The sequence below is a fragment of the Anolis carolinensis genome, chromosome 2 (genome assembly GCF_035594765.1).
Source record: "Anolis carolinensis isolate JA03-04 chromosome 2, rAnoCar3.1.pri, whole genome shotgun sequence".
Lineage (NCBI taxonomy): Eukaryota > Metazoa > Chordata > Lepidosauria > Squamata > Dactyloidae > Anolis > Anolis carolinensis.
The window spans coordinates 323,584,404-323,728,582 of NC_085842.1; the positions used below are offsets into that span (position 1 = coordinate 323,584,404).

Here is a 144,179-nt window from a genome sequence, read left to right on the forward strand (position 1 = left end):
ACAACCATCCAATGCTAAGGCTTCCTGCCAAAGGGAACTGTAGTTGAGAGTCTACTGAACAAGCCTGGACTTGCCGCAGACCAGGACTGCCACCTGTTGTGGAATTACGAAGGTGGAGGCATTACTTTTCATTCAACCCTTGTGTTGTCATTTGCACTTTTGTATCTAGTTTACATCATGTGTGCAATTGAAGGTAATTAATGATAACAGGTAATAATTGAAGGTAATTAATGCAACAGGGACAAATGCAAGATACTTCACTTCGGCAGAAAAAATGGAAATCAAAGATACAGAATGGGGGACGATGCCTGGCTTGACAGCAGTGTGTGCGAAAAAGACCTTGGAGTCCTCGTGGACAACAAGTTAAACATGAGCCTACAATGTGATGCGGCAGCTAAAAAAGCCAATGGGATTTTGGCCTGCATCAATAGGGGAATAACGTCTAGATCCAGGGAAGTCATGCTCCCCCTCTATTCTGCCTTGGTCAGACCACACCTGGAACACTGTGTCCAGTTTTGGGCACCGCAGATGAAGGGAGATGCTGACAAGCTGGAAAGCGTCCAGAGGAGGGCGACTAAAATGATTAAGGGTCTGGAGAACAAGCCCTATGAGGAGAGGCTTAAAGAGCTGGGCATGTTTAGCCTGCAGAAGAGAAGGCTGAGAGGAGACATGATAGCCATGTACAAATATGTGAGGGGAAGTCATAGGGAGGAGGGAGCAAGCTTATTTTCTGCTGCCCTGCAGACTAGGACACGGAACAATGGCTTCAAACTACAGGAAAGGAGATTCCACCTGAACATCAGGAAGAACTTCCTCACTGTGAGGGCTGTTCGGCAGTGGAACTCTCTCCCCCGGACTGTGGTGGAGGCTCCTTCTTTGGAGGCTTTTAAGCAGAGGCTGGATGGCCATCTGTCGGGGGTGCTTTGAATGCGATTTCCTGCTTCTTAGCGGGGGGTTGGACTAGATGGCCCTTGAGGTCTCTTCCAACTCTACTATTCTATGATTCTATGATTCTATGAACTGCACCAAGCTGAATGGCATCCCCAGGTGCTTGCAACATCATGCTCATGGCATCACCAAAAATTGTCCTGAAATTCCAGGTTTTTGCCCCAAACCCCAGCACCTGAGATATCCCTATTTTGGCAACTGGTCCACGTGTTTTCTTACTGGTGCCATCCCCAGTAACTTTGCCTCCCAAATCGAGAAAGGGGATAAGAAAGAGGGAATGAAATGCAACTCTTGGGAGTTTGGCTGTACAGTGAGGCAGGTTGCATTCACCCCAGGAGTTGCAAACATGGCTTCTTTTTGGGGGATGAAACGATGTTTGGCTGCAGCAAAGAGCCCAGGTGCCTCTCTGTGGAGCGATGCCCACGAGGCACAAAGAGACCTCTCAATGCGCCCAGGGATTCTCAGAAACCGGTCATCAAAACACACACAAAAGTCCGTAATTTCGCAATACCTGAATGGGCCATCACAGATGAAGATGCCAACTAGATACCACCAAGGTGTGGTGAACGTCCCCACCAATTAACCTAATGGAGATGGGAACCAGGATGGGTCTGAGATGGAGCCAGAAGCAAGGGATAGGCTGTGACGCATAAGCTCTGCAGAAGAACGTTCTGCATCTTCATCAGCAAAGCAAGAGATGGAGAAGAGTTGGGGGATAGCTGGGTCCTGTCCACTCTTGGCCAGTCAGAGTGACCAAGTGGGGAGGGAGAAGAGGTCCTTTGACTGGCTGGACTGCTGAGAATGACCATGTCTTGACCACATAGAATCATAAAATCGTAGAGTTGGAAGAGACCTCATGGGCCATCCAGTCCAACCCCCTGTCAAGAAGCAGGAAATAACCAAGAACCACCCATGTCTTGACCACCCATGAGTCCTGCATGAGAAGAGATGTGGAGATGCCATTGGTCCAAGGAGCCCACCGCTGCTCTCTGGCAGCCAGCCAGTCTTGGCAGTGTCTTGGCATGGAGGGTGGCAGGGGTCCCTTGTGGCTCGTCTCCGGCGATGAAGCTAGTCCCGGAGTGACCAAGATGGCAAGCTCCTCGGTCCTTGGCCAAGGTGAAGGTCTCTTGGCCTTCCAGGTCATCACCGGGCAAAGGGCCCTCTTATGCGGATGGCTTCAGGTGGATGGCAGGGCTGTTGGGCCGGGCAGCTAAGATGTAGATGGTGTGGTCCCTCAGGAAGGTGGACCAGTTGACGGTTCGGCTGCGGAGAGAAGAAGGAGGCAGGAGGTCAGCAAGACGGCTCTACCGCTCAGCAGACGGGTCCAGTATCTTATCTATCTTATCTATCTTATCTATCTTATCTATTATAGAGAGGGGTGGTCATGAAATACACAGATATATATAAAACATATATAAAACACACATACATAAAACACAGAGTTAGATTATCAATATCTATCTCTGTGCCTAAGAACTATTTTTGGGGCGGGGGGGGGGTGGAATCATAAAACACACATATTATATATATACAGTAGAGTCTCACTTATCCAACATAGACGGGCCAGCAGAATTTAGCACCAAAATATCATGATGTATTGAAAACATTGACTACAAAAATGCGTTGGATAATTCAGAACGTTGGATAAGTGAGTGTTGGATAAGTGAGACTCTAATGTATATGTATATGTGTGTGTGTATACAGTAAAGTCTCACTTATCCAACATTCTGAATTATCCAACGCATTTTTATAGTCAATGTTTTCAATACATCATGATATTTTGGTGCTAAATTGGTAAATACAGTAATTACTACATAGCATTACTGCGTATTGAACTACCTTTTCTGTCAAATTTGTTGTATAACATGATGTTTTGGTGCTTAATTTGTAAAATCATAACCTAATTTGATGTTTAATAGGCTTTTCCTTAATGCCTCCTTATTATCCAACATATTCGCTTATCCAACATTTTGCCGGCCCATTTATGTTGGATAAGTGAGACTACTGTGTGCGTGTATATATATATATATATTTCCCCGCTGGTGGCGCAGCATGTTAAAGCGCTGAGCTGCTGAACTTGAGGACCGAAATGTCGCAGGTTCGAATCCAGGGAGCTAATCCTGGGAGCCCCAGCTTCTGCCAACCTAGCAGTTTGAAAACATACAAATGTAAGTAGATCAATAGGTACCGCTCCAGCAAGAAGGTAACAGCAGTCCATGCAGTCCCGCCGGCCACATGTGTATGGAGGTGTCTACGGGCAATGCCGGCTCTTCGGTTTAGAAATGGAGATAAGCACCAACCCCCAGAGTCGGACATGACTGGACTTAATGTCAGGTGAAAATCTTTACCCTTTACTATACACACACAGAGAGAACATACAGATAGATATATCTATTCATCTATCTAACTATCTAATTATCGGGTTGTTGTATGTCTTTCGGGCTGTGTGGCCATGTTCCAGAAGCATTCTCTCCTGACGTTTCATATCTAATTATCTCTTGTAAAATCCAAAGCCTTAATTGCCCTTTCCATATTTTTAAACTTTGCTCTTACTACATTTTCAGTTATACTCGTCTATTGATACCCTGCTTCCTTCCCTGCTTGGGATCCAAGGTGGCTTCCAACAGCTTAAAAGACATAGTGGAAACTCACAAAATAACAAAAGTAATTAAACCATATAAAAATAATTGGAACCATTTGAGAATACAAGGCACAAATAACACCACTGCAGAAATGACAGAAATGACAGATAAGAAGTCCATCATATTGCACAAGTTCCTAAATCTGACAAGTCCTCAAAAATGTGCAAGAGCTCCGGCAATCTCATCCAATGGGGAGAAAAGGCTTGGAAAGCACTTCATGTTGACATGCAAGGATGGAACAATGCCTTCTGTTCTTGTGTCACTCAAACCCACTTGGAGATAAGGCTGGGAAGAATCTCAGGAAATAAAGCTAGTTTTCTTGATGGCCCAGAAACCTCAAGGAGGGTTTTCTGCACAAAAGAAAAGCCATTTCCTGTTGGGTTTGGTGCAAATGTTGTGCTATAACTATAGCATTCTCTGGAACAACAACAACAAAATGCACCTTCGATACTGAAAGGAATGATCTCTGAGCAGAAAATGAGCACAGAAACCACTTTGCTCTGTACAGAAAATGCCGATTCCTGTGCCAAAACACCACATGTGAAGGTTGTGCTATTTTCAAACACTTCCCAAATGCAACAGGTGCACCAAGGATGGCTTTTGTGCACAATGAGTCCCAAATGGTGCAATTTTCAAAGACGGGCAGCAAAGACGGGCAGCAAAGTGCAAGCTCATGCGCTTGCCAGTGGTCATCCGGTCACTTGGCAAAGGCCAGGAGGGGCTGGCTCAGGCCTGGCCTCCTTGGCTCTCCTGCCAATCTGCTCTAGGGATGAGTGGCAGCTAGTTGGCAACCCAGGAGAGGAGAGCGAAGAAAGGAGAGAAGGAGCAGATGGAGGAAGGAGGAAGAGGCTGGTGGCACCGTGCCCGTCCCAGTTGGATCCTCCGTTTCGCAAGCGCCTGCCTCCCCCTCTGCTGCCCACTCGCTGAACCCGCATCATCATCCTCATCATCCTCGTTGCCTCCTCCCACCAGGAAGCATCCTTTGGGGTCCTGTCTTGCTGCCAGTCGTTTCTATGGAAACACAGGTGCCTCTTCTCCGCTTCTAATAAGGCTGAGAGGATTCCAAGCCTTGGCACATCTCCGCGGCACTTAGCCATTCAGGCACAGTAGGACTGCCGTGGGGGAAACCGAGGCAGGAGAAACAGGGTTGCGTGGGCAGGGGAAGGGAGAAGGGACAGGTAGCATACATTCATGCAGTTGGAAGGGCCATCCAGTCCATCCCCATAGGTAGGTAGGTAGGTAGGTAGGAAGGTAGGCAGGTAGATTCATGGGGTTGGAAGGGATCCCAAGGGCCATGCAAGATGATTGATTGATAGATGGATGGATGGATGGATGGATTGATTGATTCATGGGGTAGGAAGAGACCTCAATGGTTATCCAGTCCAACTCCCAAGATGATGGATGGATGGATGGATGGATGGATGGAGGGACAGAGATAGATATTGATTCATGGGGTTGGAAGAGACCTCAAGGGCCATCCAGTCCATCCCCTAAGGTAAATAAGTAGGAAAGTAGGTAGGTAGATTAATGGGGTTGGAAGAGATCCCAAGGGCCATCCAGTCTGTCCCCTAAAGTAGGTAGGTAGGTAGATGGATGGATAGATGCTTGAAAAGACTCCCAAGGGCCATCCAATCCATCTCCATAGGTAGGTAGGTAGGTAGGTAGGTAGGTAAGTAGATGCATGGGGTTGGAAGAGATCCCAAGGTCCATGCAATCCAGCCCCTAAGATGATAGATACATGGATGGATGGATGGATGGATGGATTCATGGGGTAGGAAGAGACCACAGTGGTCATCCAGTCCAACCCCTAAGATGATTGTTAGCTAATTAGCTAGATTGGTTCATAGGGCCAGAAGAGACCCCAAGAACCATCCAGTCTATCCTCTTAGGTAGGTAGGTAGGCAGGTAGCTGGATGGATAGATTCATAAGGCTTGAAGACTCCCAAGGGCCATCCAGTCTAACCCCTGGGGCGGGGGGAGGGATTCATGGAGTTGGAAGAGACCTCAAGGGCCATCCAGTCCACCCCCTAAGGTAAGTAGGTAGGGCTAGAAGAGATCCCCAAATGGATGATAGATAGATAGATAGATAGATAGATAGATAGATAGATAGATAGATAGATGCATGCATGGGGATAGAAGAGACCCCAAGGGTCATCCAGTCCATTCTCTAAGGTTGATAGATAGATAGTAGGCTTGCTCAAATAATTCGTTTTCCCCGTTAACCGTTATTAATTCGTTATTTTCGTTTGTTTTGAAGCAATTTTGAAGCATTGGTTGTCCACACGTCTGGATATCGCGGTTTCGAATCGCGAGAGGCCGTTTTTCGTTATGTCGTCGTTTTTTTCGTTAGGAAAAAAAAGCTTTTGCAAATCACCCAAACTCCCACCATTCAGGCCCTTTCCTTTTGCCCCTCAGCAAAAGGGGCGTCACGGGCTCAGCCAATGGGAGGGGGCGAGGGGGAAGGAGGCCGAGGAGGAGGAGGAGGAAGACGGAGGGGGGAAATGGCCGCCCCCGCCGCCGCCTCGCCTCAGCTCAGGCCTGGTGTCTCTCTGTGAGGCGGGAAGGCGGCGGATGGAGCCGGGAATGGAGAGACCGAGAGAGACAGAGAGGGGCCCGGCGGTGAGGTTTTGACGTCTGTGCGAAGCTAGGCAAGTGGGGTTTGTATATCTGTGGAAGGTCCAGGGTGGGAGAAAGAACTCTTGTCTGTGGGAGGCAAGTGTGAATGTTGCAATTGGTCACCTTGATTAGCATTGAATAGCCTTGCAGCTTCAAAGCCTGGCTGCTTCCTACCTGGGGGAATCCTTTGCTGGGAGGTATTAGCTGGCCCTGATTGTTTCCTGTCTGGAATTCCCATTTTCTGGGTGTTGTTCTTTTACTGTCCTGATTTTAGCTTTTCTGTAGCTAAAAATGCATATAAAATTGATTCTATAGGGAGGATAAATGATTGGATTTCAACTCCTACAGCTTGGCTTTCTCTGCCAATAATGGTACCCATCTTGGATATTGTAAGGGATTTTATTATTATTATTATTATTATTATTATTATTATTATTATTATTATTATTATTATTATTATTATTATTATTAGACCTTGCTCCCAGGAAGGTGCCTTCGCTGTGGCTCCCAACTTATCTATCTATCTACCTTTCCACATATTCTCCACATTGTGTGTATGTGTATGTATATTATATATACATGAGCCCCGATGGTGAAGTGTGTTAAAGCACTGAGCTGCTGAACTTGCAGACCGAAAGGTCCCAGGTTCAAATCCCGGGAGCAGAGTGAGTGCCTGCTGTTAGCTCCAGCTTCTGCCAACCTAGCAGCTTGAAAACATGCCAATGTGAGTAGATCAATAGGTACCGCTCTGGCGGGAAGGTAATGGCACTCCATGTAGTCATGCCGGCCACATGACCTTGGAGGTGTCTATGGACAACACTGGCTCTTGGGCTTAGAAATGGAGATGAGCACCAACCCCCAGAGTCAGACATGACTGAACTTAACGTCAAGGGATACCTTTACCTTTACCTATATACACACACACACACATTATGCAGGGACTATATATATATATACACAGTATATATCACACACACACCAATTTAACAAAGTTTCAGCCACAAAAACAAAGTTTCTGAAGTAGAACAATGACTTTCACAGTAAAGACAACCCAATTTAACAGGAAATAAGACTTTCAAACCAGGAACAGATTTCTGCAATTATTAAAAAATGGTTTATTATAAAAGCTATGAAAATTCGCCAAAAATCAGAGGATAAGGGAAACGTTCCAAATTTTGGTGAGCTATCAGTGTTAAATGTGTTCTACCACTGTACCAAGTTGGAAGAAGATCACTCAAAAAATGAGGGTGGGAGAGTCCTGTAAAGTCCTCTCCCTCTGTGCTGTTTTTGGGAATTGCGCATGCGCGTCCGCCATTAACGAATTAATTTAGAAAATAATGAATTTTCGTTAATTTCGAATTTTTTGGGGGGCCAAATTCGGAAATACCATCAGAAACGAAAAGCTGCCCCCCTCTAGTTTTGAAACGAGTTTAGAATCAAATTTTTCGTGGATCGATCAAGCCTAATAGATAGAGATTCATAGAGCTAGAAAATACCCACAAGGGCCAACTGGTCCAATTCCTAAGATGATAGGTGGTAGGTAAATTGATAGATAGATTCATAGGTTTGGAAGAGACCCCCAAGGGCCATCCAGCCCAACCCGCTTCTGCCAGGCAGGAAGGCACAAAGCCCTCCTGACAGATGGCCTTCCAGCCTCTGCCATTCACACTTGCTTCACTCAGACAAGGTTTCTCTCTCCCACCCTGGACATTATCCCACAGGTATGTATATATATGCACTCCACTTGCCTCATTTCCAACAGACCCCTGAAAATGCCATTAGCCACAGATGCAGGCGAAACATCAGGAGAGAATGCCGCTGGAACATGGCCATAGAACTTAGTGATTCCAGCCATGAAAGCTTTTGACGACACACCTCTAAGCTCTTCTCCAGCTACACATTTCAAATGAGTTGACGTACTTCCCATCTATTTTCTTCCCTCTCTAGCTTTCACAGTCATAAATAGAAATGCGAAACAGATTGACATGGGCGACCCTAACTTCATATATACACATACACATATAGACACACACACACAATTGCAAGCAAGCCATCCAGTAGGGTTGCCAGAGTGAAAAGCATGAGAGGGCTGTTTGTCATTTTTAATGTGTATTTTTAACATTTGTTTTCAATCATTTTACAAAATGACAGCAGGCAGGTTGATGCGCAAACAGCCGTCCTCCACCAACCATATTTAAACCCATCCATTAAAGATTCCCGCCTGTCAAGAAGGATCAATCGTCCGGCGGATCGGGTGGTGTCCCTTCCTTCCAGCATCTGAAATACTGAGCCGCCATTGCAAATCGTTGTTGACGCAGACAATAAAGGGAAGTCATCTTTCAACAAAAGGGTTTTATGTTTGCTTATTTTCGAGTCTTGGAACAACAAACCGCTTCTCCGGTTGGTCGTCTGGCTCCACAAATTCTCTGTTGTAAGGTCACCTTTCCTCCCGTTTTTGGTGAAATCAGTCTTTTTAATAGGATGGCGTGTTTAATGTTTGCATAAATAGTTTATGACCTTGGCTCCTCTGGGATATTAATGACGGATGTTTTCCAAAGTTATATTTTGGTTTAAATATATACAAGCCACCTTGGATCACATATTTTTGCAAAAAAAAGAAAGAAAATGGAATGTATATTAAGCCGATAAATGCAATCAGCCCTGCACTTTGGCTTGGGTTAGAGCAGGCATGGGCAAACTTTGGCCTTCCAGGTGTTTGGACTTCAACTTCATTAGAAGAGCAAGAGATTCCTAGACAATATTTTAATTAACTTTATAATAATCAAATCAAGTCAAAGCTGCAAAGGTAGAGGGATAACTCTATTGTAAATGATACATCTTATGACTATACATTCCCATCCCCTTCTCAATTCATATCTATATTTCATATCCATGTCTCAATGTCTCCATAACTATTTCTATATCTCTATCTCTATCTCCATCCCCATCTATATTTCCATATCATATCTGCATCCATATCTCCATCTCCATCTCTTTCCTCATTGATATCTATATCTATATAGATATCTAAGATATCTCCATATCTTCATCTGTATCTATATCTTTACTTCCATCTCCGTATCTCCATCCTATCCATATCCATAACTATATCTCCATCTCCATATCTATAGCTATATTTCTATCTCCACATCTCCATCCCATCCATATCTATATATCCCTCTCCAACCGTATCTATATCTATATTTCCATCTTCATATTGCCATCTGTATCTATAGCTTCCATCTTCGTATTTCTATCCCATTCATATCCATATTTATATCTCCATCTCCATCCATATCTATATCTATATTTCCATCTCCACATCTCCATCCCATCCATATCTATGTATCCCTCTCCATCCGTATCTATATCTCCATCTTCATATCGCAATCTGTATCTATATCTTTACTTCTATCTTCGTATCTCTATCCGATTCATATCCATATCTATATCTCCATCTCCATCCATATCTATATCTATATTTTATCTTCATATTGTTAGTGTTTTTGTGATATAGAGTGAAATGTTTAATCTATTGTTGCTGTTGGATTGTGTGTGTTTCGTTCCCGCAAGCATTCCAGCAATCAAGAGGTTAATTGCAGCGAGCCCTGATTGATTGCTGGAAGGGCAAATGGCAAAGACTTCCGCTTGTGCTACGTGACAGGAAGATACATTATAAGCTGTGGAATGCAGAGGAGATGCTTCAGTGCACAGAGAATGGACTTTGAGAGAGACGGACATGCCCCATGTTTGATCTTGTGAATGCAACATGTGTCATAGAGTCATAGAATCATAGAATAGTAGAGTTGGAAGAGACCTCATGGGCCATCCAGTCCAACCCCCTGCCAAGAAGCAGGAAATCGCATTCAGAGCACCCCCGACAGATGGCCATCCAGCCTCTGCTTAAAAGCCTCCAAAGAAGGAGCCTCCACCACAGTCCAGGGCAGAGAGTTCCACTGTCGAACAGCTCTCACAGTGAGGAAGTTCTTCCTGATGTTCAGGTGGAATCTCCTTTCCTGTAGTTTGAAGCCATTGTTCCCTTGCGTCCTAGTCTCCAGGGCAGCAGAAAATAAGCTTGCTCCCTTCTCCCTATGACTTCCCTTCACGTATTTGTACATGGCTATCATGTCTCCTCTCAGCCTTCTCTTCTGCAGGCTAAACATGCCCAGCTCTTTAAGCCTCTCCTCATAGGGCTTGTTCTCCAGACCCTTGGTCATTTTAGTCTCCCTCCTCTGGACGCTTTCCAGCTTGTCAACATCTCCCTTCAACTGCGGTGCCCAGAATTGGACACAGTGTGATTCCAGGTGTGGTCTTATTTATTTCGTGTCAAAAGCATTGGTACAGCAAATACATTTCAAATAATGGAAATAAAATAAAAAAGAAAAGAAATCACAAGCAACTAAATAGTTTTGGACCAAAAGCGGGCAACAGCAACCGCATTGTCTGTAGCTTTAAACAACTCCTCCTCCGTACATGAGGCAGGGCATTGTGGGCAAGCATACATATTGTGATGACTCATGGGCCATGTAGTCCCGTTCCTAGTACTATTGTGGCAGATGAAGAGGAAAACTTGGGTTTCCTACCGTTTCAGCCAGAAACGGAGCCCTCGCACCTGCAAGATGTTTGCCCACAAGAAGTCAGACAAACAAGCCTTGAGCAGAAATCTCCCCCATTTTCTCGCCGGGATTATTATAATCGAGATAGAGGCGCTAGGGAGGCGAATCGCAGAAGCGCCAGGATTGCTGCCAGACAATTAGCTGATTAAGCCTGTTTCCCTTGGGAAATCTTAAGGAGTCATGCATCTGGACACAGTATGGGTTTCACTTCTTGTTCCCCAGGGAAAGTGTTCCTTGGCGGGAAAACAAGATCCTATATAGGTGTTTACCCACTAGGAAATCCTTGCGGAGTCAATTCGTCACCTTGTGGAGTGAGATCGTGTGTGGACTACGCTACTCCAGTTCCTTGCCTCCAGGACCAAGTTCCAAGCCTTGTTTCACGGACCTTGTTCTAGCATCAAGCTTTCCTTGTTTCCACGGACCTTGCCACGGACCTAGCCCTTGCTTCTTGCCTCTTGTTGCCACGTATCAAGCCTTGTTTGCCAAGAATCTAGTTTGCTTCCAGCCTTGTTGTCAAGCTCCATTGGACTAAAGGACCCTGTCATTTCCCCACACTTTGCTTGGCAAAGTGTGTGTTTCGGTTATTGGATTATAACTTTGGACTTTAATATTGCATATTGGACATTATTTTCCTGGACTATATTTGACCTTTCCTGAAAGGTCTACTTCTGAACTATATTCTACACTTCTTTTTACTGACTCTATATATTTCCTTAATAAAGATATTAGATAGATTCTGGTCTCTGCGCATGGTTATTGGTGTTCTGCAGCCTGGGTCCTGACACATATGCGGAGTTGTTTGTTCAGCTCCATAGTCACACAAGGTGGAGGATTCCTCCAGGTAGTGCCACCTTGCCAAGTTGTCTTTTGATCTGCCACTTCTGAGTCTGTTCAGGGACTTCCAAGTTGCCCATTCCTGGTTTGCCCCTGGAGGAAGGAAGACCCTCATGGGGGGCCATCCAGTTGGAATTGGCAGGTTTAGCTGCCCAGAGGGACACCCTTGCTGCTGCTGGAGGAACATCAAGAGGAGGGAGTGGTGGTTCTCATGAAGCCCTTCCTTGATTTGAGTCTGGTGGGAGGAGGGTGATAGCCATGCAGTGGGTGGCTTTCACAATGTTCGACCTTTTTTCTCTCACCGTTAGTAGCAACTTCCCGTCGCATGTCAGGAGGGGCAATGCCAGCTAACTTGTAGAGTTTATCAACAGGTGTAGGTTTAAGGCATCCCGTGATGATTCTGCATGTTTCATTCAGTGCTATGTCCACCTGCTTCGCATGGGCAGACTTGTGCCAAACAGGACAGGCATACTCTGCAGTTGAGAAAGACAAGGCCAGGGCTGATGTTCTTACTACTTGTGGATCTGCACCCCATGCGCTGCCAGTCAGTTTCCGCACGATGTTATTGCGTGCAGCTACTTTATGCTTGGTGTTCATGCAGTGTTTCCTATATGTTCGGTCTAAGGTGACACCAAGGTATTTAGGATGGAAACAGTGTTTGAGCTCTTGGCCTTCCCAAGTAACTTTCAGTTTCCTGTTGGCTTCGCGGTTACGTAGGTGGAAAGCACACACTTGTGTCTTGGAAGGGTTGGGCTTCAGGTGGTTCTCTTTGTAGTAGCTGGAGAGATCTTTCAAGGCATTGGTGAGTTGCTTTTCAACTGTTTCAAAATCTTTTGCTTGTGTTGTAAGGCCTTGGGGTAAACCATTCTTTTGCCTCCTCCATCTGCTTTTCTGGCCCTGAAACTCCACATAGAAGCTGCGGTTTTCTAAGAGGGTCGGGACAGTTTTTGTAAAGTCAAAGTCCCGGGTGATATGGTAGACTTTATGCAGCATTTTTCTATGTTGGTGTGGTCTGACCAAGGCAGAATAGAATAGAGGGGAGTAGGACTTCCCTGGATCTAGACGCTATTCCCCTATTGATGCAGGCCAGAATCCCATTGGCTTTTTTAGCTGCTACATCATATTGTTGGCTCATGTTGAACTTGTTGTCCACGAGGACTCCAAGGTCTTTTTCGCACACACTGCTGTCAAGCCAGGCATCGTCCCCCATTCTGTATCTTTGATTTCCATTTTTTCTGCCGAAGTGAAGTATCTTGCATTTGTCCCTGTTGAACTTCATTTTGTTAGTTTTGGCCCATCTCTCTAGTCTGTCAAGATCGTTTTGAATTCTGCTCCTGTCTTCTGGAGTGTTGGCTCTCCCTCCCAGTTTGGTGTCGTCTGCAAACTTGATGATCGTGCCTTCTAACCCTTCGTCTAAGTTGTTAATAAAGATGTTGAACAGAACCGGGCCCAGGACGGAGCCCTGCTTGTGGCACTCCACTTGTCACTTCTTTCCAAGATGAAGACGACGCATTGGTGAGCACCCTTTGGGTTTGTTCGCTTAGCCAATTACAGATCCACCTAACTGTAGTTTTGTCTAGCCCACATTTTACTAGTTTGTTTGCCAGAAGGTCGTGGGGGATTTTGTCGAAGGCCTTACTGAAATCCAGGTACGCTACATCCACAGCATTCCCTGTATCGACCCAGCTCGTAACTCTGTCGAAAAAAAAGATCAGATTAGTCTGGCATGACTTGTTTTTGGTAAATCCGTGTTGACTATTAGCAATGACCGCATTTGCTACTAAGTGTTTGCAGACCACTTCCTTAATGATCTTTTCCAGAATCTTGCCTGGTGTCGACGTGAGGCTGACCGGACGGTAATTGTTTGGGTCGTTCTTTTTTCCCTTCTTGAAGATAGGGACCACATTCGCCCTCCTCCAATCTGCTGGGACTTCTCCCGTTCTCCAAGAACTCTCAAAGATAATTGCCAGTGGTTCTGAAATAACTTCCGCTAGTTCCTTCAATACCCTTGGATGTAGCTGATCTGGCCCTGGGGACTTGAATTCATTTGGAGCAGCCAGGTGTTCCTGGACAACTTGTCTCCCTATTTGGGATTGGATTTCCCCCAATCCTTCGTCCATTTCATGTTGCTGAGGTTGAAGATGGCTTTCTTTTTGTGAGAAGACCGAGGCAAAGAAGGCATTGAGCAGTTCTGCCTTTTCCCTGTCCCCTGTCGCCATCACCCCATCTTCTCCTCGCAGAGGCCCTATCACCTTCTTGTTCTTCCTTTTTCTACCAACGTAAGCAAAAAAGCCTTTTTTGTTGTTTTTTATGTCCCTGGCAAGCCTGAGCTCATTTTGCGCTTTAGCCTTGCGAACCTTTTCCCTACAGAAGTTCGCTATACGTTTGAATTCTTCTTTGGTGATTTCTCCCCTTTACCACTTCTTGTGTGTTTCTCTTTTGACTCTTAGCCCGGTTAGAAGTTCTTTGGACATCCATTCTGGCTTCTTTGCACGTGTTATATTTTTTTTCTTTGTTGGCACTGTTTGCATTTGCGCCTTGAGTATTTCACTTTTAAAAACTCCCATCCATCGTTAACTCCCTTGTCTTTTAATATTGGCGTCCATGGAATGCTGCTCAGTATTTCCTTCATTTTTTGGAAGTCAGCTCTCTTAAAGTCCAGAATGCGTGTTTGACTTGTCCTGATAGCTTTGGTTAATTAGTACTGTAAATAATGTAAATAAAAGCTTCAGTGCTGCTGGCTTCAGCAGAGATAAATCAGCGAAGTTGTCGTTCTTGGTCAGTGCCACTTTCGCCATTTGCAGAGTGGTCTGACAAATGGGCACAGATGAGACCTTGCTCATCAATCAGTTAGGGTTGCCAATACTCTGACATCTCTGTATCTCTATCCCATCCATATCCATATCTCCCTCTCCTTCCATATCTATATTTCCATCTTCATATCTCCATCTCCATCCATATCTATATCTATATTCCCATCTCCATAATTCCATCTATATCTATATTTCCATCTTCACTTCTCCATCTCCATCCATATCTATATCTCCATCTCCATACAAATCTATATTTCCATCTCCATATCTCCATTCATATCCAGATCCTTATCCCCACCCATATCTATGCCTATATTTACATCTCCGTATTTTCATATCTTCATCCCATCCATATCTATATCTCCATCTCCATATCTCCATCACTTCCATATCTATATCTCTGTCTCCATTCAATAAACATTTCCTTCTTCATATATCCATCTCTATCCATATCACCATCCATATCTATATTTCCATCACCATCTTCATATTTCCATCCCCATTCATATCAATATCTATATTTACATTTCCATATCTGTATCTCCACCCCCAACTCATCTCCATCAAATAACGGTACACACACACACACACAGATATATGGGTTCCAAAGATATAAATATATGGGCTCCTCCTATATATGGGAGCTGTGATATAAATTAAAGCAATGCATAGAGTAAGGGTACTGCTGGGCCTGGCGAGGGTTTACCTGGGCTTCTCCGGTTCCGGGTTCAAGAGGAGCTTCTCCTGGCTTTTGCTGCTGCTGGTGCTGGTGGTGGGACTGCCCTCAGAGATGGGCCCCACATGGCTGATACTGCGGGGAGAAAGGGAGGCCCGAGGGGAAGGGATTAGACCAGACCCAGATTTGTCCTTTCTAGGGATGTTCTAGGTCAGACATGGGAAAACTTCTGTGTTTCTTCTGTGTTTTAGGGCCTGTGTAGAAGGGCCCTCAGATGATGTCTCACCTAGGTATTTTTTTTATGTTTGTGTGACATATATTTCCAGATCTATATTGGAGGGATCTGTGGCTTACAAGGGAGACACCTTGCTCTGGGGAACCCCTCACCTGACGTTGCAGGAGGGCATCTCCTTGTGCCGCTTCCGGAACCACGAGTGTTGAATGCGCTGGCTTTCCCCTTCGCTGACCAAGCCATCCTCAGGTGGATCCAGGGCCAGGAACGCAGCTCGGGCCCTCTCCCGCTCCTTCCCGGTCAGAATGCGCAGAAGGGCATTCTGTGGAAACAAGCCAGGGGTCACCGGTGGACATCCCAAAGGGACTATCGGTGGATTAGTGTAACAATATAACATGAAACTCATCCCCAAGATATGAACAAAGTATAGGAGAAAACATTTACCATATGCAGTTGAAAGCCACACCCAAATACCATATCTCACGTAGTCGCCATTCAAATCTAGGCACTTAGCGATGAATGAGCTTTGTAACTCCTTCCCCACTAAATTCTGTCGCTTGCTTCCTCAACCACTTGTTTCCAACAAGGGGGGCATGGCTGGCAATGCAGCGTTTTGGCGACGCTGCACAGCTGCGGGAAGGGGTGACCGGTTGGTTGAGGAAGCAAGCGGCAGAATTTTGTGGGTAAGGACTTGCAAAGCTCATTCATCGCTATGGTAAGTGCCTAGATTTGAATGGCGACTATGTGAGATGTGGTATTTGGGTGTAGCTTTCAAGTGCATACGGTAAATGTTTTCTCCTATACTTTGTTCATTTTTATTTCCAAAATGTAATGTACTTTCTGGATAGCCCTCGTATAAGTGGCGGCCATGCAGTCAAACATTTTATTTTACCATCGATCTCCTGCTGTGATTGTCCGAGCTGCAACTAACTGTACATAAGCTGTAACAATAATAAATAGTAAACCGTCAGGGGTGCTCTTGGCTGAGAGACAATGATCCAGTTGATTCAGAGCAAGCACAGAGGCAAGGATTAAAAAGCAGCACACAACTGAGGATGCATGTTACAGGCATCTGCTTGTGATGGTAGATAAGAGGGGAACCTCAGTGCTACCGTTCTCGGGGACCCCTCACAGGGACAATGGACGGAGTTGTAAGGAAAGGGTGCCTTTGAACACGGACAAGGTGTATTTCGGATCACAGGATCATAGGAACTGGAAAAGGGACCTCAAAGGTCATGTAGTCCTACCCCTTGCAGGCAGGCAGGAGGACACTATCCTTGTTTGGAGACCCCCAAAGGAAGAGACCCCACCACCCTCCAAGGCAAGATATCCTGTGGCCTGCCAGGTCTCACAGGGGAAAAGATCATCCTCCTATTGAGGTGGAAACCCTTCTTTTTATTTGCGCCCAACCCATTTTCCCCATCACCCACCTGCGTGCGCCTCCTTTGCAAGAGCAGGATGGACTCGTGGGAGAGGAAGTCCCCCCATTCGACACAGCCCTTCTTTTCGGGGTCCAGCGCTGCAAACTGGAAGGTAAACAGTTCGTCCAGGCCTTCGCTGCCATTACTGTCAATCTGTCCCTCGGCCTCTTGCTGGCTGGCCAGACGTTTGTAACTCAGAAACTCCTCCAGGCTGAGTGGGCACTCTGCAAAAGCAAAAAAACCAGGCAAGTGAAAGCCAACACATGTCCCCTTTGTCTGTGCTGCTGAGACAAAAACTCATTTTGAAATAGTTTATGGGAGGCCCAGGAAGCACCTACACTGCAGACTTTGGCACCACTTTAACTGCCATGACTCACTTCATGGGATCCTGGGAATTGTAGTTTGGAGAGGTACCAGCACTCTTTGACAGAGAAGGCTGAAGAAGTTGCAAAGTTACAACTCTCCTGATTCGACAGCACTGAGCCATGGCAGCTAAAGTGGTGTCAAAGTGCATTTGTTCTACAGTGTGGATGCTCCTCCAGTTCCAATTAAAAGGAACGATCCCTCCCTGACTTTCTGTCAAGCTCCACGATGGGTCTTCAGAGGGAGAATCATGCATCCATCTTAACAGCAGAGGCTAGTAGCCAACCCACTCTAGTTTGTAGTCTGAATTTTAAAGAATCATAGAATTACAGATTTGGAAGAGACCCCCAAGGGCCATCCAGTCCAACCCCATTCTGCCATTGTTCCTAATGTTGAAATGCCTGGTGTTGGAACCCATAGCTTCATTGTCTCCAGGGGCGCAGAAGACAATCTTGGACCCTTCTCCATAGGACATCCTTTCTAATATTTAAACATGGACTTCTTGTCCCCTTCTGTCCACCTTATCTTCTCCAAGCCAAACATATCTATCTCCCTAAGCCACTCTTCAGGAGGTTCATGGCTTCCAGACCTTTGGCCATTTGGGTAACCCTTCTTTGGACCCTCTTCTTCCTTGTCCATCTGCTTCTTTGAGTGTTTGGCCCATAACTGGGCACAGAATTATTATTTCAAGTAAGGAGGTCTGACAAAAATCAGAAGTCTTATTAATTGATTTTTGGTGCTATATGCTAGGAAAAAAATTCATTCCCAAGACATGTAGCTGGTAGCATGAGTAACTGAGGAGTTAAAATCCTTGAGTGCCTAGAGAGGTCAGATCGGAATGACACCTCCAGTCAAGTGAGACAAATGTCATGTCGGGGATGTCAGCATAGAGATAAACATGCACGGCAGTGAGATAAAAGGCCTGACCGTGTGCTTGATCTCCCTCTTCTGCCGTGACCATCTCAGTGTGAGTCACTGTAAATAATTCAGGGGAATAGGGTAGAATAAAAATAAAGTTTATTATTAAAGTTTATTATTATTATACAGTCAACTCCCGATGGCTGTTGGCTGAAAAACAGAGTTCCAGTGTGCTTGATTGAAGAAGCACAGAGGCAGGGGAAGAGCAGAGAGGCACAGGGAAGCATGCATGCTATAGTTATCGCTTGTGTCTGTGACACCCTGGGAATCCTAAGTGCCTTTTTGGGGACCCCTGATGTGACTTCCCTCTAGACCAGGGGTCCTCAAGCTTTTAAAGCAGAGGGCCGGTCCATAATCCTTCAGACTGTTGAGGGGCTGAATTATCATTTGAAAAAAAAAAACTGAACAAATTCCTATGCACACTGCGCATATCTTATTTGTATTGCAAAACAACAACAACAATAACAATGAAAGAACAATACAATATTTAAAAATCAAAACAATTTTAACCAACATAAACCTATCAGGATTTCAATGGGAAGTGTGGGCCTGCTTCTGGCCAATGAGATAGTCAAGTTAATTAGGATTGTTGTTGTTGTTGTGCCTTCAAGTCATTTCAGACTCTGGGGGAGCCTAAGTCTAAAATTATTTATTTATTCATTTACTAAATGTATTTACTACATTTATATCCTGCCCTTTTCACCCCAAAGGGGACTCACAACAGCTGTATGTACATACGATGTATTATATTATCAGCATAGCACAATATTAGCATTATATATTACTATATTGAACTATACCACTATACTGTAATATTATATGTAATATATAACATGTAATTAATATTATTATATGGTATTATTATTAGTATTATATTGTATAAAATGATAATATTATTATCAATATCATATGTATATACAATATATTATATTATTAAAACTGATATAAAATATTATATTGAAGTATATATTATGTTGAAGTTTTACTGCTCGGTTTAATGTTTTATCTGATTTGTGCTGTCGTGTCTGGGCATGGCCCCATGTAAGCCGCCCCGAGTCCCTCCGCGGAGATGGGGCGGGATATAAGAATAAAATTATTATTATTATTATTATTATTATTATTATTATTATTATTATATTATAAATGAGGGCGGGGGCCAGGTAAATGACCTTGGAGGGCCGCATCCGGCCCCCGAGCCTTAGTTTGGGGACCCCTGCTCTAGACACTAGATTTCCATTGATGGTGCCTGGAATCACATTGGCCTTTTCAGCTGATGCATCACACTCTTGGTTCCTGCTCATCTCATGGTCTCTGAAGACTCCTAGAGCCCTTTCCCATGGAACTGTTTCCAAGCCAGGTTCCCTGCATCCTATCTCTGTGAATTTTATTTTTATTACCTTAGTGGAGTATCATATATTTCTTCCTGTTTCAGTTCCTCTTAGGCATTAGCTACTCCTTCTCATTTGGTTTTAGCGCACGTTTGACAAGCATGTCCTTGATCCAAGGCATGGATTCGAGAGCAGAATTCCACCCTCCAATTTGCATTGTTCACCTTCCACCCCCAAATATTTCACAGTCTGCACACTCAGGGCATTTTTGGTGACGGACAGGAGGCAAAGGCGCTGATGCCCACTCCCACCCCATCTGTTTGGTTTTGCACAGACTAATGCGTGAGGTGTAAAGAACAGGAAGATTTAGTCTTGCTGGGAGAGGGAGGCAAGGCATGTGTTGACCTCAAACGCGCATGCAGCCCCTCCACAAAATGTTCCTTCACGCTGCAAATATTTAGCATTGCAAAGGACGAGACTTTACAAATCTTTCTTCCGTTTGCAATGTTGTCGATTCCCAGGTCAGTTTGCCAGGCCTTTGCTTCAGAGGCCTGGACTGTATTTTTAAACCTTTGACCAAATTGTTAGAAGTTCCTGCAAGAGAAGTAGAATTCCTACTGATTTGGTCCTACACATTTGGTCCCCTTCCCAAGCATTACAACCCTGCAAAGGCATTTCCAGTGAGGTTTTAGGAGGTTTGGGGTGACTTACCAGGGGCGAGTTTGCATTTCTTGAAGGATTCGGACAAGAGGCCCATTTCCTCGTCTGTGAGAAGCAGGTTGAGGTTGTCCTGGAGAAGAAGCAAGGAGAAGAGAGGTTGGAGACGAATCATCGATATATACACACTCCACTTGCCTCACGTCCAACAGACCTCTGAAGATGCCATTAGCCACAGATGCAGGTGAAACATCAGGAAAGAACTACTGGAACATGGCCATGCAGCTCGAAAAACTCACAGCAACCCACTCCTACATCCCTTTCACATATACTATTTTCAAGTCGGGTGTCACTTCCTCCCACAACGTGACCTCCTATGACCCTCCTTCCACGTGTTTCTTTTTCTCATTCAGCCCCACGGCTTACGCAACAGTGGCAGCTCCACCCGGTCTCCGTATGGGCGCCCTCCAGGACTTCGGTGGCGTCTCCGTCGGGCAGGAAGCCCATCCGGCGCAGGCAGCCGTCGTGGTAGACCCTGGTGCAGACGCGGCAGGGGAGCAGGGTTTCCGCCGTCCAGACCTCGCACACTTCGCACATCTCGTCATTGGTCACCTGCGGGGAAAAGGAAGAGGGAGGATGTTGTCGTCTGGCAAGTGTCAGAGGATTCTGAGGAGGAGGGGTTTCAAAATGAAGCGTCTGAGAGTGTTCAGGGAGAACTGCAGACAGGTCAGGCTGACCCGGCTGATGCTTTGAATTCTTTAGATCAGGGGTCCCCAAACTAAGGCCCGGGGGCCGGATGCGGCCCTCCAAGGTCGTTTACCTGGCCCCTGTCCAAAACTTTAGACTTTGGGTTGACCCACCTGGTTTTTGGAGGTCTTTTTGCTTACCTATTGTCTTATGAGATCATCTAGATGGTCTTTTAAGGTCTCTTTGCTTAGCAACGGCCTTATGAGACCATCTAGATGACTTTTGGAGGTCATTTTCCTTACCTATGGTCCTATGAGACCACCTAGATGGCCTTTGAGGGTTGCTTTTCTTATCTATGATCTTCTGATGGCCTGATGAGATCATCTAGATGGCCTTTGAAGGTCGCTTTCCTTACCTATGGTCTTATGAGATTGCCTAGATGGCCTTTGAGGGTCCCTTTCCTTACCTATGGTTTTATGAGATTGCCTAGATGGCCTTTGAGGGTCCCTTTCCTTACCTATGGTCTTATGAAACCATCTAGATGGTCTTTGAAGATCCCTTTCCTTTCCTATGGTTTTATGAGATTGCCTAGATGGCCTTTGAGGGTCCCTTTCCTTACCTATGGTCTTATGAAACCATCTAGATGGTCTTTGAAGGTCCCTTTCCTTTCCTATGGTTTTATGAGATTGCCTAGATGGCCTTTGAGGGTCCCTTTCCTTGCCTATGATCTTATGAGACCATCTAGATGGTCTTTGGAGGTCTCTTTGCTTACGTATGGTCTTATGAGATCGTCTAGATCAGGGGTCTCCAAACTACGGCCTTCCAAGGTCATTGACCTGGCCTCTGTCCTAAACTTTAGATTTAGGGTTGACCTAAGTCTGAAATGACTTGAAGGCACACAACAACAACAATCTTAATTTTGGAATATTTCATCCTAGTCTGGCCCTCCAACTGTCTGAGGGACTGTGAATCGGCCCCCCACTTAAAAAGTTTGAGGACCCCTGCTTTAGATCGTTTCCAGACCATGGGGGAAAGTAAAAGTATTGGAGAAAAGGCCTTCAGAAGACGAAGTTGAGGTTTCAAGGGAGTGTAGATTAGATCTGAGAATGCAGGGCATGATAAGTAGGTAAACTAGGTTCTTCCCAGCAAATACAAGATAAGGTCCTGAAATCCAGGTTCCTTAGACATGATTTCATGGGAACCTGGATGGGCTTAAATTAAGTGCTTTGCCTTCAAGCATTTCAGAGGAGACAACGTTGCTAAATGGGAAATAGTCTCCTGTTCATGTTTCCAAGTTCCTGGTTCTTGAATTGTCAATATTCTTGTTTCATGTTCCTGTCTTTGACTATGTGCCCTTGAAGAGTTTACCTGGGAGAGATTCCTGTGTTCATGTTCATGGACATTACCTTAGATTATTAATATGCTTTTGAATTTCTTGGTTCTGAGATTTTTCTTTGGCATTTTTGAGCTGCTGTTATTGAACTCTGGCAGACTTTGAATAGACCATGGGCCAACTTGGGCCCTCCAGGTGTTTTGGACTTCAACTCCCACAATTCCTAACTGTTAGGAATTGTGGGAGTTGACGTCCAAAACACCTGGAGGGCCCAAGTTGGCCCATGCCGGCTCTAGAGCTTGATTATGGAGAGCAGGGCTCCACAGTTGGAATCACAGACTCATAGAATTGGAAGAGACTCCAAGGGCCATCCAATCCAACCCCCTACTATGCAGGAAAGGCACAATCAAAGCACCCCCGACAGATGGTTTCTTAGATTGGCTGAGAAATGCTCGTTAATCAAGCAGCAGCTGAGATCTTGAGATAGAAAGCTCTCAGTATTGTGAATCCCTCTATTATCTGCCTGGAGTCGCTTTGCTCTTGACCAAGAACCTGACTCTACTGCTTCTCGGTTCGTTATCAAAAGACTCCTGGAAATTTGAATCCTGGCATCGAAGTCTTGTTTTGTTCGTATATTGTGTTTCTGACTTCAGACTTCTGGGTAGGTTACTACTTTCCAAGGACTACTGTATATACTCGAGTACAGTAGAGTCTCACTTATCCAAGCTAAACGGGCCGGCAGAAGCTTGGATAAGCGAATATCTTGGATAATAAGGAGAGATTAAGGAAAAGCCTATTAAACATCAAATTAGGTTATGATTTTACAAGTTAAGCACCAAAACATCATGTTTTACAACAATTTGACAGAAAAAGTAGTTCAATACACAGTAATGTTATGTTGTAATTACTGTATTTATGAATTTATCACCAAAATATCACGATGCATTGAAAACATTGACTACAAAAATGCGTTGGATAATCCAGAACGTTGGATAAGCGAGTGTTGGATAAGTGAGACTCTACTGTATAAGCCTAGTTTTTCAGCCCTCTTTTTAAGACTGAAAAAGCCCCCCTTGGCTTATATTTGGGTCAGCTTATACTCGAGAATATATGGTACATTTATTATTTTTATTTATTTATTTATTCACATCACTTTTACCTCGCCTTTCTCCCCGAGGGGACTCAAAGCGGCTTACAATAAATAGGCAAAAATTCAATGCCTAAAAACAATGTAAAAACAACAATTCATATTAAAAAATATTATTATTATTGGTATTATTACATTTATTATTTTTCTCTATTATTGTTACTACTATTACATTTATTTTACTCTATTTTTATTATTACTAATACATTTATTATTTCACTCTGATCTTATTATTATTATTATTATTATTATTATTATTATTATTGCATTTATTATTTTACTGTATTATTACATGTATTATTTTCCTGTAATAATAATAATAATAATAATAATAATAATAATAATAATAATAATAATAATAATAATTACATGTACAGTAGAGTCTCACTTATCCAACACTCGCTTATCCAACGTTCCGGATTATCCAACGCATTTTTGTAGTCAATGTTTTCAATGCATCATGATATTTTGGTGATAAATTCATAAATACAGTAATTACTACATAGCATTACTGTGTATTGAACTACTTTTTCTGTTAAATGTGTTGTATAACATGATGTTTTGGTGCTTAATTTGTAAAATCATAACTTAATTTAATATTTAATAGGCTTTTCCTTAATCTCTCCTTATTATCCAACATATTCGCTTATCCAACGTTCTGCCGGCCCGTTTACGTTGGATAAGCGAGACTCTACTGTATTATTTTACTCTATTATTATTAAAAGGATACACAAGCACATTTACATTGAAGATGAGAATAATCACTTGATCAGAGTTGGACAGTCTTATCTTAAATTTGAGATTGATGTAAATATTCAAAAACATTTAACCTACTGATGCCTCAATTAATGGAATTTTATTGGTATCTGTTTTTATTTCTGACATTTACCACCCTCGGCTTATACTGGAGTCAATGTTTTCCCAGTTTTTTTTGTGGTAAAATTAAGTGCCTCGGCTTATATACGGGTCGGCTTATACTCGAGTATATACGGTATTTTATTTCACATTTCTGACGCTGGACTGTTGACTTTGGCTCACTTACTGCTTCCGTGTGTTTGTTTGGGCTCAGGTCCTACTCAGTGGCTGTGTTTACAACTCTACAGCCAGACCTCACTTGGAATAATCAATATAATGTGTCTACTTCTGGTCATGAATTGCAGGACAGAAGAGAGGGCAATGGGCTGAACCTCTAAGATGCAGAAAATCCTGCTGATCGAAAGATCCGCAGTTCAAACCCAGGTTGGGGTGAGCACCCTCCGTCAGCCCCAGCCCCCTTCCCACCTAGCAGATCCAAAACAGAAATAGAAGAGTAGTATAAGGTAGTAGGCAACAAATGATAAGCTGACATGTACATTAAAACTTAAAAGAGGGATATGGAAACAAAATGATTTTGATGATGTATGGAGAAAATTTATTGAAAGGGGATTTTAAAAGAAGGATGGGAAATTATCTCCACAAGAGGAAATGAACTTTTGGACAGATGATGGATAAAATAAAAGGCTCGGAGGGGGAGGGGAGCATGATGGTATGGGATATATGTGTGTGTATATGGGTGAAAATAACAGTGGATGCTAATATGTATTGCAGATTTGTATTGAATAATGAATATTGAATATTATGGGTCTGCTGTATAACAAATGATGTATGACAAATGTTTTAACAGGTATGGCCCAGGTGTTTATGGCCTTGACGGTGTTGCCTCCATTGAGCTTGCTTTTGAGAATTTTTCTGACCCTTTGTGTGTATTCTTTACTGACCACAGTTTTCACATGTTCATGCTTGATGTTGTCCAGTTGCAATATGCCCAGATATTTATAGGCCTCTGGCTGGTGACACTTTATCGTTTGGCCATTGGGCATATTTATGCCCTCACTTTCAATGATTTTCCCCTTCTTCAATGCCACTGTCGAACATTTGTCCAAACCAAACTCCATGCTGATATCAGTGCTAAAAATTCGGACAGTGTTGGTCAGAGACTGGATTTCAGTTTCCGTTTTCCCATACAGCTTCAGGTCATCCATGTACATCAAATGTGAAATTTTGTGAGATTTCTTAGATGTTTGGTAGCCGAGATTTGTTTTTTGTAAGATTGTTGACAGAGGGATCATGGCAATAATGAAAAGCAGAGGGGACAATGAGTCTCCCTGGAAAATTCCTCTCCTGATGTTGACAAGTCCATAACTTTCATTTCCAACAAACAGTTCAGTTTTCCAGTCCTCCATCATGTTCTCAATGAAGGTGCCAACTGTTTTACAAATCCCGATGGCGTCCAGGCACTTGATGATCCAGCTGTGTGGGAGTGAGTCAAAGGCCCTTTTGTAGTCAATCCACGTCATGTGAAGATTAGCTTTTCGGCTCTTACAGTTCTCCAGAATCATTTTGTCAATCAATAACTGGTCTTTTGTGCCCCTGCTTTTCCGTTTGTTGCCTTTCTGTTCATCTGGCAAGATGTTTTTTTCTTCAAGATAGTCTTGAATTCTGTCAGCTATGATGCCAGTCAGTAGTTTAAACATAGTGGGCAGACACGTTATTGGCCTGTAGTTTCCTGGTGCTGCTCCTTTTGCTGGATCCTTTTGTATCAGGTATGTTCTTCCAGTTGTTAGCCATTCACTGATACTTCCTTTCTGCAGCATCTCATTGAATTGTTGGGCCATTTTTCCATGTAAACTAATCAGATGTTTGAGCCAAAATCCATGAAGTTGATCACTACCAGGCGATGTCCAGTTCTTGACTTTTTGCACTCGTTTGCTGATCATTTCAGTTGTTATTTCCATCTGTTCCATTTTGTTCTGTGAGAATTTTCCTTCTAACTTGTCTTTATCCACCCAGTGTTTTTGTTGTAGTCCTTCTTCTTCTTCTTCTTCTTCTTCTTCTTCTTCTTCTTCTTCTTCTTCCTCCTCCTCCTCTTCCTCCTCCTCTTCTTCTTCTTCTTCTTCTTCTTCTTCCTCTTCTTCTTCCTCTTCCTCCTCCTCCTCTTCTTCTTCTTCTTCTTCTTCTTCTTCTTCTTCCTACAGAGGGTATGCTCATTCTATTTGCAGGTGGGACCAAATTGAGAGAGGTAGCTAATACCCAGAAGACAAGATCAGGATTGAAAAAGACCTTAGGAGAGTCAAACATTAGGAAGAATGATACAATAGACTTGTATGTAGAACTACCTAGCTAACATGGCTCCGTAACTTACATACTCCGTAACTTATTCAGTCTTTAAGCATGAATTTTAAATGTGTATCTTTTGTTTAATCCCTTTTAATCCCTATATGTATTTTATAGATATACGTTTTGGTGTATAGCTTTTATAGAGATATTTATTTATTAATTAATTACAATATTTATATCCCGCCCTTCTCACCCAACAGGGGACTCAGGGCGGCTTACAATAAAACACATATATAAAAATTGTACAATACACTATAAAACTGTTAAAAATTATTAACTTAACTTAAGGTACGTTTCAATATGTGTATTTGTGGTGTTTTTGCTGTGCTTATGTGTTTTAATTGTTCACCCATTTCCTGAGCCATGAGGAGAAATGGGTAAGAAAGAAAATTATGATGATTATGATGATTATTATTTCCTTCCCTATTTTAGTAAAAGAGCTCCCTTTTTTAACTATTTATTTCAGCTATTTTTTCCCTCTTTTTCTGAAAGCAAAAATAAAACTTATTTGATCCAAAAAAAGAAGAACATCTCCTACTTTGGGGGTCTTTAAGCAGAGGCTGGATATGTATCTGTTAGAAGCGTCTGCATTGTGTCTTCCTTCCTGTTAAAAGGGTTGGTTTGGATGACCCTTGGGGATCCCTTCCATCTTTATGAAGACTGGACAACCGTATCTGTGATGTCTCATAGGCCTCAGAGTTCTAACCCTAGCGCCATCCTGGACAATGATGACGACAACATGGGGTTTTTGCCGCCTGAGCAGGAGACGGAGTCATTCCAGATGCCTCCTGTTGTTGACACTTCTTGCCCAGAGCCCATTAAAATGGACCTTGAACAAGTTTTTCCCAGCGCCTCTCCTCCCTTCCCGAGAAAAGAGTCCTATGCTGCTAGTCGGGGTCAAAAAGAACAAACAAGGAAAAGCGCTAGATTAGCAGCCAGGCAGAATGTTAATTAGCTAAGTTCTCCTGGGAATTTGCAGGGAGGATCGCAGCTGCAGGAAGATGTGTTTCGCTTCTCTTTCCCTTGGGAAAGGAAGCTCTGGACACCCGCTCTGCAAGAAGATGGGTCTTCCTTAAAAGTTTTAAGTCTGCAACTCCAGTTTCCTTGCCTTGCTTTGCCTTGCCTTGTCAAGTTTTCATGAACTATCTCGTCGTGTTTCCAGCCTTGGATTTTGTCTCAAGTATCTAGCTTTGTCTCCAGTTCTTGCTTTGGACTTACTTTGAACCTTAGAAACACTTTGGACGTTTCCCCACTCTACGGCCTGGAAGTAGAGTGTGTTTCGGTTTTGGGATTACAACTTTGAATTCCAATATTATATATTGGACAATATATTTCTGGACTATGTTTGACCTTCTCTGAAAGGTCTATTGCTGGACTACATTTTCTACTTGTTTTTATTCTACTATAATATTTCTATAATAAAAATATTAGATTGTATTTGGCCTCCGTGTTTGGTTCTTAGTGCTCCGCTGCCTGGGCGTGACAGTATCGGACATTGCTAGCAATCCTGTCCCACGAAGGACGTTGCAGCCGTCCTGCTTGGTCTGCTCACCTGCTCTCTTTCCTCCAGGCTGATCTCGATGGGGTCGTCATCCTGCTCCCCTCGTTTGGGGCGGACGAAGGCCGGGGGCGCAAAGAACCTGTTCCGGGCAAACTCCTCCGGCTCGATGCCTTTGCCGTCCCGCAGCCTCTCCCAGGCCGCTTTGGCCACTGCTCTGGCCGCCGCGCGGGATGACCCGGCCGAAGAAGAGCCCTCTTCCGAACACTCGTCCTCCTCGTCCTCCTTCAGCTCCTGGACCGTGTCCTCCAGGGTCCCTCGGCGGGCGATGATGGTGCCTTCCGACTTGCGCTTGGCGGCCGACGGACGCTCCCGCAGGCCGTCCTTGAAGGCCGAGACCGCCAGGCTGACCTTCTGGACCTGCTCCACCGTCTGGCGCTTGGACATCAGGACCCCCATGGCTCTGCGGAGGACAAGGAAGGAGAGAGGGGGGTTAGTAGGGGTGTGCCATTTGGCCAAACCCCGTGCCATTTTCGGTGTCTGGATTTCACTGGCCCCCCCAGATCCGTTTTTCAGGACCCTCCTGAATTCTGGCAGGCAAAATTCTGTTTTTCGATCCGGCAGCCAAAATATCAATTTTTGCTCCAGGAAGATTCAACACATTGGCAGCAATGATGGAACTTCCCAGTCTTCCCTTTCCACCATTTTTTCTCATATCCTTCAACTAGACCTTGGTTAAAGGCATCAGACTTAAGAAACCATCCTTTTTGCAATACAGTAGGGTCTCACTTATTCAAGCCTCTGGATTATCCAAGGCATTTTTGTAGTCAATGTTTGCAATATATCATGATATTTTGATGCTAAATTTGTAAATACAGTAATTACAACATAACATTACTGCGTATTGAACTACTTTTTCTGTCAAATTTGTTGTATAACATGATGTTTTGGTGTTTGATTTGTAAAATCATAACCTAATTTGATGTTTAATAGACTTTTACTTAATCCCTCCTTATTATCCAAGATATTCGCTTGCCCAAGCTTTCTGCCAGCCCGTTTAGCTTGGATAAGTGAGACTCTCCTGTACTTTCTCCCTATATATGCTGACTGTGCCTGGCTATTGGTCAGTTGTGAGTATGTTTTTATTGTATTTTATATGCCTTTTGATTTTGTATGTTTATGTGTTTTAAATGCATTTTTACATTGTATTTTATGTTGTATTTTGGGCTTGGTTCCCATGTGAATTGCCCTGAGTCCCTTTGGGGAGATGGGACGGGACATAAGAATAAAGAAGTTGTTGTTGTTGTTGTTGTTGTTCTTGTTCTTGTTCTTGTTGTTCTTGTTGTTATGTGCTCTAATGTGCCCTGGGTTTAAGGCATCAGACTTAAGAAACCCCTCTTTCTGGAATCTTTTGTCCTCAACATCCTTCCAATGAAGCTGAGTTATTTCAGGGCTGGGCTATGGCGCAGATCGTTAGTAGCGAGTTGTAATAACACCACCTTTCCATCCCTTTTCTCTCTCTCCCTCCCTGCTGTTGGGAATTGTGGGAGTTGAAGTACCACAAAGCACAGAGAGGGATGATGGGCGGGGCCAAGTGTCTGCAGTGTGGAAACCTCTTCATTGAAAAATATGCAAGACAACTGAGTGCACTAAACAGTGTGATTAAAAGGTAGGGAAAAACTCAATTTTATTACTAAATGGAGTTAGACCGAACTCTCTTCTTCTGAACACTTCCCAGTGTTGGATTTCCCCGTCTGGCGGAAAGGGGTTGGACTAGATGGGCTTTTGGGGTCCCTTTCAAGTCTAAGATTTATTTATTTACTTATTTAGAGTATTTCTATTCCACCCTGCTTTCTCACCCCAAAGGGGACTCAGGGCAGATCACAATGAACATATATATGGCAAACATTCAGTGCCATCAGACAAACAACATACAGTATAGACACACACAGAAGCAATTTAACATTTCCAGGTTCGTGAGGGTATGCTCGATTCCAGACACAGGGGAAGATGTTGCTTCATCATCCACGAGTGACACTGAGTGCTGTACTTCCTCATTCCTTTTCCTGTGCTGCTGGCAGTTTTATGGTGTTGTAAATTAGTTAAATTAATGGAGCAGCTCTTGAAAATTTTATTTAAAGACCCTAAAAATCCCTTACCTAGATGACCCTTACTCAAAAATCTTGTTTTTCCATGAAAGTGTTGACAGGACATGTTGTGCCTGACATTTGCTCTTTGCTCACAATATAAGGTCATGCAAACTGCAGTAATGATTTGGCTGCTGGATGATGCATACGTGGGATGAACTATGAACATGTCACCTGAGGATAGTGCATACGTGGAGCAAACTATGGACACTTCACCTGATGTAGAATCATAGAATCATGAGTGTGATGAGTAATAAGTTATATAAGTTACAAGAAAACTACGCATGTCCAAAAGGATTACAATAGTCAGCAAATTCCATTGTCAGTTAGCTTTCTGCGCATGCTTCTATAAAATTGTATAAATTTGAAAGCCACTACAGGTGAGATGTGGCATTGCGTTTTCTGGGCATGAGCTTACATTGTCACCTGCTCTTGGCCAATAGTGAACTATCTTGAAGACAACTTCTGCTGTCAGTCTGCTTTCTTCACCTGCGTCCAAACAAAATTCCGCAACAAATTTAGCCTCCCGCATAAAGCATACCTAAATTTCCTAGTTGACAGATGCAACTGTCTTTCGGGCTGCTTAGGTAAACAGCAAGCCAGGCTATTTAATGGTCGGGGGCTTAACCCAACCTGGGCTTCAAACTCATAACCTCTTGGTCAGTAGTGATTTATTGCAGCTGGTTACCAGCCAGCTGCGCCACAGCCCAGCCTTGATCAAGATCTCACGATTATGTCTTCAAAGGAGACCATATTGTCCCTCACTTACTGACAAGACACCTTGACTGAAGCTTGAAGCTTCTCAGAGCCTATTTTTGGCCCAAACCCACTCTTCTGAGCTGCAGGAAAACGGGGACAGTTTGCCGGCTTGTTTTGCATTTCTGGATGCGCGGACCTTTGCTAACCCCCCTTCCTACTCTGAGATCTTGCTATAATGTCCCCCGTTGCAAGACACTTTGGGCCTTCAACACTCCCTCGCTGCTGTCAAGAAAGATTCGGCAAGAGGACGGGAGGGCATCCTCTTTGCCCCCCTGTTCTGGGTTCGAGAGGAGCCTTCCTTGCTCGCCGCCTGTTCTCGCCTGTCAAGCGTCTATTTGCAGACTCTCCGCCTTCCAGCAAACTGCTCTACAACTTTTGCTTGAGTTCTTGCAATATATAGGGCAAGATATAAATATTTTTCGTCGTCACGAAAATAAAGCAAGACGTGTTCCAAAGTGGAAAAGACTGGTTATGATCAGGCATGGGCAAACTTGGGCCCTCCCTCCAGGTGTTTTGGACTACAACTCCCACAATTCCTGTTAGGAATTGTGGGAGTTGTAGTCCAAAACACCTGGAGGGAGGGCCCAAGTTTGCCCATGCCTGGCTATGATGATGATGGATATTATTGTTGTGTTGTCAAAGCTTTTTAATGCCTGAATCATTGGGTTGCTGTGAGTTTTGCCGTCTGTATGGCCAGGTTCCAGCAGCATTCTCTCCTGACATTTCACCTGCATCTGTGGCTAATGGCATCCTCAAAGATTTGTTTAGAGGTCTGTGGAATAGACCTCTGAAGATGCCATTAGCCACAGATGGAGGTGAAACGTCAGGAGAGAATGCTACTGGAACATGGCCATATAGCCTGAAAAACTCACAACAACCCATTATTATTGTACAGTAGAGTCTCACTTATCCAAGCTAAACGGTCTGGCAGAAGCTTGGATAAGCGAATATGTTGGATAATAAGGAGGGATTAAGGAAAAGCCTATTAAACTTCAAATTAGGTTATGAGTTTTACAAATTAAGCACCAAAACATCATGTTAGACAACAAATTTAACAGAAAAAGTAGTTCAATACGCAGTAATGTTATGTTGTAATTACTGTATTTACGAATTTAGCACCAAAATATCATGATATATTGAAAACTTTCACTACAAAAATGGCTTGGATAATCCAGAAGCTTGGATAAGCGAGGCTTGGATAAGTGAGACTCTACTGTATTATATTTATTACATTTATATATATCTGGGCCATTGGACCAGGATGATGATGATGATGATGATGATGATGATAAGAAGTTTTATTTATATCCCACCCTCTCTCCCCGAAGGAACTCAGGACAGTTCTGATGATGATGATGGATATTATTATTATTGTTATTATTAATACTGTTATTATATTTATTTATATTATGCTTTTATCACAATTGAGGTAAATCACACTATGTAACACAATTTTTGTTCCTGGGTTATAAATGTCATTTTCTAATTGGGTCTATCATGTAAACATGGAAAAAAGTTTATTAAAATGCCAAACTTTGCTTCTGCAAGACATCCTGCAGCAGATTTTACAATAGTTTTTCAATGAATCTATATATAAAAAAGAGTGATGGAATCAGGGCACCGGACAAAACAACAAAACTGCAGGCCCCCCAACCTCAAAATCTGACAACACAACCCATCATCCACGGCTCTAGGTTGATACAACAAAAAGAAAAGAAAAATAAAGTTCTAATTAGAGGGAGAGGAATAATTGTTTTTATCCAATTGCTGCCAGTTAGAAGGCTAAGCTCCGCCCACTTGGTCTCCTAGCATGCAACTGTGAAATCTCCTTTTCCCATTTCGTATCACTCTGCATCTCGCCTGGGATCTACGAATTAGTCTCCTGTTTTTAACACTGTATCCTGCTTGTTGATTTTAATGATTGTTTTTATTGATGTTGATGTTTTCTACTGGGATAATTGTTTTATTGCTTTGTTACTGTTTTGTTTGTTTTATCGGGCCTGGCCCCATGTAAGCCGCCCCGAGTCCCTTCGGGGAGATGGGGCGGGGTATAAAATTTATTTATTTATTTATTTATTTATTTAATTTATATACCGCTCTTCTCCCCCAGGGGGACCCAGAGCGGTCTTACATAATGGCAAGATTAATGCCACATATAATACAAAATATAGTAAAACGAACGATCATAAAAACACACTTAAAAACCAAAAATAAAGTTGTTGTTGTTATTATTATTATTATTATTATTATTATTATTATTATTATTATTATTATAGCAACCTACTCAGTCTAGGGGAGACTTAGGCAGACTTAGGCCTCACTTAGGCCTCTTCCACAGATTATCTAATTTGCACTGAATTATATGGCAGTGTAGACTCAAGGCCCTTCCACACAGCTATATAATCCATTTAGAATCTTATATTATCTGCTTTGAACTGGATTATCTTGACTCCACACTGCCATATAATCCACTTCAGTGCGCATTTTATACAGCTATGAAGAAGGGGCCTCATATAATCCAGTTCTAAGCAGATAATATAAGATTATCAATATACAGTACAGTCTCACCATACTTCGCCACAGCAACGCGTGGCCGGGCACAGCTAATATCTCCTAAAGTCTCAACCAATTCAACGTAGTTTGTGGCAGCCACAAAAACAAAGTTTCTGGAGTAGAACAACTACTTTCACAGTCAGGACCGCACAATTAAACAGGAAATAACACTTTCAAACAGGAACAGAAAGGTTTTTAAATTGTGTTACACAATGTTGCTGTTATTGTTGTTGTTGTTAATCTCAATTGAGATGAAAGTGGGAAATAAATATAGTAATGATATCTTTATAAAATAATGACAACAGCAATTGTTACCCATCTCTCCTCAAGACTTAAGGTGAATACAATATATAGTAGAGTCTCACTTATCCAACACTCGCTTATCCAATGTTCTGGATTATCCAACGCATTTTTGTAGTCAATCTTTTCAATACATTGTGATAGTTTGGTGCTAAATTCGTAAATACAGTAATTAGTACATAGCATTACTGCGTATTGAACTACTTTTTCTGCCAAATTTGTTGTATAACATGATGTTTTGGTGCTTAATTTGTAAAATCATAACCTAATTTGATGTTTAACAGGCTTTTCCTTAATGCCTCCTTATTATCCAACATTTTCGCTTATCCAACGTTCTGCCAGCCCGTTTATGTTGGATAAGTGAGACTCTACTGTAGCTAAAATACATAGATAAAAACAAAAGAATGTTAAAACACATTTTAAAAGACAGACATAATGTTAAAACACATTAAAATAACTTGTACTGATAAAATGCAAGTTTAAATGTATAGATTAACATTGACTGGGTAGCTGTGGATTTCCTGCATTGGTCGGGGTCAGACTAAATGGCCTTTGGGGTCCCCCTTCCAGTGCCATCCCTGATTCATCGCTCCCTTCTTTATTCTTTTGGAAAGTATGCATCTTCCAATTTATCTCTTCCCATTTGTTGGCAACTATATTCCGCTCACTCGGGGCTTCTTATTATTTGCCTTCCATTATGCTTGATTCAGCCCCCAAGGCAACATCTGTGTATATTTGGATCCTTGTGCTTTTAAAACTATTCCCCAACCGAGGAATCTCTTTGTTATGAGCATAGCTTACTGGAATCAGTTTACCCAAATGGGCTCTTGCTGAGTCTGGGTCAAAACTCTCTTGTAGAGAAGTCTTTTTCGGAGCCTGGAGGGAGCCATCCATGCGCCTGCCCGGACAGCGCACCAATTATCCGCCTGTTTTGCAAGCCCTGCCTGAGTTGCCCAGAATGGAATTGAACTGATTTCTGTTTCAGCAGACCTTTGCTGCACCTTTGCCTCCATATTTATCTGTTATTTATACTTTAACCTCAAATTTCCTTTGGAAACATGTTTATCTCTTAAGGCTAAACTAGCCCTGAACTGTATACCTCGTCACATTGAGAGTAGCCATCCTTTCAACATAGATAATCACCCCTTTTACATCACCAGCAATCCTGTTTAGCATTATGCCTCCCCATCATACTCAGACTCACATGTGGAAATCTAATAGCGGGCAATTCTAGACATGAGTCAATGAGGGGCAGCTAACGACTCTGAACAAAGGATTCCCTAGTGAAAGGGGTTAATTACTGTCAGAGTAATTTGCAGCACAGCAGCAGTTGGATGGAATCAGTGGAACGCAGAACGAAGAGACATCAGAGACGATGGCAAAACTATATACAGTAGAGTCTCACTTATCCAACGTTCTGAATTATCCAACGCATTTTTGTAGTTAATGTTTCCAGTACATCATGATATTTTGTTGCTAAATTCGTAAATACAGTAATTACTACATAGCATTACTGTGTATTGAACTACTTTTTCTGTCAAATTTGTTGTATAACATGATGTTTTGGTGCTTAATTTGTAAAATCATAACCTAATTTGATGTTTAAAAGGCTTTTCCTTAATCTCTCCTTATTATCCAACATATTCGCTTATCCAACGTTCTGCCGGCCCGTTTACGTTGGATAAGTGAGACTCTACTGTACAAGTTTTACTGTAAGCAGTAATAATCAAGACAAACAAGCTTGAAGACAATGGACACAGGACTTGACTCTCAGCAGACAGCACTCGACTCAGAACAGAACAGATCAGAACTGATGCAATCAGCAATGCACACACACTTGTGTCTGGACAGTCCCTGGTTCCAGCCACACATCAAGGACATCACAGCTTCTTAGTAATTAACTCTTTCCAGACTATGTTACACTCTGGATGATGCAATCAATATGCAATACAGGCAAAACACAAATTTCATTTAAACACTACCAATATACAAATCCCACATTAACAATTACAACATTCACACTGGCCTCCAACAGACAAGAGTTCTTTCCCCCACCCAGGATCTTCCACAGATATACAGTATAAACCAGGGGTCTCCGAACTTTTAAAGTGGGGGGCCGATTCACAGTCCCTCAGACTGTTGGGGGGCTGGACTAGGATGAAATAGTCCAAAATTAGGAGTGTGGTTGTTGTTGTGTGCCTTCAAGTCGATTCAGACTCAAGTCAACCCTAAGTCTAAAGTTTAGGACAGGGGCCAGGTCAATGACCTTGGAGGGCCTTAGTTTGGGGACCCCTGATCTAGACGATCTCATAAAACCATAGGTAAGCAAAGAGACCTCCAAAGGCCATCTAGATGGTCTCATAAGACCATTGGTAAGGAAAGGGATCCTCAAAGGCCATCTAGATGATCTCATAATGCCATCAGAAGACCATAGGTAAGGAAAGCGACCCTCAAAGACCATCTAGATGGTTTCATAAGACCATAGGTAAGGAAAGGGGCCCCCAAAGACCATCTAGATGGTTTCATAAAACCATAGGTAAGGAAAGGGCCCCCCAAAGGCCATCTAGACAATCTCATAAAACCATAGGTAAGGAAAGGGACCCTCAAAGAAAACTCCTCCCTCCAGCAAAGGCCCGGCCTAGGGAAACCTGGGGCGTATTGCTGCTTAGCAACGCGCCCCGCATTTCTCCAAAGTGCTGGGCCTTTACTGGAGGGAAGAGTTTCCTCCTTCTAGCAAAGGCCCAGCCTAGGGAAACCTGGTGCACATTGCTATTTAGTAACACACCCCACGTTGCCCCAAAGTGACGGACCTTTACCAGAGGGAGGAGTTTTCTCCCTCCGGCAAAGGCCTTGCCTAGAGAAACCCGGGGCATGTTGCTGTTTCCTAGAACTGTTGTAGCTCAGCCATCAGGATCTGGCCGTCCACAGGAGATGGAGTTTAACTCAGATTCTGATTCGGATTTTGGTCCTCTCCAGGACTTGGATCAAAGCCCAATGGTTTTGCAGGTGCCCGAAGTTGTGCTTCCAGAAGAACCGCTAATTGGGGAACATTCCGATGTTCAGTCAAGGTTGGGTTCGCCAGATGGTGCTGCAGAGGAGGATGTGTCTTTTGATCAGAGACAATCTTTTGCAGAGGATAGGAGTCGAAGGGAGGGTGAGACGAAGCTAGCGCTTGGCTTTCACGCGCACTAATGAGTAACTTTCCCATGTGAAGTTGTAAGTGTCCTGACTCTCACTGCCTTGTAGCCTTGAGAACTCCTTAAAGGTGCCTTGTTCCCTGTTCTCGTTGTGGTGTCAACAATGCCATCCTTGGGAGAAGAATCTCCATTCCAGTCTCTTGCTCCTTGCTTCGTTTCTGTGCCAGTTCCAGGAACTCCAAATGGAGTTCGTATCTTGTGACTCTTTAGTATACCTTGCCTTGTTAACCTCATTTCCACTTCTCTTTAGTGGATGCTTTTCATGTGGATTATAGTTGGTGGATTTACCACGCCTTGTTCCTGATCCCTGCAACTTCTGTCTGTTTACTGACTTTGACTTCTTGGTGAAACTATCGAGTTCTGTTTGTGGATTACAACTTTGAAAGACTTTGTGGGACTAACTATTGAACAGTTGGGGACCTTATATTATGGACTATTCACTTTACTGACTTTTTACGCTATTTGCTTACACACACACACACACACACACACACACACACACACACACACATATATATATATATATATATATATATATATATATATATATATCCTTCAATAAACTGCTTTGCTTATGATTCTGGCTCTAGTTGGTTTTCAGAGTGTTCTTGCAGCCTTGGGGTGCAACAAGAACTTTTGTTTGCTTGCCTCTCTCTCTCTCTCTCTCTCTCTCTCTCTCTCTCTCTCTCTCTCTCTCTCTCTCTCTCTCTCTCTCTCTCTCTCTCTCTCTGGGCACTGAACCAGGTGCCTCAATAGCACCCCCAGGAGATTGGCACCTTCAGCATTTGCGTACTTTGCTTACCGGTTCAGCCGCCCCTGCACCCAAGAGTTGAAGACAGCCCCAGGGCCATCCTCTCCAATGCCATTCTGCCGTGTAGGAAAACACCTTGTCACGCCCCTCACGGAGACATTGGACCTCGTCACACTAGAGCTTGGATCCACTTTAAATCCACTTCAGGGAGGAACCTTTAAACAGCTCAGCCAGACAGGTCTTGGGCCTCACCAAACAACAAACTCCAGATTTCTGCAGAAGCCTGGGGCATTGTGTCATCTACAAATTCAATAAGCCTGCCCTCCATTCCATCATCCCTGTTGCTGATAAAGTTGATGAAATACCCTCCGCAGACATCTTATAAATACATGGCCACGAAGATGAAATTAAGTCCCGCGACGGCACTTCTGGAGTGCCGACATATTGTTATCCGCGCCCTCTGCTCCCCCGATGGTTGATATTTCTCTGCGCCTCAGCTCTCCTCTTTGCAGATTTATCGCCCAGGAACCTCTCTGTCTCTGAATTATCCCTCCCTTCCAGACAGCGCAGAGCTTAATGAGGCTTCCAGAAATCCAGGCAACTAAGTCGCGAGGAGCAGGGGGGAAAAAAGGAGGATGCTTTCATTTCTGACAGCATCGGGAGATTAGGAATCCAGCCCAGACTCCAGAAAAGGAAATGCGTGCCATTGTCAAGCTGCCCTTCTCTGGCCGGCCAGAAATATCCCTTCCTTGAGGTCCCTCCAATTGCTGTGGCTGCTCTTTGCCTGCCAGGCAATTCATGGAAATGGAAATTCAGACTGCGGATCTGACCTCTTTTTAGAAATCTGGCTCCAAAACAGAGGGAGCGCATTTCCAGAAGCAAGCCGGAGCCAGCTGGCATGAGGACGGCCAAACCTCAGATCCTGATCCCGGGTCTCCTGTTTTCCTCAAGAGAGCCAATTCTCCAGTTTTTGCAAATTTACTTTCCTGCAAGAGCGGAGAACTCGGTGTCAATCTCTATTTCATTAAATTAGAACGGCACCGGGTTTCAGCGACTGGTTTCTGCAACTTGCAAAGATTCTCTAAGGGTTTACCAGGGGTGCGTCTACACCAGTGATGGCCAACCTATGACACGCGTGTCAGCACTGACATGCCTAGCCATTTTTGCTGACACGCTGCCGCATGCAGATTGATTGGATGACTATGTCTTTTGTGGCCAAATTTGGTGTGATTTGGTCCAGTGGTTTTGTAGTTTACTCCATGGGAATTATGCACGTTACATTTATATATATAAAGTAGAGTCTCGCTTATCCAACGTTCTGGATTATCCAACGCATTTTTGTAGTCAATGTTTTCAATATATCGTGATATTTTGATGCTAAATTTGTAAATACAGTAATTACTACATAGCATTACTGTGTATTGAACTACTTTTTCTGTCAAAGTTGTATAATACGATGTTTTGGTGCTTCATTTGTGAAATCATAACCTAATTTGATGTTTAATAGGCTTTTCCTTAATCTCTCCTTATTATCCAACATATTCGCTTATCCAACATTCAGCCAGCCCGTTTACGTTGGATAAGTGAGACTCTACTGTGTGTGTGTGTGTGTATATGTATATATATATATATATATATAGAGAGAGAGAGAGAGAGAGAGATTATTATATCATTCTATTATTATTCTATTATTATTGTAGCATATTATCATATTATTACTATTATATTATTATTATATCATTCATTATTCATGACTACATTGAAACTAGAATAGAGAGAAATCAGCGTGGAAACTGCAAGAGGTCCCATAGATCGTTGTACATGGAAATAATGGTATTAAATAGTTTTTGATTTATTAAATACAGTTATATATTACAATTATACATTTTTGTTATTTAAACTATACATATTGCAAAATTATGGTTTTTTTTCTCAAAGTGACACACCACCCAAGTCATGCTAGGTTTTTTGGTGAATTTTGACACACCAAGCACAAAAGCTTGCCCATCATTGGTCTACACTATAGGATCCATTTCGACATCACTTTGACCACCATAGCGCAATGGTATGAATCTTGGGAGTTGTAGTTTTCCAAGGCTTTGAGCCTTCTCTGCCAATGAGTGTACGTGCCTCTGTAAACTACAACCCCCAGGATTCCACAACATTGAGCCATGGTGGTTACAGTGATGTCAACATGAGTCCTATAGTTTACAGTGGTGCCAAAATGCAAGAGTGCTACAGCAAGATTCCACTTTCTTCCTAGTTGTTTTGGTGTCAAGACTGTCATACCCCAGCCACCTTTGCCTTCTGAACCTGATCCAGGAATGAACTTTGACCAGGATGAAGCTGATTCTGACCTTTTGCCCAGTTCTCCCAGCTCCTTTCAGTTACAGCTGCTGGCTGTTGATAGTTCAGATGCTTCCTTAATTGGAAGAGATACTGGAGATGTCACTCCCGTGGCTGAACCAGATGTCCAGAGTTCCCCAGAGAACGTGCCCTTCAACCGAAAGGAGTTTTTGCATCGCCAGAGATCAGAAAAACAAGGTCTATGAAGGAGTAACCGCTTGGCATCTCGAGGGGATTGTGGATAAGAAGATTCCCTTGGGAACTTTTGGGGAGTTTGGTCTCCCTTCATTGGGATCTGATCTTCGTTCCATAAAAGTGCCTGGCACTGCAGACAATTTGCGGTGTCAACATAGCATTTTCCTGAGAGCACTTCACCGACTCCAGTTCCCTGATTTCACCAAGCCAAGCCGAGCCGCAACTCCCGTTTTAAACCAGAGTAAATTCACTTCCTTGCCTTGTTCCTGAATCAAGTTTGATCTTAGCTTTGTCTTGTTCCTGCTTTGATATCCACGATCACCTAGTGACTGGGAACCTTGTTATTCAGCCTTGCTTCCTTGTTGTTCCCCACTTAAACTTCCCAACAGTTTGAGCGTGTTTCTGTTTTGGACTTTGGACAATAACATTGGACATTTTCCTTCATCTTTTTGGACTTATTCATACCTTTCCACAAAGAACTATTTCCCACTCATCCCTTCTGCTTATGCATTCCTGAATTTATATTTGCTTTAATAAAGATATTATATGATTATTGGTCTCTGTCTAGTTTCTAGTGTTCACGCTGCCATGGGGTGCAACAAGGACTCACCCTCCACTCTGTTCCATATCCACCTTCCAGCTGGGAGCAAAGTGGCTTGGTTTAACATGCATGGCATTAGGAAGTGAAAAGGAAGAATCCCCCCATTGATCTAGAAATATCCTCTTAGGTTTAATAGCCAAAATGGAAAATACCAGATATTTGAATGACAAGTTGTAAGCAACAGTGTTATTGTGAGTTTTCTGGGCTGTATGGTCATGTTCCAGAAGTACCCTGTTCTTTAAGCAATTGTGTTTGGTACTTAATGCATCATATTGAGTGATATTAATTGTCCCTAGCTTTCAGGTTTTGATTCAGGGCCTGGAAGGGCCTGGAACTAATTAGATTCATCATCATCATCTTGGCTGAATGAAGGGGATTGGGACCTTGGGATGGACCATAGGAGCAAGCTGATAAACTGTGGCATATAAGTCAAGCTAGGCCTGGACAAACTTCCAAGTGTCATGGGCTTCAACTCCCACAAACAGCCTAAGCTGTTTAATACTTTGCAAAAGTCTTCCTATGTGAACACATTTCAGTCCTGTAACCATTGAGGTTCTTGTTGATGGGAAGCTTCCCACCAACAAGGAAATAATCTATCAGACCAGGGGTCCTCAAACTTTTTAAGCTGAGGGCCGGTCCACAATCCTTCAGACTCTTGAGGGGCCGGATTATCATTTGAAAAAAATACAAATAAATTCCGATGCACACTGCATATGTCTTATTTGTAGTACAAAAACAACAACAACAACAACAACGAAAGAACAATACAATATTTAAAAATAAAAACAATTTTAACCAACATACATTTATCAGGATTTCAATGGGAAGTGTGGTCCTGCTTCTGGCCAATGAGATAGTCAAGTTAATTAGGGTTGTTGTTGTTGTTGTTGTTGTTGTTGTGTGCCTTCAAGTCATTTCAGACTTTGGGTGAGCCCAAGTCTAAAATGTAATTATTTATTCATTTATTTATTATTTACTGCATTTATTTAGTACATTTGTATCACACCCTTCTGACCCCAAAGGGGACTCAGAGTGGCTTACAAATTATATGTACATACAATATATTATATTATTAGCATAGCACAATATTAGCATTATATATTACTATATTGAACTATACCACTATACTGTAATATTATTAGTAATATTATATGTAATATAGAATATATAATTAATATTATAATATGGTATTATTATTAGTGTTATATTGTATTACATTATAATATTATTATCAATATTATATGTATATACAATATATTATATTATAAAACTGAGGGCGGGGGCCAGGTAAATGACCTCGGAGGGCCGCATCCGGCCCCCGGGCCTTAGTTTGGGGACTCCTGTATCAGACAGATGGCATGCTATTTAGCCTCAGCAGAGTGAGAGTCAAAACCAAGGCCACCACAACATCTGTTATAGAACTCCAATGTGCCGATGACAATGTAGTCTGTGCGCCTTCAGAAGAAGACCTACAAGCCACTCTCAACACCTTTACAGAAGCAGACGAGAAGCTTGGCCTCTCATTGAACACTGAGAAAACCATAGTGTTCCTCCAAAAATCATTGGCCAATACCACTGCAATACCAGAAATACAGCTTAATGTTGTAACATTACAACATGTTGACCATTTCCGCTTCCTTGGCAGCCACCTCTCCACAAAGGTCAACATTGACACCGAAATACAACACCACTTGAGCTCTGCGAGTGCAGAATTTCTCTCAATGAAGCAGAGTGTTTGAGGATAGGGAGAACTTCCTCACTGTGAGAGCTGTTCAGCAGTGGAACTCTCTGCCCCGGACTGTGATGGAGGCTCCTTCTTTGGAGGCTGGATGGCCATCTTTCGGGGGTGCTTTTAATGCGATTTCCTGCTTCTTGGCAGAATGGGGTTGGACTGGATGGCCCATGAGGTCTCTTCCAACTCTACTATTCTATGATTCTATGACTAAGGTGCTTGTTTACAAAGCCATTGTCCTCCCAACCCTGTTCTAGGCTACGAAACGTGGACAGTCTACAGATGTCAACCTCAACTCCTGGAGCATTTCCATCAGCGTTGCCTCTGAAAAATCCTGCAAATCTCTTGGCGGACAAATGCCAGCGTACTGGAAGAAGCAAAGACCACCAGCATTCTACGCCATCAACTCTGCTGGACTGGCCACGTTGTCCGAATGCCCAAAGATCACTGTCTCCCAAAGCAGTTACACTACTCTTAACTCAAGAGTGGAAAACGGAATGTTGTTGGACAGGAAGAGAGATTGAAAGATGCCACACTTAAAAACTGTGGCGTAGACACCAAGAGAGAACTGGGAAGACCTGGACCTTGAGTGCCTCACTGGAGGTCAGCTGGGACCAACAGTGTTGTGGAACTCGAAGAGGCATGAATGAAGGGCGAACATGTCAAGAGGAAGAAGGTGGGTCAAGCCGACCCTTGTCGGGACCACCTTCCACCTGGAAACATTTTCCTCGCTGCTGAAGAACATGCAGGTCAAGAATAGGTCTCCACAATCATCTACAGATCCATCGCCAAGACCCTACACTTGGAAGGCAATTGGACTCAGGCACAAGTGACAGCCTATGATTGATTGATGATTGATTCCGCTGCAGAAATAACCACCCCAAATATGTATTTTTTAAAAATTTATATTTTTATTGCAATTTTTCCAAAAGTGTACAGCGAAAGAGTGGGAACAAGTTTTAAAAGGAAAGTGAAGAAAAAACCCAGAGAACCAAACCCCCAAAACACCCCCCCCCCTTTGCTTACCTATAGGAGAGAAAAAATTCCTGTTGTCTTTAATTTATTTTGGATTTGTCTCTATATATTTCTCAAACAGTGTCCAGTCTGTCATTTTAATTCCTTTCCATTGCTCTGTCTTAACATATATGTCAATTTGTCCATGTCTTTTATTTCCATAATTTTATCTATCCATTGTGTCTTAGTAGGGATTATATCTTGTTTCCAGAATTTGGCAAACACCATTCTGGCTGCTGTTGTAAAGAACATGAATAACTTGTCTATATTTGAGTCCCTGAAAAGATCAAAATCAAACATACCTAAAAGATAAATTTCAGGTTTCATTATGAAGTATTTTTAAAGTATTTTTTTTTTTTACATTCAGTATGTATTGCTTTCCAAAATTCACCTGTTTTCCCACACGACCACCACATGTGGTAGTACGAACCTTCATGCATTTTACATTTCCAGCATTTTTGTTCAGTATTTTTGTACCCCAAATATGTCTTTATGATTAGCCACCCTTCTCTAGACGCTGTCCACCTTGTCTGTCTCCTTTATGAATTGCTTTGCCCGGAATTGGACTCAAGAGTTATTCCAGGTGAAGAGGTCTGACCAAAGCAGACGAGAGTTGGACTATAAGTTCTCTCCATCTAACCTGTGAAGGTCATTGTGGATCCTGATCCTGTCCTGGACCACAATGCTCTTCTTCCCGCGCATTCTTCCGACTCCACCTGTCTCTCTGTCGGTCCATTTATTTCCCCGCTTTCCCATCCGCACAGCTTTGGCTCCGCACCCATCTTGTCCTCAAAGCCAGTGAAGGGCTGCAGATTAAATTTAGCCTTTTCGGGATAAAGAGAAGGCCGGGCCAATTAAGAGGAGTCCCCGGGGGCGTTGTGTGTAATTACGCAGATATAACGATGCGAAGGCTGCCGTTGCTGCACTCTGTGCTACACAATAAATAAGGAGATTCAAGGCTGAGCAGACCAAATTTAGATTTCTGGACAGAATAACGATTGTTAACACTGATTGAGTTTGTAAAGGCCAAGGTCTTAAGGAGTTCCTGCATTAAGGGCCTGCGCTAAGGAGATGGGAACATAATTTCAGATGTTACACAGCTCCACGATGAAAGGCTCTGTCATCTATGCTTGCAAAGAACCTTGGAACGATTGCTGGTCGTAAACTGGATTTGATCCAGAAGCGTGATGCTGCGGCAAAAAAGGCAAATACTATTCCAGTCTGCATGAATTGAAGTAGAGCTTCTAAATCAAGGGAGGGAATAATCCCATTATATTCTGCACCATTTGAGGAAGAAGCCAGGAGATGAAGCTATTCAATGCTAATTTAGGTGATTAACTACAACATTCACACTGGCCTCCAACTGACAAGAGTTCTTCTCTCACCCTGGACTTTCCACAGATATAGATAAACGTTCCTTGCTTAATTTCTCCATAAATCACAACCTCTGAGGATGCCTGCCATAGATGTGGGTGAAACGTCAGGAGAGAATGCTTCTGGAACATGGCCAGACAGCCCGGAAAATGCACAACAACCCTGTGATCCCGGCCATGAAAGCCGTCGACAACACAGAGGCTGAAGTGTCTTACGACTTGGACATTTCTCAGTGTGATACAGTGGTTAGAGAAGCGTCTCTAAAAGGAAATCCTGCACTGAGCAAAACAAGGTTGGACTAGATGGCCTCTAAGGAGCCCTTCCAACTCTGTGATTCATGCTCAGGCTGTTCCGCGCCTTTCTCTTTGAACCAGCCAAGCTTCGCGATCTTGGGGAGATTGTTCTTTTCCCCCCTTTTGTGTCTCTCTATTTTCATAGACACAGTCGGCGGGAATGTGGGCGGCCTGGGCGCATGCTTTGGAATCCAGAAAAGTTCCTTCTTTGCTTTCTTTTGAGCAGCGAGTGAAGCCCCTTCTTCTCTTTGGACGCTGATTTTAACAAAGGGGACCTTTGATGGAGCTGCTTTCTTCATTTTCCTTTGAAAGTCAGGTGTTCAGCTGGCTCTATTTCTGTTTCCCCTTTCTCCCCACCTGGACAAGGACTGGATAAAAATCCCCCCAAAAGCTTTGGCACCCCACCATCTGGGCTCCTTTGAGGTCAAAAGAAACTCAGGAATTATTTTTGGATTCAAATGGCAGAAATAGAGATTCCGCTTAAACATTAGGAAGAACTTTCTGATGGTAAGAGCTGTTCAGCAGTGGAACTCTCTGCCTCGGAGTGTGGCGGAGGCTCCTTCTTTGGAGGCTTTGAAGCAGAGGCTGGATGGCCATCTGTCGGGAGGGCATTGAATGTGATTTTCCTGTTTCTTGGCAGAATTGGGTTGGACTGGATCACGGTAAGAGCTGTTCAGCAGCAGAATCTGGTCTTCCACGGAGTCTGGTGGAGTCTCAATGAAGGTTTTTAAGCAGAGGCTGGATGGTCGTCTGTCGGGAAGGCTTGGATGGTGTCTTCCTTTATGGAAGAATAGAGTTGGGCTGGATGGCCTTTGAGGTTCCAATCCCATTCTAGTGGAATACAGACTACCTTGTTGTAATGAAGTACGAATTTTGGTTTACAGATGTTATGTTTAATTGTGTGTTTATGTTTTAAAAGGGTAAGTATTACGGTTATTGCATCTCAGCACTCAGAGGCTGGTTGCCATGGAGAAGTAGGTGGAGTCAACTGCCATTTAGTTGAAGAAGTGCAGAGTTTAAAAAAGAAAGTCAGTCTATGCTCTGATGAGGCACAGGGAAGATTGATTCCAGGTTGATGGGATCAAGGAGACTCAATTGTTCATTTTTAGTTGGTTTTTAAATAAGTTTGGTGACTTATTTAATGTAGTCTGTGTCCTGGTAAGGAACAGAGAATCTGTGATTGTCAGGACCCAGGCTGCAGAGCACCAATAACCATACACAGAGGCCAGATTCTATCTAATATCTTTATTAAAGAAATATATAAAGTCAATAAAAATAAGTGTAGAATATAGTTCAGAAGTAGACCTTTCAGGAAAGGTCAAATATAGTCCAGAAAAACAATGTCCAATATATGATATTAAAGTCCAAAGTTATAATCCACTTCACCGAAACACACACTATTTTGCAAGCAATAGTGTGGGGAACTGTCCATAGTCTTTGAGGCTTAAGGTAAATCCGGATCAAGGAAACAAGGCTGGAATCCGTGAAACAGGGTCCGTGGGTTTAAAATGCAAGGCAAGACAAAACTTGAGGCTTGGCAAGGTCCAACTAGAAACAAGGCAATCGTGGAACAAGAACTGAGTCCATAGAGATCCGTGGAACAAGGCAGGGCTGGGAACTTGATTCAGGAGCTGGGAACTGGAGTACGTAGTCTACACGCGATCTCACTCCACGAGCTGACGAATTGACTCCGCAAGGAATTCTTTGTGGCCAACATCTATATAGGATCTTGTTTTCCCGCCAAAGCACACTTTCTCTGGGGAACAAGAACCGAAACCTATACTGTCCAGATGCAAGACTCCTTAAACTTTCCCAAGGGAAATAGACTTAATCATCTAATTGTCTGGCAGCTATCCGAGCGCTTCTGCGAGTCGCCTCCCGCGCGTGTCTATCTTGATTATAATAAAGGCGGCGAGAAAATGGGGGAGATTTCGACTCAAGGCTTGTTTGGCTGTCTTCTTGTGGGCAAACATCCTGCAGCTGCAAGGGCTCCAAATCTGGCAGAAACGGTGGGAAACCCAAGTTTTCCTCTTCATCTGTCACAACAGTACTAGGAACAGGACTACATGGCCCATGAGACATCACAGTGATAGTATATCACAGGGGTGACTGTGGTTTGAAGTCACTGGATAGTCCAAGTTTCAGACTTTGGGAACTAATCCCAGCTGGACTCACAGAGATCCATTGAAGTAATGGTTTAAAAGTGGCAGAGGAAGAAGATTTAACTACTTTAAGTAAAAGAGGTGATACTTTAGAGAGTTGATTCATCTCATTCTAGTATTGTAACTGTTAATAAGAATACCTCTAAGTGAGAAACAATATTGTAACCACCAAGCTTGTGCCTGAATAAACTTGTTATTGTTTTTCCAACATCTAAGCCTCTGTCGCATATATTCTAACCCAAGTTACTCTACCATCTAAAGTGAATAAGAAGAAGAAAGAAAAAAAGTAAAAGGTCTCCTCCCTCAGTCTTTGGTGGTTGCATCTTTCCAAATTGGTGGCAGTGGTGGGATAAAAAGATTCCCCCCTGCCTGAAAGAACCTCAGTCGTTATAAATTCTTTACACTTGTATTCTGGTAGGATCTCCTCCTCTGGAAGCTTATAAACACAAACTGGATGGGCATCTGTTGGGAGGGCTTGGATGGTGTCTTGCAGAAAAAGCTGTCTTTTGGAGGCTCTTTTCAGTTCTATGATTCCGTAATTCTACTCTTCAGTCCCTTTGCATTGGGTTTGCACATGTTCCCCTTTGCTTGCACATTTGCACTTCCTGCTTGGCACTTCTCCTGGGCTTCACTTGGGTCTGATTGATTTCTGCCTCTCGTTGCCAAGGAAACCTCAGATCCCACCCCCAGGATTTGGCAGGTGAAGCAGATGCAAGTACTCATCTCTGATAAGTTACAAAAAAATACTAAAAACCGGTGCTTCTTTAATTTATGATTAGGGAGCGATGATGTGCCTCTTATGGATTGCTGGCCGAGCCAAGGCCACCTGTGCCTGGTGCAGCTGGCGCTTGCTTGCATCCTCCTTCCTGGCCCCATCGCTCTGGTTTGCAAAACAGCCACAGCTTTCTTTCTCGCAAACGATGACACTGAAACTGATCATGCAGGTGAAGAGGAAAACAGCACAAGCAGGAATATCATCGCTTCGGAGGAGGGGAGGGAGATGTGGAGGAGGTGGGAGCCTGCAATGCCGAATCCACTCCATTGCATAGGGTTGAACGAAAAGTAATGCCTCCACCTTCATTACTTGCATTTGGATGGGAATATTTTAATCAATCAAATGCAGAAATAATCCTTAGAATGTGCTCTTTAACGACCACTATTCACTTTCCCACACCATCACCAGACAATTGGATACATTTCTGCCAACAATGAACAAGTTTTCTGAAGACGTCACGGAAGAAGTTGACACTCTGTTTCCGCAACCGGCGTCTCACAGGACCCATTCTGATAGCCAAGCAAAGCAATAATGTGACCCACATGTTCTTGTGAAATGCCGATGATGCTTGAAATTTCCCTCTGCATGATACGACGATCGTCCTGATTCAAACTGTCAACCTTTTGCTTGTGAAACTCAGTGGTCGCTGTCACAGGACGTCCGACTCTTTGTTTGTCACGCAAGTCAGATGTTCCCAGCTCAACATCTTTAAACTTACTCGCCCAACAACTCACAGGACTCACATCAACACAATCACCATCAACAGCTTACATTCTCTGAGGAATCTCCTTTGGGAATCTCCAATGAATCTCCAGTGACTACACATTGCTTAAGTCGCATTGACCGACCATCTGCACAGGGTTCCATACTTGGCACTTTAACAACACAACCGTTCAATGCTAAGGCTTCCCTGTCTGTATAGGGTTCCATACTTCACACTTTAACAACACAACCGTCCAATGCTAAGACTTCTTGCAAAATGGAACTGTCGAGGAGAGTCTCCTGAACAAGCCAGGATCTGCTACAGACCAGGACTGACATCTCTTGAGGAGTTACTAAGGTGGAGGCATTACTTTTCATTCAACCCTCGTTTAAATCCCTCTTAAGGAGCTCGGAGAAGAGAAGGTTGGGAGAAGGGATCACAAGGACAGCCATGTTTACATATTTGAAATAACCTGACATTGAGGAAGAGCGGGGAAAGGCTCCTTTTTGCTTCTCCAGAGACTAGGACACAACGGAGCAAGGCATTCAAATTGCTAGAAAAGAGATTCCACCTAAACATTAGGAAGAACTGGGTTGTTGTGCATTTTCCGGGCTGTCTGGCCATGTTCCAGAAACATTCTCTCCTGACGTTTCACCCACATCTATGAGGTTGTGAGGTATATACAGGATGCCTGGCCATAGAGGTGGGCAAAATGTCAGGAGAGAATGCTTTTGGAACTTGGCCATAAAGTCCGGAAAATAACAACCCAGTGATTCCGGCCATGAAAGCCTTTGACAACACATTAGGAAGAACCTCCAGATGGTTCAAGACCTGGTTGCAGTGCGTTTTCTGTGCTGTTTGGTCATGTTTTAGTAGCATTCTCTCCTGATGTTTAACCTGCTTCTGTGGCTAATGGCATCTTCAGAGGTTCTGTTGACAGTGGAGCAAGTGCAATGAATATATATTCCCTGTGGAATAATGTCCAGGGTGGGAGAAAGAGCCCTTGTCTGTGTAAAGCAAGTGTGAATGTTGCAATTAGCAAGCTTGAATAGCATTGAGTAGCCAAGAAGTGAGGGTATCTGCATAGAGGAAGTCTGGCTTCTGTTGCCTGGAGGCATCCTCTGTTTGGGAGGTGTTCAAGACCAGTTTGACCATGGATTCTGCTGCTGCCTGGGGGTTGGGTTTTCCTTCTCTTACGGGATCCTTTAAGGCTGCTCATTTATTCTATCATCATCATCATCATATCTATTTCTACCCCACTTTAGAATCAATCATAGGAAGATCTGAGCGACAGTTGGTAAAGGTTACTTGTAAATGAGCCAACAGTGTGATCTGGCAGCTAAAAAGGCCAATGCGATTCTAGGCTGCATCAATAGGAATCAGGGGTCCAATCTGGAAGTCATAGTCAATGGTGGAATCTGCTGTTGTTTGGGATTCAAGTGGAGTCTTCTTTTCTAAGCAGAGGCTGGATGGCCATCTGTTGGGAGGGCTTGCCTCGTTTCCGACAAACCTCACAACCTCTAAGGATGCCTGCCACAGATGTGGTAGAAACGTCAGGAGAGAATGCTTCTGGAACATGCCCAGACAGCCTGGAAAATGCACAACATCCCACATTCCGATCAAATTGTTCTGCAGGATCCATAAATTCTATAGTTGATGCCTGCCAGACTTTGACCATAGGGATCTGCACGCATCATCCGAAAATACATCACACAGTCCTGGACACTTGGGAAGTATTCGACTTGTGATTTTGTGATACGAAATCCAGCATATCTATCTTGTTTGCTGTGTCATACAATAAAATAATAATAATAATAATAATAATAATAATAATAATAATAGCTTTATTTTTATACCCCGCCACCATCTCCCCAAAGGGATTCAAGGCGGCTTACATATAGGACATAAAAGGAAACAATCCATTAAAACAAAACCATCACTAAAATAAAATAAGATAAAATATAGGTATATATTATCTGTTGTTGCTATTGTGTTATTGTTATGCATTTGTTTTATTTTGTGTGTTTGCACTATTGAATGCTTTTGTTAGCTGCCCCGAGTCCCTTAGGGGAGATGGTGGCGGGGTATAAATAAAGTTTATTATTATTTATTATTATTATTCCAACTCTCAATTTTTAGGATTCTAGGTCATGCCACAGCCCTAAAAATACAACTATCTGGACATTTTGGTCCAAAGTGCAACATTAGCATTCATTTCCAGGTTTCAAACACAGAGGTGGGCACAAGATACCTTTCTGCATGCCAAGTGCACATGCACATGGATAGACATGCTTTCATATGTGCTACAGCCATACACACACAAGTGGAGGCACATGCCTTCATAATCAGCTGTGGGGCATGCATTCAGTTCAACAACTCTGCCATTCAAGCAATGTAATTCCTACAGAATCATAAATCCTAGAGTTGGAAGAGACTCCCAAGGGCCATCCAGTCCAACCTCAGACCCAATCCAAGCCCTCCAGACTGATGGCCATCCAGTGATGGAGACTCCACCATTTAGCTCCTCATGCAGAGACAACCCTGGTGCAGGAGCCGACCCTTATTTTTTTCAAGCTCACCGGTTGTTTGGTGAAGTGCTGAAGTTCAGACTAGGTTCCGGAATGGGTAGGTTTTCAGGGTTGTTGTATGCATTCCGGGCTGTATGGCCATGTTCTAGAAGTATTCTCTCCTGACGTTTCACCCACATCTATGGCAGGCATCCTCAGAGGTTGTGAGGCATGGAGAAACTAGGCAAGGAAGGTTAATATATATCTGTGGAGAGTCCAGGGTGTGAGAAGAGTTCTTTGTCAGTTGGAAGCCAGCGTGAATGTTGCAGTTAATTAGCATTGGAAAGGTTTGTCTCTTGCCTGGGGGGCATCCTTTGTTCAGAGTCATTAGCCGTCCCTGGAGCTCCTCTGCCCTCAGAGTGTTGCTTCCCATCTACTGTTCTGATTTTTGAGTTTTTTAATACTGGCAGCCAGATTTTGTTCATTTTCATGGTTTCCTCCTTTCTGTTGAAGTTGTCCACATGCTTGTGGATTTCAGTGGCTTCTCTGTGCAGTCTGACATGATAGTTGTTGGAGTGGTCAAGCATTTCTGTCTTCTCAAATAATATCCTGTGTCCAGGTTGGTTCATCAGGTGCCCTGCTATGTCTGATTTCTCTGGTTGAGAGAGTCTGCAGTGCCTTTCATGTTCTTTGACTCGTGTTTGGTGGTTCCCATGTAGACTTGTCCACAGCTTGGCCTCCAACAGACAGGAGTCCCCCCGAGGAACTTCCACAGATATATAAACCTTCCTTACTTAGTTTCGCCATATACCTCACAACCTCTGAGGATGCCGGCCATAGATGTGGGTGTAATGTCAGGAGAGAATACTTCTAGAACATGGCCATACAGCCCGGAATACATACAACAACCCTGTGATCCCGGCCATGAAAGCCTTCAACATCACATTGGGTAGGTTTTCCTTCCTTCTCTCTCCAAGCCAACCAAACCTTTTTAGAAGACCTCCTGGCATGTCTAGTCAGTGGTCCGTATCACGATGGAGAGTGACTCCAGAGTAAAGTTTATTTATTATTTATTTATTTACAGTATTTATATTCTGCCGTTCTTTCTCACCCCGAAGGGGACTCAGGGCGGATCACATTATACACACATAGGGCAAACATTCAATGCCCATAAACACATCAAACAGAGACCGGGACAGACAGACACAGAGGCAATTTAACCTTCTCCTGAGGGGATGTTCGATTCTGGCCACAGGGGGGAGCAGCTGCTTCATCATCCACACTGACGGCACTTCCTCATTCCAGGTCGTAAATTAGTTAATCTTGCCTCCCCACTTTAGTGGTACCTTATCTCCTACTTGATAGATGCAACTATCTTTCGGGTTGCTAGGTCAGCAACGAGCAGGGGCTATTTTTTATTTTTAATTGACGGGTGCTCACCCCGCCACAGGCTGGCCTCGAACTCATGACCTCATGGTCAGAGTGATTTAAGGCAGCTGCTCAACAGCTGCGCCACAGCCCGGCCCCGTTGGCCCTCTGTAGCCACAGATTCTGCATCCACAGATTCTACATCCACGGCATGACAATATTCCAGAAACAATTCCAAAAAAAGCAAACCTCTCTTTTGCCATATTATACAAGGGACACCATGTCACTATACTAATGTGTTCAATGGGACTTGAGCATCCATCATTTGGGTATCCATGGCAGTCCTGGGGCCATACCCCAGCAGATTGAGAAAGCCCACTGTATTATTATATTTAAAGGAAGACCACAATGGCCCCTTCTACATGACCAGATAATCTGACAAGGGTGAGTTTTAATTAACTCTGAAACACCCTAATTTATTGGTGAGTCTGGACTCTCACCAACTCTTCTCCAGTCAGACCGCTTAAGCATCCAGCGAAAGCAGCACCAACAAATGACACCACAGTCATAATTCTGCTGATCCCAGCGGTTCTAAGGCTTTATTATATACATCTCTATGCAATTACAAAGTCAATCGCTCTTAGGACTCATGCTTTCCCCAGCAAGGGTAAAGCATGTCTTCTCTCTTTGCTGAGCGTCTGCGAACAACTCGAGCAGGCACTCCTGCATTCCACTCCCAATAACGAATGTTCCGTCCAAGCTGCTGAGTCCGGAAGTCTTGACCTATTGGCTATGCAGGCTATCAATCAAGCTGTGCTGCTGGAAAGTTTGCCGGAATACACAGTTGCAAAAAACCAACAGCAAACACTTGATTCAACATTTCACATTAACAACAAAATACACCAACATAATCCAGGTTGTCAAAGCAGAAAATCTCAACCTCAGAGCCACAAGTGCTGTTGAGTTGCAATTCCCATTGTCCCCAGTCGGATCATCAAGAGCGATGGGAGTTGTTGGTCAATAACATCTAGGGACCCAGATTGTATGGACTAAAGAGCATCGATCACTATGTAAATAAATTATACTTGGCACTATACCTCACATTCTCTGATTTGAACTGGGTTATATTAGTCTACACTGCCATATAATCCAGTTCAAAACAGATAATGTGGATTTTATATGACAATGTAGACGGGGCCAATGACAAGTTTCCAAGGAACCTAAGAAGGTGAGGATAAAACCAATTACTGGGAGCAGCCAGCCATGGATGGAATGAATGTGACCCTTAAAGGGCTGCTGAACTGCAAATCCCAGCAGCCTTGGAATGAATCTACTGAATGAACACTGTATGACCCAACTCTACCTGTCCTGGGTCAATGCCATGGAATCATGGCATTGACTGTTGGTGCCTCGCCAATGTCCAACTCCAAGGATTTTGTAGCCTTGAGCCATGACAAACGAAAGTATTGTACAAGCAACAGTGAGGAATCATGGGAGCTGCAGTCCAACAACACTTGGAAGCCTGCATGTTTCCTATCTCATTACCAAGCGTTGTTTTTGCAGGCATCTTTCCATTGTGCGCTCTCCTGCCTTGAGCTCGGATTGTGTGTCACTGAAACTGGGACAATGCCTACTGTCTGGTTATTGTCTGAAAACAAAAGAGCCCTGGGGAGGAGTCACAGAAATGCGCAAAGCTCAGAGATACATACTGCAGATTGCTGCCTGCTCCCTATTGCATCTTGCAAGCTGTTTCAAGGGCTCCGTCGAGTCACAGGATCCTAGAGATGGAAGGGACCCAAGGGTCATCTAGTCCAACCCCCTTCCGCCATGCAAGAAGACACCAACAAAGCCCTCCTGCTAGATGGCCATCCTGCCACTGTTTAGAAAAGGGATCTAGGGGTCTGAGTGGACCATAAGGTGAACCTGGAATAAGACAATCTCTGCTTCTGTTCACCACAATCCAAGAAATACCTGGACAAGCTGTGTCCAGAGAAGGGCGACCAAAATGGTCTAAGACCTGGAAGCTAGGAATCCCAATGAGGAGCAGCTCAGGGAGCTGTAGATGTTTAGCCTGGATAAGAGAAGGTTGAGAAAAGGGGACACGAGAACAAAGTGTGAACACTGAGAAGGATGTCACACTGAGGAGAGGGAACTGTAGTTTTCTACTGCTCCAGAGACTGGGACACAATGGAGCCATGGATTCAAACTACAGGAAAAGAGATTCCACGAGAACATTAGGAAGAGCGTTCTGCAGTGGAATCAGTGTTTTTGGCTCTGAATCTGGTGGAGTTTCCTTCACTGGAGGTTTTAAAGCAAAGGCTGGATGGCCATCTGTTGGGAGGGCTTGAATGGTGTCTTCCTTTATGGCAGAATGGAGTTGGACTAGATTGCTTTTGGGTTTCCCATGCCATTCAAATGGAATATAGACTGCCTTTAAAAAGAAGCTGATGGTCATCTGTGACAGCGGGGATGATGGGTAGCAGAGTGAAATCCAAAAATTCACCATCCCGGTCTTCACCTCCTTCTCTCCAGACTGTCTCCCGTGTGGAAAAACAGCACTGGACAAACACACTCCAGCAGATGAGGGTTCGGTTGGAAATCCAACGGCAATAAACTTTTGTTTACAAGACTATATACAAAATAGAGTAAATCAGTCCTTCCTCCATGAGTGCTCGCCGAAGCGACTCATGCACACACAGCACACTGCTCAACTCTCCTCTTCTCTCTACTCAGGAAACTCCTCTGCATTCCACAGGAACAAGAAAGAAAGTCCCGGTCAAAACAAACTTGACCCCATTGGTCCTGTGATACATCAATCATAGCAGATTCTCATTAACTCCATAACTGCTGAAATGCCTTGCCGGAAAAACTAACACATAAGGCATTTCTAATAACCCAGATTGATTTTAACATTTCCCAATACACAATACCCTGACAATCTGTTGGGAGGGTTTGGATGGTGTCTTCCTGCCTTGCAGAAGAGGGGTGGACTGGATGGCACTTTGGGGTCTCTTCCAGTTCTAGGATTCTATGATTCTGCTCCTCAGTCCCTCTCCACTAGGCAATAGACAATGGAGAGCATTTTAGAAATTAAGTAAAGGTAATCTATTCAGAATGCATGGCAAAAATACAAATGAGTGAAGACTTCAGTCAAAATATTAGAAATCCTGAAAGTGGTCAGAGAAGGATGCTCATTCACATCTTGACTTTTCATGCTAGCAGTGAGGCAAATTCAATCAAACTCTAATATGGAAGGTTGAACAATTACAAGGCAAGACTCTTTGGAGATGGCATTGTGATTTGACAGTGGAGTGTGCTCTCTCACAAGTGTGGAGCAGCCTCCTTCTCTGGAGGTTTTTAAGGCAGAGGCTGGGTGGCCATCTGCCAGGAGGGCTTTGGTTGTGTCTATTTGCCCAGCAGAAGGAGGTTTGGCTAGATGGCCTCTAGAGGTCTCTCCCAACACTATGAAAAGGACCAGGGAGCAAGAAGAGACAGAGAAGGCATCAACTCAAATGGAGACCAAGGAGAGCTACGCTAGTAGCCATGGCTGCATGATGCATTTCCTATCCAAGCCATGGCCTCACTAAGTGATCCCACGGGAGCATTGCAGCGCAACAACATACCTGGGAGTCATTCTGGACCAGGGGTCCCCAAACTAAGGCCCGGGGGCCGGATGTGGCCCAACGAAGCTATTTATCCTGCCCCCACGGCACAAGGGCAGAAGGGGGTTGGGCTAAATGACCCAAGGGGTTTCTTCTTCTCTTACAACCCTTATTATTATTATTATTATTATTATTATTATTATTATTATTATTATTATCATCATCATCATCATCATCATCATCATCATCATCATCATCGAGGCTGGGTGGCCATCTGTCAGGGGTGCTTTGTTTGTGCTTTTGGTGCACAGAGGCAGAAGGGAATTGGACTAAATGGCCCAAAGGGTCTCTTCCAACCCTTTATTATTATTATTATTATTATTATTATTAACATTGAGGCTGGGTGGCCATCTGTCAGGGGTGCTTTGTTTGTGCTTTTGGTGCACAGAGGCAGAAGGGAATTGGACTAAATGGCCCAAAGGGTCTCTTCCAACCCTTTATTATTATTATTATTATTATTATTATTATTATTATTATTATTATTATTATTAACATTGAGGCTGGGTGGCCATCTGTCAGGGGTGCTTTGTTTGTGCTTTTGGTGCACAGAGGCAGAAGGGAATTGGACTAAATGGCCCAAAGGGTCTCTTCCAACCCTTTATTATTATTATTATTATTATTATTATTATTATTATTATTATTATTATTATTAACATTGAGGCTGGGTGGCCATCTGTCAGGGGTGCTTTGTTTGTGCTTTTGGTGCACAGAGGCAGAAGGGAATTGGACTAAATGGCCCAAAGGGTCTCTTCCAACCCTTTATTATTATTATTATTATTATTATTATTATTATTATTATTATTATTATTAACATTGAGGCTGGGTGGCCATCTGTCAGGGGTGCTTTGTTTGGGCTTTTGGTGCACAGAGGCAGAAGGGGATTGGACTCAATGGCCCAAAGGGTCTCTTCCAACCCTCTATTATTATTATTATTATTATTATTATTATTATTATTATTATTATTATTAACATTGAGGCTGGGTGGCCATCTGTCAGGGGTGCTTTGCTTGTGCTTTCGGTTCACAAAGGCAGGGGTCTCTTCCAACCCTCTATTATTATTATTATTATTATTATTATTATTATTATTATTATTATTATTAACATTGAGACTGCGAGGCCATCTGTCAGGGGTGCTTTGCTTGTGCTTTTGGTGCACAAAGGCAGAAGGGGGTTGGACTAAATGGCCCAAGGGTTCTCTTCCAACTCTCTTTATTATTATTATTATTATTATTATTATTATTATTATTAATATTGAGGCTGGGTGGCCATCTGTCAGGGGTGCTTTGCTTGTTCTTTTTGTGCACAAAGGCAGAAGGGGGTTGGACTCAATGGCCCAAGGGGTCTCTTCCAACCCTCTTTATTATTATTATTATTATTATTATTATTATTATTATTATTATTATTATTAACATTGAGGCTGGGTGGCCATCTGTCAGGGGTGCTTTGTTTGTGCTTTTGGTGCACAGAGGCAGAAGGGGGTTGGACTCAATGACCCAAGGGGTCTCTTCCAACCATCTTTATTATTATTATTAATTATTGCTCGGTGGCCATCTATAGTCCGGCCCTCCAACGGTCCAAAGGATCCTGAACTGGCCCCCTGTTTAAAAAGTTTGGGGACCCCTGCTCTGGACCATGCCCTGACTTACAAGAAGCACTGCTTGACTACCAAGCAAAAAGCGGGTGCTAGAAAGATCATACGAAAACTGACTGGCACAACTTGGGGATCACAACTAGGCACATCTGCCCATGCGCTTTTCTAGTCTGCTGCTGAATATGCATGCACAGTGTGGAACAGTGTTAAAACAGTGGATGTGGCTCTTACTAAGACATGTCACATTATCATAAGATGTCATAGCCTACACAACAAGAAAAATTATACTGTTTAGTCAGTATTGCACCTCCTGACATCCATCGGGAAGTAGCAGTCACTAATGAAAGGACCAAGGCAGTGACATCTCCAGCTCATCCTCTGTTCGGATACCAGCCAGCGTGCCAATGCCTCGAATCAACAAATAGTTTTCTAAGATCTACAGAGATACTCAGCAAGCAAGAGTCCAAAAGTGGCAGGCTAAAACCCAGAACCTTAACCCATGCCTGAGACCAGATGAGAAACTCCCTCCTGGGCACACAGAAGACTTGGAAGGCACTGGACAAAATGCACGCTGGTACCACAAGATGTAGAACCAACCTTAAGAAATAGAGCCACAAAGTGGAGCGTGGAAATGAGCAAACCACAGACCACAGACTACAATGCAGCCTGAGCCCTGCCACATGCACTAGAGTCACTCCAAGTGGCCAGTTTCTGGTCAAGGGACATTTCGTATCATGCCAAGCTTTTAACTTCGTTTGCGTTTTTAAATTTTTAAATACATTATAAATATACCCTCAATTTGCTTCTGACACACTGAAATAATAAATAATCTATTCTGAACACATTGCAAAAATACAAATAAATGATGACCTCAGTCAAGAAACAGGAGTTGAGAAAGGGAAGTTGAGACAAGAAGTTGAGAAACAGAAGTTGAGACAAGGTTGCCCACTCTCACCTTTACTTTTTATGCCAGTACTAGCTTTGCCCGGCCACGCGTTGCTGTGGCTTATAGGAATCCTTTGTTGGCCAGATGGAATAGCAGTGAATAGCCTTGCAGTCTCAAAGCCTGGCTGTTTTCTGGAGTAGCTGGGGCTTTTTGTTGTATGAACATAGAGGCATGGATGAGGGGTTGTGCTGCCAAGTTTAGTGTTTCTGGGATGTGTAGTTTTGTTGTTTTGTCCTAGGCTGAAATTTCATTACCCTTTTATATATATAGATTGGTGAGGCAAATTTTATGGGAGGCTTAAGAATGGCAAGATAAGACTCTTTGCAGATTTTTTTGTGTCAGGAGGGAATTGAGAAACTGCAAGTCGCTTCTGGTGTGATTCGTCATTGTGATTTGATAGTAGAAGGTATAAAATCTCAAATTCACAAAGCACCCCTGACAGATGGCCACCCAGCCTCAATAATAATACTAAGAATAATAGTTAGAAGAAACCCTTTGGGCCATCTAGTCCAACTCCCTTCTGCCTTTGTCTATGTTCGATGTTTTTATAGTTTTAATGGTTTAATCACAGTTACAGTAGAGTCTAACTTATCCAAGCTAAACGGGCCAGCAGAAGCTTGGATAAGCGAATATCTTGGATAATAAGGAGGGATTAAGGAAAAGCCTATTAAGCATCAAATTAGGTTATGATTTTACAAATTAAGCACCAAAACATCATGTTAGACGACAAATTTGACAGAAAAGGTAGTTCAATACACAGTAATGTTATGTTGTAATTACTGTATTTATGAATCTAGCACCAAAATATCATGATATATTGAAAACATTGACTACAAAAATGGCTTGGATAATCCAGAGGCTTGGATGAGCGAGGCTTGGATAAGTGAGACTCTACTGTATATGTTTTCGATTTAGATATGTGATATAATTTTATATATATGTGAGGCATTGAATTTTGCCATTTATTATGTTGTAAACCGCTTTGAGTCCCCCCAGGGGTGAGAAAAGCAGTATAGAAATGCAGTTAATAAATACATAAAAACATAAAATATACACTCTCAAAAGTGTGGATAAGCAACCTTATCTTGAGGTTTTTAAGCAGAGGCTGGAAGGCCATCTGCCAGGAGGGCTTTAGTTGTGTCTTCTTGCCCAGCAGAAGGAGGTTTGTCTGGTTACGTTGGTTTGTGATGACAACTACCGTACAGTCTATATATATATAAAAGAGTGATGGCATCACGGCAACCCACAAAACAACAAAACTACAGGCCCCCCAACCTCTAAATTTGACAACACAACCCATCATCCACACCTCTAGGTTGATACAACAAAAAGAAAAGAAAAATAAAGTCCTAATTAGAGAGAGAGGAATAATTGCTTTTATCCAATTGCTGCCAGTTAGAAGGCTAAGCTCCTCCACCTTGGTCTCCTAGCAACCCAATAAAAAATAATAAGAAACACTAAAAAATAATTAAAAACAATAAAAAATTAATACAGTAAAATACTATAACAGAAAATAACTAAAAATAATACAAGAAAATAATAAAATATAATAAAAAGATAACTTACAATAAAATTTATTTAAAAAATACAAATAACGTCAAATAAAAATTACACGATTTTTAACCAATACCACCACCACTTTGCCACAGCAACGCGTGGCCGGGCACAGCTAGTATATAATAAATATTCATTTTTTGTTCAACAGTAAATGTGAATTCTTCTTCATGGAAAAATAAGACATCCCCTGAAAATAAGACCTAGCACATCTTTGGGAGCAAAAATTAATATAAGACACTGTCTTATTTTCGGGGAAATACGGTATGAAAAGGATCAGGTAGCAGAAGGTATCAATTCAAATGGAGACCAAAGAAAGCTAGCCATGGATGCGTAATGCATTTCCTATGCAAGCCATGGCTTCACTAAGTGATTGCAAAGCTCCCTGTGCCTCTGCATGCGCAATGGCAACCTTCAGCTGCATAAAGATGCTTTATCACATCTCCATATATGCATAAGGGAACATGCCCAAGTATGTGTAATTGATGGGATGAGAGTCAATACGTCCAACCTTTCAAAGCCCGAGGTGAGCAAAATTAATCTTGCCGGCTGATTCATAGAGAAAGCGAGCCCGCATTTCTCTTTGAAATTGCAACTTTGCACTCACAGAATGACATGGAGACGATGCTTTTGTGAATTAGAATGCCGTGCAAAGAAATGTAAGAGGCGCGGTGGCCATGCGCCTCTCTCTAACTCGTGCTCAATGGCACCGGATGCTCGGCTCTGGTTGGGCCTCCTTCAGCCGCATGCGGGCATTATATCACAGCCGAAGTCGCACCAGCACATATGCTCAAGGGAACCCGCGCAGGCGCACGCCATTCACAAGATGAGAGTCAATGCTCACAAAGCCCGATGTGAGCAAAATCGTAATTAATCTCGCCGGCTGATTCATAGAAGGACGCGGAGCCCCGTTTCTCTTTGAGGCCCAAAGCGGCGATGGAGTCAGGCGCAAAGGCTTCTCTGTCGAGGGAAGATTGTGCGCATTGAATGGGTCGCCCACTGCGCGGGGGAAAATTCCCTCCTCTTCCTAATTAATGCCGCTCTCTTGCGCAAACGTCAATTGAATTCCAACCGTGAGGTTCGCCTGGTTATCTGTCTCCAAAGCAGCCGCTCTTTCTGCGCAGAGCCAAGGCGGCGGCTTCTCATCAGGCAACGCAGACACATCGCTCTTGCTGCAGACATGGCTCCCGGCCACATCAATGGCATCCTTCTGGGTTCTGGTCTGAACTTGAAAGGAGCCATATACAAACCGACGAACAAATAGCACCTCGGATAGGTTTCCAAAAGTTCAGACCAGAATCCGGAGCGGCTTCTTTACCAAGCCAATGGCATCCTTCTGGGTTCTGGTCTGAACTTTAAAGGAGCGATATACAAACCACAGAACCTTATTCACCAAATAGCACCTCGGATAGGTTTCCAAAAGTTCAGACCAGAATCCGGAGCGGCTTCTTTATCAAGCCAATGGTGTCCTTCTGGGTTCTGGTCTGAACTTTAAAGCAGCGATATACAAACCACCGAACCTTATTCACCAAATAGCACCTCGGATAGGTTTCCAAAAGTTCAGATCAGAATCCGGAGCAGCTTCTTTACCAAGCCAATGGCATCCTTCTGGGTTCTGGTCTGAACTTGAAAGCAGCGATATACAAACCACCGAACCTTATTCACCAAATAGCACCTCGGATAGGTTTCCAAAAGTTCAGACCAGAATCCGGAGCGGCTTCTTTACCAAGCCAATGGCATCCTTCTGGGTTCTGGTCTGAACTTGAAAGCAGCGATATACAAACCACCGAACCTTATTCACCAAATAGCACCTCGGATAGGTTTCCAAAAGTTCAGACCAGAATCCGGAGCAGCTTCTTTACCAAGCCAATGGCATCCTTCTGGGTTCTGGTCTGAACTTGAAAGCAGCGATATACAAACCACCGGACCTTATTCACCAAATAGCACCTCGGATAGGTTTCCAAAAGTTCAGATCAGAATCCGGAGCAGCTTCTTTACCAAGCCAATGGCATCCTTCTGGGTTCTGGTCTGAACTTGAAAGGAGCGATATACAAACCACCGAACCTTATTCACCAAATAGCGCCTCGGATAGGTTTCCAAAAGTTCAGACCAGAATCCGGAGCGGCTTCTTTACCAAGCCAATGGCATCCTTCTGGGTTCTGGTCTGAACTTTAAAGGAGCGATATACAAACCACAGAACCTTATTCACCAAATAGCGCCTCGGATAGGTTTCCAAAAGTTCAGACCAGAATCCGGAGCGGCTTCTTTACCAAGCCAATGGCATCCTTCTGGGTTCTGGTCTGAACTTTAAAGGAGCGATATACAAACCACCGAACCTTATTCACCAAATAGCGCCTCGGATAGGTTTCCAAAAGTTCAGACCAGAATCTGGAGCAGCTTCTTCACCAAGCCATTGGGTGCATCTCCACTGTAGAATCAATGTAGTTTGATATTGTTTTAAGTGCCAATGGCTCAATGCTATGGAGTCTTAGGATCTGTTTTAAGTGCCAATGGCTCAATGCTATGGAGTCTTAGGATCTGTAGTTTGGTGAGGCACCAACATTCTTTGGAAGAGGAGAACTTGTAAAATTAAAACCTCCAGGGTTTCATAACTGTAGGTGTTTTTACACTGTGGAGTTAATGCAGTTTAACGCCACTTTAACTGCAAATGGCTCAATGCTCTGGAATCCTGGGATTTGTATGAGGGTTGAATGAAAAGTAATGCCTCCACCATCGCTACTTGGGTTTAGATGGGAATATTTTAATAAATCAAACGCAGAAATAATCCTTAGAATATGCTCTTTAGCTACCACTATTCACTTTCCCACATCATCACCGGACCATTGGATACATTTCTGCCAGCAATGAAGCCATCATGGAAGAAGTCGACACTCTGTTTCCGCAACCGGCGTCTCACAGGACACGTCTTGCACAGATCTTCTGATTTCCAAGCAAAGCCCTAATGTGACCCACACATTCTTGTGAAATGCCGATGATCCTTGCAATTTCTCTCTGAGTGATACGACAATCGTCCTGAATCAATCTGTCAAGGTTTTGCTTGTGAAACTTGGTGGTTGCTGTCAAGGGACGTCCAACTCTTTGTTAGTCACGCAAGTCAGATGTTCCCACCTCAACATCTTTAAACTTACTCGCCCAACAACGCACAGCACTCACATCAACACAATCCCCATTAACAGCTTGCATTCTCTGATGAATCTCCTTTGGGGCGACACCTTCTGCTGTCAAGAATTCAATGACTGCACGTTGCTTGAGTCACATTGACCAACCGTCTGCACAGGGTTTCATACTTTGCACTTTAACACAATCGTCCAATGCTAAGGCTTCCCGCCAAATGGAACTGTAGAGGAGAGTCTACTAAACAAGCCAGTACCAGCCGCAAACCAGGACTGCCATCTGTTGAGGAGTTACCAAGGTGGAGGCATTACTTTTCATTCAACCCTCATATGTAAACATGGCTCTCATGTCCCCTTCTCCTGGCCTTCTTTTCTCCAACATCCCTGGCTCCCTCATCCCCACCCCATTGGGATTCATAGTTTCCAGACCTTTGACGCTTTTGGTTGCCTTTTTCTGGCCATCTGCCATTCCCTTTTTGAACTGCTTTGCCCAAAGTTGGGCACAGGGCTATTATGTCAGAGTAATCAAATTACTCTGATATATTATTCCAGGTTAAGAGCTCTGACCAAAGCAGAAGAAAAGCATGGGACCATGGGTTTCCTGGATCCAGACACTAGACTCCTGTGGATACAGCCTGGAATGACATTGGCCTTGTTAGCTGCTGCCTCACACTGTTGACTCCAGTTCAGACTTTGGTCTCCAAAGACTCCTAAATCAATCTGAGGAATTTCAAAAGGGAGACGTGTACAGTACTATATGGAAGCAGTTGAAGGGAGATGTTGACTCTAAGCTGGAATGTGTCCAGAAGAGGGCAATTCAAAGGATCAAGGGCCTGGAGAATAATCCCTATGAGGAGCGGCTGAAAGAGCTGGGCATGTTTAGCCTGTAGAAGAGAAGGCTGAGAGGAGACATGATAGCCATGTACAAATACGTGACGGGAAGTCATAGGAAGGAGGGAGCAAGCTTGTTTTTTTTGCTGCCCTGGAGACTAGGACGCAATGGAACAATGGCTTCAAACTTCAGGAAGAGAGATTCCACCTGAACATGAGGAAGAATTGCCAAACTGTGTGAGAGAGCTGTTCAGCAGTGGAACTCTCTGCAGCGGATTGTGGTTGAGGCTCCTTCTTTGGAGGCTTTTAACCAGAGACTGGATGGCCATCTGTCAGGGCAGCTTTGAATGCGATGTTCCAGCTTCTTGGCAAAATGGGGTTGGACTGGATCTAGGATTCTAGGATTCTATGCTGGGAGTCTTGTGGAGTCTCCATCTTTGGAGGCTTTGAAACAGAGGCTGGATGGCCATCTGTTGGGAGGGCTTCTTGCCTGGCAGAAGGGGCTCGACTGGATGGCCTTTGGGGTTCTCTTCTGACTCTTAAGATTCTCGGAGAGGGACCAGTGTGTGCAGGCACTCAGCTCTCCATCTGCCTTGAGGGGCTGCAGAGGAAATGAGGAAATGCTGCAGGCATTGAAATCCGTTCCCATTCAGAGCTGCCTCTGCAAAAATTGGCAAAAATTCATGAAAGAGATAAAGCCCCAGACGCACACACCGCACACACCGCCAGCCGGGAAGCTTGGGCTGAGTCATGACATCCGGCGAGAAGGAGAAGGTGCGCCTTTTCGGAAAACCAAGAAAGCCAACACACCGAGACACATTGGAGCACGAGGAGAAGAAAACCCTAGGACCGGAAGGGCCCCCCAGAGGCCATCTAGTCCGACCCCTGCTCAGTACAGGATCCTCAGTTAAAGCATTCCTGGCACAGAATCCTAGAATTGAAGGAGACTGCAAGGGCCATCTAGGCCAACCCACGCCAAGCAGAAACACTCACTCAAAGCCCTCCCGACAGATGGCCATCCAGTCTGTGCTTAAAAGCCTCCAGAGAAGGAGACCCTCCCAGCACATTCCACATTTGAACATCAGGAAGTTCTTATCATCATGAAGTTCTTTCTATTTTTAGGTGGACTCTCTTTTCCTACAGTTTGTATCCATTGCTCCAGAAAATAAGATTCCCCCTTCCGCAACATGACGTCCTCTCAGATAATTCAACATGGCTCTCCTCTCAACCTTCTCTCAGCCGTCTCTTCTCCAAACTAAACATCCCAGTGCCCCAAAAACCTCTTCTTTAGAGTGTCATAGTTTCCACACTTCGGACGCTTTTGATGGCCACTCTGGACACTTTCCTTCTTGTTCTTCTCCTTCCTGAATTGCTTTGCCCAGAACGGGACATTGTATTATTATTATTTTATTATGACACAGCAAACAAGATAGATATGCTGGATTTCATATCACAAAATCAAGTCGAAAACTTCCCAAGTGTCTAGGACTGTGTGATATATTTTAGGATGATGCGTGCAGATCCCAGTCGGGTGGCCTTTTGCAGTTGGCAGATGGTGATTTTGTCAATGTCTATTGTTTCCAAATTCCGGCTGAGATCTTTTGGCACGGCACCCAGTGTGCCCATCACCACCAGGACCACCTGCCTGGTTTCCGCCAGAGTCTTTGAAGTTCAATCTTGAGGTCCTGATAGCGGCTGAGTTTTTCCTGTTGTTTTTCGTCAATGCGACTGTCACCTGCGATGGCAACATCAATGATCCAAACCTTTTTCTTTTCCACAACTGTGATGTCTGGTGTGTTGTGTTCCAGAACTTTGTCAGTCTGGATTCGGAGGTCCCACAGTATCTTTGCGTGCTCATTTTCCAATACTTTTACAGGTTTGTGATCCCACCAGTTCTTTGCTGCTGGGAGGTGGTACTTGAGGCATAAGTTCCAATGGATCATTTGGGCCATATAGTTATGCCTCTGCATGTAGTCTGTCTGTGCGATTTTCTTACAGCAGCTGAGGATATGATCAATGGTTTCGTTGGTTTCCTTGCAGAGTCTGCATTTTGGGTCATGAGTTGATTTTTCGATCTTGGCCTTAATTGCATTTGTCCTGATGTCTTGCTCCTGGGCTGCAAGGATCAGGCCTTCTGTCTCCTTCTTCAGGGTCCCATTCGTGAGCCAGAGCCAGGTCTTCTCCTTGTCAGCTTTTCCTTCAATTTTGTCAAGGAACTTTCCATGCAATGTTTTGTTGTGCCAGCTGTCAGCTCTAGTTTGTAGTGCGGTTTTCTTGTACTGATTCTTTGCTGTGTTTCGAGGAGTTCCTGATTTTTGACTTCAATCAAAGCAGGTTCTTCACTTTGCTTGACATATTCTCCCAGGGCATGTTCTTCTTCTTTGACTGCTTGTTTGACTTGTAAGAGTCCTCTGCCCCCTGATCTTCTAGGCAGACATAGCCGGTCAACATCACTGCGAGGGTGCAGTGAATGATGAATGGTCATGAGTTTTCTTGTTTTTCTGTCCAAATTGTCCAGTTCCATCTGTGTCCAGTTTATGATGCCAGCAGTATATCTTATGACAGGTAAGGCCCAGGTGTTTATGGCCTTGATGGTGTTGCCTCCATTGAGCTTGCTTTTGAGAATTTTTCTGACCCTTTGTGTGTATTCTTTACTGACCACACAGAACTACAACTTCCAGGACCACACAGCATTAAGCCATGACAGTTCAAGAGGTATACCCTTTGTATTTTCTTAATCGTGTTATTCTCATCAGATTATGTATTTATCTCCCACCTCCATCCATCCCGCACAACGCTCAAGGTGACTTATGATAAGTTAAACAGACACATACGAACGTGCAATTTGCTTAAAACCCAGCAAAAGTGAGACTATAATTAGAGTGTTACCAGCATTAAAAGCAATCCAAGAAACATCCCCAACAACAAGTGGGGAATGGAAGGCATTTCCTCATAAGGAGGCAGGTTACAAAGGGCAAAAAAGCTCTCTGGTTGTAGGCAAAAGGACAGCAAGGAGGATGCCAGTCTTGTGCCACTTGCAATGCATCTACACTGTAGAATGAACGCAGTTTGGCAACACTTTAACTGGCACGGCTCTATGCTGTGGAATCCTGAGAATTGTAGGTTTGCAATGTTTTTAGCCTCTCCTGCTAGTGCTGGTGCCTGCTAGGATTCCAGAATATGGAGCCATGGTTACTCAAGTGGTATCAAACTGCATTAACTCTACAGTGTGGAAGCTTCAATGGAGGCAACAATCACAACAATCCTACTCACAAACATCCTCAACTTTCAATGGGAATGGAGCAAGTTCATGAACAGAGTCAGCAACCATTCCTTTGCTGATAACTGATAAGGACTCTGCGATGTTTGGGTTGATTTTGAAAAATTGCCTCTGAGACGATCAGTCTGGTGCGTAGCATATTTAGAGAGGGTGTGATCATGTATGAGAAAACTATAAACCATGCACCTACCCCGCCGGTTTCTGATTGTCGCACCTCAGGCTAAGTTCACCTTGCTATAGATACCCAGTCAGGCACACAGGTAGTCTTTTGAGGTTTTTATTAAGCAAAGCAGGATATAAATCAAGCAAGCAATCAAAAGGTAGTTCAGAGTTGTAGTGAAAGAGTCAATAAGTCCAATAAGATCACAAGGTAAAGAAATGTCCAATAATCCAAAATGCAAGGTCCATAAATTCAAAGAGCATGGCAAGAGCAATAATCCACAAGGCAAGGTATTAGTCCATAGAGTCCAAAGAACAAAGCCCTAGAATCCAAGAACATTGACGAGGAAAACATCCACCTAGATGAAGCGAGGAATTGCTCTGACAAAGAGTGATCTGCAAAAGCTCACTTTAATAACAACTCAGGAAGGCATTCCTTTTCCCAGAGCTAGTCTCCCTTTTCCGCGCCAAATGCTCACTTCTACGAAACTGGGAACCCATCCAAGACAAACGGTCCTCTCTGGATAACTCATTGCTTGTGCTACCGTTATCTTGCACCTGGCCTGGAGCTAAACTGTCTCCCTCATTATTTCTCAAAGCTGAAGTTTCTCCCTCATCATTTCTCAAGGGAATGTCAGCCTGACCGTTATCTATCTCTCCTGGGGTCAGCAGTTCATCCTGCTCAAACTGAAACTGCATCTCTGAGCTGGCTTCAGCCTCAGACAGCTCTTGAATCCCAAAACCAGAATCCCCTTCATCTTCATCTTGAATCTGGCCAGCCTGTGACTGGGTCACAACACTGATAGAGAATTTGTGCCATTTGTTACTCTTCAAGCAGACATGGCTCAATAGTATGGGAGTTGTGGTTCTGTGAGACACCAACACTCTTTGTCAGAGAAGGAAAGGATAAAGACTTTGCAAAACGACAACTCCCGTGCCATGGCAGCTCAAGGGGTGTCAAAGTGCATTAATTCTGCAGTGCAGATGCAGCTCCAGGCTACCGGGATCTTCACGCCAACCGCATCTGGAAGGCCACACGTTTCCCACTTCAGTGCACCGTTTGCGATGATGCTTCCAGAGGCGCAAGAATACAGACAACAGATGTTGGAACACATGGCCAGAGTCCTTGACTTGGAAAAGAAGAAGGTGGAGAGGATTTTCAGTATTCTATGCGCCCGCTTTCCTCCCTCCTGGTTGTGCCTTGCCTTTTTGTATCTTTACTATAATTAATGACCTCGAAGCAGCCTCCCATCCACCCCTGGCACACACTCCCCGGCAAAGCAGGGCTGGAAAGGGGCCCAGCTCCGTCCTGCTTTGTGCCCTGATCCACAAAGGCAGTGGCCAGGGAAAGAGGGGTTGGCGCATGACATTATAACAACATAGCAGTTGGGATAGAATAAAAATAATCTCAACCAACAACCAATGAACCTGTAATAAAATCCATTTGTAAGCATGGATGGGTGGGCTGGCACAACTCACTTTTGAAAATAGGGCTAATTGATAAAGTGCATAAATCTGATGAATAGAGAACAATGGAAGATGGACAGATTTCAAGTCCTAATCGGAGCCAGGTTATTTAGGATATTGTCTATAAATAAAGTATATTATTATTATTATTATTATTATTATTATTATTATTATTATTATTGACACAAAAACATAGTATGACACAGCAAATGAGATATATATGCTGGATTTCGTATCAAAAAACCACAAGTTGAACACTTTCCAATGCACCATTAGAAAATACATCACTTCTTATTATTATTATTATTATTATTATTATTATTATTTATTATGTCACAGCAAACAAGATAGATGTGGTTTTGTGAAATGAAATCCACCATAAGTCGAACACTTCCCAAGTGTCTAGGACTGTGTGATGTATCTTCGGATGATGCGTGCAGATCCCAGTCGGGTGGCCTTTTGCAGTTGGCAGATCATAATTTTGTCAATGTCTATTGTTTCCAAATGCCAGCTGAGATCTTTTGGCACGGCACCCAGTGTGCCCATCACCACCGGGACCACCTGCACTGGTTTCTGCCAGAGTCTTTGAAGTTCAATCTTGAGGTCCTGATAGCGGCTGAGTTTTTCCTGTTGTTTTTCGTCAATGCGACTATCACCTGGGATGGCGACATCCATGATCCAAACCTTTTTCTTTTCCACAACTGTGATGTCTGGTGTGTTGTGTTCCAGAACTTTGTCAGTCTAGATTCGGAAGTCCCACAGTATCTTTGCGTGTTCATTTTCCAATACTTTTGCAGGTTTGTGATCCCACCAGTTCTTTGCTGCTGGGAGGTGGGACTTGAGGCATAAGTTCCAATGGATCATTTGGGCCACGTAGTTGTGCCTCTGTTTGTAGTCTGTCTGTGCAATTTTCTTACAGCAGCTGAGGAGATGATCAATGGTTTCGTCAGCTTCCTTGCACAGTCTGCATTTTGGGTCATCAGCTGATTTTTCGATCTTGGCCTGAATTGCCTTTGTCCTGATGTCTTGCTCCTGGGCTGCAAGGATCAGGCCTTCTGTCTCCGTCTTCAGGGTCCCATTCGTGAGCCAGAGCCAGGTCTTCTCCTTATCAGCTGCTCTTCTTCTTCTTCTTCTTCTTCTTCTTCTTATTATTATTATTATTATTATTATTATTATTATTATTATTATGTATATCTTTAGTGGTGTCTTTCCTTTACTCCCAGAGGGTTGGACTAGATGGCCTTTGGGCATGCCTTTGAAATCGATGCCGCTGTGCTTCGCTTAGGAACCCTCCCCTTTTTAAAATTTCTGACACGTCTTGGCCTCTCCTCATTAGGGCAAGAGTTCAGTTCCTGGCAATGGAGGGGAGCACGGCTTTGAATCATCTGCCAGGAAAACATAAATAAATGGGCCGTTCCTCCCCGAGGCAATAGCAGGAGAGGCGCTTGGCTCTTGGCCTCTTTCTCCTCCGTTTTTGCAAAAAGTGACATTTTTCATGGAACAGCCCATCTGGCAACACAAAGGGGAGAAGCCATCTGCAGCTCGGTTTGTGGCAGATCCAAAGAAGCACCACTTCGGATGAGGACAAAAGCGGGGTAAGGATAAGGCTGGCACCCTCCACTTCCTGGCGTGGTGTCGGCAACGTTGTTCCTGCACAGGTGGGTCTCCAACAGGTGTGGCCTCCTTGCCACACCTGCGCAGAGGGCTGGGAGCTGCATCCGTTGGACTTCTGCCCAACTCAATAATGGTCCAAAGCCCAGAACATCAGGAAGAGAGAGAGAGAGCGGGTGGATGGCCTGGCTAGCTGCCTTTGGAAACAGGCCACGGGCTCTACCTGTTGGGCTCCATCCTTGGATGCAAGCGGGATCTCATGAGATTCTTGCAAAGACAGGGCTGTATGGTCATGTTCCACAAGTATTCTCTCCTGACGTTTTGCCCACATCTATGGCAGGCATCCTCAGAGGATGTGAGGCATATGGAGAAACTAAGCAAGGAAGGTTTATATATCTGTGGGAGTTCCTGGGTTTGGGGGAAGAACTCTTGTCTGTTGGAGGCCAGTGTGAGTGTTGTAATTAATCACCTTTGTTAGCATTAAATGGCCTTCCCAACCTCACAACCTGGCCTGGGGGAATCTTTTGTTCAGAGTCATTAGCTGCCCCTGATTGATTCCTGTCCGGAATTCCCCTGTTTTCAGAGTATTCTGATTTTGCAGTTTTTTTTAATACTGGTAGCCACCAGAGTCAGCTCCCGCTGTTAGCCCCAGCTCCTGCCAACCTAGCAGTTTGAAAACATGCCAATGTGAGTAGATCAATAGGTACTGCTCTGATGGGAAGGTAAGAGGCTCCATGCACTCATGCCAGTGGCCACAAGACCTTGAAGGTGTCTACGGACAACGCCAGCTCTTTGGCTTGAGCACCAACCCCCAGAGTTGGACACGACTGGACTTAATGTCAGGGGAAACCTTGACCTTTACCTTATATCCAAATAGCCAATCTCTCCAATGGCATTCGGGAGGAAGCAATGAAGATTTTGTTAGACAATAGAGACTTACATTTGGTTACTTAAAAGGAGACATGGTGGTGCGATGGGTTAAACCCTTGTGCCGGCTGGACTGCTGACCCAAAAGTTGGATTCCTGACCTGAGGGTTGCCTGTTCGAATGCGCGAGAGGGGCTGAGCTCCCGTCTGTCAGCTCTAGCTTGTGGGGACATGAAAGAAGCCTCCCAGTAGGATGGTAACACATCCAGGTGTTCCCTAGGCAACATCTCTGTAGACGGCCAATTCTCTCACACCAGAAGCGAGTTGCAGGATGTTCTCAAGTTGCTTCTGACACGATTAAAAAAAAACTTTAAAAAGAAGACAAAAATAGATGTTGAAATACAAAACGGGGAATCTATCAATGTAATGATAAGGATAGGCTTTTATTAGATAGTAATTCCATCCTGAGTGGAGTCGGAAGTGATGGGTGGGGCTTCATGGGTCAGGAAGGAGGTGGGTGGGTTTGGGGAAACAACATTTGTATTTTGAATTGTGTATATTGTATGTTACTTTCACATATCTATATATATAAAAGAGTGATGGCATCAGGGCAGTGGACAAAACACCAAAACTACAGGCCCCCCAACCTCAAAATTTGACAACACAACCCATCATCCACGGCTCTAGGTTGATACAACAAAAAGAAAAGAAAACTAAAGTCCTAATTACAGGGAGAAGAAGAATAGTTTTTATCCAATTGCTGCCAGTTAGAAGACTAAGCTCCGCCCACTTGGTCTCCTAGCAACCTACTCAGCCCAGGGGACAGGCACAGTTAGGCCTCACTTAGGCCTCTTCCACAGATTATCAGATTTTAACTGGATTATATGGCAGTGTAGACTCAAAGTCCTTCCACACAGCTATATAACCCATTTAGAATCTTATATTATCTGCTTTGAACTGGATTATCTTGAGTCCACACTGCCATATAATCCACTTCAGTGTGCATATTAAACATAAAGACAACCATACAACAGACATTCAATACCACCACGACCTCAACAATTTCTCACCAACACCACCAGACAACGCCACAGCAACGCGTGGCCGGGCACAGCTAGTATACAATAAAAATGTGTGTGTATGTACGTTTGTAGGACTAAGTAAACAGCAAAACCACTGAACCAAATCACACCAAATTTGGCCACAAAAGGTATAGTCATCCAATCTATGTCTTTCAAACAAAAAACCTGGAAAATAAAGTCTAAATTAGAGAACGAGGAAGAGCCGTTTTCAACCCTGGTTGCAGGTCAGAAGGGTAGGCCCTGCTCCCTTTAGGCCCCGCCCACTTTGTCTCCTAGCAACCCTCTCGGCCACAATGGCGCCGGGGTACAGGCAGGGTTCAGGCTTTTGAGGCTGCAAGGCTATTCACTGCTATTCCATCTGGCCAACAAAGTATTCCCATAAGCCACAGCAACACGTGGCCGGGCACAGCTAGTATGTGTATATGTGTACATATATATATATATATATATATATATATATATATATATATATATATATATATATACACACACACACACACACACACACACACACACACACACACACAATAAAATGTATACCACAAAAAAACCCTAATAGCCTGCAGAAAGCCATAAAAGTGCTTGCTTATGGTTATTGCTGTGTGCCTTCGAATCCTTTCCAACCCATGGCAAGGTTCCTTGTAAAACACTCAAATCACCACAACACACTACCTTCCTTTCACCTTCTGCTTGGCCATTTTGAGGGGAAACTTCATTGTAGGTTTGTGTGTAATTGTGAAAAACCACAAAAGGTGGGTCACGCCTTCCGTTTGCACGATTTGGAGAAATGCCATTTCTAAAGACCCACAAATGGAGGAAGGATAAATAAATGCGCAACCATTTCTATCCTGTGTTACACAACCCTCTGTTGCTTAATGCACTGTCAACAATCCCAGGAATCGGAGCAAGCAAAAGACACTCTGCACATGCTTGGAAACTCTCTTGCACAAGCCCCGCACCTTTGTCCTCTCCTCCTTCATCCATTTCCACCTGTTCCAGCAATGCTATGCAGCAAATGGGCAAATCTCCCTCTTTCTTTCTCGGCATGCCTGTCTGCATTTGCATTAAAGCTCTCATAAATCTCAATTAAGCCTTCCAGGAAAAGGCCAAACCTCTTCATTGCAGGAAATGTGCAGAGATGGATGCATTCCAGGCTCGGTGAGATAAGTGAGCATGCTCCTTCTGCGCCTTTTTCCCCTCCGGCAAGGTCTCTCCAATCACAACCGAATGTCACCTTCCACAGCTGGGAAGAGCCACACGTTAACACAGTTTGATCCCACTTTAGCATAGCTCAATGCTGTACAAGCCTAGGCAGAGGAGGCTCAAGACATCGGCAAACTACGTATCTCGTAAATCCGCAGCATTGAGCCATGGCAGTTCAATTGGGGTCAGCCTGCATTCATTCTGCAGTGTAGACGCACCCAGAGCCTGGATCCCATTTCAGACCAACTTCCATGTATTCCAGTTACCCAAAAGGACTCCCTGCTGTGCTTTCTTCAATCACTTTCCCCCCCGCCAAACCATTTCCCTCTCCCTTGGAGAATCCTCTGTGATTTGGGGATGGGATGTGTTCAGATTGGAAATAATAATATTACACGTGTTGTCGAAGGCTTTCATGACCGGGATCACAGCGTTGTTGTGTGTTTTCCGGGCTGTATGGCCATGTTCCAGAAGCATTCTCTCCTGACGTTTCGCCCACATCTATGGCACATCTATGGCAGGCATCCTCAGAGGTTGTGAGGTATATGCATGATATAAAACTAGTTGTTTTTTATGGGAGAGTAGATATATTTTTGGGCACTGCTATTTTGTGGGTTGGCATATACCTCACAACCTCTGAGGATGCCTGCCATAGATGTGGGCAAACAGTCAGGAGAGAATACTTCTGGAACATGGCCATACAGCCCAGAAAACACACAACCACCCAATTATATATAAGACATAGTCATCCAATCTATGTCTTTCCATAAAAAAAACCTAGAAAATTAGGTCCAAATTACAGAAAACCCCCAAAACCAAAAATTACTAACCACGCACTAACACAGGCTGCTTCCCATTACATTATTTTCCATAACAACAGACTACACCATACCAACGCGTGGCTGAGCACAGCTAGACATATTCCAGACAGGAAACAACCAGAGCCAGCTAACACCTTCCAACAAAGGATTCTCCCTCAGAGTCAAAAAATTACCATTATTATTATTATTATTATTATTATTATTATTATTATTTTATTGTATGACACAGCAAATGAGATCTATATGCTGGATTTCGTATCACAAAATCACAAGTCGAACACTTCCCAAGTGTCTAGGACTGTGTGATGTATTTTCGGATGATGCGCGCAGATCCCAGTAGGGTGGCCTTTTGCAGTTGGCAGATCGTAATTTTGTCATTATTATTATTATTATTATTATTATTATTATTATTATTATTATTATTATTATGTTCCTGGGAACCATCAAAATGAACAAAACCTGGCAGCCAGCATTAAAAAAAATCTACAATCTGGAGAGTAAATAAAGAACAACACTCAGAAAACAGGGCAATTCCAGGCAGGAAACAATCAGGGCCAGCTCACCTCCCAACAAAGGATTCCCCCAGGGAGGAAACAACCAGGCTTTGAAGCTGCAAACCCATTCAATGCTAATCAAGGTGACTAATTGCAACATTCATACTTGCCTCCACAAACAAAAACCCACTTCAGACGATGCCACAGCAACGCGTGGCTGGGCATTATAATAATAACTTTCTTTTTCTATCCCACCTCCATCTATCTCCCCGCAGGGACTCTGGGTGGCTAACACAGGGCCAAGCCCAAAAACACATAATCAAGGTAAAATGCATGTAAAAACAGCATATGCAACCAAGTAAAACACATTAAAAACAAATGGTAATTATAATAGCAGTAAAAACCAATATAAAACACGGTATAATGACACAGAATGAAAATCGAGGGTTGGCACAAGAGCCATCTCTGCATCTTGGAAGGAATGCCACGGAGAAGTCGGAACCAGTTTATTTTCTGTTGAGAACATGAAACAATGGATTCAAATGATCTAAACAATGGGAAGAAGCCTTAGATTGTAAGAATAGTGGTCTATAGATGGGTGGGCATCTCTCAGGAGTGCTTTAGTTGTGCATTCTCGCCTGGCAAGAGCCCTGGTGGCACAATGGGTTAAACCCTTGTGCCAGCATGTCTGCTAACCGAAAGGTTGGTGGTTCGAATCTGGGGAGTGGGGTGAGCTCCCATCTGTCAGCTCCAGCTTCCCATGCGGGGAGAAGCCTCCCCACAGGATGGCAAAACATCTGGATGTCCCCTGGGCAACGTCCCTGCAGATGGCCAATCCTCTCACACCAGTTCCTCAAGTCACTCCTGATACAAAAGGAATCCTTTCCAACTCTAGATGGCCATCTGTCGGGAGGGCTTGGATTGTGCCTTCCTTCCTCGCAGAAGGGGGTTGGACTGGATGACCTTGCAGAGTCCCTTTCCAATTTTAGTGTACTACAGACTGCGTTGGGAGTCCGGTGAAGTTTTCTTCTCTGGAGGTTTCCCAACAGGGGCTGGATGGGCATCTGTTGGCAGGGTTTGGATTGTGCCTTCCTGCATGATAGAAGGGGTCAGATTGGATGACCTTTGGGTGCATCTTCCAACTCTATGATTTTATAAACAGGGGCTGCATGGCCATCTGTCGGGGGCGTTTTGATTGTGCCTTCCTGTGTGGCAAATTCCTGCTCTACTCTATTATTTTCTTAGATAAATGTTGCTTCGGAGCATTGGATGGGGAATTAATGTCCCTTCCATTCTGCAAATCCTTCCTTCGCTACTCAAACAGCCCTTTGGTGAGTTTGCATTGCGGAGGTATCACGGGATCGGTGCACGCGTGGCTGACACACACAGAGAGAGATAGAGACACACGTGGGGTGGATGTTTGCGTCTCTCAAGCAGTAATAATAATAATAATAATAATAATAATAATAATAATAATAATAATAACGTTATTAATAACCCGCTTCTATCTCCCCGAGGGGACTCGGAGAGGTTCACATGGGAACCAAGCCCGATCAACAGATAAAACAATACAATGACAGGATATAGAATTAAAACAATAACAGTAAAATAACATTCATAAAATAAATAGTGAGCATCAGGACTAAATGGTGGGGCTGTTAAGAAATTACAGGGAAGGCAGGCATGTGCAAAAACGAAAGGCAGGGTGGACTCTTGCCTTGGTACCATTTATGTGTTTTAAATGCAATTTTTTATCTTGTATTTTTGTTTTAATTGATATATTATATTACTGTTTTATCTTTTTATAGTGTGACTAGCTATGCCCGGCCACGCTTTGCTGTGGCATTGTCTGGTGGTGTTGGTGAGAACTTGTTGAGATACTGGTGGTATTGAATGTCTGTTGTATGGCTGTCCTTATGTTTAGTATGCATTTGGTTGTTTGTGTACTGTGAAACTGGTGAGGGTAGAGGGGGTCTATGTCCCTGTGTACTATTGTATAGTATTTATATGTTGTCCATGTGTTGTGAATGCTTGCATTGTGTCCTGCTGCATAGTAGAAAGGGTTGGGCTAGATGGCCCTTAGGGGTCTCTCCAAACTCTTGTGCCTGTCCCCTGGGCTGAGTGTGTTGCTAGGAGACCAAGTGGGTGGAACTTAGCTTTGTAACTGGCAGCAATTGGATAAAAACAATTATTCCTCTTCCTCTAATTAGGACTTTATTTTTCTTTTCTTTTTGTTGTATCAACCCTGAAGCGTGGATGATGGGTTGTGTTGTCAAATTTTGAGGTTGGGGGGCCTGTACTTTTGTTGTTTTGTGAATTGCCGTGATGCCATCACTCTTTTATATATATAGATTTGTATTATGTTGCCTATGTTTTGTTCTATGTTGTTTGGGCTTCTGTCCCATGTAAGCCGCCCCGAGTCCCTGCGTGGAGATAGTGGCGGGATATAAATAAAGTTTTATTATTATTTATTATTATTGGTTGTCCTTTTGCCTATCAAGGGAATGGAAAGATGAGCCTCTGCCACCCCGGGCACCAAGTAGGAGAACTGGGATTCCTTAAGAAATGTAATAAATGCAGGCCTGGATGGAGGAACTGTACGGTGGAGGAAAGGGCTAGGGAGTCGCTATCTGGCTGCTGGTCCATGGATTTTAGGACGGGCTCTCCGGAGGCGCAGTGTGTTAAATCGCTGAGCTGCTGAACTTGCAGACCAAAAGGTCCCAGGTTCGAATCTGCGGAGCGGAATAAGCACCTGCTATTGGCCCCTGCTTCTGCCTTCCTAGCAGTTCGAAAATATGCAAATGTGAGTAGATCAATAGGTACTGCTCAGTCGGGAAGGTAACAGCGCTCCATGCAGTCATGCCTATGGCCACATGACTTTGGAGGTGTTTATGGACAACGCTGGCTCTTTGGCTTAGAAATGGAGCCCCCAGAGCGTGAGTAGATCAATAGGTACTGCTCCGTCAGGAAGGTAACAGCGCTCCATGCAGTCATGCCAATAGCCACATGACCTTGGAGGTGTCTACGGACAACGCCGGCTCTTTGGCTTAGAAATGGAGATGAGCACCAACCCCCAGAGCGTGAGTAGATCAATAGGTACTGCTCCGTCGGGAAGGTAACGGCGCTCCATGCCGTCACATGACCTTGGAGGTGTCTACGGACAACGCCGGCTCTTTGGCTTAGAAATGGAGATGAGCACCAACCCCCAGAGCGTGAGTAGATCAATAGGTACTGCTCCGTCGGGAATGTAACGGCGCTCCATGCCATCACATGACCTTGGAGGTGTCTACGGACAACGGCGGCTCTTCGGCTTAGAAATGGAGATGAGCACCAACCCCCAGAGCGTGAGTAGATCAATAGGTACTGCTCCGTCGGGAATGTAACGGCGCTCCATGCCATCACATGACCTTGGAGGTGTCTACGGACAACGGCGGCTCTTCGGCTTAGAAATGGAGATGACCACCAACCCCCAGAGCATGAGTAGATTAATAGGTACTGCTCCGTCGGGAAGGTAACGGCGCTCCATGCAGTCATGCCTACGGCCACATGACTTTGGAGGTGTTTATGGACAACGCTGGCTCTTTGGCTTAGAAATGGAGCCCCCAGAGCGTGAGTAGATCAATAGGTACTGCTCCGTCGGGAAGGTAACAGCACTCCATGCAGTCATGCCAATAGCCACATGACCTTGGAGGTGTCTACGGACAACGCCGGCTCTTTGGCTTAGAAATGGAGATGAGCACCAACCCCCAGAGCGTGAGTAGATCAATAGGTACTGCTCCATCGGGAAAGTAACAGCGCTCCATGCCATCACATGACCTTGGAGGTGTCTACGGACAACGCCAGCTCTTTGGCTTAGAAATGGAGATGAGCACCAACCCCCAGAGCGTGAGTAGATCAAGAGGTACTGCTCCGTCGGGAAGGTAACAGCGCTCCATGCCATCACATGACCTTGGAGGTGTCTACGGACAACGCCGGCTCTTCGGCTTAGAAATGGAGATGAGCACCAACCCCCAGAGCATGAGTAGATCAATACGTACTGCTCCGTCGGGAAGGTAACGGCGCTCCATGCAGTCATGCCTATGGCCACATGACTTTGGAGGTGTTTATGGACAACGCTGGCTCTTTGGCTTAGAAATGGAGCCCCCAGAGCGTGAGTAGATCAATAGGTACTGCTCCGTCAGGAAGGTAACAGCGCTCCATGCAGTCATGCCAATAGCCACATGACCTTGGAGGTGTCTCCGGACAACGCCAGCTCTTTGGCTTAGAAATGGAGATGAGCACCAACCCCCAGAGCATGAGTAGATCAATAGGTACTGCTCCGTCGGGAAGGTAACGGCGCTCCATGCAGTCATGCCTATGGCCACATGACTTTGGAGGTATCTATGGACAACGCTGGCTCTTTGGCTTAGAAATGGAAATGAGAGAGGGAAATGGAAGGTAGATACACACAAGTTGGGCTCCTTGCTCCTTCATGGTGCCACACTTTTGCGGCACTGCCCTCTGCAACCCAAGGCAATGTTGTGAAGTCAGAAACAGGAGATGGAGGGACCACAAGGTGGAGGAAAGGACACCGTTTGGGGTTTCTCTAGTTGGTATTTGGGGTCTTTTTGAGGAGGGGTTGCCTTGTCACTGCCTTGTAGCCTTATTACCAAAACTGGGAGGTGGAGGGATGATGGGGGTGGGTTAAGGGGTTCATTGAATGCGTTTTTCTGCTTCTTGGCAGGGGTTGGACTAGATGGCCCATGAGGTTTCTTCCAACTCTACTATTCTATGATTCTTTATGTGTTTTCTGGGGGTGACTTGCCTTGGCAATGCCCTATGGCGATGTGGTGTGGAGGGATGGGTGTGTTGTTTTGTGGTGTGTGCTGGGGAAGGCATTTAATTTCGTGGCGCAATAGTGCAATGACAATATTGTTGTGTTTTTTCGGCTGCTGTGTACATATTATTATTGGTTTTTATTATTGTTCTTTGATGTTTCATATTTTATTTTATCATTGTTTTGTATCTCATTTTGCTGTGAGCCGCCGCGAGTCCCCTTCGGGGGAGATGGAGGCGGGATATAAATAAACTTATTATTATTATTATTATTATTATTATTATTATTATTATTATTATTATCAACACAACAACGTTGTATGGCACAGCAAACAAGATAGATATGCTGGATTTCGTTTCGCAAAACCACAAGTCGAACACTTCCCAAGTGTCTAGGACTGTGTGATGTATTTTCTGATGATGTGTGCAGATCCCAGTAGGGTGGCCTTTTGCAGTTGGCAGATGGTGATTTTGTCAATGTCTATTGTTTCCAAATGCCGGCTGAGATCTTTTGGCACAGCACCCAGTGTGCCCATCACCACCGGGACCACCTGTACTGGTTTCTGCCAGAGTCTTTGCAGTTCAATCTTGAGGTCCTGATAGCGGCTGAGTTTTTCCTGTTGTTTTTCATCTATGCGACTGTCACCTGGGATGGCAACATCAATGATCCAAACCTTGTTCTTTTCCACAACTGTGATGTCTGGTGTGTTGTGTTCCAGAACTTTGTCAGTCTGGATTCGGAAGTCCCACAGTATCTTTGCATGTTCATTTTCCAATACTTTTGCAGGTTTGTGATCCCACCAGTTCTTTGCTGCTGGGAGGTGGTACTTGAGACATAAGTTCCAATGAATCATTTGGGCCACATAGTTGTGCCTCTGTTTGTAGTCTGTCTGTGCGATTTTCTTACAGCAGCTGAGGATATGATCAATGGTTTCGTCGGTTTCCTTGCACAGTCTGCATTTTGGGTCATCAGCTGATTATTATTATTATTATTATTATTATTATTATTATTATTATTATTATTATTCTATTCTTGCACAACAGACCTCGTCCAAGGCATGTTGTGAACGCAGGACATGGAGGAAGGGGCTTTGGGGTGGAGATGTGGGGCTGCTGAAGCAAGGGAGTTTTTTTGGGAGTCCTTTCCTTGGTACTGGGTGGAGAGAGAGGGAAATGGAAGATACACACAAGCCAAGGCTCTTGACCCCTTGAAGATGCCACCCTTTTAGGGCCACATGCCATGACAATGTCCAATGTCCTCTATGGCACCCCAAGACAATATTGTGAAGTCAGAACCAGCCGATGGCAGGATCATGGGCTGGATTAAAGGGCTCAGTTTGGGCTTTTCTGGGGTAAACTTGCCTTAGGACTGCCCTGTGGCCCCTCTGGCACCGCAGACCTCTTCCAAGGCATGTTGTGAAGCCAGAACATGGGGTGTAGATGTGCTTTGGGGTGGACATGTGGGGCCTCTCTCTCTCTCTCTCCCTGGAGGCTGGTGCAAAGGATCCTGTTGCTGCTGAAGTCACTTGCTGCAGCTCTATTCCATCTGCATCAAGGCACGTGCCTCTTCCAATACCAAACCGCTCTGATGCTTCACTCCGTTTGGGGGTCTCCCCTGCCCCCCAGGCCCTCCTTTTGCCTTCCTTTTCAGGCCTGGCAATGCCTCCTTCCTTGGCAGACCTTCACAAAATGATGCCAACCTCCCCAAAGAGGCTCTGCACCAACCGCATGACCTGATCCTCCTCCTCCTCCACATTCCTCTGCCCATTTGATGCTCTCCACCTGGCCCAAGGTGAGCAGGTGCCTTCCTTTCTATTACTACGAAGTATTTATTGTCATATTGCAGATCTGATGTGTTGTTGAAGGCTTTCATGGCCAGAATCACTGGGTAGCTGTGAGTTTTCCGGGCTGCTTAACCCTATCTATGGCACATCTATGTATTCCAGTTACCCAAAAGGACTCCCTGCTGTGCTTTCTCCAATCACTTTCCGCCCTCCAAACCATTTCCCTCTCCCTTGGAGAATGCTGTGTGATTTGGGGATGGGATGTGTTCAGATTGGAAATAATAACATTATACGTGTTGTTGAAGGCTTTCATGGTCGGGATCACAGGGTTGTTGTGTGTTTTCCGGGCTGTATGGCCATGTTCCAGAAGCATTCTCTCCTGACGTTTCACCCACATCTATGGCACATCTATGGCAGGCATCCTCAGAGGTTGTGAGGTATATGCATGATATAAAACTAGTTGTTTTTATAGGAGTGTGTGTGTGTGTGTGTGTGTGTGTGTGTGTGTGTGTATATATATATATATATATATATATATATATATATATATATATTGGGGCATTGAAAAAACATTTCTGAAACTGCTATTGTTTGAGTCTAAAGTGGGGTATAAATAGATATGATGATGATGATGATGATGATGATGATGATGATGATGGAATAAATGAGCAGCCTTAAAGGATCCCATAAGAGAAGGTCAACCCAACACCCAGGTGGCAGCAGATTCCATGATCAAACTGATCTTGAACACCTCTCAAACAGAGGATGCCTCCAGGCAATAGAAGCCAGGCGTCCTCTATGCAGATACCCTCACTTCTTGGCTACTCCATGCTATTCAAGCTTGCTAATTGCAACATTCACACTTGCTTTACATAGACAAGGGTTCTTTCTTCCACCCTGGACATTATTCCACAGGGATATATACATTGCACTTGCTTCACTGTCAACAGAACCTCTGAACATGCCAGTAGCCACAGAAGCAGGCAAAATGTCAGGAGAGAATGCTGCTGAAACATGACCAGACAGCCCGGAAAACGCACAGCAACCCAGGTCTTGAACCATCTGGAGATTCTTCCTAATGTGCTGTCGAAGGCTTTCATGGCCGGAATCACTACGTTGCTGTGAGTTTTCCGGGCTGTATGTCCATGTTCCAGGAGCATTCTCTCCTGACGTTTCACCCACTTCTATGGCAGGCATCCTGTATATACCTCACAACCTCTGAGGATGCCTGCCATAGATGTGGGTGAAACATCAGGAGAAAATGCTGCTTCTGGAACATGGCTATACTGCTTGGAAAACTCACAGGAACCCATTGCAGATTGGGTTGCTTCTTTTAAACAACTCTGAAGGGCCCTAAGGCTCTCCAAATGCAGAATTGGGGAAACTCCCACTTGCAGCACAAATCCCCCCCCCCCCCCAATCAACCCCAACTCAAGCCTCCTCCTTCTTTTGGGATCTGGTTTACGAAGGGAATGGAGAAACAGCCAAAAGTAGTGCATCACCCACAACAGCCCTGAGCAAGACCCCATCACATTCAACCACAAGACCCCACCACATTCATTCATAAGACCCCATCACATTTATTGGTAAGATCCCATCACATTCAACCACAAAACCCCACCACATTCACCCACAAGACCCCACCACATTCATTCATAAGACCCCATCACATTCATTGGTAAGATCCCATCACATTCACCCACAAGACCCCATCACATTCAACCACAAGACCCCACCACATTCATTGGTAAGATCCCATCACATTCAACCACAAGACCCCATCACATTCAACCACAAGACCCCACCACATTCAACCACAAGACCCCACCACATTCATTCATAAGACCCCACCACATTCATTCATAAGACCCCATCACATTCAACCACAAGACCCCACCACATTCATCCACAAGACCCCACCACATTCATTCATAAGACCCCATCACATTCATTGGTAAGATCCCATCACATTCATCCACAAGACCCCACCACATTCATTCATAAGACCCCACCACATTCATTGGTAAGATCCCATCACATTCAACCACAAGACCCCATCACATTCAACCACAAGACCCCACCACATTCAACCACAAGACCCCACCACATTCATTCATAAGACCCCACCACATTCATTCATAAGACCCCATCACATTCAACCACAAGACCCCACCACATTCATCCACAAGACCCCACCACATTCATTCATAAGACCCCATCACATTCATTGGTAAGATCCCATCACATTCATCCACAAGACCCCACCACATTCAACCACAAGACCCTACCACATTCAACCACAAGACCCCATCACATTCATCCACAAGACCCCATCACATTCATCCACAAGACCCCATCACATTCATCCACAAGACCCCATCACATTCATCCACAAGACCCCATCACATTCAACCACAAGACCCCACCACATTCATTCATAAGACCCCATCACATTCATTGGTAAGATCCCATCACATTCAACCACAAGACCCCACCACATTCATCCACAAAACCCTACCACATTCATCCACAAGACCCCATCACACTCATCCACAAGACCCCATCACATTCAACCACAAGACCCCACCACATTCATCCACAAAACCCTACCACATTCATCCACAAGACCCCATCACATTCCTTTGCAAAGACCCCATCAATCACCTTTAGCATCCTCTTTGCCCCCCTGCCTCCTGCAAAAAATCTCCCAGGTTCAATGGATGACACAGAGCAGACTCAATGAAACCCTCAATGATGGGGAGGATTTGCGCAAGAGTGGTTGCTATGATGATGGTGATGATCATCTTCATTTATAAGGTCTGAACTTAGGTTTATGTGCAATGGTTCCTTGGAAGAATGATAAGAAGTAACTATATGTTTTAAGCTTGACTCTTGTATTTTATGGATTATGGTTAATGATTTTAGATGTGATGCTGCTTCTTATTAATTTGTTTGGCATTGAATTTTGCCAGTTGTTGTAAGCCGCCCTGAGTCCCCTTGGGTGAGAAGGGTGGGGTAGAAATGTTGTAAATAAATAGAATCATAGAATCGTAGAGTTGGAAGAGACCTCACGGGCCATCTAGTCCAACCCCCTGCAAGAAGCAGGAAATCGCATTCAAAGCACCCCCGACAGATGGCCATCCAGCCTCCAAAGAAGGAGCCTCCACCATACTCTGTGGCAGAGAGTTCCACTGCTGAACAGCCCTTCTCACAGTGAGGAAGTTCTTCCTAATGTTCAGGTGGAATTTCCTTTCCTGTAGTTTGAAGCCATTGTTCTGCATCCTAGGGCATCAGAAAACAAGCTTGCTCCCTCCTCCCTATGACTTCCCCTCACATCTTTATACATCATGTCTCCTCTCAGCCTTCTCTTCCGCAGGCTAAACATGCCCAGCTCTTTAAGCCGCTCCTCATAGGGTTTGTTCTCCAGAACCTTTGATCGTTTTAGTCGCCCTCCTCTGGACGCTAAATAAATTCATTTATTCACCTCCAACAGATGCAAAGCAGTTCACAACATTACATTCAAAAAAGCAACTACTCAGGTCTGCATTTATAAAGAGACCACACCAAATGGAATGAAAACAAACGGGAGAATGAACTCTTCTCCAAATGCATGGCTGGACCCGACTTCAGGCGGCTCAGCGGGAGATCTGAATAGGGAGGGGTTAATGCTGTTTCTAGGTCTTTTCCCTCTCCCCCCTCCCTCTCCCCACACCAGGGGGTCCTTCTGCCCCCCCTCCCCCCCACCGGGGGGTCTCCCACTCACCAGAGAAGAGGGTGGGGGCTTCCACGCCTAGCAAGCCGCCCAGGAGATGCCCATCGGGGTCTCTCTTGCTCGGGGTCCGCCAGGCGAGGAGGAGTCGGGGGCCAAGCCTGGCAGGGAGGAGGGGGATGCGGCTGCCTGCCTGCCTGGCTGCCTGGCTGCCTGGGTGGGCTCCCTTTTCCCCCTTCTCTCCTTCCCTCCTTCCCCGGAAGCGCCCGCCGTTCGGGATGATGAAGGATGCTGAGAGGCGACTGGTACCCAAGTGGAGAAGGATGCTCAGCTGCAGAGAGGGAGGGAGGGAGGGGAGAGAAAGAGGGAGGGGAGGAGGAGGAGGAGGAGGAGGAGGAGGAGGAGACTGGGGTCTGGAACCCAGTCAGCCAGTGACACGCGTCGGTGGGCATTCACACACAGACATGGGTCTAGAAAGGGGGGGGGTCAGGCAGAGGGGGTCAGTGGTTAATAAATAATAATAATAATAATAATAATAATAATAATAATAATAATAATAATAATAAAACTTTATACCCCGCCACCATCTCCCCATGGGAGATGCTCATGCTCCCCCTCTATTCTTCATGCTCCCCATGCTCTATTCTGCCTTGGTCAGACCACTTTACCTGGAATCACACTGTGTCCAATTTTGGGCACCACAGTTGAAGGGAGATGTTGACAAGCTGGAAAGCGTCCAGAGGAGGGTGACTAAAATGATCAAGGGTCTGGAGAACAAGCCCTATGAGGAGCGGCTTAAAGAGCTGGGCATGTTTAGCCTGCAGAAGAGAAGGCTGAGAGGAGACATGAGAGCCATGTACAAATACGTGAAGGGAAGTCATAGGCAGGAGGGAGGGAGCTTGTTTTCTGCTGCCCTGCAGACTAGGACACAAGGGAACAATGGCTTCAAACTACAGGAAAGGAGATTCCACCTGAACATCAGGAAGAACTTCCTCACTGTGAGAAGGGCTGTTCGGCAGTGGAACTCTCTGCCCCAGGCCGTGGTGGAGGCTCCTTCTTTGGAGGCTTTTAAGCAGAGGCTGGATGGCCATCTGTCGGGGGTGCTTTGAATGCGATTTCCTGCTTCTTAGCAGGGGGTTGGACTAGATGGCCCATGAGGTCTCTTCCAACTCTACTATTCTATGATTCTATGATTCTATGGGGACTTGGGGCGGCTTACATGGGGCAACGGCCCAAACAACGTAAGGACAGAATATAAACAGCAAAGTACTTAAGGTAAAGGTTTTCCCCTGACGTTAAGTCCAGTCGTGTCTGGGGGTTGGTGCTCATCTCCATTTCTAAGCCAAAGAGCCGGCGTTGTCCGTAGACACCTCCAAGGTCATGTGGCCACTGGCAGGACTGCATGGAGCGCCGTTACCTTCCCGCCGGAGCGGTACCTATTGATCTACTCACACTCTGGGGGTTGGTGCTCATCTCCATTTCTAAGCCGAAGAGCCAGCGTTGTCCGTAGACACCTCCAAGGTCATGTGGCCACTGGCAGGACTGCATGGAGCGCCGTTACCTTCCCGCCGGAGCGGTACCTATTGATCTACTCACACTCTGGGGGTTGGTGCTCATCTCCATTTCTAAGCCAAAGAGCCAGCGTTGTCCGTAGACACCTCCAAGGTCATGTGGCCACTGGCAGGACTGCATGGAGCACCGTTACCTTCCCGCCGGAGCGGTACCTATTGATCTACTCACATTTTATTTATTTATTTATTTCCAACATTTATATCCCGCCCTTCTCACCCGAAGGGACTCAGGGCGGCGTACAAAACTGGCAACAATTCGATGCCTACACATAATTAAAACAGCAATGAAAATCCAATTAAAACAATATAAAAATATAAAACATATGATTAAAATCCATTCCTCCAAAATCCTCGTGCTGTAGCCGTAAATCAGTCCGGGTCGTCTTTATCATTTAATCTTCGAAAGCCTGGGCACATAGCCATGTTTGCATGTTTTTGAACTGCTAGGTTAGCAGGAGCTGGAGCTAACAGCGGCCGCTCCTGGCGCTCCCGGGGTTTGAACCTGGGACCTTCCGGTCTCCAGCTCAGTGCTTTAATGCACTTTGCCACCAGGGCTCCATAGTCAGCAAACTACATTGGCCAAAATACATTCAATAAAACGACGACATATCAATAAACAGTACCACATCCATTAAAACTCTAACTAGACTCTATTAAACCATGAATTATAAAATTTAAAATGCATGTATAGTTAAATTCAGGGGGGCCCCGGTGGCACAGTGTGTTAAAGTGCTGAGCTGGTGAACTTGCGGACCAAAAGGTCCCAGGTTCAAATCCCAGGAGCGGAGTGAGCGCCCGCTGTTAGCTCCAGCTCCTGCCAACCTAGCAGTTCGAAAACATGCCAATGTGAGTAAATCAATAGGTACCGCTCCGGTGGGAAGGTAACGGTGCTCCATACAGGACACATGACCTTGGAGGTGTCTACGGACAACGCCGGCTCTTCGGCTTAGAAATGGAGATGAGCACCAACCTCCAGAGTCAGACACAACTGGACTTAATGTCAGGGAAACCTTTACCTTACTATAAGGTGCTCTAATACCTTTGTGTGCATCTTAATTCACGTCCTATCAATTCACGTCCTATGTCTTCACGGCTTTCCTGAAACCTAGGAGAGTTGGAGCTTGTCGAAGACTACTGAGGAGGGCATTCCACAGCCAGGGAGCCGCCACCGAGAAGGCCCTGTCCCTCGTTCCCACCAGCCACGCCTGCGAGGCAGCTGGGACTGAGAGCAGGGCCTCTCCAGATGATCTTAACAACCTAGCAGGTTCGTAGGAGGAGATACGATTTTTTTCTGGCTACGGCCCTGCCTTTTGCAGCCAGGATTCCGGGAGCTGCAGTCCCCGAAAGGAATTAATTCCCCCACAAATCCCTGTGTGCCCTAATCATCATCATCATCATCATCATCATCTCCTTACAGGTGATTGTGAGTTTTTCATGCTGCCTGGCCATGTTCCAGAAGCATTCTCTCCTAACGTTTCGCCCACCTCTGTGGCAGGTATCCTCAGAGGTTGTGAGACCTGTTGGGAACTGAGCAAGTGGGGTTGATATATATCCCTGTGGAATGATGTCCAGGGTGGGAGAAAGAATTCTTGTCTATTGGAGGCAAGTGTGAATGCTGCCATTGACCACCTTGATTAGCACTGAATAGCCTTGCAGCTTCAAGGTCTGGCGGCTCACCATGAAAATGGAGCAAAATCTGCCTCCCAGTATGTAAAAAAAATCTAAAATCAGGACAGCCAATAAAGAACAACACTCAGAAAACAGGGGGATTCCAGACAGGAATTAATTAGGAGCAGCATTTTTTTTTTCGTGTCAGGAGCAACTTGAGTTGCTTCTGGTGTGAGAGAATTGGCCGTCTGCAAGGATGTTGCCCAGGGGACACCCGGATGTTTTGATGTTTTTACCATTCATGTGGGAGGCTTCTCTCATGTCCCCGCATGGAGCTGGAGCTGATAGAGGGAGCTCATCTGCGCTCTCCCCGGGTGGGATTCGAACATGGCAGCCTTCAGGTCAGCAGCCCAACCTTCAAGTCACTTAGTCCACTACGTCATCTGGAGTCAGCTAACACCTCTCAACCAAAGACTCCCCCAGGCAGGAGGCAGCCAGACTTTGAAGCTGAGATGCTATTCAATGCTAATCAAGCTGGCCAATTGCAACATTCACACTTGTCTCCAATAGACAAGAATTCTCTTTCTCCCACCCTGGACATTATTCTACAGGTATATAAGCCCCACTTGCCTAGTTTCCAACAGACCTCACAACCTCTGAGGATGCCTGCCATAGATGTGGGCGAAACGTTAGGAGAGAATGCTTCTGGAGCATGGCCAAACAGCCCGGAAAACTCACAGCAACCCAGTGATTCCAGCCACGAAAGCCTTCGACAGCACATTCTTTAGAATATAGATATTAAAACATATTTCCACAAGATACATATTAAAATACACAAAACAGCGATTAAACATAGGATGCAGGTTTATAATTCGTCCTTCAAACTGTCCAGGTAGGCCTGCCAGAAGAGATAGGTCTTCACTCCTGTCTTAAATTGCAACAGCTGATCCAGGTGTGGAATCTCATCTTCCGACAGGTCTGAAAAGGTCCTTGGTGTGGTGGTTGCCAACAGGCCTCTGAAGATGTCATTAGCCACAGATGCAGGTGAAACATCAGGAGAGATACAGTAGAGTTTTACTTATCCAACATAAATGGTTCAGCAGAACATTGGACAAGCGAAAATATTGGATAATAAGGAGGGATTAAGGAAAAACTTCTTAAACCTCAAATTATAAGTTTACAAATTAAGCACCAAAGCATCATGTTTTACAACAAATCGACAGAAAAAGCAGTTCAATACACGGTAACATTATGTAGTAATTACTGTATTCACGACTTTAGCACCAAAACATTGCAATGTATTGAAAACATTGACTACAAAAACATTGCTACTAAAAGGCTGACTGCGTTGGATAATATAGGACATTGGATAAGTGAAGGTTGGATAAGTGAGATTCTACTGTAATCTGGTTTTTATATGGAAGTAGAAGCACTGTCTTAGAAACTTGCCTTCCCCAGCATCGCTCCCCAAGGGCAGTGTTTCCAACTGTGGTAGCTTTCCATTGTTTCCATTCCAAACGCAGGCTTTCTCATCTTGTTGCTTCCTGCTGACTTTGCCTTTATTGAATCCAAATGGCAGGGAAAGACACTCCACTTCAACATTAGAAAGGATCTCCTGATGATACAAGCTGTTTAACAGAGGAACATGGGGCAATGAAGTTTCTTTCGTTGTCAAAGGCTTTCATGGCCAGAATCACAGGGTTGTTATGCGTTTCCCAGGCTGTATGGCCATGTTCCAGAAGCATTCTCTCCTGACGTTTCACCCACATCTGTGGCAGGCATCCTCAGAGGTTGAGCACTTGATGGACCAACCTGGACACAGCATATTATTTGAGAACACAGAAATGCTCGACCACTCTAACAACTATCATATCAGACTACATAGAAAAGCCACTGAAATCCACAAGAAGCATGTGGACAACTTCAACAGAAAGGAGGAAACCATGAAAATGAACAAAATCTGGCGCCCGGTATAAAAAAAAACTCTAAAATCAAGACAGTCAGTAAAGAAGAACACTTAGAAAACAGAAGAATTCCAGACATGAGTCAATCAGGGGCAGCTAACAACTCTGAAAAAAAGATTCCCCCAGGCCAGGATATGAAGTTTGGAAGGCCATTTAATGCTAATCAAGGTGATTAATTACAACATCCACACAGACAAGAGTTCTTTCCCCCACCCTGGAGCTTCCACAGATATATAAACCTTCCTTGCTTAGTTTCTACACATATCTAACAACCTCTGGGGAAATAATAATAATAATAATAATAATAACAACAACTTTATTCTTATACCCCACCCCATCTCCCTGAAGGGACTCAGGGCGGCTTACATGGGGCCTTGCCCAGACACAGCAATATAGAAGCAAAAACAAAACAATAAAACAAATTACACAACAATAAAACAATAAAACATCAGCATCGATAAAAACAGTCATAAAAGGTCACCATACAAAATAAAGCGTTAAAACAGGAAATTAATACAGAGATCTGGGCCAAAGTGCGAAATGTGTCAAAGTCAGGGAGAGGTAGTTCACTGTGGATACCTGCCACAGATGTGGGTGAAACGTCAGGAGATAATATTTCTGGAACATGGCCATCCAGCCCAGAAAACAACAACCTGAAGTTTCTTTCCTTTGAGGTTTTTAGGGAGAGGCTGGATGGCCATCTGTCGGGAGGGTTTGGATTGTGTTTTCCTGTTTAGAATGACCCCCGGGGGGGGGGGGGGTCTCCTCCAACTCTATGATTGTATCACATGCCAAACATGTTAACAGTGTGATTCAGCCTCTAAAAATGCCAATGCAGTTGCATCTTCCTGGGCTAGACTGGATGACCTATGATCACTGGTGGTGCTAAGAAGAATTGGCTTCACTTTGCACAATTTAGCTTCCCTTATGCGCAGCGTAGATTGCTTTATGTGCCTTTGTTGCACTATGTTGACGTCCATAATGCTTGAGTGGCCCAGCCAGAGGCCACCTTGGCTCGGGGTCTTATGCAACCTCTTTCTCTTTCTGCATTTGGTGCAATTGGTCCCGGGACTCCTTCTGCACCGGCTCAGCTGATGGAGCAGCAGGAGGAGAAAGCATTCTCTGAACTAAGTGTACACATACTTTTTTTTGTTTGTTTGAGGAGTTGCTTTGTTTCTCCCTTCCTGAGCAAGTAATTGGAGGTGCATTGTGTGCATTTATGCACCAAGCCGGAGGGCGCTTCATGTCCATCACGTACAGCCTGGAAGCATTTGGGGTCACGGATGCCCCATCTGGCCTGGTATTCAAGACGGGGAGTTGCCGCTTCAGGCTGCCATTAAAATTATCTGGAAGGTGAGGATAGGTGAGATACTAGTTTCCATGTGAATCCACTCCAGGGTTTAGTTCAAACTTTATGGGAGGCTTTGTAGATGCAAAACCTTCTATGGGGACAGGGTCCAGCCCCTTGCATAGCTTATCATATTGTTATATTATATGACAGGGAAGTTGACAGCCACCATGGAGAGAAGCATGTCATTCCGAGGGATCCCAGTATTTTGCAGTGATTTGGACTGAGTTGTCAGTGGGACGACACAGGGGTGAGACCCTGGTTGCCGTGCAGAGTGGGTTCCAAAAATCATCATCCCGGTCTCACCTCCTTCTCCAGGCTGTCTTCCCATGCGGAGAATCAGCACTGGTCAACAAAACTCCAGCAGTCGAAGGGTCAGTTGAAATCCAACTGTTGTTTAACTTTATGTACATAACTATTTACAGTTACAGTCATTCACAATAAATCCCAGACACATGGCTGTGTCTCCTCGGCTACAGAGCATAGCATTCATAGTCCATCTCCAGTGAATGCTCACGCCGAACACACTAACAAAAACGACACTCCCCTGCATTCCAAAGATCATGAAGGAAGTCCCGGTCAAACAAACTTGACCCCATTGGTCCTGTGATACATCAATCAAAGCAGGTTCTTATTAACTCCATATCTACTGAAATGCCTTGCCGAAACTAACACAGAAGGCATTTCTAACAGCCTAGATTGATTTTAAACATTTCACACAATTCACAATACCCTGACATGAGTAATTAGGAGGCATGAACTTTGCAAAAGGCCTGCCTTTGCTGGAGATTGAAGGCTGTGCTTTGGAAAGTTGACCATGCTGACTGTCATGCTGAGTAGTATCATCTTCACTGCAAAGTTAACCATTTTGTCACTGTTTTTTAGACAAGCTCAACAAGGGCAAAATGGGGAAAAGCCAATGAATCTGAGGATATGAAATGCAATAATAATAATAATAATAATAATAATAATAATAATAATAATAATCTATAAATAAAGTTTTCCCGTATGGGACCGAGGGTGGTTTCCAATAATAAAAACAACACAAACATTACATAGCAACATAATAACACATTATTAAGCAAAGTAAAATAATACAATTATAGCAATAAAGAAGCCCCAAACATATACTTATCAACTCATAATGGCGCAGGCTGGTTAGCAGCCAGCTACAACAAATCACTCTGACCAAGGACAGAGTTCGAGGACAGCCCGTGCCTGCATCTGTCTGTGTCTCTGTTCTATGTTATGGCATTGAATGTTTGCCTTATACGTGTGATCTGCCCTGAATGAGAAAGAAGGACGGAATATAAATACTGCAAATAAATAAATAAATTCTAAGATGCAGTTTTATCCTCATATAAAGGTAAAGGTAAAGTTTTCCCTGACATTAAGTTCAGTCGTGTCCAACTCTGGGGGTTGGTGCTCATCTCCATTTATAAGCTGAAGAGCCGGCGTTGTCCGTAGACACCTCCAAGGTCATGTGGCCACTGGAATGACTGCATGGAGCCGTTACCTTCCGGCCTACTCACATTTGCATGTTTTCGAAGTGCTAGGTTGGAAGAAGCTGGAGCTAACAGCGGGCGCTCACTCCACTCCCTGGATTTGAACCTGGGACCTTTCAGTCTGCAAGTTCTGCAGCTCAACGCTTTAACACACAAAAGGGGGGGGGGGCAAAAGGAAGGGGCCTGAGGCTGTTAGGAATGCTGGGAGTTGGAGTCCAAAACACCTGGAGGACCCAAGTCTTCCCATGCATAGACTAGATGGTCATCTGGGTTATCTAGATGGTTATCTGGGAGGGTTTTGGTGGTGCCTTCCTACCTGGCATAAGGGGGTGGACTGGATGTCCCTTGAGGTCCCTTCCAACACCAGGATTTCAACACTATGATCTTCAAAAAAAGGTCATTTAGAATGACAGACCTATTTCCTGCGGAGGTGGGATGCAGAGTTTTGGAGAAACTCTTCTAAAGTTTGAGCTTCAATGACTTGGAGGAGAAGATGACTCAGAAATACTGAGTTCTTTGAGAGTTCAGACAACTGACATCAGAACCGCAAACCGATTCCCAAGCACTGCGGCCTTTTGCAAAAGAGGAGTTGTTTGGGGGGGAAAAACCCTTCAAGGCCCGTCTCCTCTTCCTCGCCTCGTTCCCGGGAGATCTTTCATTACCGTCCTCCCCCCTTGAAACCGTTTTGCTCTCTTTATTCCAGAAAATATCCGTTCAGCGCCCGTCTGCTGGCTCTTTCTGCCGTTTAATTAAGCTGATGGCGGGGAGGCCGCTCCGTCTCCGCCTGGCACTGCTGTCGCCGGCGATGTTCGCGGCCTCATTTGCGGTCCGGCTTCAAAGCAGAGGCCCAGGCAGGCAAAGCGGGGGCAGCCAAGCAGAAGGCAGGCGGTGGGCGAAGAAGAAGAAGATGCGCCGGGCTGATGTGCGCTCCCTCCGGGATCCCTCCAGACGGGGATGAAGGGTGCTGTTAATTAGCTGGCTTTATCGCACAAAGGTAATAGATACCCACAAATGGAGTGATTGCTTTCGCAATGTTCAGTCAACAAGTATAACGTAAGAACTCATATAGAATAAAATACAGTATGTTCAGAATTCACAATTGTAATAAACATAATCCATACATCAAAAATGACTGTAGGTCAACAATATATGTTCTATATATAATTGTTCACTTATTCAATCAGTTCATGTCAAGGACAGAACGCCACAAGATAAGATAAAACAAAGTTTATTGGAGTTACAGAACCAAAAATGCCCGTAAAAGACAAGGGCTAGGCAAACATTGGCCTTAAAAGTAAAAAGACACAAGAAAAAACGCTCAAAAGATAAACCGGATTAAACCGGAGTTTAATCCGGGTTAAACCAAAATAGCTTACTTCAGCCTGGGACTTAAACAAGCAAAAGCTGGTGAACAAAAGATTCAAAGGAATACAAAAAACTGGCAGCAGATGCTTCTCTGCTGCCAAAAGCTATATTTGAGTAACTAAGAGGTTACTCCTCCACACAGCAAGCAATTTCCAGATACAAACACAGCATTCAAGGGCAGAAGCGGTCAGCGAAGTTCCAATCCGGTCTGAAGGTCGTAAGGCAGGTACAGACGTTTGTAGTTCACCAGGTCCAACGATAATCACAGGAAGGAGAGTCCGAGGCCGTAGTCAGTCAGTCAGTCCGTAAGTCCAGAGTAAACAGATGGCGTCCGTCAAGAAGACGACGGAGGTCCAAGCTAATAAGATTAAGCACAGGTTGCACAACAAAAGCCCACACAGTTCCTCCCGCCGTCTATGCCCAGTGTCCTTGGTAATTTACGTAGTCAGCAAACGAATCACACCCATCTTCAGGAATTTCCCACACAGAGCCCAAGCGTTCGTCCAGATTACCTTGCCCAACGCAATTAGCCATTGCTTCCAAACCCCATTTTATGCCAGTTTACAGCTCCTCATCACTATCAGCTGTTACCCTAATTCCAGGCGTTTCCTCATCACTTTCCTCATCAGAACTGAAACACCTTTGACTACGCCCCACAGCATCCCCAGCTGTGGATCCCGTCCCATCCCTCCAGCTTGTCCACGGGTCTAATCCTGAAGGTCCCCAATCGCCTTCCATACTATCATTGCCAGTGGCACCCAAATCATAGAATCATAGAATCATAGAATAGTAGAGTTGGAAGAGACCTCAAGGGCCATCTAGTCCAACCCCCCGCTAAGAAGCAGGAAATCGCATTCAAAGCACCCCCGACAGATGGCCATCCAGCCTCTGCTTAAAAGCCTCCAAAGAAGGAGCCTCCACCACGGCCCGGGGGAGAGAGTTCCACTGCCGAACAGCCCTTCTCACAGTGAGGAAGTTCTTCCTGATGTTCAGGTGGAATCTCCTTTCCTGTAGTTTGAAGCCATTGTTCCGTGTCCTAGTCTGCAGGGCAGCAGAAAATAAGCTTGCTCCCTCCTCCCCATGACTTCCTTCCCCTCACATATTTGTACATGGCTATCATGTCTCCTCTCAGCCTTCTCTTCTGCAGGCTAAACATGCCCAGCTCTTTAAGCCTCTCCTCATAGGGCTTGTTCTCCAGACCCTTAATCATTTTAGTCGCCCTCCTCTGGACGCTTTCCAGCTTGTCAGCATCTCCCTTCATCTGCGGTGCCCAAAACTGGACACAGTATTCCAGGTGTGGTCTGACCAAGGCAGAATAGAGGGGGAGCATGACTTCCCTGGATCTAGACGTTATTCCCCTATTGATGCAGGCCAAAATCCCATTGGCTTTTTTAGCTGCCGCATCACATTGTTGGCTCATGTTCATCTTCCTCCCCACGAGGACTCCAAGGTCTTTTTCGCACACACTGCTGTCAAGCCAGGCGTCCCCCATTCTGTATCTTTGATTTCCATTTTTTCTGCCGAAGTGAAGTATCTTGCATTTGTCCCTGTTGAACTTCATTTTGTGAGTTTCGGCCAATCATCTCTCTAGTCTGTCAAGATCGTTTTGAATTCTGCTCCTGTCTTCTGGAGTGTTAGCTATCCCTCCGAGTTTGGTGTCATCTGCAAACTTGATGATCGTGCCTTCTAACCCTTCGTCTAAGTCGTTAATAAAGATGTTGAACAGAACCGGGCCCAGGACGGAGCCCTGCGGCACTCCACTTGTCACTTCTTTCCATGATGAAGACGACGCATTGGTGAGCACCCTTTGGGTTCGTTCGCTTAGCCAATTACAGATCCACCTAACCGTAGTTTTGTCTAGCCCACATTTTACTAGTTTGTTTGCCAGAAGGTCGTGGGGGACTTTGTCGAAGGCCTTACTGAAATCTAGATATGCTACATCCACGGCATTCCCTGTGTCGACCCAACTCGTAACTCTATCGAAAAAAGAGATCAGATTAGTCTGGCATGACTTGTTTTTGGTAAATCCGTGTTGACTATTAGCAATGACCGCATTTGTTTCTAAGTGTTTGCAGACCACTTCCTTAATGATCTTTTCCAGAATCTTGCCTGGTATTGATGTGAGGCTGACCGGACGGTAATTGTTTGGGTCGTTCTTTTTTCCCTTCTTGAAGATAGGGACCACATTCGCCCTCCTCCAATCTGCTGGGACTTCTCCTGTTCTCCAAGAACTCTCGAAGATGATTGCCAGTGGTTCTGAAATAACTTCCGCTAGTTCCTTCAATACTCTTGGGTGTAGCTGATCTGGCCCTGGGGACTTGAATTCGTTTAGAGTGGCCAGGTGTTCCTGGACAACTTGTTTCCCTATTTGGGGTTGGATTTCCCCCAATCCTTCGTCCATTCCATGTTGCTGAGGTTGAAGATGGCTTTCTTTTTGTGAGAAGACCGAGGCAAAGAAGGCATTAAGCAGTTCTGCCTTTTCCCTATCCCCTGTCACCATCACCCCATCTTCTCCTTGCAATGGCCCTATCGCCTCCTTTTTCCTCCTTTTTCTACCAACATGAGCAAAAAAAACCTTTTTTGTTGTTTTTTATGTCCCTGGCAAGCCTGAGCTCATTTTGCGCTTTAGCCTTGCGAACCTTTTCCCTACAGGAGTTGGCTATACGTTTGAATTCTTCTTTGGTGATTTCTCCCCTTTTCCACTTCTTGTGCATGTCACTTTTGAGCTTTAGCTCAGTTAGAAGTTCTTTGGACATCCATTCTGGCTTCTTTGCACTTGTCTTATTTTTCTTCTTTGTTGGCACTGTTTGCATTTGCGCCTTGAGTATTTCACTTTTGAAAAACTCCCATCCATCCTTAACTCCCTTGTTTTTTAATATCGGCGTCCATGGAATGCCGCTCAGTAATTCCTTCATTTTTTGGAAGTCAGCTCTCTTAAAGTCCAGAATGCGTGTTTGACTTGTCTTAGTTTCAGCATTCCTTTGTATTGCAAACTGCAGGAGCACATGGTCACTTGCCCCTAAGGATCCAACCACTTCAACTGTATTGATCAGGTCTTCCACATTTGTTAAGATTAGATCAAGAGTTGCTGATCCCCTTGTTGCCTCTTCTACCTTCTGGACCATAAAATTATCTGCAAGGCAAGTGAGGAATTTGTTGGACTTTGTACTCTTGGCTGAGTTTGTTTTCCAGCAGATATCGGGATAATTGAAATCGCCCATGACTACTATATCTCTTCTTTGTGCCTGTTTGGTCAGCTGTTGACAGAAGGCTTCATCCTCCCTCACACGAGTCCATTCCATGTCATCTTCCTCTGAGCTAACCATCTCTTCCTCCATTCTCTCAGTAAAACCCTCAAAGGAATCCTCGTCAGATGGTTCTGCAAATAAGTCCCGCAGCCGCTTCCTTTCTCGCTCCTCGAGAGTATCTGACTCCCGAGGAGTCTTACGACCATGTCTCCCAGTAGCGGAGCCATAAGGCTCAACCATAACAGTTCATTGTGCTGAGGAGCAAGTAGGTCACAGTAGATCCCTCAACAATATATGTTCTATATATAATTGTTCACTTATTCAATCAGTTCATTGTGCTGAGGAGCAAGTAGGTCACAGTAGATCCCTCAACAATATATGTTCTATATATAATTGTTCACTTATTCAATCAGTTTATTGTGCTGAGGAGCAAGTGGGTCACAGTAGATCCCTCAACAATATATGTTCTATATATAATTGTTCACTTATTCAATCAGTTCATTGTGCTGAGGAGCAAGTAGGTCACAGTAGATCCCTCAACAATATATGTTCTATATATAATTGTTCACTTATTCAATCAGTTCATTGCGCTGAGGAGCAAGTGGGTCACAGTAGATCCCTCAACAATATATGTTCTATATATAATTGTTCACTTATTCAATCAGTTCATTGCGCTGAGGAGCAAGTAGGTCACAGTAGATCCCTCAACAATATATGTTCTATATATAATTGTTCACTTATTCAATCAGTTCATTGCGCTGAAGAGCAAGTAGGTCACAGTAGATCCCTCAACAATATATGTTCTATATATAATTGTTCACTTATTCAATCAGTTCATTGCGCTGAAGAGCAAGTAGGTCACAGTAGATCCCTCAACAATATATGTTCTATATATAATTGTTCACTTATTCAATCAGTTCATTTTGCTGAAGAGCAAGTAGGTCACAGTAGATCCCTCAACAATATATGTTCTATATATAATTGTTCACTTATTCAATCAGTTCATTGTGCTGAAGAGCAAGTAGGTCACAGTAGATCCCTCAACAATATATGTTCTATATATAATTGTTCACTTATTCAATCAGTTCATTGTGCTGAGGAGCAAGTAGGTCACAGTAGATCCCTCAACAATATATGTTCTATATATAATTGTTCACTTATTCAATCAGTTCATTGTGCTGAAGAGCAAGTAGGTCACAGTAGATCCCTCAACAATATATGTTCTATATATAATTGTTCACTTATTCAATCAGTTCGTTGTGCTGAAGAGCAAGTAGGTCACAGTAGATCCCTCAACAATATATGTTCTATATATAATTGTTCACTTATTCAATCAGTTCATTGCGCTGAGGAGCAAGTAGGTCACAGTAGATCCCTCAACAATATATGTTCTATATATAATTGTTCACTTATTCAATCAGTTCATTGCGCTGAAGAGCAAGTAGGTCACAGTAGATCCCTCAACAATATATGTTCTATATATAATTGTTCACTTATTCAATCAGTTCATTGCGCTGAAGAGCAAGTAGGTCACAGTAGATCCCTCAACAATATATGTTCTATATATAATTGTTCACTTATTCAATCAGTTCGTTGCGCTGAAGAGCAAGTAGGTCACAGTAGATCCCTCAACAATATATGTTCTATATATAATTGTTCACTTATTCAATCAGTTCGTTGCGCTGAAGAGCAAGTAGGTCACAGTAGATCCCTCAACAATATATGTTCTATATATAATTGTTCACTTATTCAATCAGTTCGTTGCGCTGAGGAGCAAGTAGGTCACAGTAGATCCCTCAACAATATATGTTCTATATATAATTGTTCACTTATTCAATCAGTTCGTTGCGCTGAGGAGCAAGTAGGTCACAGTAGATCCCTCAACAATATATGTTCTAGATATAATTGTTCACTTATTCAATCAGTTCATTGCGCTGAAGAGCAAGTAGGTCACAGTAGATCCCTCAACAATATATGTTCTATATATAATTGTTCACTTATTCAATCAGTTCGTTGCGCTGAAGAGCAAGTAGGTCACAGTAGATCCCTCAACAATATATGTTCTATATATAATTGTTCACTTATTCAATCAGTTCGTTGCGCTGAAGAGCAAGTAGGTCACAGTAGATCCCTCAACAATATATGTTCTATATATAATTGTTCACTTATTCAATCAGTTCGTTGCGCTGAAGAGCAAGTAGGTCACAGTAGATCCCTCAACAATATATGTTCTATATATAATTGTTCACTTATTCAATCAGTTCATTGTGCTGAGGAGCAAGTAGGTCACAGTAGATCCCTCAACAATATATGTTCTATATATAATTGTTCACTTATTCAATCAGTTCATTGTGCTGAAGAGCAAGTAGGTCACAGTAGATCCCTCAACAATATATGTTCTAGATATAATTGTTCACTTATTCAATCAGTTCATTGTGCTGAGGAGCAAGTAGGTCACAGTAGATCCCTCAACAATATATGTTCTATATATAATTGTTCACTTATTCAATCAGTTCATTGCGCTGAAGAGCAAGTAGGTCACAGTAGATCCCTCAACAATATATGTTCTATATATAATTGTTCACTTATTCAATCAGTTCGTTGTGCTGAGGAGCAAGTAGGTCACAGTAGATCCCTCAACAATATATGTTCTATATATAATTGTTCACTTATTCAATCAGTTCATTGTGCTGAAGAGCAAGTAGGTCACAGTAGATCCCTCAACAATATATGTTCTATATATAATTGTTCACTTATTCAATCAGTTCATTGTGCTGAAGAGCAAGTAGGTCACAGTAGATCCCTCAACAATATATGTTCTATATATAATTGTTCACTTACTCAATCAGTTCATTGTGCTGAAGAGCAAGTAGGTCACAGTAGATCACGACCGGTTTCGACTAGGTCTTCTTCAAGTGAATTAATCTGGGAAAATTATAATGAATTAACCAAAAACATATAAACATATAAACATATCCACATAAATGTCATTATAAATTTGACATAGAGACTTACAATAGTACATTCATATGTATACCCTTTATGCTCCTCTTTCTAGTTGTGTTTTTATGTCTTCTTCTCTTTTTTTCTAGAGTGGGTCTAAATAAAAGGAACAAACAGTGGCTATAACATAATTTAAGATTTTTAAGTTTCAATTAAGATAGTATCTTATTTATATACTCACAGTGTCGATACTCTGCTGGCTCTTGGTCGATTCTTATAGCGATTATAAACTGTTATTTGGTAACCTCACAATACAATGGGAAGTTTTGTCCTCAGGTGGGATGATTTCAGGTAGCCATTATTCATTTAAAGCAATATGGGGTTACTGAGTATATTCATATATGTGTTACTCAACACTAGATGGCCCTGGTGGTTCTCCCAGTTTGGTTGGAATTTATAGTGTGGTAAGAAATACCAAGTACAGATTCACATGAAGTAATTATATGAATTATGTTCGTTAAGACCTTGGGGGTGCTCAGTTTGTAACTTAAACACGTTATGACTCACAGTTCTGGCCAAATGACACACTCTTCTCTGCCCCTCGGCAAATGGGCATCGCATGGGCAACTCGACCTGCAAAAGGCAGGATGTGGGGAATTGCTGTGAGTGACACAATTGCCCCATATGGACTGCAACAAGGTGCCTCCCATGTTGCAGAAGCAGCACATCTTGGGCAGCCAAAAATTGAAATGCACAGATATAGGATGAGTGACACCAAAACTAAAAGTCTTCCCAAAGTCTCCTTTTCTTTCCTCTTGGAGAGAAGTTGCAATTTGGCCTCACATGGAGTTCTGTCCAAGGTAGGGCTCCTCAAACTTTTTAAGTGGAGGGCCTGTTCATGGTCCCTCAGGCTGTTGAGGGGCCGAATTATCAAAATACGAACAAATTCCTATGCACACTGCACATGTCTTATTTGTAGTACAAAAAAACCCCCAAAAAAACCAACAACAAAACAACCCAACAACAACTATTTAGTTATTTATTTCTGTGATGACGCATGGGCCATGTAGTCCCGTTCCTGGAACTATTGTGGCAGATGAAGAGGAAAACTTGGGTTTCCCACCGTTTCAGCCAGAATTGGAGCCCTTGCACCTGCAAGATGTTTGCCCACAAGAAGACAGCCAAACAAGCCTTGAGCAGAAATCTCCCCCATTTTCTCGCCGGGATTATTATAATCGAGATAGAGGCGCTAGGGAGGCGAATCGCAGAAGCGCCAGGATTGCTGCCAGACAATTAGCTGATTAAGCCTGTTTCCCTTGGGAAATCTTAAGGAGTCATGCATCTGGACACAGTATGGGTTTCGTTTCTTGTTCCCCAGGGAAAGTGTTCCTTGGCGGGAAAACAAGATCCTATATAGGAGTTTACCCGCAAGGAAATCCTTGCGGAGTCAATTCGTCAGCTTCAGGAGTGAGATCGTGTGTGGACTACGCTACTCCAGTTCCTTGTTTCCCGGACCTTGTTCTAGTTCCTAGCCTGCCTTGTTCCCCGGACCTCGCCACGGACCTTGTTCTTGCTTCTTGCTTCTTGTTGCCTCGTATCAAGTCTTGTTTGCCAAGAATCTAGTTTGCTTCCAGCCTTGTTGTCAAGCTCCATTGGACTAAAGGACCCTGTCATTTCCCCACACTTTGCTTGGCAAAGTGTGTGTTTCGGTTATTGGATTATAACTTTGGACTCTAATATCACATATTGGACATTGTTTTCCTGGACTATATTTGACCTTTCCTGGAAGGTCTACTTCTGAACTATATTCTTCACTTGTTTTTATTGACTTTATATATTCCTTTAATAAAGATATTAGATAGATTCTGGCCTCTGCGCATGGTTATTGGTGCTCAGCAGCCTGGGTCTTGACAATTTACTACATTTATACCCCACCCTCTCTCACCCCGAAGTTGTATGTATATACAATATATCAGGGGTCCCTAAACTTTTTAAATGGGACCAGTTCACGATCCTTCGGACTGTTGGAGGGCCGGACTATAGTTGGCCACCGAGCAATAATAATTAATAATAATAATAACAACAACAACAACAACAACAACAACAATAATAAAAAAGAGTTTTGGAAGAGACCCCTTGGGCCATTTAGTCCTATCCCTTTCTGCCTTTGTGCACCGAAAGCACAAGCAAAGCACCCCTGACAGATGGCCACCCAGCCTCAATGTTAATAATAATAATAATAATAATAATAATAATAATAATAATAATAATAATAATAATAATGAGGGTTGGAAGAGACCCCTTGGGCCATTGAGTCCTATCCCTTTCTGCCTTTGTGCACCGAAAGCACAAGCAAAGCACCCCTGACAGATGGCCACCCAGCCTCAATGTTAATAATAATAATAATAATAATAATAATAATAATAATAATAATAATAATAATGAGGGTTGGAAGAGACCCCTTGGGCCATTGAGTCCTATCCCTTTCTGCCTTTGTGCACCGAAAGCACAAGCAAAGCACCCCTGACAGATGGCCACCCAGCCTCAATGTTAATAATAATAATAATAATAATAATAATAATAATAATAATAATAATAATAATAAGGGTTGGAAGAGACCCCTTGGGCCATTGAGTCCTATCCCTTTCTGCCTTTGTGCACCAAAAGCACAAGCAAAGCACCCCTGACAGATGGCCACCCAGCCTGAATGTTAATAATAATAATAATAATAATAATAATAATAATAATAATAATAATAATAATAATAATAAGGGTTGTAAGAGAAGAAGAGACCCCTTGGGTCATTTAGCCCAACCCCCTTCTGCCCTTGTGCCATGGGGGCTGGATAAATGGCTTCGATGGGCCGCATCCGGCCCCCGGGCCTTAGTTTGGGGACCCCTGGTCCAAGGCCTTTCTATTTATTTATTTATTTATTTATTTATTTATTTATTTACAGCATTTATATTCCGCCCTTCTTTCTCACCCCGAAGGGGACTCAGGGCGGATCACATTACACATATAGGCAAACATTCAATGCCTTTTAACCTAGAACAAAGACAAGACAAACATAGGCTCCGAGCGGGGCTCGAACTCATGACCTCCTGGTCAGAGTGATTCATTGCAGTTAATTGCACTGGCTTGCTCTCCCGCCTGCGCCACAGCCCGGGCCTTTCTACCTGGGTTGCTGGCAGTTTTTCGAGCTGTGTGGCCATGTTCCAGTAGCATTCTCTCTTGACTTTTCGCTTGCATCTGTGGCTGGCATAATAATAATAAAATGTTATTTATATACTGCTTGTTGAAGCCCAGCCTCCAGGTGAGACTGAGGTTGGCCCCATTCAGCCTGAGTGAGCCTCCGGTGGCCTAGGGGATAAAAGCCTTGTGACTTGAAGGTTGGGTTGCTGACCTGAAGGCTGCCAGGTTCGAATCCCACCCAGGGAGAGTGCGGATGAGCTCCCTCCATCAGCTCCAGCTCCATGCGGGGACATGAGTGAAGCCTCCCACAAGGATGGTAAAACATCAAAACATCTGGGCGTCCCCTGGGCAACATCCTTGCAGATGGCCAATTCTCTCACTCCAGAAGCGACTCAAGTTGCTCCTGACACGAAAAAATAAATAAATAAAAAGCCTGAGTTTGTCCCTGCACCTGCCTTGACAGAGGACTCTGGGTTTGGGCCTGAGATGCAGCCAGAGTTTGTCCCAGTGGATTCTGGGGCTGGAGACCAAATGATTGAAAGCAGGCAGTTTGAACCGCATTCCTCAACGCTGTCAAGGTTGGATCTCCTTGTGCCAGATGGACATTCTAGTTCAGAATCTGGGAATGATAGGGCCAATGAGCTTGACAAAAGCAAAGCAATAACTCAACAGCGAAGAGATAGGGAATATGTCAGGAGGAGTAAACAATTGGTTTTGAAACGAAATAATGAGCAACCTTCTCACGGAAAGGGACCTTGAATTTCCCTTAAAAAGGGTTGCTTTCTCTGACACAGTCAGAGGTGGTAATGTTGCTAATCCAAGAGAGGAAGTAGGAACAGCAGGATCTGGAACCTGAAGCCAACATTTTAGCACTGAAGAGGACAATACAATACACTTTAATTATATTTGGCTTTATCTCCCTGGAGGGACTCAAAGCAGATTACAGTACACATGTTAGGCAAACATTCCATTCCTTTTGCACAACAGCGACATATAATACACATACACATACACAGACAAAGGCCTTCCCCTTTTTCATCTCCGGCGTCTGGAGGTAGTGCTCAGCTGCTGCCATGGGGAGGTGCTTTTGTTCCATTTTCCATGCCGAGGAGCCTGTTGTCTGTAGACGTCTCTGATCGTATTTGCCAGCATGTCTGCATGGGGTTCCCTTTTACCTTACTGCTGAGGCAGTACCTATTGATCTACTCACATTGCATGCTTTCGAACTGCTAGGTTGGCAGAAGCTAGGGTTGACAATTGGGAACTCACCCCAACTCGAAGCTTCGAACTGCCAACCCTCCAGTCAGCAGCTTTTTCTGCAGCTTGCAGTTTAACTTGCTGAGCTATCTGCAAGTGCATGGTACATTTGCTCTTCTTCGGGTGGAAATCGCAATCTTGAATATATACATCCTTTGAATAGGTAAAGGTAAAGCTTTCCCCCTGACCTTAAGTGTAGTCATGTCTGACTCTGGGAGTTGGTGCTCGTCTCCATTTCTAAGCTGAAGAGCCGGCGTAGGTCATGTGGCCACTGGCATGGCAGCATGGAGCACCATTACCTTCCCGCTGGAGCAGTACCTATTGATCTACTTACATTTCCATGTTTTCGAACTGCTAGGTTGGCAGAAGCTAGGGCTAACAGTCAGGAGCTCACCCCAACTTGAAGCTTTGAACTACTAACCCTCTGGTCAGCAACTTTTCCTGCAACTAGTAGTTTAACTCATTGAGCTCTCTGTGAGTGTATGGGGGAAATCGCAATCTTGGATATATATATCCTTTTGATTTTTTATATTTTATTTATTAGACTTGTATACCGCTACTCCCAGTTTGGCTCGGAGCGGTTTACAGAAATAGATTAAAACAATACAATTAACTTTAAAATAACAATAAAAACAATAAAACAACAATAAAAACAGACATAGCCCCGAGTTTTTCACCCATCGAAAGCCTCATGAAAAGGCTTCTCATGAAAAGCAGGGTAGAAATAATATCTAATAAATAATGCAATTAATAAGGATAAGACTCAGGTGGGATTCTGCCAAATGCTAGAAAGGCAAGATGGAAGAAGTCCTATCCAACCTGAGAGTCCAGAAGCATAACTTTTCCAAGCTCCTTTCCCTTTAGAAGTCAGACAAAGGCCATTATTATTAGTGGCTATCTTTAAAACTCCTCTTCTGTGATCCTAGCAGTCGTTCTGGATATTATCCTACACTTTTTTGATGCTGCTCCTTTTCCTGTTGCTTTACAGAAGGCATTTCCAGGTGCCGCTATTCAAAGCTGTTCAGAGAGAGGCACATTTGTCTGTTTTAACATTACAAAAGGCATAAAGCAGCCGCTTTGAGGCCGGGAAGAGGAAAATGCGAGGAAAACTTCCATTTGATCCATCTGCCAAAGTGCTGCTGGATTCCTTTGATGCCTCTCTTTTTAATAAAGGGAAAAAGAGCAATGGGATTGACTCCCAGGTACATTTGTAAAGCATTGAATCCTTGCTTCATCTCGTTTTATCTTTTGCAAACCACCTTTGGAATATAGCTCTTTCATGGCCACTCTGAGTCTCATTCAAGAGAGGAAAGTGGGATATATTTATGTATTTACAGTATTTATATTCCGCCCTTTTCATCCCGAAGGGGACTCAGGGCAGATCACAGAACAAATATTCAATGCCGTTTATGCACTGACAAGACAGACAATTGTATATAGATAGAGGTATATATAGGCTTTTCCCATCTTCGGCACCTTGGAGGCTTGTGCTCGGTTCTGGCCACGGGAAGATGCTGTCGCTCTATCTCCCTGCTGAAGATCCTTGGTTGAACCACCAGCATTTTTATGGCATTTTCCTTATGGGTGCCTTAATACCACCCCACTTTTAAGCTTGTACCTATTTATCTACTCACATTTTGCTTTCAATCTGCTAGTTAGGCAGAAGCTGGGCTAAAGGCCAGGAGCTCACCCTGACCCAGGCTTCAAACTGTCAACTTTTCCATTGCTAAGATTTACTGCCTTAATACCTCCCCACTTTTAAGCGGTACCTATTTATCTACTCACATTTTGCTTTCAATCTGCTAGTTAGGCAGAAGCTGGGCTAAAGGCCAGGAGCTCACCCTGACCCAGGCTTCAAACTGTCAACTTTTCCATTGCTAAGATTTACTGCCTTAATACCTCCCCACTTTTAAGCGGTACCTATTTATCTACTCACATTTTGCTTTCAATCTGCTAGGTAGGCAGAAGCTGGGCTAAAGGCCAGGAGCTCACCCTGACCCAGGCTTCGAACTGTCAACTTTTCCATTGCTAAGATTTACTGCCTTAATACCTCCCCACTTTTAAGCGGTACCTATTTATCTACTCACATTTTGCTTTCAATCTGCTAGTTAGGCAGAATCTGGGCTAAAGGCCAGGAGCTCACCCTGACCCAGGCTTCAAATTGTCAACTTTTCCATTGCTAAGATTTACTGCCTTAATACCTCCCCACTTTTAAGCGGTACCTATTTATCTACTCAAATTTTGCTTTCAATCTGCTAGGTAGGCAGAAGCTGGGCTAAAGGCCAGGAGCTCACCGTGACCCAGGCTTCAAACTGTCAACTGTCAAACTGTCAGAGGTTGAGGATGCCTGCCATAGATGTGGGCGAAACGTCAGGAGAGAATACTTCTAGAACATGGCCATACAGCCCGGAAAACACACAATAACCCTGTGATTCCAGCCATGAAAGCCTCCGACAACAAATTAATGATCAGTTACGATAAGGCACCCGTGAACACCCATGTTTTCAGATTCTTCTGGAAGGAATCCAGGGTGGGAACTAATCTAATCTTTGGAAGGGAGTTCCAGATCTTGGAACTTTTTGCAAGTACCATCGAGAAGGCCCTCTCTCTCGTCCCCACCAGCCGCGCTTGAGATGGAGGTGGGATCGAGAGGAGGGCCTCCCCAGCTGTTAGGGATTCCTCTTCTTCAGAAGAGGAAGGGGAGCAGGAAAGTGTTCATGAATCAGAGGGGCAGTTGGAATCGGAGGAGTTTTTGCAAGTACCCACATTTCAGGAGAGGCGAAAGGAAACAGAGCAGAGACGTCGTTCAGCTAGATTAGCTGCCAGAAATGTAACTGAGTAATTGGGAACTGCCCTAGCAGCTGTGAAGGGGCTCAGGGCTATAAAGCAGAAGCAGGTGCAGCCAGCTCTTGCTGGGAACAAACTGACTCTAATACATAAGCCTTTGCTCCCCTTGTGCCTCCTTCGAGTCTGCATCAGGGAAACTGCTCCTAAGGATTTATTGCTGTTTCTTTGTCTGAAGTAAGACTATTTGATTTGGGAATTTAACAGAGACTAAAAACTGTGCTTGCCCTAAGACTTCCTTGCTTCCATTTTGCCCAGTCCATTGTATGATTTTATTGCTGTGTTTTATCATGTGTTTTATAATTACTGTGATTTTATTTTATGCCTTTTAATCTTAATTGTGTGTATTTGGTATTTGATACTCTGTATGCTGGTTTTATATCTGTGAGCCGCCCCGAGTCCCTCTGGGGAGATGTGGTGGGGTATAATAATAATAATAATAATAATAATAATAATTATTATTATTATTCCATTTGCATTATTCTACTGAGTGGGCTGTACTTTATGTTTTGCTGAAGTAAAGCAGTTTTCATTTACTTACCACAGTGTTTTAAGGCTGTTCTTGAAAGACAAAACAGGACACCAGCAGATCTTAGAGCCCGTGTAGGTTCATAGGGGAAGATGCGTTCTTACTTTTAGCCTGCCACTTTTGGACTCTCGCTTGCTGAGGTGTTCTTGCAAGTATCTCTGCAGATCTTAGAAAACTCTTTCTTGATTGAAGGCGTTGGCATACTGGCTGATATCTGAATAGAGGATGGGCAGGAGATGTCAATGCCTTGGTCCTTTCATTGCTGGTTGCTACTTCCCGGTGGATGTCAGGTGGTGCAAGACCGGCTTAGCAGTATATTTTCTCCAGTGGTATAGGGCAATAGACATCCTGTGATAATGCGGCATGTCTCATTAAGGGCCACATCCACTGTTTTAACGTGGTGAGACGTATTCCACACTGGGTATGCGTATTCAGCAACGGAGTAACCAAGCACAAGGGCAGATGTCTTCACTGTGTCAGGTTGTGATCCCCAGATTGTGCCAGTCAGAATTCATATGATGCCAAACATTGAGATAGATATAGACATAGCTGGTTTGGATGGCATAGGGAAGAGTTTCAGGAAAGATCTGAAAACCTTTTTTTTCAAACCATTTTTTAATTAAGAAGAACATCAAAGTGAGCCCCTACAGCTTTTTATTCCAGCACTTTGCACCTTCTCGCTATAGTATTCCACTAGAAGTTATAATGCATTGCACCTTGTTAACCTTATTCCTCGCTCTTAGTCTGAAGATTGAAGTAGCAACTATAACGCTCCAGGGCATTGAACATGTTTTAATTGTTTTTAAATTGTTGTTGTTGTATGCTTTTTCTTGATGTACTTATTGCTGTGTTTGGATTTGTTTTCACTGTTGTATTTTTATATTGTTTGGCATGTCCCTTTGTAAGCTGCCCTGAGTCCCCTTGGGGAGATGGGGTGGGATATAAGAATAAAGTATTATTATTATTATTATTATTATTATTATTATTATTAACACAACAACATTGTATGACACAGCAAACAAGATAGACAAGTGTCTAGGTCTGTGTGATGTATTTTCGGATGATGCGTGCAGATCCCAGTTGGATGACCTTTTGCAGTTGGCAGATCGTAATTTTGTCAATGTCTATTGTTTCCAAATGCTGGCTAAGATCTTTTGGCATGGCACCCAGTGTGCCCATCACCACCAGGACCACCTGCACTGGTTTCTGCCAGAGTCTTTGAAGTTCAGTCTTGAGGTCCTGACAGCGGCTGAGTTTTTCCTGTTGTTTTTCATCAATCTGACTGTCACCTGGGATGGCAACATCCATGATCCAAACCTTTTTCTTTTCCACAACTGTGATGTCTGGTGTGTTGTGTTCCAGAACTTTGTCAGTCTGGATTCGGAAGTCCCACATTATCTTTGCGTGCTCATTTTCCAATACTTTTACAGGTTTGTGATCCCACCAGTTCTTTGCTGCTGGGAGGTGATACTTGAGGCATAAGTTCCAATGAACCATTTGGGCCACATGGTTGTGCCTCTGTTTGTAGTCTGTCTGTGCGATTTTCTTACAGCAGCTGAGGAGATGATCCATGGTTTCGTCGGTTTCCTTGTACAGTCTGCATTTTGGGCCATCAGCTGATTTTTCGATCTTGGCCTTAATTGCCTTTGTCCTGAAGGCTTGCTCCTGGGCTGCAAGGATCAGGCCTTCTGTCTCCTTCTTCAGGGTCCCATTCGTGAGCCAGAGCCAGGTCTTCTCCTTATCAGCTTTTCCTTCAATTTTGTCAAGGAACTTTCCATGCAATGTTTTGTTGTGCCAGCTGTGAGCTCTAGTTTGTAGTGCGGTTTTCTTGTACTGGTTTTTTGTCTGCTGTGTTTTGAGGAGTTTCTGATTTTTGACTTCAATCAAAGCAGGTTCTTCACTTTGCTTTACATCTTCTGCCAGGGCATGTTCTTCTTCTTTGACTGCTTGTTTGACTTGCAAGAGTCCTCTGCCCCCTGATCTTCTAGGCAGATATAGCTGGTCAACATCACTGCGAGGGTGCAGTGAATGATGAATGGTCATGAGTTTTCTTATTATTCGCACCCCTGGGGTGTTTCCTTTGCTGCCTGTGCCCCTGTTCAGGAGATTCCACCCCACTTTCTGTCCCTGTGAGAACTGGATTTTGGAATCGGTGGCTTGTTGGAGAAACAGAGACTGGAGACAAAGCTTCAATCGAGATCCCTTTCCCCCATGATATTAATTCTTCCAGAAGTTGTTTTCTCTCCCAAGGGGTAGATTCCTCTCCCTTCTTGTTGTCTCATCCCTGTTCTTAACAAGGAGTCATTTCTAAGTCAGATGTTTGTAACTTGGGGACGGCCTGTGCCTAACAACTTCATGGTTTGAGACGATAACCATGGGAGCAGATGGCCCGGGCCTGCAACCCTGCTCGTGCTTCCATCTGGTTCCTTTCTATTCCACCTCCACGAGGCCGCTCTCTGAAATCTTTTCCATGTCGAAAAGCTTCCTGCCAGCTGCCTGCAACCATGTTCTGCGGCCGCGGAGTGAATGTCGAATGAGCCCCAGAGCTTGCTGGCTCAGCAGGGCCTCCCAGCCCGCAATCTCTCGCTCTTTTCCCCGCTGCAAACTGCAAAACAGGCAGCACTCAACATCCACTCCATGGAAAAGGCACCGTGAAAAGAGGGCTATTTTGGGAAGAAAGGGTGCAAAACCGAGACGTGGTGCAAGCAAGAATTTTGTGCATTTCAGGAAACATTGAAGGTCAGGAAAGCAATGGCGAATGACGAGGGATGGAGACGCATACAATTTTAAAAGGCTGAGATGTCATCGCTTTTAACATCTCAGAGATGAAACACAGAGACAAGAAACATCAAATAATACATGTAGAATGAAGGCAGTTCGACACCACTCAAGCTGCCTTGGCTCAAGGCTATGGAATCGTGGGAGTTATAGTTTGGTGAGGTAACAACAATGCTTGACAGAGAAGGCTAAAGACCTTGTAAAATTACAACCCCCATGATTGCATGCATTGAGCCATTGCCTTGCAGAAATAAAATAAAAGCGCTTTGGATAAATGCCCATCCAACTTTAGAAATTGGGCAAAAATTCACTTCCTATGAATTTGCTGCTGGAGCCACAGTTTCAGCCCAACTGTCCAGATGCAGCTTTGCTTGTCTTTTGGGCCAAAACAATGAAGCTCTGTCTTCTCACCTTGCAGGAGTCACAAGAGTTGCATTTCCTGTGCTATAGTTTGGGCACGTTGAGGACCATGGAGAGCTCCATTGATCACCGAAACATAGATTTGTAAGAGACCCACAACAGGGCCATCCAGTCCAACTCCTTTCTGCACTGCAAGAAAAGCACTCCTCAAGATCCAACTTAAAATCCTGGCATGGTTGGGGGGAAGGCTGATAGGTCATGATGGGAACTGTAGCCTATCCATATTGGAAGAGCTGCTTGAAGCCCACCTACAATGGATCTGGACCAAGTCCCACCAAATCTGTTTTTTAAAAATCCTGTTTTATTGTGGTTATCTGGGCTTGGCCCCATGTTAGCCTCCCAGAGTCCCTGCGGGGAGTTGGAGGCGGGGTATAAAATAAAATTATATTATTATTATTATTATTATTATTATTATTATTATTATTATTATTATTATTTTATTAGGACACAGCAAACAAGATAGACATGCTGGATTTCGTATCACAAAATCACAAGTCAAACACTTCCCAAGTGTCTAGGACTGTGTGATGTATTTTCGGATGATGCGTGCAGATCCCAGTCGGGTGGCCTTTTGCAGTTGGCAGATGGTGATTTTGTCAATGTCTATTGTTTCCAAATCCCGGCTGAGATCTTTTGGCACGGCACCCAGTGTGCCCATCCCCACCGGGACCACCTGCACTCGTTTCTGCCAGAGTCTTTGCAGTTCAATCTTGAGGTCCTGATAGCGTCTGAGTTTTTCCTGTTGTTGTTGTTGTTGTTGTTGTTGTTGTTGTTGTTGTTATTATTTCAAACCAGATCAGAAAATGTTTCAAATTTTGTTACATAGTGTTATATTTGTTTATACCCTGCTTTTCTCCACACAAGACAAGTTTAAAAGATGCAATGCAAAAGTGGAAAAAACAATTAAATAACAATGTGGTAAAAACAGAAATAAAATATAGTAAAACACACTGAAATAAGCCTTTAAAACCCATATTCTCCCCAATCTCACCCACCTGCCCCAACCACGGGCGTTCTGGAAATAATAGAGCAAGAGACTTCTATTTCTGGGAAGGAAGGGGATCTGGTTGGACCATTAAAGAAGCCTCAGCAGCTCTGATAGCGCCTTTAAGGTTCAGACTAAAACCCGGAGCGGAGTCAAGGAAGGGTTGGGGTCTTGAAGCCCCCCGACAGGTGCATCCGGCCCAAATCTCTTGCAAAGCAGGTCTGGCGGAAAGGGTTGCTTCTGTCTGTCGCATCAGCGTCATCCGGGCCAGACGGGAAGGTTGCCATCCAATCTCCTCTAATGCGTCTAATGCATCCAAAGCCACAAGGTTCCTGGTGGTCAGCAGATGGGGAGAAAAGGCTCCGGATCTCAGCAGAAATCCCACCCAACAAGAAATATCCCATTAGACTGAAAGCATTTAGAGGAGAGGCTGGAAGCCAGGCCAGAACCAGAGGAGAAAGACAGTCCTTTGGGGGGGAAAGGGAGAAAATACAGAAGAAAAAGTGCCGAGAGAAGGGGCACGGAAACAAGATGACCCTTCCCTAAATGACTGGGGATACAATGAGGAATATGCATCAGAAGGTGAACATGTTTCTTAGATGAGGGAAAAAGAAGCAAGGGTTTTTTTTCTTTCCCCCTTTTTACAAGAAAAGAACTCCATTTTTACTATAAGAGCAACTTAGCAGTAGAATATACCACCTTGGGGGTGCTGAACTTTGTATCATTAGAAATCTTTAAACAGAGGTTTAATAGGCATCTTTCAGGGGTGCTTTAGTTGTGTGTTCCTGTTTGGTTTGGGGTAGATGGCCATGGTGGTCCCTTACAACTCAAAGGTTGTATGATTATGTGATCTGCTTATTCATCCAGGACACACAGATTATGTTAGTTCATATAAGAATGAAGTTTGTTCAAAAATTTCAATTCCAAGTCAAGAGTTTCTTAAATGTCCCTCAGTTTCCAACTCTCTTCTACTTCACTTTATTTTCTGATTCAGAGCTTACATTACAGAGCTTGTTTTTATTGTTCTTCTGATTTTGCGTTGTAATGTATATTATCATTTATTGTATTGTTCAATGTGTTATGATTTGTTGCTCTTTTTATATTCTGTCAAATTGTATTGTTCTGGGCATGGCCCCATGTAAGCCGCCCCGAGTCCCCGTTGGGGAGATGGTGGCGGGGTATAAATAAAGATTATTATTATTAATTATTATTATTATTATTATTATTATTACATCTGGTCACCATTAAAGTGAAAAGAAGCAAGGTTTATCAGACAAAAAAGAATTTTTGTCTGATTAAAAAGAAGCAAGGTTTATCAGGCAAAAAAGAATTTTTGTCTGATTAAAAAGAAGCAAGGTTTATCAGACAAACTATTAATATTGATTATTGCAGAATCATTCTGAGAAAAGGGCTAAATGCACCTGTGGACAACAAGCCTGATGAAGGAACTGATGAAGAAACAAAACCTACAAACCCACCAAGAAGATTCAACAAATGCTCCATTTATCAAAAGGACAAGTGGGATCCTCTCGCCTCTGAAGGAGTCTACCATATACTATGCAACTGAGGACAAGTCTACAGAACGGACCCCCAAACGCAGCAGCATTGCCCAAACACAAATCAAGGAACATGAAAGGCACTGCAGACTCATTCAACCATATAAGTCTGCCATAGAAGAGCACTTGAGGAACCAACCTGGTCACAGCATATTATTTGAGAACACAGAGATGCTGGACCATGTCAGACGATACAGAGAAGCCATTGACATCCATAAGCACATGGACAATTTCAACAGAAAGGAAGAAACCATGAACATGAACAAAATCTGGTTACAATATTAAATAAAACAAACAAACACCAGAATCAAGACAGTAAATAAGGAACAACACTCAGAAACAGGAGGGCTCCAGACAGCAAACAATCAAGTGCCAGGGAACACCTCCCAAACAGAGGGTGCCTCCAGGCAACAGAGGCCAGACTACCTCTATGCAGACACCGTCACTGATTGACTTTGCAGCTTCATGGCTACTCAATGCTATTCAGATTACTAATTGCAACATTCATGCTTGCTTCAAACATACAAGGGTTGTTTCTGTTAATGTGGGATTTGTGTATTGGTAGTGTTTCAATGAAATTTGTGTCTTGCCTGTATTGCATACTGATTGCATCATCCAAGAGTGCAACATAGTCTGGAAAGAGTTAATGACTGAGAAGCTGTGATGTCCTTGATGTGTGGCTGGAACCAGGGAGTGTCCAGACACAAGTGTGTGTGCATTGCTGATTGCATCAGTTCAGTTCAGTTCTGAGTCGAGTGCTGTCTGCTTAGAGTGAGAGTCAAGTCCTGTGTTCATCCATTGTCTTCAGGCTTGTTTGTCTTGATTATTACTGCTTACAGTAAAACTCTGTATATAGTTTTACCATCGTCTCTGATGTCACTTCGTCCTGCGTTCCACTGATTCCATCCCAACTGCTGCTGCGCTGCAATTACTCTGACAGTTTCTTCCATCCTGGACATTGTTCCACAGAGGGTGCCTCCGGGCAACAAAGGCCAGGCTACCTCTATGCAGAAACCGTCACTGATTGACTTTGCAGCTTCATGGCTACTCAATGCTATTCAGATTGCTAATTGCAACATTCACGCTTGCTTCAAGCATACAAGGGTTGTTTCTTCCACCCTGGACATTATTCCACAAAGGGTGCCTCCAGGCAACAAAGGCCAGGCTACCTCTATGCAGAAACCGTCACTGATTGACTTTGCAGCTTCATGGCTACTCAATGCTATTCAGATTGCTAATTGCAACATTCACGCTTGCTTCAAACATACAAGGGTTGTTTCTTCCACCCTGGACATTATTCCACAGAGGATGCCTCCAGGCAACAAAGGCCAGGCTACCTCTATACAGATACCCTCACTGATTGACTTTGCAGCTTCATGGCTACTCAATGCTATTCAGATTGCTAATTGCAACATTCACACTTGATTCAAACATACAAGGGTTGTTTCTTCCACCCTGGACATTATTCCACAGAGGATGCCTCCAGGCAACAAAGGCCAGGTTACCTCTATGCAGATACCCTGACGGATTGACTTTGCAGCTTCATGGCTATTCAATGCTATTCAATCTTGCTAATTGTAACATTCACACTTGCTTCAAACAGACAAGAGTTTTTCCTAGCACTCTGGACATCATTCCACAGATACAGTAGAGTCTCGCTTATCCAACGTAAATGGGCCAGCAGAACGCTGGATAAGCGAATATGTTGGATAAAAAGGAGGGATTAAGGAAAAGCCTATTAAACATTAAATTAGGTTATGATTTTACAAATTAAGCACGAAAACATCATGTTATAGAACAAATTTGACAGAAAAAGTAGTTCACTACTCAGTAATGCTATGTAGTAATTACTGTATTTACGAATTTAGCACCAAAATATCACGATGTATTGAAAACACTGACTACAAAAATGCGTTGGATAATCCAGAACGTTGGATAAGCGAGTGTTGGATAAGTGAGACTCTACTGTATATCTACACTTCCTTTGCCTCACTGCCAACAGACCTCTGAAGACGTTAGTCACAGATGCAGAATAAACATCAGGAGAGAATGCTGCTGGAACACATTGGCCATACAGCCCGAAAAACATACAGCAACCCAGTGATTCCAGCCGTGAAAGCCTTAGACAACACAGAGTGCAAATTAGTCTAGTTTTATCAAATGAAAATAAAAATGAAAGCTTTCTCTGGGAGCTTTTAAGCGGAAGCCGGATGGCCATTTGCTGGGAGGGCTTGGATGGTGCCTTTCCTGAATGGCAGAAGGGGTTGGACTAGATGACCCTTGGAGGGTCGATTCCAACTCTATGATTCTAAGAACTCTTGAGCAGAGTGACAAACAAAAGTGCAGCTGTGTTAAGGAAATAGACCAGCAATGCCAAAAATTCCGACGTCAGATATATTTAGGGAACTCATTGAAAGTAAGTGGTCAGTTAGTGAATGCCAAATGATACTTAGAATGTTGCCAAAAATTATATGCATTTGATGGGTGTCAAATAGAGCTCTTAAGATCCCCTTCTGTGGATGGCCCAGTAGCAGCTCTTGTATAGAAACCTATATAGAAGGAGATACGAGGGTTGAATGAAAAGTAATGCCTCCACCTTCGTTACTTGGGTTTGGATGGGAGTATTTTAATAAATCAAACGCAGAAAATATCCTTAGAATGTGCTCATTAACTACCACTATTCACTTTTCTACATATTCATTAGAAAATTGGATACATTTCTGCCAATGATGAACAAGTTTTCTGAAGCCATCATGGAAGAAGTCGACACTCTGTTTCCACAACCAGCGTCTCACAGTCCCCATCGTGTACAGATCTTCCGATAGCCAAGCAAAGCAATAATGTGACCCACACATTCTTGTGAAATGCCGATTATGCTTGACATTTGTCTCTGAGTGATACGATGATCATCCTGAATCAATCTGTCAACCTTTTGCTTGTGAAACTCGGTGGTTGCTGTCACAGGACGTCCGACTCTTTGTCACGCAAGCCAGATGTTCCCACCTCAACATCTTTAAACTTACTCGCCCAATGATGCACAGTACTTACATCAACACAATATCAATAGACAGCTTGCATTCGTCTGCGCAGGGTTCCATACTTTGCACTTTAACAACACAACCGTTCAATGTTAAGGCTTCTCTGTCTGCGCAGGGTTCCATACTTCGCATGTTAACAACACAACCGTTCAATGCTAAGGCTTCCCCGTCTGTGCAGGGTTCCATACTTTGCACGTTAACAACACAACCGTCCAATGCTAAGGCTTCCCCGTCTGCGCAGGGTTCCATACTTCGCATGTTAACAACACAACCGTTCAATGCTAAGGCTTCCCCGTCTGTGCAGGGTTCCATACTTCGCACTTTAACAACACAACCGTTCAATGCTAAGGCTTCCCCGTCTGCGCAGGGTTCCATACTTCGCACTTTAACAACACAACCGTTCAATGCTAAGGCTTCCCCGTCTGTGCAGGGTTCCATACTTCGCACTTTAACAACACAACCGTTCAATGCTAAGGCTTCCCCCCAAACGGAACCTGCCGCATACCAGTACTGCCATCTGTGGAGGAGTTACGAAGGTGGAGGCATTACTTTTCATTCAACCCTCGTATAATGTTATGAGAAGCTGGTGAAAAGAGTGAATATGGCAATGTGGATTAGCAGTGAGGAATTCAATTTTGCTTTACCAGAGGAGCAGTTTTATGAGTGCAGGAAACAATGGAATTGGAGAACTTGAAATATAATAATTGATACTATCCTAGATAGGACTAGCTGTGCCCAGCCATTCGTTGCTGTGGCATTTTCTGGTGGTGTTGGTGAGAAATTGTTGAGGTAGTGGTGGTATTGAATGCCTGTTGTATGGTAGTCTTTATGTTTAGTATGCACACTGAAGTGGATTATATGGCAGTGTGGAGTCAAGATAATCCAGTTCAGATAATATAAGATTCTAAATGGGTTATATAGCTGTGTGGAAGGGCCTTGAGTCTACACTGCCATATAATCCAGTTAAAATCTGATAATCTGTGGAAGAGGCCTAAGTGAGGCCTAACTCTGCCTGTCCCCTGGGCTGAGGGGGTTGCTAGGAGACCAAGTGGGCAGAGCTTAGCCTTCAAACTGGCAGCAATTGGATAAAAACTATTATTCCTCTCCCTGTAATTAGGACTTTATTTTTCTTTTCTTTTTGTTGTATCAACCTAGAGGCGTGGATGATGGGTTGTGTTGTCAAATTTCAAGGTTGGGGGGGCCTGTAGTTTTGTTGTTTTGTCCGCTGCCCTGATGCCATCACTCTTTTATATATATAGATTACAAAGGTTTTGCATTCTATTGCAGATGATGGTCATAATTGGGCAGCGGTGGCAGCAAGATCAATCAATGTTGTGACCCTTGGTCGACGAGAAGGGGTGAAGCCAGGGCAGAACCAAGGGACAAGAACACAGAGGATGTCGTGAATAATTAGAAAAACAAGAGGAAACTAAGAAAGAAGGAGGAGGAAACCGGACATGGATGTGCCAGGCAGAGGGAGAAATAGAAGCCGACCAGATACGGTCATTGGGTCAAGAAATCTTCAAAATCGAGTTATGTTTATAACCAGAGCTGTTTTGATTGGGGTTGATTAATGGAAATATTGATGAACAGATTAATAGCGTGGGTGGTCAAGCGCTCCGTGATATGATTTTGGCAGCAAGGCTGCTATTCTCTCAGAAATGGAAGAACCAGGAGATAATCAAAATGGAAAAATTTGAAAGAATTCAGAAGGCATTTGGGCTTTGGACCCCTTCCATCTTGTCCATCTCCTCCTTGGATGGCTTTGCCCAGAACTGGTGATGTCACACGAAAGCGTAATAGAGAGGGACTGTCCGTTCCGACACCACACTCCTATAGATGCAACCTAGGATTGCATTGGCCTTTTTAGTTGCAACATCATACTATGATTCTTATTAAGCTTGTGGTCTACTAAGACTCTTAGATCCCTTTCACATAGACGGCCGTAAGCGTTGTGCTGTATATTTCTTCCTTTTGAAGATCATTTTGTTACTTTTGGGCCCGCTCTCTAATCTGTGACGGTCATTGTTCTTCTTGTTTTCTGGATATTAGCTCCAACTCCAAGTTTGGTATCACCTGCAAATCTGATAAGCCTCCTATTTCATGGTGCAAGTCATTGATAAAGGTGACCATACCATACCATTGATAAAGATGACCATACCATTGATAAAGATGACCATACCATATCGTTGATAAAGATGACCATACCATACCGTTGATAAAGATGACCATACCATTGATAAAGATGACCATATCATACCATTGAGAAAGATGACCATACCATACCATTGAGAAAGATGACCATACAGTTGATAAAGATGACCATACCATACCATTGAGAAAGATGACCATACCATACCATTGAGAAAGATGACCATACCATACCATTGAGAAAGATGACCATACCATTGATAAAGATGACCATACCATACCATTGATAAAGATGACCATACCATACCATTGAGAAAGATGACCATACCATACCATTGATAAAGATGACCATACCATACCGTTGATAAAGATGACCATACCATACCATTGATAAAGATGACCATACCATAACATTGATAAAGATGACCATACCATTGATAAAGATGACCATACCATACCATTGAGAAAGATGACCATACCATACCATTGATAAAGATGACCATACCATTGATAAAGATGACCATACCATACCATTGAGAAAGATGACCATACCATACCATTGAGAAAGATGACCATACAGTTGATAAAGATGACCATACCATACCATTGATAAAGATGACCATACCATACCATTGAGAAAGATGACCATACCATACCATTGATAAAGATGACCATACCATACCGTTGATAAAGATGACCATACCATACCATTGATAAAGATGACCATACCATAACATTGATAAAGATGACCATACCATTGATAAAGATGACCATACCATACCATTGAGAAAGATGACCATACCATACCATTGATAAAGATGACATACCATACCATTGAGAAAGATGACCATACCATTGAGAAAGATGACCATACCATACCATTGAGAAAGATGACCATACCATACCATTGATAAAGATGACCATACCATACCATTGAGAAAGATGACCATACCATACCATTGAGAAAGATGACCATACCATTGATAAAGATGACCATACCATTGAGAAAGATGACCATACCATACCATTGATAAAGATGACCATACCATACCATTGAGAAAGATGACCATACCATACCATTGAGAAAGATGACCATACCATACCATTGAGAAAGATGACCATACCATTGAGAAAGATGACCATACCATACCATTGATAAAGATGACCATACCATACCATTGATAAAGATGACCATACCATACCATTGATAAAGATGACCATGGCCATACAGCCCGAAAAACATACAACAACCCATTGATAAAGATGTTGGCTCTTGGATAGCATTGAAAGGCCCAGGATGGAACCCTCTTTATGATCTCCACTGATTCCTTCTCTGCAGAAGGAAGAAGAGGAACAATAGGACAGAACCACCATTTGGTTTTGGCCAGTCAAGATGGCAAACGTTATGGATGACAAGCAAGGAGAGTTTTCATTTGCTTGCACCAACTGCATAGAGGAGCCATTGGAGAGAAGCATCCTTTGGCTTCACCTGGCTAACCAATTTCCAATCTCCTAATAGTCGCATTGTCTTCTGTGTCGCGGGATGCTGCTACGTGATTTATATTTTTCCAAATACGAGCTCCCTGGAATGCTGCACACTGGACAAACAAATGCCACAGTAGTAAGCAAAGATATCAGGGTCTGTTCACGGCAGAGTATAGCTAATCAGCTTTTCAATAGAGTACAGTGATTACTTCTGACCTTCTTCCTGCACACAGATTAATAAACTCACAGGATTCAGTTGTCATCCAAAACAAGAGGAGGGTTTAATCTTCAATTCCACTATATACAGATGTGTAATTCAGGATAATACACTGATTCACATTCAGGCTTGTACTTACACAATGAAACTCAGTCACAAAGAGATCTTCTTCTTCTTAGGTGATCTCTTTTAGACCAAGGATGATTGTCTTCCATGTGTAGTGTTCTGGTGGTGGGTCCGTAGGTGACTGTGGAGCCTTATTCTTGACCCACATATTCTTCCACAGCGAAGACATCGGTTTCCAGATGGAAGGCGGTCCTGGTCAGGGTTGGTTTGACGCACCTTCCTCTTGGCACGTTTCTCCCTTTCACCTTCCATTTGTGCCTCTTCGAATTCCACAGCACTGCTGGTCACAGCTGACCTCCAGCTAGAGTGCTCAAGGGTCAGGGCTTCCCAGTTCTCGGTGTCTATGCCACAGTTTTTAAGGTTGGCTTTAGGCCCAGCTTTCAATCTCTTTTCCTGTACACCAACACTCCATTTTCCCTTCTTTTGTTGGGAGTAAAGTAACTACTTTGGGAGATGGCGATCAGGCATTCGACACCGTGGCCTTCAGTCCAGCGGAGTTGATTGCCTAGGAGAATCATGAAGAGATACACACAGCAAGATAACCACAGCAAGAGAGAAGGAGCGAGCATCCCAGTCTCTTTCTATAGCCACCTGGTGACTTGTCATCACTAAGGGACAAATGAATGATGCAACCTCCAGTCATACATCTCACATGACTATGACTCATCCATTTCTGCAACCTCCACAGGTACTTCATCGCACCCTCTCAGTCATTCCCCAGGTGTCTGTCACATGTCAGTCAGCACTGTATTTTACACATGGTTTAAATGCTCAGGCATTTCTATTCAACATTCTAGCCCATATTGTCTTGTTTCGTCTTTCAAGAACAGCTTTAAAATACTGTGGTAAGTAAATGAAAATCGCTTTACTTCAGCAAAACATAAAGTACAGTACAATCAGTGGAATAATGCAAAATGAAGCAAGGAAGTCTTAGGGAAAACACAGTTTCTGATAAACTCCCAAATCAACTAGCAGTCTTACTTTAGACAAAGAAACAGCAATAAATCCAGATGCAATCTCGAAGCAGGCACAAGGGGAGCGAAGGCTTAGGCATTAGAGTCAGTTTGTTACCAGCAAGAGCTGGCTGCACCTGCTCCTGCTTTATAACCCTGAGTCCCCTCACAGCTGCTAGGGCAGTTCCCAGTTACTCAGCTGCATTTCTGGCAGCTGTTCTAGCTGAATGACGTCTCTGCGCTGTTTCCTTTCGCCTCTCCTGAAATGTGGGTACTTGCAAAATCTCCTCCTCAGATTCCAACTCCCCCTCAGATTCATGAACACTTTCCTGCTCCCCTTCCTCTTCTGAAGAAGAGGAATCCCTAACACATATTTATTTATTTATTCATTCATTTACAGTATTTATATTCCGCCCTTCTTTCTCACCCCGAAGGGGACTCAGGGTGGATCACAATGTACCCATACCTGGCAAACATTTAATGCCATATGAACATAGAGATAGACAAAGACAGAGACACAGAGTCAATTTAACATTCTCCAGCTTCCAGCTTCCTGAGGGTATGCTCGATTCCGGCCACAGGGGGAGCAACTGCTTCATCATGCACTGTGATACCTTGATGGATACTTCCTCATTCCAAATGCTGCTGGACGATTTTTATGGTGTCGTAAATTAGTGAAATTAGCCTCCCCGCATAAGCGGTACCTATATTTCCTACTTGATAGATGCAACTATCTTTCGGGTTGCTTAGGTTAACAACAAGCAGGGCTATTTTTTTAATGGTTGATTGCTCACTCTGACATGGGCTGGCTTCGAACTCATGACCTGTCGCACCTCAGGTTAGCTTCACCTTGCTGGATACATCAAACTGCACACAGGTTGAAGTCTTTTTAGTTTATTAGAAAAATAGAAGATAAAAAAGTTCTTTAAAAGCAAAAGTAAAGTTCCAAAAGATCATTACAAAATAAAGCCTTAGAGAATAATTCAAGAAATCACAAGGAATAAACAAAGTCACATTAGAGCATGACAAAGTCCTAAGAACATGAACACAAAGGCTGCAAGATAAAACAGGAAAACGAGAGCTTACTTCTTGGTTGAACGAAAGTTGCTTTGACAAATTTATTTATTTATTTTATTTACAGCATTTATATTCCACCCTTCTCACCACGAAGGGGACTCAGGGCGGATCACATTACACATATAGGCAAACATTCAATGCCTTTTAACATAGAACAAAGACAAGACAAACATAGGCTCCGAGCGGTCCTTGAACTCATGACCTCCTGGTCAGAGTGATTCATTGCAGCTGGTTGCAGCGGCTTGCTCTCCAGCCTGCGCCACAGCCCGGGTTTGTCTTCAAACAGGTTTGTCTTCAAATACATTGCTTTAATACCCTTTGCAAAGCATGAAAGCATTTCTCTGGCCTCTAACCTCCTTCTTGTTTGTGATTCTCACAATCCTCTGAACCCTGAATTCCAAACGGTCAGCTCAATCTAAGGAACCTGTTTTGTCAAGTTCAGCCTGCTCGTTAGTTTGCTGAGCCTCATAATTAGATTGATAACTGTCCTCCTTTTCCAAGTCAATTTGCACCTGGCTAGTTTCAGTATCATCAACATCATTCCTTGCTGTGAGAAAATGAACTTGCTCTCTCTGCTCCTCATCTTATACAACAGGGACATTTTGAACCTGATTTTGAACCTGAATCCCATCATCCTCATCAGAGTCAATCTGAGTGTTAGATCCCAGTTACCTTTGGCCCCGGTACCTGACCCCGGGTTCGGCTTCGACCAGGATGATATTTCTCCGAGTAAGCTTGACCCGACGAATTTGCAGCTGCCAGTTGTTGACAGTTCACAGCCAGCTCTAATTGAAAGGGAAAATGCAGAGGATAACTCTACTCCCTCGCAAGATGTCCTAAGCTCTCCAGAATCCGTGTCCTTCAACAGGAGATGCTATCTAAATGAACAAAGATCTCAGAAACAATCATGGAGGAGAAGAGCCCTCTTGGCTGAGCGTGGAGACTCTTGCAAGAAGCCTTTCCCTTGGGAACTTTGGGAAGACTCTGCACTTCAATAAAAGCCTTGCTCACAGTAGTTTCCCTGCAGTGTCAACGTTACTCAACGTTAAGAAGGTTCATCGCCTCCAGTTCCCGCCTCTTGACTCGGGCGGCCAGCAGTTGCCGTTACTCACAAGTAGACTGGGATTGAGTCTACTTCTCTGTTGTTTCATGTACCAAGTTTTATTTCTATGCTCTCAAGTTCCTGCCTTACTTCTAAGAACTATTCATGAACGTTTGAACCCTGTTTGTGTTCCTTGCTTGCCGAATTGATTCCCCACTCAAATGCTGTTTCGGTTTGAGTGTGTTTCGGTATCTGGACTTTGGACTCTAATACTGGACATATTCCTGGACATTTCTGGACTATCTTATACCTTTTTTTAAAGGGCTATTGCTTGCTCAACTTTTCCACCAATTCATTTTTGGATTACAATTTGCTTTTATAAAGATATTAAAAGATTATTGGCCTCAGTGTTGGTTTTCGGTGCTCTCGCTGCCTGGATTGTAACACTGAGGTTCCAGCTGAGTCGCAACATGACCTCTTGGTCACAGTGATTTATTGCAGCTGGCTACTAACTAGCTGCTCCACAGCCCGGCCCCATTTGCCTCCCAGTCTGGAAGAACATTGAAGGCAGAAGCAGGAGAGCCTGCCCCATTCCCCACCCTGTGCCTTCACCGCGCCTGGGATGGACCTCTTTGTCAACGGAGCTCTCCCCATAATTGCTTTCCGGGGCTTTTCTCTGCCCTGAGAAGAACTGGAGCGGACGCTTAATAAAAGGAGAGCTTTGGCTGACCCCTGATTGATGAGACAGGGGGGCGGAGGGAAACGGGGCCACCCTTGCCGCAGGCGCCCCATGCGTGCCCACCCTAGAGAACAAAAAGCAGCCCATAAAGGGATCCGGCTGCCCTGCTGTGCTGGATACATCAAGGCTGCTGGACGGACCTTCCCTCGTCCCTCCGGTGCTTCAGGGCCTTTCCCTTCTTCCCAGAGCCACCTATGCAGCCTGCTTCTGCTCAGAAGAATTGCATTATGTGGCTGCAAAACATTGCCAATGAGCATCAATGGGGAGGAAGGCTCAGCCACAATGTGGCAAAATGAAATCACTGCTGTGTTTGCACAGATTGGAGGTCAATCGTTCCTGCCAGGGAAAGAAAGGCCAGGGAGAGGCAAAGGCCATTCATGTCATAGAGACAAAGCTTTGTGTTGATTCTGAGTGTTTCGACACTGCAGGATTAATTCAGTTTGACACCACTTTAACTGCCAAAGGTCCATGCTTTGGAAACAAGGGCGACGTAGCTTTGCAAGGTCTCTCGTCATCTCTGGGCGCATCGACACTGTAGAACGAACGTGGTTTGACATAATTTTAGTTGCAACTAGCTGTGCCCGGCTACGCGTTGCTGTGGCATAATAATTTGGCCACCTTGATTAGCATGTAATGGCCTTGTAGCCTAAAAGTCTGACTGAGTCCTCCCTGGGGGAATCTTTTGTTGGGAGGTGGCTGGACTTTTCACACGCTGCATCTTGCAAGGGTGGCTGGGGCCTTCCCCGCGCATGCGCATATGGGTTTTTTGAATTTTTGGGATTTTGAGGGACATGGATGTTGATTTGAGTTTTGGTTTTGTTGTCTAAACACAGCAGGGAGGACCATGTGTTGTGTTGCCAAGTTTCGTGGTTTTGGGTTTTGTAGTTTCGCTGTTTTTATTAAGGTAGAAATGGTCAGAACAGGTTTATATAGATAGATGGCTACCTTGAATGGGATCTGGAGAGTTTTAGTTTGGTGAGGCACCACCTCTTTTCAACAGAGAAGGCTAAAGACCTTGCAAAACTGCAACCCCTTGCATTCCATAGCATTGACTCTTGGTTGTTGAAGTGGTGCCAAACTGCATTAATCCTACAGTGTAGATGCACCTTGTGCTTTCTCTTCTGCAGACTAAACCCACAAATTTCTCAACCATTCCTAATTGGATTTGTCTTGCACATTCTGCACGATTTTGCATTCCCTCCTCCGGATACATTCGGATAGATTAAACATTTGGGTTAACCAGTCCACACTGTCAACTAAATGCAGTGACCATTGCTCCGTGGTGTGGAATCCTGAAAGCTGTATTCTGATTGCTTCACATTCTGGAGTTGTGTGTTTTCTAGACTGCCAGGCCATCTTCCAGAAGCATTCTCTCCTGTCGTTTTGCCCATATCTATGACAGGCATCCTCAGAGGTGTGAGGTATATTGGAAAAAACTCATATTCTAGTTCATATTCTAGTTCCTTTTCACCGTGTTTTGGTGCCTTTCCAAACTGCAACTCCCTGCATTCCATAGCATTGACTCTCGGTTGTTGAAGTGGTGTCAAACTGCATTAATCCTACAGTGTAGATGCACCTTGTGCCGTCTCTTCTCCAGGCTAAACCCCACAGATTTCTCAACCATTCCTCATTGGATTTGACTTGCACATTCTGCACCATTTTGCATTCCCTCCTCTGACACATTCAGATAAATTAAACATTTGGGTTAACCAGTCTACACTGTCAACTGAATGCAGTTTGACCATGGCTCTGTGTTATGGAAGCTGTAGTTTGATTTGTTGTCAAGGGCTTTCATGGCCGGGATCACAGGGTTGTTGTATGTTTTCCAGGCTGTATGGCCATGTTCCAGAAGTATTCTCTCCTGACATTTCACCCACATCTACGGCAAGCATCCTCAGAGGTTGCACAACCTCTGAGGATGCCTGCCATAGATGTGAGGATGCCTGCCATAGATGTGGGCGAAACGTCAGGAGAGAATACTTCTGGAACATGGCCATACAGCCTGGAAAACATACAACAACCCTGTAGTTTGATTAGTTCATGTTCTATCCCCTTTTCACTGTATTTTGGTGTCTTTCCAAACTGCAACTCCTTGCATTCCTTAGCATTGACTCACATTTGTTGAAGCTGTGCCAAACTGCATTCATTCGACAGTGTAGAGATGAACCCAAAGTGTGCTTCTTTTCTGAAATTGAGAAAACCCAGGATCCTCATCCAGCTCTGCAGCCCCGTCTCACAAATAAACGCAGCCATCCAAACAGTCCAAAAGGCCGCCAGCCCTCCAGTCAGTCCATCTCCCGCTTCCAATTCATTAGCCTTCGATCAGTCCCTGCTTTAGGCTAATGACAATAATGATAACAGACGCTTTGCATTTGCTTCGAGACAAATAAAATCTTGGCAGCTTCCGAATAGAAAGCCGCCGGGAAAGGGATGAACTTCTGCTGGGGATGGGAGGGATATTTACAGTCATTTGTTCCCAAATCCAACAATTGGTTTTGCCACAATCAGGGAAAATAATTGGCTGGGGGAAATGTGGGCCGCTTCCTCCTCGCAGGCAGCATCCGAAAATGTTGCACAGCAGAGGAAAACACTGGGTTTGTTTTCCTTTGAATGACATTGTCATTTTCTGTGCAAAAATGGCTTTCGTCTGCCCAATTCCACAGTTTCCCTGCACAGAATGCCTTTGCACAAAGCAGGTCCTTCTAATTCATTGTGTTTTTCTTTGCCTCAAAATAACTCTTGCAAAACATTTCGTGATGTTTGAATATGGGAGGAAATACCCATGAGGAATATTTGTGTTCTCCCACAATAAAAGAAGCTAGCAAACGGGTTGAATTATTCACTTTCGCATCTAATATACCTTCTTTGGCAAATACTCCCCAGCGAAGCAACAATATTAAGAGAGAAGTAAAAGACAGATGGAAGTCTACAATTCCTTTTTTAATTTTTTTTAATTTATATACAGTAGAGTCTCACTTATTCAAGCTAAACGGGCCAGCAGAAGCTTGGATAAGCGAATATCTTGGATTATAAGGAGGGATTAAGGAAAAACCTATTAAACATCAAATTAGGTTATGATTTCACAAATTAAGCACCAAACTTCATGTTATACAACAAATTTGACAGAAAAAGTAGTATAATACACAGTAATGTTATGTTGTAATTACTGTATTTACGAATTTAGCACCAAAATATCACGATATATTGAACACATTGATTACAAAAATGGCTTGGATTATCCAGAGGCTTGGATAAGCGAGGCTTGGATTAGTGAGACTCTACTGTATATATTTTTGTTACTATTATTATCATTTTTTCCTCCCCCCTTATTTTTATTATTACAGTAGAGTCTCACTTATCCAACATAAACGGGCCGGCAGAATGTTGGATAAGCGAATATGTTGGATAATAAGGAGGGATGAAGGAAAAGCCTATTAAACACCAAATTAGGTTATGATTTTACAAATTAAGCACCAAAACATCATGTTAGACAACAAATTTGACAGAAAAAGTAGTTCAGTATGCAGTATTGCTACGTAGTAATTACTGTATTTATGAATTTAGCACCAAAATATCACGATATATTGAAAACATTGACTACAAAAATGCGTTGGATAATCCAGAACGTTGGATAAGTGAGACTCTACTGTATCAGTACTTTTTTCTCATTTTTTCCTTTTCAGCTATCTATCCACCTATATTTATACAGGTTTTGAAGAGTACAGATATATTATTTCTTCTCTTTTCTTTTTTTGTTTCCTACTTTCTTCCTATAAAGAAATGTTCTCCCACTTTCGCTGTGAAATATCATGATCTGTATTTTGTCTCTCTCTTCTTTTCTTCTATAATGCAAAACTTTAATAAAGATATATATTTTAAAAAAAGAGCGAAGGCATTCAGGGTCACCTTAAAGGCCATCTAGCTGGGCCCCATGATTAATAAAGTGTCTGTGGTCAAATGCCTTTTCTCTCTGGAAAGTCTTCCAAATGTTTATTCTCATGCCATTCTTGGTAAACCAAGAGGAGCTGTTCTGGGACTGCAACCCCCAGTAGCCCCAAACTAGCACAACCAATGGCGAGAGGAATGAAATGCCAATATCTATCTATGTAGTCTGGATGCCATAACAGATTCAGAGCAGCTTTTCCCCAACTTTTGAATATGTGAAGCAGTGCTTCCTGATGTCCAGGCTGAACTGGAGGGCTCTAAGGACATTCTTACAGAATCTTAAAGTTATTTATGTATTTACAGTATTTATATCCCGCCCTTCTTTCTCACCCCAAAGGGGACTCAGGGAAGATCACAATATTCACATTCAAGGCAAACATTCAATGCCATATGAACATAAAGACAGAGACAGAGACACAGAGGCAATTTAACCTTCTCCAGCTTCCAGCTTCCTGAGGGTCTGCTCGATTCTAGCCACAAGGGGGAGCAGCTGCTTCATCATCCACTGTGACAACGAGTCCTTGGATACTTCCTCATTCCAAACTCTGCTGGATGATTTTTATGGTGTCGTAAATTAGTTAAATGAGCCTCCCCACATATAAGTGGTACCTACATTTCCTACTTGATAGATGCAACTATCTTTCAGGTTGCTTAGGTCAACAATAAGCAGGGCTATTTTTTATTTTAATGGTCGGGTGCTCACCCTGACAAGCTGGCCTCGAACTCTTGACCTCTTGGTCACAGTGATTTATTGCAGCTGGCTACTAACCAGCCTGCGCCACAGCCTGGCCCCAACTGCATTTACCCATAGCTCTCACATGTCCCTTTTCAGTGTCAGTAATGTGCCATTGGTAAGTGATTTCAGCGCCACTAAAATGTGGGTTTGAAAACCCAGAGCGCCCCAGCTACGCTAGAAAGACACAGACAGGTAGAAGGCAAAAGCAGAAGTCTTTGATTCTCAATGGCCAAAGAATATATCTGCAGAGCTGTATACGTCTATGACTACATCTAGACACCACATCAATGAAGACGAGGGTTGAATGAAAAGTAATGCCTCCACCTTCGTTACTTCTGTTTGGATGGGAATATTTTGATATAGATATATATAGATACAGATAGAGATATAGATAGATATAGATACAGATCAGGTGTTTTAACTATGTCTTCATGTCTAAATGCTGCTTATGTCTTATGTTTCAGTTGTCTTATTGATTTTGATGCATATTTATATGTTTTTTTTTGGTGGGTAAACAGTTTATTGATATGTTACGTAACAAAAACAGCAAATTATAGCAGATAAAGTCAAATAACAATCCTTTTGAAATGTACATGCATATCTACATTAGTCAATCAACTGGTTATATGTTTAAAAGGTAAAGGTTTCCTCTGATGCCTTATGGAATGCCTTGCCACCCTATATGAGAGCCATGTGTGAGTTAGGGCCTTTTACCCTAGCACTTAAGACCTGGCTTTTTACTAGAGCTTTTCATCTATGTTAATTTTATCAATATTTGTATGTATGTATTTTTATCCTTTACAATTTAGCTTGTAAATCGCCTAGAGCATCTTGGATGGAGGGCGATTAAGAAGTAATTAGATGATGATGATGATGATGATGTTAAGTCCAGTTGTGACTGACTCTGGGGGTTGGTGCTCATCTCCATTTCTAAGCCGAAGAGCCGGCATTGTCCATAGACACCTCCAAGGTCAAGTGGCCGGCATGACTGCATGGAGCACTGTTACCTTCTTGTCGGAGCGGTACCTAATGATGTACTCACATAGGCATGTTTTCAAACTGCTAGGTTGGCAGGAGCTGGAGCTAACAGCGGGCGCTCACTCCGCTCCCCAAATTTGAACCTGGGACCTTTTGGTCTGCAAGTTCAGCCGCTCAGCGCTTTAACACACTGCGCCACCAAGGCTCAGTTATATGTTTACTGTGTCTGTATTATGAGTTGGTTTTTGCATGTATGTTTGACATTGAATGTTGCCATTATTATGTCGTAAACCACTTTGAGCCCCCCCCCCCCCATGTGAGAAAAGCAGTATATCAATACAGTAAATAGATAAATACATTTATCACCTATCTATTTCAGATTCTGCAAAATGCAAAATGATCTTCCTTTTTCCTTTCCTTTCACACTTCCCAGCGCTTGATCCTCCCGACGTTACAAAAAGGTGTGTTTTGCAGGAAAGAAGAGAGCAAGAGTGTCATCCCTTCGACGCCCGTCCGCCCACATTTTGCTTCCTCCTCCTCGGAGTAAGTCATCTCGTCCTCCTCCAAAAAAGGCGTATGGTCTTGTCTCCCACAGCTTGTCAGGGTTGCTATGGAAACCCAGGGACAGGGCCTTCTGCGTTCCAGGGAAATCCTTCCCCAAAACTGGGAACGGTCCTCAAACCAGCCTGGCTTTATAGCAGATGGGCTCAGTCGTGGAGTCCTTTGCTTAGGATGCTTTGTGCAAAAATGCCTCCAACCCAAGCATCCCCAGATCCATGCCATTCACCTGAATCTATACTGGAGAATGAATGCAGTTTGACACCACTTACCTTAGCCTGATGCTATGGAATCGTGAGAATTGTAGTTTGGCAAGGTGTCAGTGCTGGGAATCACCCTGGATTACTCAAGTCTAAATGTAGTCAGATAGATGATAGAGTTAGATTGAGGGAATCCTTTCCCTATTTCCAAAGCATGCCTAGACAGGCTTTACTGTGTTTCACTCTCTCCTGTTCACGTCACATCCCTTACTTTGAAGTTTGTAGAAATGTGAATCTTTAGGGACACTAACTTCCCATTGGTCAGAATGTCTTTTATGGCCCCAATAAACTGGACCATGAGGTTGGAACCATTTTGGTTCTCTCTTCTCCCTTTGGTCTTCTAGCTAACAACACGTCTCGCCATCCCTCCTGGCAAGATGTAACTATGTAGATGTTTGTTATTTTTCCTTTCTTAATTTTCCTTAGAAACCAGTCTAGAGTAGACTAGACAGCTCCCAAGCCTTTCTATCTACAATGGAGTTCTTTTTACCCGCATAAATACTTTTTGAACTTTTATTGAGACTCTGCACTCCATTGCCATCGTAAGTTGAAAGGCTTCTCTTTGCTCACCCCGTGTAAGTATCTGCTGCATTTGAAAGCTTTGCTTTTGCTACTCTGCTGCATTTTGGTGGAATCTCCCCCAGAGAGGGTTGAATTGAGTCTAACTGCTCAGAGATTACCACAACAATCAGCACTTTAGGGCATTGAAAGGTAAAGTCCTTGTGAAGCTACAACTCCCAAGTTTCCATAGCATTGGCAGCTAAAGTGGTGCAGAACTGCTTCACTTCTACAGTGAAGATGGACCCAAAGATAACAGGACGTCCTTCAACACAGATGGATTCATTCTCCAAAACATTTTAAGAAGTGTTGTCGAAGGCTTTCATGGCCGGAATCACTCAGTTGCTGTGAGTTTTCCAGGCTGTATGGCCATGTTCCAGAAGCATTCTCTCCTGACGTTTCGCCCAAGCATCCTCAGCAGTTGTGAGGTCTGTTGGAAATGAGGCAAGTGGGGTTTATATACAGTAGAGTCTCACTTATCCAACATAAACGGGCCGGCAGAACCTTGGATAAGCCAATATGTTGGATAATAAGGAGGGATTAAGGAAAAGACTATTAAAAATCAAAGTAGGTTATGATTTTACAAATTGAGCATCAAAACATCATGTTTAACAACAAATTTGTCAGAAAAATTAGTTCAGGACGCAGTAATGCTACGTATTAATAACTGTATTTACAAATTTAGTACCAAAATATTACGATGAATTGAAAACATTGAATACAAAAACATTGACTACTGAAAGGCAGACTGCATTGGATGATCCAGAACATTGGATAAGCAAATGATGGATATGTGGAATATTCAGGGTAAGGAGAAGCAACTCTTGTCTGTTGAAGAAAGTGTGAATGTTGCAATTAATCACCTTGATTAGCATTGAATAGCCTTGCAGTTGGAAAGCCAAGCTGATCCCTGCCTGGGGGGAATCCACTTACGAAGCTTTTTTCCCCTGCAATTTTCCACCTTAAATAGGTTCAGGGGGTGGAGCTGGCAGAGGGAAGCCAGCGGTCACAGGAAAACATAAATCTTGGTTCATTTCATTCTCATCAGTGGGAATGAATAATTTAATCCATTTTCTCCTGAGGAATTTTTTGCAGTTCAGGAATTCTCTTTTGCATGAACATGAGGAAGAACTTACCAACGATGAGAAAGAGAGAGAACTGTTCAGCAGTGGAACTCTCTGTATCTCTCTGCTCCAGAGAGAGAAGCCTTCTTTGGAGGCTTTTAAGCAAAGTCTGGATGGCCATCTGTCAGGGGTGCTTTGAATGCAATTTTCCTGCTTCTTTGCAGAATGGGGTTGGGCTGGACGGCCCACCAGGTCTCTTCCAACTCTATGAATCTATGAAGACACCATCCTTAGAATACTGAGGCCTGGAAAACTGCAAAAGGCCAATGAAGGAAAATCTACTAAACTACTGACATGACCAGAGACAATGATTAACTCTGGGTTGAAAACAACATGTTTACATACGAGGGTTGAATGAAAAGTAATGCCTCCACCTTCGTAACTCCTCAAGAGATGGCAGTCCTGGTCTGCGGCAGGTCCTGGCTTGTTCAGTAGATTCTCCTCTACAGTTCCCTTTGGCGGGAAGCCTTAGCATTGAACGGTTGTGTTGTTAAAATGCAAAGTGCCCTGACGGTCAGTCAATGCGACTTAATCAATGTTCAGTCATTGGATTCTTGACAGCAGAAGGTGTCACCCCAAAGGAGATTCATCAGAGAATGCAAGCTGTTTGTGGTGATTGTGTTGACATGAGTCCTGTGCATCATTGGGCAAGTAAGTTTAAAGATGTTGAGGTGGGAGCATCTGACTTGCATGACAAACAAAGAGTTGGACGTCCTGTGACAGCAACCACCCAGTTTCACAAGCAAAAGGTTGACAGATGGATTCAGGATGATTGTTGTATCACTCAGAGAGAAATTTCAAGCTTAATCGGCATTTCACAAGAACGTGTGGGTCACATTATTGCTTTGCTTGGTTGTCAGAAGATCTGTGCACGATGGGTCCTGTGAGACGCCGGTTGCGGAAACAGAGTATCGACTTCTTCCGCGACGGCTTCATAAAACTTGTTCATCGTTGGCAGAAATGTATCCAATTGTCTGGTGATTGTGTGGAAAAGTGAATAGTGGTCGTTAAAGAGCACATTCTAATGATTGTTTATGCGTTTGATTTATTAAAATATTTCCATCAGAACCCAAGTAACGAAGGTGGAGGCATTACTTTTCTTTAAACCCTCGTCTTCAAAGACAACGATTCTTCAAGTTAAAAAAGTCAACCCAATGGTTAAGGAAAACCATTCAGTTAAGGAAGAAAAGCCAACATCTGTCTGGAACTGATGGAGAGTCAGCATGCTTTCACTGGAAAACAACCTGTCAGTCATTTACAACTTTTTGGAATGCAGAAAATGGCTATATAAGAGGCTTTTTTACTATCCAAAAGCATGGCAGACAGGAAAGTTCTGTACACCCGCCTTTTTCTCCAAGGGACAGAGAAGAAGTCTACTTTTACAACCTCTCTGTTTTAATCCATGTTTTTATTAGTTCTTGTCATTTGTTTTTACTGGCTAATATTTAAATTTTTATAATTGTGCATGTTTTTTGTCTATTGTTGTGTTTTATATTGCTATTGTTTTTATTCGGGCTTGGCCTCATGTAAGCCGCCCTGAGTCCCCTTTGGGGAGATAGAGGCGGGGTATAAAAATAAAGTTGTTGTTGTTGTTGTTATTATTATTATTAAGATGGTGTGTCATCATAATGGCAGATTTTCAGGGAACGCAATCTGGTCCACGTTCAGTTCTCCAGGAAACGGAAGAAGGGATGGTCATGTTTGCACGATGAATGAATGAATGAATGTTGGAATATATGTGACGGTTTCTGCTTTTTTTGTTTGTTTGTGTAACCAATATAGCTACAGTCTGTGAGTCTACCTCTTTCTCTGTGAAGTGCCTGATATGTTCTGAAAATGGAATGAAAAGAATCCTTTTGAATGTTTAAAAAGTATTCATGAGATACAGACCCCAGGGCAAGACCCAGGCCTCACCTGCAGAACTGGAGCCCAGAGGTTCTCATTGTGATGTAGCCGTGTGATGTGGCAGCTAAATGAATCAGAACGAATGTCATGTTGAGGAAGGTCAAGCTTGGTTTCAGCTGCTGTAGAAACTAGGAAACAATGGAGAAATGGGTTCGACTGGCAGGAAAAGAGATTCCATCCAAACCTTAAGAAGAACACTTTGAGTTGCATTACAATGAAAAAATGCTGCTTTGGAGTCCAGCAGAATTTTGTTTTTCGGAGGGTTTTTTTAAAAATAATTTTTATTGAGGGATTTTCAGGGTAGGGAGGAAAAGAAAAGTGTGTGTGTGTGTGTGTGTGTGTGTGTGTGTGTGTGAAAGGGGCCGGGGAGGGAAAAATGGGGGGGGGGGAGAGGGGGGGATAGACAAAAAAATAAAGAAAAATAAAAAAGAATATACGCACACACACATACACAAAAAGAAAAAAATGAAAAAAGAAAAATAGAAAAAATAGAAAAATAATAAAAAATAATAAAATAAAATAATAAAATAAGAACTGGAATATGATTAAAAAAATGAAAAAGGGGAGCAAGAAAGAAAGAAAAATGAAGAACAAAAAAGGGGGGAGGAAATGTAACTAACTTCCTTTCTTCTTTATCGTGGGTTGGTATAAAAATCTCAAAAAACCAAAAAAAAAAAAGAAAGAAAAGAAAAGAAAAGAAAAGAAAAGAAAAGAAAAGAAAAGAAAGAAAGAAAGCCAAGAATGTATGTAGGACTTGTCTGTGCTGTTTTCCTCTTTGTCGCTCTTTATGGTTTTCTTCGTATTAGATTAATAACTTTAACTTATTTTCTTTCGTCCAGGTTTTTAAAGAGGGGCTGGATGGTTATCAATCAGGAGGGCTTTGACTGTGTATTGCTGCCTGATGGAATTGGGTTGGACTGGATGGTTCTTGGGGGTCCCTTTCCAACACTAGTGGAATATGCTTTTGTTTAGAAATTGGTTAGCACCTCTTCTTCTAGCTGGATGGACTTGGATGGTGTCCTCCTGCACTGGAGAAGGGGGTTGGACTAAATGGCCTCTGGGGCTCCATTCCAGCTCTCTGTTTCTATGATTCCATGAAGAGGATCCATTGTAAATTGTTGACAGTCACAAATAGCACCATATCTATCAATAGTCTCCGTTTGGATAGAGGATACTTTCAAGGTAAAGAATAATGGCAGAAAGGCCTTGCTGTTCCCATCTTGGAGATCTTGAAGCCCCTTTTTTGCAGGATGCCGAGCCCCCTCCTCTTCTGACAGGGCTCCTGCCCTGCTGCTGCTGTTGCTACTTTTCCCGCGTTTCCCCCTCCAAGGGCTTCTAGAATGATTGCTTTTTTAATTAAGGGATTCCGCTAATGAACCTGAAATTGCTGCCTCTAATTGCATGCCTCTCTCTTCCCCTCTCAGCAGGCCGCGGATCGTCACTCTCTGGCCGGCATCCAAGCGGAAGGCAGCACTTGAGACCCTGCAAATGCACTTCTTCGGAGGAGAGACCGGACCCCAGCTGCTCAAGGGCTGCGATTGAGCCCTTTGCTCTACCCATTTACAATGAATTTCCCCCTTTTACAGAAAAAATATTGTCAGCCTACGATGTGCAGACTGGTTGAGGATGAACTGAGGTGCTTTCAGTCATGGTTGCAGGGTTATCGAGTTGGAAGAGACCCCCAAGGGCTATTCAGTCCAACCCCTAAGATGATAGACAGACAGACAGACAGACAGACAGATTCATGGGGTTGGGAGAGACCCCAAGGGCCATCCAGTCCAACCCCTAAGATGATAGAATCATCTAGACCAGGCCTGGGCAAACTTGGGCCCTCCAGGTGTTTTGGACTTCAACTCCCACAATTCCTAACAGCTTATGGCTGTTTGCCCATGCCTGGTCTAGACACTATAGTGCTATGGATCCCTTTCAAATGGAGTGTTATGAAGCCAGATGTCCCCCGTCCTACTGTATTTACTTGAATCTAATGTTCACCTTTTTGGGCTAAACTGTTGTGGAATTTCGTTTGGACGCGGGTGAAGAAAGCAGACTGACAGCAGAAGTTGTCTTCAAGATAGTTTACTTTTGGCCAAGAGCAGGTGACAATGTTAGCTAATGCCCAGAAAATGCAATGCCACACCTCACCTGTAGTGGCTTTCCAATTTATACAATTTTACAGAAGCATGCGCAGAAAGCTAACTGACAATGGAATTTGCTATTACAATCCTTTTGGACATGCGTAGTTGCCTTGTAACATATATAACTCATTACTCATCACATCAGGTGAAGTGTCCATAGTTTGCTCCACGTATGCACTATTCTCAGGTGACATGTTCATAGTTCATCCCACGTATGCATCATCCAGCAGCCAAATCATTACTGTAGTTTGCATGACCTTATATTGTGAGCAAAGAGCAAATGTCAGGCAGAACATGTCCTGTCAACACTTTCATGGAAAAACAAGATTTTTGAGTAAGGGTCATCTAGGTAATGGATTTTTAGGGTCTTTAAATAAAATATTCAAGAGCTGCTCCATTAAAACCACCTTGCCAAAATTAGGGTGTGCATTAGATTCGCATCATATGGCAACCTTAGTGCTGAGCTAACGCAAAAGGGGAAGCTGCTTCAGGAACACCTGGAGCTCCTCTTTGAGGGGCGCCCATCACCTCTAATTTAATTCTCATAGCTCAATGCTATGTAGCCCTGGGATTTCTAGTTTGGTGAGGCATCAACACTCTTTGTCAGAGTATGCTCAAGGCTTTGTAAAACTACATCCCCGATGACTCCATAGCAATGAATGAAGGCAGTTAAAGTGGATTCATTCTATAGGCTGGGCTGTGCCGCAGTTGGTTGGTAGCTAGATGCAATAAATCACTACTGACCAAGAGATCATGAGTTTGAAGCCAGCCGGGTAGGATTAAACCCCCAACCATTAATAGCTTAGCTTACTGTTGACCTATGCCGCCCGAAAGGCAGTTGCATCTGTCGAGTAGAAGATTTACGTACCACTTTATGTGAGAAGGCTAATTTAACTAATCTAAGACACCATTAAAAACCTACCAGCAGCTGGAAAATGTTAAGTTGCCTCTGTTTCTGTCTGTATATTGTTGGAGTATGGTTGTATTTGTATGAAATGTAAATCAAGTGTTTACTGCTGATGAGCTAGAGTGTGTATTTTCAGTAATGAAATAGTTAACAGCAGGCTAGTTTTGACTGACAGCCTGTTGTGATTGCTATGACCTATCAGGCTTGATTTCCTGCCTTTGAGGGTTGGAACTTCCTCTGGACAGAGGAATGTGTTTCTTATCTTATCTGTGGAGTTCGGCTTGAGCTTTCTCTGGAGATGGACTATGAATGCTATGCTCTGAAGCCGAGAAATGCAACTGTAAATAGATCATGTAAATAAAGTTAATCAACAGTTGGACTTCGTCTGCTGGAGTGTTTGTTTGACCACTGCTGTTTCTCAGCATGGGAATACAGTCTGGAGAAGGAGGTGAGACCGGGATGATGATTTTTGGAATCCACTCTGCATCCCATCATCCCCTGACATATATGTCATATGTCTAATGGCATTGAATGTTTGCCTTGTATATGTATATGTATATGTGCATTGTGATCTGCCGTGAGTCCTCTTTGGAGTGAGAAAGAAAGGCGGAATAGAAATACTGTGAATAAATAAATAAATTATGAAACTAAACTACAACTCCCAGTTCAGGTGGCATCAGGCAGCATTCATTCTCCACCTAAGAAAGGCTAACGAAGACCTTGTAAAACTCCAAATCCCTTGATTCCAGAGCGTTGAGCCATGACAGGTTGTGCCCTGTCAAATTGCCTTCATGTCACAGTGTAGTAGATGCAGCCACAGCTGAATGCTCAAACCTCTGCGCCACCTCTGGCATGGATTATTCAATGTATGCATGCATTTACATAAATTAGCATATGCCTGTGGGCGATGAGCTTGCCCTGAGGCTACCTACCACAATGACCGGCTCCTGCTTCACCCTTCCTGGCAACGAATGCCCGGCCCTGCCTTGGCAAAGCCATTTAGCAGATCAAAAATTAATAGGCTCCTCCAGAGGAGAAGCCCAAGAGGCCCCATTGTTTTCATGGCAAAGCTGTTGCATTTCGGGCAAGCCGTGGGAGAAGGAAGAGCCATGGTGACACGGTGCAGGACAGACTACAAAGCCCAGCACGCTCCCCTTCCTTGCTGTGCTTACATGATGGGGTTTGTAGTCCCTCACAGCAGGGACTCTTGTGTCTATATATAGTACTATATAGTTTTACTGTCTATAGGATGTTCCACTACGCAGTATTGATGTCAATATGATATTCCAATAGGGAGTATTGATTATCTAGAACAGGCATGGGCCAACTTGGGCCCTCCAGGTGTTTTGGACTGCAACTCCCACAATTCCTAACAGCCGGTAGGCTGTTAGGAATTGTGGGAGTTGCAGTCCAAAACACCTGGAGAGCCGGAGTTGGCCCATACCTGATCTAGATAATTGTTGCAGGCACCTCAAAACCACATTGGAGCCCCAGAATATACCAAGCAAGTTGTTTATTGAAGATTATATGCAAGCAATAGCAAATTAAAGTTCAGAGTCAATAAAATAGGTTTAAATCCACAAGAAAAAAGTACTTGAAAATATTGAAGCAAGAGTCTATAAAAGTCACCCAAAAACCATAGTTCAAAATAAGTCCCATGAAAGATATCACGAATAGTCCAAACAAGATTTCAAGGATTAATCCAAGGCAAGACGAAAACACAGGAAGCAACACTGGAAGGCAGGAACAAAACTCCAAGTTTAGTCCAAGGTACAGAGTCCAAGCTGGAACACAAAGCGAGGGTCTTGGCTGGAACACAAGGCAAAGGTCTTGGCTGGAACAGAAATCCAAACTGCAAAATTACTGGAACATTCAACTGAATGCACAGGAACAAACACAAGTGTTCATGAATCTGAGGGGGAGGTGGAATCTGAGGAGGAGATTTTGCAAGTACCCACATTTCAGGAGAGGCGAAAAGAAACAGAGCAGAGATGTTGTTCAGCTAGAACAGCTGCCAGAAATGCAGCTGAGTAATTGGGAACTGCCCTAGAAGCTGTGGGGGAACTCAGGGCTATAAATCAGAAGCAGGTGCAGCCAGCTTTTGCTGGTAACAAACTAATTCTAATGCCTAAGCCTTCGCTCCCCTTGTGCCTGCATCGAGTCTGCATCTGCAGGATTTATTGCTGTATCTTTGAAGTAAGATTGCTACTTGATTTGGGAATTTATCAGAGAATGTGTTTGCCCTAAGACTTCCTTGCTTCCTTTTGCATTATTCCACTGAGGGTGCTGTACTTTATGTTTTGCTGAAGTAAAGCAGTTTTCATTTACTTACCACATTGTTTTAAGCCTGTTCTTGAAATACTAAACAAGATAACGAGGCTGGAACTCAATTCAAAGTCACAGGAACATGAAGCAAAGATCTTCCTCTCTTGGTTTAGCAACACTACCACTTCTGACTCTGTAAGAGAAAGCAGCCCTTCTTAAGGGAAATTCAAGGTCCCTTTCCGTGAGAAGGTTGCTCATTATTTCGTTTTGAAAACAAATGTCTCCTCCTCCTAACATACTCCCTTTCTTTTCTCAACTGAGTTATTGCTCTCCTCCTGTCAAGCTCATTATCCCTCTCCTACTTATCACTTCTAGCATCCCAACTAGAATGTCTATCTGGCACCAGGAGATCTGACCTTGACTGCTTTGAGGAATGCGGTTCAAACTGCCTACTTGCAACCATTCTGTCTCTGGCCCCAGAATCCACTGGGACAAACTCTGGCTGCATCTCAGGCCCAAACCCAGAGTCCTCTGGCAAGGCAGGTGGGGGAACAAACTCAAGCTGAATAGGCCCAACCTCAGGCTAACCTGACAGCTCAGATGGCGGCTGGGCTACAACAATTATATTCCAGTATCATTGACATTGAGTGCATTTTCGAAGGTTTTCATGGCCGGGATCACAGAATTCTTGTATGTTTTCTGGGCTGTATGGCCATGTTCCAGAAGCATTCTCTCCTGACATTTCACCCACATCTATGGCAGGCATCTTCACAACCTCTGAGGATGCCTGCCATAGATGTGGGCGAAACGTCAGGAGAGAATGCCTCTGGAACATGGCCAGACAGCCCGAGAAACATACAACAACCTATTGACATTGAATCTTGCATTTGCTTTTCAAGGTGGGCATGAGCTTCACCGGAACAAGCTTCTGTAAGGATAGAATCATAGAATCATAGAATAGTAGAGTTGGAAGAGACCTCATGGGCCATCCAGTCCAACCCCCCGCTAAAAAGCAGGAAATCGCATTCAAAGCACCCCCGACAGATGGCCATCCAGCCTCTGCTTCAAAGCCTCCAAGGAAGGAGCCTCCACCACAGTCTGGGGGAGAGACTGCAACTCCCAGCAGCCATGTTGGCTGAAGAAACTGCAGTCTGAACCACCCTGCTTTTCCAGGTCTACCATAGTCTTATGTAAGGCAGATCCCCGGAGAAACACTCCTCTTGCTACACAGTTTTGCGGCCCAGAAATTATTCACGAAGCGCGGGGCGCTTGCCAGCAAGAGGCCGGCCGAGACCTGCTTTTGCCTGGAAGTGGAGGGAGAACCTTTTAACGAGAGCTCTAAAATATCTCCTTTTCCTCCCTCCAAGCCGCACTTAGAGAGGCCCACAGGTGCAGCGCAGAAGGAAGGTTCGAGGGGAGGGTGGCCGCCTGCATTTGACGTCCTCCCAAACCTGTTGCACTGGCTGGCTTTCCCTGGCATTAAAAACCCATTCCCTTTGCCTTCTCACTATCGTGCTCTCATGTGATGGGGCTTCGGAGAAGTGGTTGGTTTGGAAGGGCAGACTCAGTGCAAGGCCCATCATCCATAGGATACAGACCCATTGCAACTCCCATCGTTCAGAGCATGTGAATAGATTCAGTGCAAGTCCTATCATCCACAGACTGTAAACACAAACCCATTGCAACTCCCATCATTCAGAGCCTGTAAATAGACTCATTGCAAGTCCTATAATCCGTAGACTGTAAACACAGACCCATTGCAACTCCCATCATTCAGAGCCTGTAAATAGACTCATTGCAAGTTCTATAATCCATAGACTGTTAACGCAAACCCACTGCAACTCCCATCATTCAGAGCCTGTAAATAGACTCATTGCAAGTCCCATCATCTGCAGACATTAAACACAAACCCATTGCAACTCCCATCATTCAGAGCCTGTAAATAGACTCATTGCAAGTCCTATAATCAGTAGACTGTAAACACAGACCCATTGCAACTCCCATCATTCAGAGCCTGTGAATAGACTCATTGCAAGTCCTATAATCCATAGACTGTTAACGCAAACCCACTGCAACTCCCATCATTCAGAGCCTGTAAATAGACTCATTGCAAGTCCTATAATCCGTAGACTGTAAACACAGACCCATTGCAACTCCCATCATTCAGAGCCTGTGAATAGACTCATTGCAAGTCCCATCATCCGCAGACTGTAAGCACAAACCCATTGCAACTCCCATCATTCAGAGCCTGTGAATAGACTCATTGTAAGTCCCATCACCCACAGACTGCAAACACAAATCCAGTACAACTTCCATCATTCAGAGCCTGTGAATAGACTCATTGCAAGTTCTATCATCCGTAGACTGTAAACACAGACCCACTGCAACTCCCATCATTCACAACTCCCATCATTCAGAACCTCTGAATACAGACTCATTGCAAGTCCTATCATCCCCAGACTGCAATTTCAGGCACCTTGCAATCTCATCATCTACAGAGTGTAGATACAGACCCATTACAAGTCCCATCATCCACAAACACCATAATTAGAGACCCATTGCAAGTTCCATCATCCATGGACTGTAAACACAAACACACTGGAACTCCCATCATTTGGAGCCTGCGAGTACAGACTGCAAGTCCCATCACTGCAAGTCCCATCACCCACAGACTGCAGTTACAGGCACTCTGCAATCCTACAATCTACAAACTGTGGATACAGACCAATTGCAAGTCCCATCATCTATGATTGTAAATATGCCCACTGCAACTCCCATCATCCACAGACTCTATAATACAGAACCACTGCAATTACTATTCTTTACAAAGTCTGTAAGTGCAGTCCCACTGCAAATCCCATCACCCACAGACTTCAAACACACCCATTGCAACCCCCATCATCCACGGAGTCTGTGAAGGAAGACATTGGGACTCCTTCCTTTGCTTTTCTTCCTCACTTCTACTGCAAATATTGGTTTTTCTCTCTCCTTCTTTCACTCTTTCCTTCTTTTCCATCCGTGCACATTACTGGAAAGGCCTTTGGAGAGCGAGGGCTCTTTGTTCTGACGAAGGAGAACAACATGAGCTGGACTTGAACCACAGAATCCCTAATTGGGGCTGAATTATTCAGCCCCAATTAATATTAATGAGCAGCAGGCACTGTGCAGGGGATGGGCGTGGGCCGGACTAACGGACCCA

At 43.8% G+C, this 144,179-nt stretch overlaps 1 protein-coding gene and 1 long non-coding RNA gene across 3 annotated transcripts; one reads left to right on the plus strand and one right to left on the minus strand.

The window, feature by feature from the left end:
* Positions 1 to 1,023: 1,023 nt before the first annotated feature.
* phf24 (PHD finger protein 24) lies at positions 1,024 to 85,995 on the minus strand. 2 transcript variants are annotated; one of them, XM_062972649.1, is made up of 8 exons: positions 85,723 to 85,995; positions 27,940 to 28,348; positions 20,491 to 20,676; positions 20,119 to 20,197; positions 16,808 to 17,022; positions 15,533 to 15,699; positions 15,176 to 15,280; positions 1,024 to 2,211 (listed from the first exon to the last, which is right to left on the minus strand). In XM_062972649.1, exons 2-8 carry the CDS (start codon positions 28,342 to 28,344, stop codon positions 2,112 to 2,114), a joined length of 1,257 nt encoding a protein of 418 aa, XP_062828719.1. In that variant the 5' UTR covers positions 28,345 to 28,348; positions 85,723 to 85,995; the 3' UTR covers positions 1,024 to 2,111. The 2 variants fall into 2 exon arrangements, with proteins under 2 accessions (XP_062828719.1, XP_003227989.3); XM_003227941.4 differs by lacking the exon at positions 85,723 to 85,995 and adding an exon at positions 37,644 to 38,307.
* A 45,625-nt stretch (positions 85,996 to 131,620) lies between these two features.
* Positions 131,621 to 139,094, plus strand: LOC134296818 (uncharacterized). The gene is made up of 2 exons (XR_010003683.1): positions 131,621 to 131,811; positions 137,098 to 139,094. It is a non-coding gene; the product is annotated as an uncharacterized LOC134296818 (long non-coding RNA).
* The last annotated feature ends 5,085 nt before the right edge of the window (positions 139,095 to 144,179 follow it).

Excerpts from the sequence above, each read along its gene's own strand:
- phf24 (XM_062972649.1), bottom strand. The coding sequence starts at position 28,344 with ATGGGGGTCCTGATGTCCAAGCGCCAGACGGTGGAGCAGGTCCAGAAG. Across the intron at positions 17,023-20,118 it reads GAAATGCAAACTCGCCCCTG|AGTGCCCACTCAGCCTGGAG; the intron begins GTAAGTCACCCC and ends TTGCTTTTGCAG. Across the intron at positions 15,700-16,807 it reads TGCAAAGGAGGCGCACGCAG|AATGCCCTTCTGCGCATTCT; the intron begins GTGGGTGATGGG and ends TTGTTTCCACAG.